The sequence below is a fragment of the Coffea eugenioides genome, chromosome 3 (genome assembly GCF_003713205.1).
Source record: "Coffea eugenioides isolate CCC68of chromosome 3, Ceug_1.0, whole genome shotgun sequence".
In the NCBI taxonomy this organism is placed as follows: Eukaryota; Viridiplantae; Streptophyta; class Magnoliopsida; order Gentianales; family Rubiaceae; genus Coffea; species Coffea eugenioides.
This window is the reverse complement of record NC_040037.1, coordinates 4,712,633-4,849,991: the sequence shown is the minus strand read 5'-3', so window position 1 is coordinate 4,849,991 and position 137,359 is coordinate 4,712,633. Positions and strand designations below refer to the sequence as shown.

General features: G+C 34.9%; 11 protein-coding genes and 1 non-coding gene across 20 annotated transcripts; 4 read left to right on the top strand and 8 right to left on the bottom strand.

Moving 5' to 3' along the window:
• The first annotated feature begins 275 nt into the window (after window positions 1-275).
• Window positions 276-2,414, top strand: LOC113766925 (1-aminocyclopropane-1-carboxylate oxidase homolog 11-like). The gene is made up of 3 exons (XM_027311083.1): window positions 276-896; window positions 1,709-2,030; window positions 2,129-2,414. The coding sequence occupies exons 1-3, from the start codon at window positions 367-369 to the stop codon at window positions 2,384-2,386; spliced, it is 1,110 nt and encodes a 369-aa protein (XP_027166884.1). The 5' UTR covers window positions 276-366; the 3' UTR covers window positions 2,387-2,414.
• A 6,621-nt stretch (window positions 2,415-9,035) lies between these two features.
• Window positions 9,036-11,531, top strand: LOC113765392. Its single transcript, XM_027309553.1, has one exon. It carries the CDS (start codon window positions 9,531-9,533, stop codon window positions 11,367-11,369), a length of 1,839 nt encoding a protein of 612 aa, XP_027165354.1. The 5' UTR covers window positions 9,036-9,530; the 3' UTR covers window positions 11,370-11,531.
• Window positions 11,532-15,660: 4,129 nt separating this feature from the next.
• On the top strand, window positions 15,661-19,775 carry LOC113765306 (bet1-like SNARE 1-2). 3 transcript variants are annotated; one of them, XM_027309436.1, is made up of 6 exons: window positions 15,661-15,765; window positions 17,246-17,387; window positions 18,407-18,463; window positions 18,548-18,607; window positions 18,694-18,735; window positions 19,233-19,775. In XM_027309436.1, the coding sequence occupies exons 1-6, from the start codon at window positions 15,752-15,754 to the stop codon at window positions 19,284-19,286; spliced, it is 369 nt and encodes a 122-aa protein (XP_027165237.1). In that variant the 5' UTR covers window positions 15,661-15,751; the 3' UTR covers window positions 19,287-19,775. The 3 variants fall into 3 exon arrangements, with proteins under 3 accessions (XP_027165237.1, XP_027165236.1, XP_027165238.1); XM_027309435.1 differs by having other exon boundaries at window positions 18,694-18,779; XM_027309437.1 differs by lacking the exon at window positions 18,694-18,735.
• A 5,755-nt stretch (window positions 19,776-25,530) lies between these two features.
• LOC113765052 (AT-hook motif nuclear-localized protein 20-like) lies at window positions 25,531-27,358 on the top strand. The gene is made up of 2 exons (XM_027309104.1): window positions 25,531-25,581; window positions 26,417-27,358. Exons 1-2 carry the CDS (start codon window positions 25,531-25,533, stop codon window positions 27,356-27,358), a joined length of 993 nt encoding a protein of 330 aa, XP_027164905.1.
• Window positions 27,359-34,901: 7,543 nt separating this feature from the next.
• On the bottom strand, window positions 34,902-34,972 carry TRNAG-GCC. The gene has a single exon. It is a non-coding gene; the product is annotated as a tRNA-Gly (tRNA).
• Window positions 34,973-42,087: 7,115 nt separating this feature from the next.
• Window positions 42,088-47,191, bottom strand: LOC113767060 (ethylene receptor 2-like). 2 transcript variants are annotated; one of them, XM_027311230.1, is made up of 3 exons: window positions 46,578-47,191; window positions 43,746-45,552; window positions 42,088-43,098 (listed from the first exon to the last, which is right to left on the bottom strand). In XM_027311230.1, the coding sequence occupies exons 2-3, from the start codon at window positions 45,489-45,491 to the stop codon at window positions 42,547-42,549; spliced, it is 2,298 nt and encodes a 765-aa protein (XP_027167031.1). In that variant the 5' UTR covers window positions 45,492-45,552; window positions 46,578-47,191; the 3' UTR covers window positions 42,088-42,546. The 2 variants fall into 2 exon arrangements, with proteins under 2 accessions (XP_027167031.1, XP_027167032.1); XM_027311231.1 differs by having other exon boundaries at window positions 42,088-43,086.
• Window positions 47,192-71,701: 24,510 nt separating this feature from the next.
• Window positions 71,702-72,268, bottom strand: LOC113765051 (transcriptional regulator TAC1-like). Its single transcript, XM_027309102.1, has one exon. The coding sequence runs from the start codon at window positions 72,266-72,268 to the stop codon at window positions 71,702-71,704; it is 567 nt and encodes a 188-aa protein (XP_027164903.1).
• A 6,665-nt stretch (window positions 72,269-78,933) lies between these two features.
• Window positions 78,934-79,830, bottom strand: LOC113765050 (transcriptional regulator SUPERMAN-like). The gene has a single exon (XM_027309101.1). The coding sequence runs from the start codon at window positions 79,828-79,830 to the stop codon at window positions 79,129-79,131; it is 702 nt and encodes a 233-aa protein (XP_027164902.1). The 3' UTR covers window positions 78,934-79,128.
• Window positions 79,831-87,359: 7,529 nt separating this feature from the next.
• LOC113764659 (cellulose synthase A catalytic subunit 7 [UDP-forming]-like) lies at window positions 87,360-92,697 on the bottom strand. The gene is made up of 8 exons (XM_027308628.1): window positions 91,876-92,697; window positions 91,707-91,796; window positions 89,925-90,053; window positions 89,610-89,822; window positions 89,317-89,416; window positions 88,734-88,918; window positions 88,307-88,654; window positions 87,360-88,224 (listed from the first exon to the last, which is right to left on the bottom strand). The coding sequence occupies exons 1-8, from the start codon at window positions 92,467-92,469 to the stop codon at window positions 87,592-87,594; spliced, it is 2,292 nt and encodes a 763-aa protein (XP_027164429.1). The 5' UTR covers window positions 92,470-92,697; the 3' UTR covers window positions 87,360-87,591.
• An 11,622-nt stretch (window positions 92,698-104,319) lies between these two features.
• On the bottom strand, window positions 104,320-110,696 carry LOC113765486 (cellulose synthase-like protein G2). 6 transcript variants are annotated; one of them, XM_027309688.1, is made up of 10 exons: window positions 110,069-110,696; window positions 109,563-109,649; window positions 109,346-109,468; window positions 107,541-107,753; window positions 107,322-107,424; window positions 107,030-107,199; window positions 106,587-106,937; window positions 106,214-106,344; window positions 104,509-104,601; window positions 104,320-104,415 (listed from the first exon to the last, which is right to left on the bottom strand). In XM_027309688.1, exons 1-10 carry the CDS (start codon window positions 110,687-110,689, stop codon window positions 104,412-104,414), a joined length of 1,896 nt encoding a protein of 631 aa, XP_027165489.1. In that variant the 5' UTR covers window positions 110,690-110,696; the 3' UTR covers window positions 104,320-104,411. The 6 variants fall into 6 exon arrangements, with proteins under 6 accessions (XP_027165489.1, XP_027165486.1, XP_027165487.1 ...); XM_027309690.1 differs by lacking the exons at window positions 104,320-104,415; window positions 104,509-104,601 and adding an exon at window positions 105,819-105,929; XM_027309689.1 differs by lacking the exons at window positions 104,320-104,415; window positions 104,509-104,601 and adding an exon at window positions 105,868-106,004.
• A 5,662-nt stretch (window positions 110,697-116,358) lies between these two features.
• LOC113765385 (cellulose synthase-like protein G1) lies at window positions 116,359-121,487 on the bottom strand. The gene is made up of 8 exons (XM_027309542.1): window positions 120,795-121,487; window positions 119,923-120,012; window positions 118,756-118,884; window positions 118,460-118,672; window positions 118,213-118,318; window positions 117,942-118,123; window positions 117,510-117,857; window positions 116,359-117,003 (listed from the first exon to the last, which is right to left on the bottom strand). The coding sequence occupies exons 1-8, from the start codon at window positions 121,398-121,400 to the stop codon at window positions 116,455-116,457; spliced, it is 2,223 nt and encodes a 740-aa protein (XP_027165343.1). The 5' UTR covers window positions 121,401-121,487; the 3' UTR covers window positions 116,359-116,454.
• Window positions 121,488-124,738: 3,251 nt separating this feature from the next.
• LOC113764808 (cellulose synthase-like protein G1) lies at window positions 124,739-128,903 on the bottom strand. Its single transcript, XM_027308812.1, has 8 exons — window positions 128,270-128,903; window positions 127,311-127,400; window positions 126,857-126,986; window positions 126,499-126,711; window positions 126,295-126,394; window positions 125,969-126,147; window positions 125,418-125,765; window positions 124,739-125,333 (listed from the first exon to the last, which is right to left on the bottom strand). Exons 3-8 carry the CDS (start codon window positions 126,962-126,964, stop codon window positions 124,851-124,853), a joined length of 1,431 nt encoding a protein of 476 aa, XP_027164613.1. The 5' UTR covers window positions 126,965-126,986; window positions 127,311-127,400; window positions 128,270-128,903; the 3' UTR covers window positions 124,739-124,850.
• Window positions 128,904-137,359: the final 8,456 nt, after the last annotated feature.

The window sequence follows — 137,359 nt, the reverse complement described above, 5'->3', positions numbered from 1 at the left end:
TTTCTCGTGATCCTGTTGGATCATCTGTTAGAATAAGTTAGAATAGGAGTATGAGTAGCTTTTAGACTGACCCGAAAAAAAGGACCAGTCTCCTTCCATTTCTTGGCCACGTGCATGATTCAATTCAAGCACGACAAGACCTGTGTTTAAACAAATGGTTATCAAATTGTCAGTGACGGATCAATTTGTGCATTTAATCGATCGATGAATCATCAAAGCCTAGCCTTCTCTCTCTCTCTCTCTCTCTTTGAACTTTGAAGTTCAGCAATCAACATCCCTTTTCACATTTCTTCGAAACTGAATCAAGCGTTTGATTTTTTCTAGCTTAACCAGCTCTTGCAGGCCACAGCTTAAGAGCGAAACAAAATGGTTGTCGCAGGCGGCAGAGAAGTTGAATCACATGCCTTCCCCAGTGATGATCGCGAAAGGGAATTGAAAGCCTTTGATGATTCCAAAGCCGGCGTCAAGGGACTATTCGACGCAGGAGTTACTAAGGTTCCTCGTATGTTTGTCCATGAGCACAACATTCCTGTAGTGAAATCCGGCAGTAGCAGTAAGCTTGATTATCGCGTTCCTGTGATTGACATGAGAGGTACTAACCATTCCGAGATTGTTAATCAGGTACGCCATGCATGTGAAAACTGGGGATTCTTTCAGGTAATCAATCATGGAACACCAGAAGTTACACTAGGCAATATGCTGGAAGGGGTGCGCTTCTTTCACGAACAAGAAGCTGAGGCAAAAAGGAAATACTATAGCCGGGATCTGGCCAAAAAAGTTGTGTATCACAGCAACATTGATTTGTATTATTCAAAGGCAGCTGTATGGAAAGATACCATTACTTTCAAAATGGTTCCTTGTCCACCAGAACCTGAAGAAATTCCCTTGGTTTGCAGGTTTGCATCTCTTGCTCCGTTTGTTTTCTTTAGTACTATAAAACACTCGAGAGTCAGAGTGCTTTTAAGAGTGCGTTTGATTAAACTGAAATCTGAAATCTAAAATCTGAATTCATTAAATTATTGAATTATTAAATATTACATCTAATACATTTAAGAGCATATCATATTCAGTGATAAGTGAATGGTTTATCACTGAATTTTGGAAGCAAGTTTTATCTAGAAAATTTAGTGTCACTTAATTAATTCAAATATTTAATTTTTGGTTATCAAACGGTCTGAATGTGTTAAGATATGAATTTATTAAATTTAAGTGTTAAACTGAGTTATGAAACAGGATCTCAACCTATCACAACACTAGGAAAGTAGCAAGTTAGAGGTGTGATTGTAAAAATTACAAACAGTTCTCAAACTCTCAATTCTCCCAAACCTAATTAAGGTATTCCATTTCCTTTATCCTTAAATTGTACTTACATCCCACCTCTACTTTTAGACACTCTTGTGATCTTCTAAAGTTTTAGGTGATGCTACGAACTCTTAGTCATTGGGACAAGAGGAATCAAGGGTTATGTACTAAATTTCACTTGGCCATTACAGATATTGAAGTCCAATCTATTTGCAGATCAAAGCTACAAACAAATATTCATAACATTTACTTAAACTTGTACACTTGAGGAATCTTACTAGCACTTGATCAATATGTGCTCTAGAGATAGACAAATGTATAGATATACAACATGTATGCTTTTCATTACGTGTATGCCAGATCTTTGACTTCTTTGAAGCTTTAACTATACTTGTTTATGCTGCAGGGATGCATCAATTGAATACTCGAAATGCGGGATGGAATTGGCCCTTATCCTGTTACGGTTGGTCTCAGAGGCTGCAGGACTCGATGCTACGCTTCTTGAAAACATTGGCTGTGCTGATGGACTTGTGGTGAAGGGGCATTACTATCCACCTTGTCCTGAACCAGAACTGACTTTTGGTACTGCTGATCATACAGATAATGATTTTCTGACCATAATCCTTCAAGATGAACTTGGCGGCCTTCAAGTTTTACATAAAGATGAATGGGTTGATGTCTCTCCTTTGCCCGGTGCCTTAGTAATTAACCTGGGAGACATGCTTCAGGCAAGTTTTGCTTTCATAATTACTCCATAATATAGCTCAGTATTTGGAGAAATTACACAAAAATTTTGAAAAAAAAAACTGGCACCTTCTTGATGCAGATTGTGACAAATGATAAATTCAAAAGTGTTCGTCATAGAGTACTCGCTAATAAGATCGGACCTAGAATTTCGGTGGCAAGTTTCCTCAGGCCACAATACGGTGAAGGGTATGTTTCGCGACCATATGGACCTATCAAGGAGCTATTGTCAGAAGAAAACCCTCCAGTCTACAGGGAGACTACCATTGAAGAGTATACAAAATGCTTCCTAATGAAAGCCATGGATGGAAATGCTGCATTATCACATTTCAGGTCATGAAAGAAAGTTAAAACTGGGTTGATTGAGGCATTATTCCTTAGACTAAATAGGTCTCGGATTGAAGTCTGATTAATATTCAGGTAGGATTTTGCAAAAGAAGATGTTCAAAATTTTAGTCTCAAAGCAAAATATTTTGGAATTTTAATGTTGTCTTTATTGATTTTTAAGATCTATTGTGTCAATTGATTTTCAAATCTATTTAAATTTATTGCATATTTAATATATTTTTAGCCAAAAGTATATTATTCATCCAAAAAAAAAATAAGTTTTAGGAAATTAAAAAGGCTACCCACCTAGAATGTCACTAATGGAGGAGATAGTTTAGGCCCAATTACGACAAGAATTAAAAAGCAAGGACTACTACACATTCATATTCATGCAAGCTCTCAATTGTTTGAACATTGAAATTGAGCTCGTTGTACATCACAAATTGATCACACACATTGATGCTATGATTATAATCTCAATTATGGCCATCCTAACCATACACGAATAAAAACATATTGGGCAAACTGAAAAAATGAACAGATGCAATTCGTCTGCTTTAGATTTTTGTAAAATTTAATTATAAAGAATAATCAGAATTAGTAAAAGTTATTCTTTGATTAATTAAATATTTTATTTTTTTTGGATATTAAAATTTTTTTAATTTGAATACACAAGTAAACTAAAATATTATCAAAATTAGTTATTTAAAATCAGAATCTATAATCAAATAAAATAATCAATCGACAGCAAGCTAGAAATTCAATTGAGAACTATATGAGGTCCATGAGCACATATCGAATGGTGTCTTTGCACCTAGCCCTCGAAACCAAATCATGTCCATGATCAGATGGGCTCTGACGATTGGGTGAATTGTGAGTAACATTTGGTCCACACTGCGTGTTTGGGATGTTTAGGATTTAGATTTGGGTCAGACTGTTTGGGTCTTTGATAGGGCTCATCATAACTTCTCTTGCAGAGGTGACTCTGTTGCAACTGCACCAAATTAATGACAGCACAGGATAATTGTCTGAAAATTGTGTGTTTGGATAGGAGATTATTTGAAATAATATATTTTGGATGAGCGCTGTATTATTTTTTATGATATGATATATGTGAGATAAAAAAATAATTAAAAATATAAAAAAGGTGGTTATAAAATGTGTTTATGACGCAATTAAATAATATTTTGCAAATAATCTCTTGTCCAAACAAATAAAATCATATTTTTCTTTGTATTCTAAATTGCATCACCCCTTAACAGCTTGATAAAATTATGAGATTCGTTTACAATAAACTTAACGACATGGGCTGCATCAGATAGAAGGGAATAGAAAAAACGTGTAAAAGAATAAAAAGTTGTGTCAGTTTTTGATCTTGTCAACTTACACAATAGTCTCATACTTGTTTTGGTACCCTTGTTTGATCACTTTTTTTGTTTAATTTGTTGTTTGGTTTTAATAATGTCAATGAAGAAGATATGTCCCCTGGCACAGCTTTACAACTACTCCCCCCCCCAAAAAAAAACCCCCCAGTTAAATAATTGAGGTTGTTTTGCTGTAGACTTTGCAAGATAATCAAGAAGGAAGAGGGTTGGGTTCAGCAGTAAAATAGAAGGGATTATAAGCAGAAACTCCTGAGTTCAAAACCTCCTGCTTAAAAAATAAAATGAAAGCTGATCAAAAGTTTGTATTTGAAAGCTCCTTTTGATAATTACTCGACCATGCATGCGTAATGGAGGGCTTACCAGTCCGGTAGCTGAGAGAAATAGCTACAGGCGTAGTGGCCATCATATTAGAGTTTAGACAGCAACCAACAGTAGGTGAAAGCAATTTTCTGATTTAGGTCAGCTGCCTGATAGGTTTTTTTGAAAGCTCTAGCCATGTTTTTGATATATATAATAAAATATGTGCATGAATTGGCTTCTTTCCGAAATATACACCATGGCATGCCATGTTTTTGCTGGAGTTTACATTCATGTGCTGGCCGACTTGAAATCTCTTTTCTCCAACTGGTCCGACCATATAGTGGTGGTCTTCAAAATGCTAAATAGTCTTGTTTTCTTCTGCTTTACATCATTTTCAGTAAGCCCTTTTACTTTATTTTGCATCTAGATAATACCTAAATACATCAGGTCTCATAATGTTTTGTGTACTGATTTTTGGCTTTTTTGATTCAGGAAAAGAAAAGATGGCAGGAACTTTATATATGCTGAGAGACCACTTCATAAAAGGTCTTAAAAGCAGCAGTTTAGGACTTTAGGCTGTTTTCAAGGGTTGGTGAAAGTAAGAAGCTAGTTATTGCAGCCTGAAGCATTGGGCACAACATGATGATTACCCAAGTCGAGCAAAGAAACCAAAATAGCTTCCAACAAATTTGCCAAAATTATGAATGGAAGTCGCTTTATTATGATATAGTAGTGAGAAAATTTGATGGACCTTCACTTTTCTCCAATTTTGGTTCAACTCTAATTTTAAACGGAGGAAATCAATTAATATGTTTTACAACTTGGTGTATGTATATATATATATATGTGTGTGTATACATATATGACATATTCTGATTTAATGTTTCTTAGTTGTTCACGGCTAGCAATTCAAAATTGAAATGCTGCAAAAAGCTTTGCATGGGTTATTATACCTCCATGGAGGGAGTTTTTCTTTTAGAAAAGTTGGGGATTCCTAGAACCTTTTGCATTGATATTCATGGACAAGAATAGAAGCTTTGGTTTATATGATTACGAACGTGAATGATGCTGATTTGTTTTGTCATCGAATTAGTCCTAGACGCCAACTTAAGCGTCCAACATTTTTTTTTTATATAAAAAAATGTCGTCATTTTATTAAATCTGCACTAATGGCAGAAATTATATCAATCATATACAGATATCAACCATACACAGATATAAACAGATTTGAAGAATAAATACTTTGTCACTATAGATCTGGAAAATCAGTAGAATATTACATTGAACCTCCAAAAAAATTAAAAGATAAAAGTACTTATAGTCCCAAGATCATTTATGTATGTTTCCAACTATAACTATACTGCTTGCTTCTTCCCATATTTGCTCATAAACTGATTCAAATTCAGATGTTAAAGTGAAATCTGACAAGGTAAATTTAAGAAATCTCAAATCTGATAAAGACAACCAAATTCAGAAAAAAAAAATAGCTCTAATACAGGAAATAGATTAATTACAAAAACTCACATTAGAAATCCCTAGAAGAGAAGGAAACTCTCGTTAGAAATCTATCTCTGAAAGATAAGAAACTCTCGTTATAAAATCTAAAACTTTTATTAAGAATCTTTTAGAGAGAAGAAACTCTCACTAAAAAAATCAAACCCCACGAGGGATTTTATTGTAAACACGGAAAACAGAATAAAAAAGGACATGGGAACGTCCAACCTTTTAATTAAAAGACGTCTGCTAGTCTGAAAATCAATCAAACCGATCCCACAAAGTAAGCAATTATGCCCACATTTTCATATCCTTTAAGCTTACCATTATGAATTATCTACTGACTAGTTGGTACATAGTGGTTAGCAAATTGATGACTTTTTGTATCAATCTTTAAGCTGTACAATTGGTCAAAAAGCAAGACATAAAACTTCAAAACACAAAAGAACAAAAGCAACCGTCCCTCCAATTCCATGCCGATATTGACATGGACAAGGCTTTGTAAATTAGCAGTATATATTTTAGAGCCATAAAAAGAACTCGTGGGGCAAGTCCAACAGCCTTCTCCTATATTCTCCACTCAGGATATGATTCCAACTGCAAACGTACATTCATATTTGGAGGGAAACCGCTTCAACCATCATCATGTTCTTCATTCCTTAGTACTTGTAAGTTTGTTACTACTATTTTGATTTGTAGAAGACGGCCATAATTCATTGACTGACATCACATACTTAGGTTCGCCCTATTTTTTTTTTTTTTCAATATAAAATCGGTCCAAGTAATCAAAAAATGTTTTATATTTTAACTATTAATCTTTGCATACCTTGAGCCTTTTTTTTTTTTCCTCTTGAGGCCCTCGTAGTTAGTTGCAATAGCTACAAGCTATACAAATGACATAAATCTACAATAAGGCGTCCACTAAATTAATGTCGATGCACTCCAGCATTAGTGAAGGGGAATATTACTTGAAACATTGAATTGAAATAAGGTGAAGTGCAAGGTGCAGGCTTGACTATAGGTTAGGGGTTTAAATCTCTGCACCTGTAGCAAAATTTAAGAATGTGCAATAATGCATCTCTTTGGTTTAGAGGTAGGATCATCTCCTTCTAATTTTGCCTTGACGCAACTGAGCTCTCTCCTAGTACAGGTTGAGTTGAATAGGAGTTGACAATTGATTAAAACAAAAAAGGAAATATATCACTCTACCACTACGAATCATAATTAAAGAAGAAAGATTTAAAATTCATCCCATACCATTTAATATGCATGGTGAAGTGAAGCTTAGCAGATAGTCCACTCCACTATCGCTCTTTAATTGGTAGTTAGTCCTGCACGTCCTTCGATTAAGATGTTACCGATAGAAAATGGGATGCATTTTAATTAATTAAAACACAAAAACAAACTCTGGAGAACTTTTTTGAGCATCATTTTTCTGATTTTTAACACGACAATAATTTGAAGTTTAGGGAAGAAAAATTTTCTTCCAAACAAAGCAGGTTTCCCACTGTAGCCTTCTTTGATCAGTGCAACTCCAACATTCCTCTTTACTTTGACCCATGATCGAAAAAGAGTAGATGTTCTGACTCCAATCAATCAAGCTCTTCAGCAACAATTAATGAAACGTTAAAAGGAACTACTAATCAAGACTGAATTGATTGGTTCCATTTGATTCTCTAAATTGTTCACTTTCCAGATTCCATTTTCTTAATTTATTGTTCTAAACATGTACGATAAATACTGGTCAACATGCCTGGATACGAAAATGCATGTTCTGGGTCTATCTAAACACATCTCATGATGTTTGATCCGAATCCACAGTAAAAGATAATTGGCTTAGGTGCCCTTGGTGTAGTGGATGGGTAGTTTCTTTTCGTCATCCTGTGTTTTGTCTTTGGATCTCTTGCTTGAGTGCATGGTTGGAAGAAAGATTTGTCTTTGTTACATAGAACAAAGATACCAACTCCAACTTTGGTCACCTTTTGACAAAATCATCCCATAACTTAAAGTCTTGTTACCATCTATTCGTTGTTGGTTCCTCTTATTATATTTGAGTATCAAAACCAAAATCACATCCATAATTACTCTATACTTTTCAAGCTAAAATCTTGACAGTGATGTAAAGTCTTTCCTTCCATCTTCATCCTTTCACGTCTCGTTACTCCTCCTCAACATTCAAACATATAGCATTTTCCACGTTCTTTAGGAACAGCTTTTGGTTCTCTTCTTAGGAAATTTCACAAGAAATAAAAAGAGGGATGTATTCATCAACTTCTTAGCAACTCCAATCCAACTACGCATGCCCGTGGGATACCCGTTGGACTCTTTAACCTTGTTGATTGCGTGATGGAATTCCCCCTCTGAAAAAAAAGTATCCTTCTCGAAGAAGATAAAATTGTGTACACATTTGACTTTGGAATTGGAACCAACCTTCTTCCAACTGTTGGACTTCTGATTGAATGTTTTTCAACCCCAAAAGAATAGAAGCACATCAGAATTTTCAACCCTCTTACCAACCAAATACTAGAGATTTCCAGCCTCTGAATGACCTTAAATTCGTCATATTTCATCATACATGTCTCTCTGCCTAGAATTCACCAAGAACATTTAAGACATCATTGCATAATGGTCTATACCAAGCGAATGTTAGGTTTCATTCACACTCATGGCCCCTAAATAGCTAAGAATTCACAATTAACACAAATTTGATTTTTAACATATAAACTACAAATTGAGAAAGAACCAACCAAACAAGAAGGGTTTATCAAAAAGTCTGTTTTTATTTTTTATTTTTATAAATATCATAATTTTATTAAAATTTGTACTAATGACAGAAGTTACGTAATTAAATATACACAAATATCAATTAAGTCTGTTTTTGTTTGACAAGTGAAAAATATCGAACAATTATTGTCAGTTATGGGTTGAAATTTGATATATAACTAACCTCCAACACCTAGAGATATAAGTCCTCAAATCCTGATTTTCTCACTATTTTTACAATGAGCACTTCTTTTTTTTTTTTTGTCAAAATACAATGAACACTTCACTAAATCCAAATCTTGGTCACTTCCAAACAACATGGTATAGGCCAACCTATCAAGTCCCCTATTTAAAGTTCACCATGTGTTCATTAATGCATGCCCGAACAGCGTCCTGGTTCAAAATTTTTTATCCTGGTTAAAGTGTTGACCACTAGAATTTTGACCCTCACAAATGTGGTAAAACTTTGAACGCGAGAAGTTTGACCCTCACAAATGTGGTGAAACTTTGAAGGGAGATCCTTTAAAGAAAAAACTTTGAAAGGAGAATTTCGCAAGGAACACTAATCGCCCTTTAATTAAAGAGATTTGATTTGAGCCAACACTCAAAAACAGAAAAAAATCACAGTAAAGGAAAATCAGAAAGACAAACTCAAAAACAAAAACGAAAGGTGCAGACGTGATGTACGGGTACCCCCATAAAACAACGCTTTGGCCTCCTTCGAACACTTCCAATTGCCTTTTCGAAAACATCATGACATATCCATGAAATTTACACCCAGAATCATATATAGACCGAAGCTTTGCTGAAAGCCAATCAATTCTTACTTCTTTTCCCTCCATTTTCTCCCACAGTTCCTTCTCTCTATTCATCAATCAATTGCACCTTCACCATGCTTGCAAGAATGCACTGTACTACTACTGAAGCCATGCCTATTGCTTCCTTATGAGCATTGTCCTCACTTTTCTAAGCACAAAATCATTGGCCCTTTTCAGCATTCTTGAATATAAGTTTGTTTTCTTCCTTATATCGCAACAAAATCCCAACTTTTTTTTTTCTCTGTGTTGCATTTTTTTCAAGCCCCAAGTAAAGGTGTGTCCATGAATTTGTTGTTTTTGGACATTTTGAAGCATCTGAATGTTGAGGGCTGCTGGTCAGATCTAAAAGACAAAAACTTGAGCTTGTAGATCTTATCCAGAAGAAGGATTGGTCGAGATGGTGGCGGAGCCTTGGTTAATAAAGATGGGAAATCAGGTAAGTGGCAGTTTCAAGAATTCTTTAGCTCTGGAAAATCCCAAAAAATCATCTTCTGGTAATAAAAAACAAGGTCAGCAAGAGAAGAAAATTATTGGGATTCTTTCATTCGAAGTTGCTAATGTGATGTCTAAGATTATTTATCTTCATAAATCTTTAGCTGATAGTGAAATTTTTAAGCTTAAAAATGAGATCTTGAATTCTGAAGGGATAAAGAAAGTAGTTTCTGATGAGGAAACAAGGCTTTTAGAATTAGCCCTTGTTGAAAAACTTGATGATTTGCAAAGGGTTGCTAGTGTTGTATCTAGGTTGGGAAAGAAATGTACAATACCTGCTCTGCAGGGTTTTGAGCATGTTTATGGGGATATTATGTCTGGGGTGATTGATGTAAAGGAATTGGGATTTTTGGTTAAGGATATGGAGGGAAGAGTGAGGAAAATGGAAAGATATGTCAGTTTTACAGCTAATTTATACCATGAAATGGAGGTTCTTAATGAGTTGGAAATTGCCACTAAGAAGTTTCAACAGAACCAACATGAAGAGAGTAGGAAGGCCTTTGAGCAGAAGTTAGTTTGGCAGAAACAGGATGTTAGGCATTTGAAGGATGTGTCCCTTTGGAATCAGGCTTATGATAAGGTTGTAGAGTTGTTGGCTAGAACTGTTTGTACAATTTATGCAAGGATTGCTTTGGTTTTTGGGGATGCGATTTTAAGGAGGGATTCTTTGAATGGTACAGTTTCAGGGCCACAGGTTGGTTTTAGTGGGAGTTTATGTCATATGAAGCAAGATTATGAAGCAAAATCGGGCCAGATAAACGGTGAGTGTGGTGTTCAGGTAGGGACTGACTTGATGAAACAAACTTTGAGCAAGAGTGTTGGTAATCATCATTCTGGACTGATGGAAAAGAAGGTGTTGGAGAATAAAGGTGTCAACTATGATAGGCCAAAGGCTGGAATGCAGCGAAGTGAAGCTGGCTTATTTAGTCCTGAGGATTTTAACTTCACTTGTGGGATAGGGCCTGGAAGGTTGTTTATGGAATGCCTTAGCTTGAGCAGTTCTACCTCAAAAGTAGATGATGACGATGATGATACAGTTAATTACGATCGATCTAGTCAAATTTCCAGCTGTTGCAGTGTTGCAAATGGTTTGAAGAGGGAGCATCCTGCACTCTCAGGTTTATTGAGTCGGTCCGTCAGTGGAGATCCAAGGAAACTTCAAAGTAATGTGGCAAACGGTGCAAAATTTGGCTCCAAAAGTAAGCTGTTTGTTTATGCTCCTGACTGCACTGTTGGAGGCTCTGCTCTAGCCCTGCATTATGCAAATGTTATCATCGTGATAGAGAAGCTGCTCCGTTATCCACATTTGGTTGGTGAGGAAGCCAGGGATGACCTCTATCAGATGCTGCCAACAAGCTTAAGAAAAACTTTGAAGAGTAAACTGAAAGCTTATGTGAAAGACTTAGCTATCTATGATGCTCCTCTGGCCCATGATTGGAAGGAAAGGCTTGATGAGATACTGAAGTGGCTTGCCCCCATGGCGCATAACATGATCAGGTGGCAAAGCGAACGTAATTTTGAGCAGCAGCAGATAGTTACCAAGACAAATGTGCTGTTGCTCCAAACCTTGTACTTTGCTGACCAGGCAAAGACGGAGGCTGCAATCTGTGAGCTACTGGTTGGTTTGAACTACATATGCCGCTATGAGCATCAGCAAAACGCTCTATTGGATTGTGCAAGCAGTTTCGATTTTGAGGACTGTATGGAGTGGCAAACGCAACTTCGGGCTTCTTTTCAATCTTGAGTATAGGTTGACTTGTACAATGCTAGGTGGTAATTTCTCAACTTTCTGCATTGTATAATACAAGTATAAGATAGTTTAACAGATGTGAATATCAAAGAAAATATGAATCCCAAAAATGGAGCAGCACTCAATGTAATTGTATTGCAAGAAACGGATTCACAAGTATGACGGTCCACATTGGAAGTCTGTTTTCAAGTACTTTAGCTTTTATGTATGCAGTAGCTTTTGCGTATAAAAGTAGATATTCCTTCTTTATCTACTATTCTCTGATTCTTGAGTTCAACTCTTTTAAAGTTGCATCTCCTGGTTGCTTTTCTGATATTTGTGAGGTCAGACCACAAAAAACTAACTTTTGCAACCACAACTCAATATTGCACATATCCATACAATACATTTCGGATGCGCCAAGAATTTCTTGTGGTTTACAACCTCAGGTGTTTAGAAATGGATATGCAGCATGGAGATTGATTATATTAGAATCACAAATCTTCTGCTTGAGGTTCTTCTTTATCCCAAACTGTCGAGCTCAGTCAGTCAGCAAGTAGGGAGAGAGACTTCGTTAATAACTTGCAGGAGGTGGGAATTATACACTACAGATTACTATTCCACTATTCTTTCACCCGTTGTCAAGGAGAAATACTCTAACTGCCTGCAATTTGCGTTATTTTTTTCTCATTTGAAAAGAATCCTTCAGTGCGGTGGATTGCTGGAATTGAATGCTTGGAAAGGACAAAACAACATCGTTTGTTTTATACTGTTTTGACAACATGTTCTGAAAAATTTTAAACACGAGTTTTAGATTATATGAAAATTTTTGTTTTAATATAATATTATAACACTTTATATGATGTGGTGTATGTAAGATAAAACGATAATTGTGAATTATATTTATGATTCAAATAAAATAATATTTAAAACTTTTTTCTTTGCGGATTGTGATATCGAATCGGATCATATATTCAGATTCTTCTTTTATTTTTAATATACTTTGACTTATTTTGAGCAAAATTTCACTTTCCTTTAAAATTTTCAGTGAAGTTCAAACATGATAATTAATTTCTACTAGGCTATTAGCAAAGCCCAAAAGTCACAGACCCTGAGTTGAAGTTCTTAAACAAAACGACCTCGTTAGACAGCAATTATTCAGCAGTTGACAAATAACTACACCCGATTTTTTTTAAATTTTTGGGTAAAATAAAAAAAGTTCCTGTGGTTAGGCGAATCTACAAAAAAAGGCCCATATATTTTTAAAATATACATTTCGGTACCTTGTGGTTTGAACTAATCTAAAAAAGTGACGAAAATCCTTTGAATTAACGGATTTAAGATACACACACCTCTTTTGCTAGTATTTGCACGGAAAACAAATAAAGTTTTAATTGATATACCTATTATACCCTTAGAATTAAATAAAAGGGTAACATGCAGAAAAGGTTTCCGTGGTGAAGCAAACATATAGAAAATGTTCCTGTGGTTTCCAATCATATAATCCGATACTTAATGATTTGAACTAATATAAAAAAAATGATTAAAAAATCATTTAAATTAACGAGTTTGAAATAAATGCGCTCGTATTTCAAGTGCTTGACTTGAAAAATAATTTTTTAAATCAACTTTTAGCTAATATATTTATTAAACCCCTTAGTCCTTAGAGCTCATAAAATTCTCAAAAACCATCCAAAACTCTCAAATGCAACTCACTTTATTTCTATATACAAAATAAATGAATCAAAATTTTCAAATACAACTCATTTTATTTCTATACACAAATAAATAAATAAAAACTCTCAAATACAATTCACCTTATCCCTATACACAAAATAAATAAATAAAAATAAAATACCACCATTATCTCTTTCTCCACCACCACCTCCATCTCTCACCACCACCTTCTCCTTCTCTTTCTATCGCCACCTTCTCCTCCATCATCACTTTCCTTCTTCCTCATCTCCCTTTCCCTCTCCCCTGTATCATACTCCATCTTATCACCTCACGGTTACTTCCCTACACTATCTTTCCTTTCAACGACCATGGTTGGTTGAGAGAGAGAGAGAGAGGGAAGAAGGTGCGAGGAAGAGGTTGCAACTAGATCGCCCCTTTCCTGCATACCCTTCCCTTCCTCCTACAACAGATCTAGTCACAAGAAGAAGGTGAGGAGGTATGGGAAAAGGGCTGCAAGGATAGGGAAAGTGGGTGCAAGAGAGGGAAAGGAGGAGGAAGAGGGAGAGGAAGAGAAAGGAGGAAAAAGAAGGGGGAGGGGATTTAGATGAAGAGGAGAGTGGGGGTGAAAGGTGGAGAATGGTGATGCCATCAATAGGTGACCATAGGGGGGGTTTTTCCATAGGTCCGTTCAACCATAAGGTGTTTTCCATATATTTGCTTAATCAGAATGGTTGTTACGGTCTTTTTTGCCCACATATATTAGGATAATTGTGCCATTTCATCCACCTCTATTAGTTTTGACAATTTTCATTGTTGTTTCAAATTTGTTCAAACAATAAGGGGTTGGAATGTATGATTTGAAACCATAAGAGATTTTTTTGCAGGTTAGCTTGGGGTTTTTTTAATATTTTACCCTAAAATTTCTTTTATAGTAGATGGGAAGGTTTGAACTCGGATCTTCTCACTTACATTCTCTTTCTCCAAACCATCCAACCCATTCCTCTTCCATAATTCAACCGATTCAATTCTTTTACTGTAACATTTTTTTTAATTTTTTTAAATTTATCCTAAAAATTTATTATTAAGGATAATTTCAAAAACCTTCCCTAAGATTTCTAATAATTATAGTCACTCTCTTAAAGTTTAAAAAATTATGAAAACCTTCCCTAAAAAGTATGTCTTGGTAACAATTAATGATGTAAGTAAAAATAAATCTAATGAATATCCAATATTATCCCTCTCTGATATTTAAAATAAATTAAATGCTAAAAGTTCAACTATCACGATTATCCGTTAGGTGAAAATTTCAAATTAACTTTTTACAGGAAAATTTAAACCACGTTTTGAAAGCATTCTTTTTTGACATTTTGGACTTGTTTTGGGTAAGTAATTTTTGGAAATACTTATCTTAATAAATGGCTCCCTAAGTGGTTGGTCAACTTTTTGTAAATTGATTAATGAATCTAGTAAAAAAATTTGGGAATAAAGTATGATGTACTAAATTAGATGAAGTTAGAGCTTTAGGATGAAGAAGTATTTCCATTTTTCTCTTTTAAACTCATTTTTCATTTAAAATTTGTCAAGTTTGTAAAAGCTATCATAGTCTTTTTATAGCATCAAGTAGGACTGTCAATGGGGCTGGACCAACCCTAGCTTGCCTCATTTGGCCCCAAAAAAGTCCGATGAACCCGACCTTTTAGTGAGTCGGTCTGAGATTGAGCCTAAAAATTAAATCCGAATTAAATATGAGCCGAGTTTGGACCTTATTAGGCTCAAACCCGATATAGGTCCGGCCCTTTAATTATTTATATATATATATAATATTTTATATTTTGATATTATGTATAATTATATATCCAAATATATTATTATTAAATACTAAATATATATAAATTACAAAATATAAAAATACATCTAACGACTTTTCCATGAGTTTTTTGAGAGTCAATATTAGTAATACATAACTGAATTTCTAACTTTTCTTATTGGTTGAATAAATTTTTGTGTTGACATAATATTGGTTGATTTATTTTTGGTCTACAAACACAAATCATCAAGCATGTTTGGATTCAAATCACAAGATTATAAAAAAAGTTTCAACTATTAAAGATGTATTGGTTTATGATCGCATGTTTTATTATTATTTTTCATGCATTTTGAACGAATTAAATATAAATATTGTTAAAAAATTTTTGGTTTATATACTTTTTAAGAACTATTATGTGTTCATGTTTAGTTTTGATATTATAGTCTTGTAAATGTTAAATTAGTTTTACAACTTAATAGTTAACGTAATTATATGAAGAAAATTAAGGAGTAATAAATGAACTTGAGATAAACCCGATAAAGGCTCATAACCCGAATATTATGTGAGTTGAGTATAAGTTTCACATTTATGAACCCGAAACCCGAAACCCGAAAATGTTCCAAATTAAATGAGTTGAATTTGAACTTGTGAAAGTCCGGCTCATTAGGCCCCATTGACAGGCTTAGCATCAAGGGAAGTAAGTATAATTTTTCAAACATTAGGGGAGTGGCTGCAATTATCAGAAACCTTGGGGAGGTTTACAAAATTATCCCTTATTATTAAGTATATCTTAGATCTGGACACTCTTTTTAATTTTTTTTGGCCAATTTAAAATTTTCCAATTTACTCGAATTTCCTTCCTTACTTATCGAGCTCGACTGAATCCTCAGCGAAGCCACAAATAGCAAATGCAATGAGTCATCGAAGGTTGGGTATCAGTTTCTTTCTGTGCTAATTACATTTCTTTCTTTCTTTCTTTCTTTTGAATATTATGATCTTGTGTGATTTTGGTTGAAGTTTTATGTGCGAAACAGTGCAGTTAATTCGTCAGTGCATTTCAAGTTGCTTAGGAATCTAATAGGATTTTCATGGCTGAATATTTTTGGTTTACCCAATTTTGATGAGAATTTGTAGTTCATGTTTGTAAATTTCTCTTTTCAGTTATGAGGATCTGTTTTTGAAAAATTAATTTTTTATCTCGTTTAATCTTTAATTGCATTGTGTATAATGAAGTTGGACATTTCTGTAACATAATTTGACGCAAAGGAATGATTTTGCAAGGAAATGCAAGAGCAATTACATGTCCTTTTTTGGAGATTTTAAGGGAAGTAAGCAATCCCATTTTAAGGAATGATTTTGCAAGGAAATGCAGGATCTACTTTAGGGCAATCCCATTTTAGAGAAGATTAAGTGGGCGTTTCACTTTCTGAATCAGTATGGAAGTATGAGATGAAGTCGATGATAATGCACTTTGAATGAGGTTAAATGCATAATGGTTGGATCAAGTTCTGTGGTTGGATTTGAACAGATTATGGCTCCCTATAGCGTATGGGGCTGAGTATAAATCTGAACCTGGGAAAAGAAGGGGGGGGGGAGGCAATCATTTGTACAGAGGTTTTAAAATAATGTTTGGTGTTATCAGGCTTGGGGGAGGTTTGAATTGCGTAAATCCAATTAAAGGAAGAGCTGCACCTGAAGAAGTGAGTGTGTTATAGCATAAGTTTATCCTTTTGCTTGACGGACTATCATGAAGTACATCTATCTGGTTCAAAACCTATTTCTTGTCCTTTTACTTTGTAGCTTGATGTGTTCAATTAGTGCAGATATCATAGAGCCAATACAACTAGTGGAACTTCCCTCCATTTATTTTACAGAATGATTTTAAATGCGTGCAAGTAGAACCGAAAAGGGAATAGCTGTTGAGCTTTGGATGTATAGGGCCAACTGCCTCCATTGAGGTCACCTTGCACTTGATCCAAAGAGGATCACGTTGAGATAGGGTACACAGAGAGGCAAATAGTTTCTCCAAAAAATGCTTTAAAGTGAAATGATTGGTTGAAGCCTTTTATGAAATGGATGTCTTCCTTTCATTATGTGAATAACATACCTTTCCGTTAATCTGCTTTGCTCGCTTTATTGATTGAAGTATGGGATCACACAGAAGCTTGAATGGTTGGTCCTGCAAACAGTGTGTTAGGTAGTAACATTGGGTAGCTCTATTGACTGGATCAATTCTACTAGGAGAAGTCTCGGCATCAGTTTCTGCAACACTTCCTCAACATCTTCACCATTTCACTTCGGCTTAAACATTTAGTACCATTATCTGCAAGTGCTTGAGATACTTTCCTGTTTATCATGCACATTGATCTATTTTCCAATTGATCTAAAATCTCTTTCATGTTTGCAGGGATCAAAGATCCTCCAGGGCTGCTCTGTTTGATGACATTGAAGAAGGTGGTCTTAGGGCCTCCTCTTCTCGAGATGTCGACGAGCATGGCAATGAAAAAGCTATTGAGAGCTTACAGGATCGAGTCAGCTTTTTGAAAAGAGTAAATTTGATACAACTAATATATTCATTTAAGTTTTCTTTTTCCTGCAATTCTTTTGTTAATCCTGTGCTTCACATAGAACCTCTTTTCTTTGAAAGTGGTCTCAAGAAGAACTGCTTTTGCGTAATCTATGGTTCGGTTCCATTGGCTTTAGAACGAATAGAATTCTTAGGCTTTTTTACTTATAGGGGCAAGCTCAGATATCATTGCTTTTTTAATGGACCTGTGGTCTTTAGACCAAACCACTAGATGATGTACTTAGGGTGCGTTTGATAAAATTGAAGTTTGAAAACTGAAATCTGAAATATGAAGTCTGAATCCATTAAGTTATTAAATTGTTAAATGTTAAATCAAATATATTTGAGTGTATCACTTAGTGAATAGTTTATCACTTAGTTTTTGGGAGCAAGTTTTGCCTAGGAAATTTAGTACCACTTAATTAATTCAGATGTTCAATTTTTGGTTATCAAATGGATCTGAACATATTAAGATCTAAATCTATTAAGTTTAAGTACTGAATTAAGTTATCAAACAAAGCTTTAGTCTGATGTTTAGTCGCCCAGAAAGTAACAGCTATTCGCTAAGTTACGTTTTTTCCCATGGCATTCTGTGCCAATTGCTAATGCATGTATTTGGATTTCTATAGAAGGTTACCATCTTGTCTAGTTCACATAATGTCTAAGAGGCATGATATACATTGAATTTCTTCTATGTACTCCTTGTGCTTGATGGTTGCTTATTGGCTTAATGTTGTAAGTTTCAATAATCTACAAAAATGTGTCAAAGTATTCTGTGCATTTGATTTATGGTAGCCTGTGCAAGATAACATGGAAGTACAATTGATTGCAGAGAACATAGAGGGTAAAATATGTGAATTATATTTGAGGTAGTGGTATAGCAATCTATATCTCATCGGTTCTTGTGTACATTTTTTATTCTCATTGTATAGAGTTCTGGATTCTAGTCCATTTTTTGATGATTCAAACAACACTTATACATATTGCTTTGAAATTTGACAGCTTACTGGTGATGTACATGAGGAGGTGGAAAGTCATAACCGCCTCTTGGGCCGAATGGTATATAATTGCAGTACATAAAGTTTTTTCACTATTCAAAGTTACAATTGAATCAGAATGTTTTACTTGTCATTAATTGTTTAGGGAAATGATATGGATGCATCAAGAGGAATCATGTCTGGAACCATTGCTCGTTTCAAAATGGTAATTAATTGGTATTCTACCACCTAGTACTACTTTTCTTCAATTTAACTTTCGTAAGCTAAGTTTGATTGAGCTTACTGTTATAGGTGTTTGAGAAGAAATCAAGTCGAAGAATGTGCAAACTCGTAGTATGTTTCGTGGTTTCTTTTCTTGTAATCTGCTATATGCTTAGGCAAGTATCTCTTGTATCCTTAATTTGCCTGCATAAATCTTGGATGCGATTGAAATCCCTTCCTGAAAAAATTTCAATTCTATTTGATTTGAGGTTAAATTATTTGATCTTGAGGAAAGACATTGCTTTCTGGTATTTAAGAAACCAAGAAACATATTCATAAGTATGCAACTATTTTCCTATAAGGCAAGCAGGCATGCAATCTGCTGAACTAAAGTTACTTTTATCTTCCTGAGTTGCTAGTGTTGTCAAAGTTGAGGTGTATGGTGGAGCCACTATCAGGTGTACATGGGAGGTTTCAAATGTCTTGGATGTCCTAGTTAATCAGGGAGCTAGATATGAGATAACCGTAGGAAAGCAATTTCCAGGAAAAGAAAAAGAAAGATGATTTTTATAATAAGTAAGAAGCTGGATACATTTTTCTTGATGATACTAATTAGCTTTTGTCTGCAGGGTTCTATTCCACTATCTATATGGATAAGCTGGATTGTTTTTACCAATATCTAGTCCTGACGAACGATGCTAAGCCAGATTTAAGGATCAGAACCTCTGTCCTCATGCCCAGTTATTGTGTTTATGTAGCGTGTGAGAGGAGTTTGCAATGCCAAAGCACTCTTACTATTGACAGGATTGAACCCTTGTGCTACAAGCACTGAGGCTTTAGTTCTTCATAATGGAAGAACTGCTATAGATTTATTCTGTCGTGACGAAATGTTCTGTAGCGGGAGAAGGATAGTTCTTGTAATTTCATGTCTCATATTTTTCTTTCGTCCCCTTTCCGGGAATGTGTAAAGAATCTTTTTGTGAACAGTTGGTCCTATTTCCTTGAAATTACATTCAGGAACGCTCAATCTTTCAGAAACGTTTGTTTCATACTCCTTGTGTTCTAGAAGTTAACTTGTCAGTTTGTACAGATTGTAGATTGTTGAGGCATGTTTGATGATGTCCTCTGTACACCCAGAATTAAAATGATTGAACCACCTTCTTCGGTGTTCACGATACAGCTTCAATTTGTACTACATTGGAGTGAAATAGAAAAAATGGTAGCAGCAGTGTCGAATACAACTTAGCAGATAGTCAAGAACAAACTTGGACCAGGAACTCCATCGGATGAACCAGGTGGTGACCTTGGACGTAAACTGCTGAAGCCCGAGTCAGCTTTGTTCATCGACCGCCTTGATTTATTTCAAAGAGTTGGTGGACTAAAAATGTACGTATGTCATCCCTAAGTTTGCCGTCCCATATATTAAACTCTAAGGTCAACTGGATCTGCGGTGTAAACAATTTGTAAGCCGAAAATGACAATTATGACCAATATACTTTTCATTGTTATTACTCCCTCCGTCCTAATATATTTGTCATGTTTGGGATTTCAACATTTTAAAAATAGTGATTTGATTGTGATGTTTGTGCTTCTCTTTTCAATCTCATTCTTACAAATTTAAAATTTGGATTTGAATGGTAACATGCACATATTAAAGGGAGGGACTATATTAGTGCTTTGACGTCCCAAAATGCTTTGACTTTTGGGATTAAGAAGTCCGTACATTTTTAGACATTCCAAAATGAAAAATATGATACTTTAAGTGGGACGGATGGAGAATTTTTTAGCTGCCTTTTATTACTAATGGCAGTCGTACATGAACATAAAGTCGAGAAGCAATACTGATGCTTCGGTTCTTTCCTTTCAAATAATAAGTAAATTATTTTTTTTCTGTTTATAATTTTCTTGTTGTAAGAAACTTAATTATAAAAAAAAAAATGAGACCCATGTTTTAATTGCATTAATTGATATATGATTTTTGTATGTTTTTATTGCTTCAATTGACATAAAATTTTGGTATCTCTGCTACACGAATTGTATTTTTATGCTCATATTTCTTTTGCAAATTAATACTTGTAAACATATACCAAACGTGGGAGGCATTAATTATCTCATGTGCTTTTTTTTTTTTTTTACCCACTTGTGTTTTGCTTCCCCTTGAAACACCTGTTTTCAAGCTAGTAGACACTATTGGAGAGTTTTGGTAATTGTTACTTCAAAAGTTACCTTTCCCGGAGTAAAAGGCAGTAATTTGGTGAACCAAGAATTCGCATACTATTGGAATTGACTGATTGGTCGATAGCTCAAACCTTAATTACTTATTGGATACAGCCTCGTTAGCAATGTAAAACCTTAATTACTTATTGGATACAGCCTCGTTAAATACTTTTAAAGTGGACTGCAGATGCATTAGCACTAAGTAGAAACATTGCCAGCCATGGTTATAGTAATCTTTGTCTGAAGTAAATACTTATTTAGTTCGACTAACATCCATTGCTCCAAAATCAACATGAAATAGAAAGAGACAAGCCCTTTTGACTTGGAGTTTTTGAAAATTTTTGTAGAAAAATATACTACAGCCATATGATATACATGAGATAAAAAATAATTAAAAATGTGTCAAAAAATAATTCTTAAAAAATTTTCATAGAAACACTAGACAATGGTTCATCTAGTGCACGGAAGAGTTTTAAAAGAACTCTCCCTGATCATTGGATCAACGGTCAATATTTCGAAGTGCAGTATATCTAGTAGATAAGGTTTTTTTTTTTTTAAAAAAAAAAAAAATCCACTTTCAAGTTTCAAACAACAAAAAGTGAAGCAGAAATGGAGTTTCACCATGGGTAATCAGGGTAATTAAGTACACTACAATCTCATACCAATTATCAAACGATTCACAACCAAGGGCCACGAGGGGCGGAGCCGGCTGCTCCATGGCCATACATCCGACGCACTCACGTGCAAAACGTGTGCGAAGTCACTGACACTGACAGGCATTTCCAAGCTGGGACCAGGATCAAGGGGAGTGGCAGTCTGCCGAGGTTAAATTGACCATACATTGGGTTTGATAATTGTAATTATAAGCATCAAATTGCATGGTTGCAGTCGTATGCTACATCTTAATTATGACAAAACATTAGGTGGAGAAAGCGATGCATTGCTGCTTTTCAGCAGCTGAAGCTCTTATTCACAGCCTGCATGATCATCAAACCTTTTCATCTGCTTAATTAAGTCCGTTGCCATATGCTTACAATTTAATTATGTGTCCTTAATTTTGTTTGTTTAGTAGACCAAAAGGCTTCTTATTATAAAGTTGATCCGGACCTATGTTTACCTTGTCCTGTCTTCTTGTCTGGCAAATCTTGAGCTTGACAAATGTTGATCGGCTGCTACACTTCTGTTTTGGTTCCTGATATTATGGAAAACGATAAAGAAGAGCCCAAATTGAGGATTCAACTCGCACAGTTGTGGAGTAAGTCTTGATCCTGTACGTCAAGAAGCTCTTAGGGATCAAATTAAGATGGCATACATACATGTATATATATATGGCAAATTCTCCACAAGTACACATTCCAGCATGGAGTCAGCAACAATCAGCAGATTGAGGATTTTGTTGACTTGAAAGACTTGTTCTTAGATGATTGCACACTAATTATGCAGAAAGGTCATAAAATCATATACAAAAGATTGTCTTTTGCCATTTTATTTTATTTTATTTTTTTTGGTTTTCTCACTTGGTTATTTAGTTGAGATTATTTATTAAGACTGCCATTAATTCAAGAATTATGTCACCGTATTTTGACTTTCTTCTTCTTCTTCTTCTTCTTCTTCTTTTTTTTTTAAAATTGCGATTGAGCTACACATCATTTGACGAAGTAGGCTAAATCTGTTGCAGATAAAGATTGAGAATTGGACATTCCGCAACACAGGAAAATGATTTTATACCTGCCCAGGAAGCGGAAGTATACGTAGTTTTCTTGTATGTCAATGGAAATTAGTGATACATTGCCCTGTGACTCAGAAACTTCGTAATACTACTCACAGCTTTGATCAGCCTTTAGAATTTGAATTTAGGTTGAAATTTCTTTCTTTTTTTTTTAAATTAGGTATAATTACGTTGAAATTGCCATTCTAAAATAACCTCTCTTTCTATTTTTTTTTTTTTTAAAAGCTAGCAATAGCATATTGTTTGTTTACCATCGACTCTTTTCCTATTAGACTTTCCCAGATACTATTACGTCTTTGTTGGTTCAGGCCTTGTCTGTTTGTTTGAAACCAGCTAACCCTGCCCCCCCCCCCTCCCTTGGGAGATTTTCCTCTCTCTTGGCTAAAATTTATTTTGAGCTTTTCTTTTTCTTTTTTATTTTTTTGGGGGGGGGGGGGGGGGGGGTTGGGTGGGTAGATTTTGGCTTGGTACCAATAGCCCTTAGGGAAGTGGTGCATGCCCAATGATGATGAAATGGGGTAACCTATCATTTCAAATCCAAGGACCAATGAAGTGAAATTGATAATTGTTAAAGAATTGCGTAAATCTTGCAATTGGGTCATGCAGATATTGATGCCAATAAATGATATTGTCCAATCGACTTCAAAAAACAAACATTATTAACTCCAATTGACTTCCAAAAGAAACAAAAAAGAAAGAAAAAAAAAAGAAAAAAATTAAAAAAGAAATGAGTGCGAACAATGCAATCTTGACTTCCTTGTCCTTCTTGTTTGATAATTTATATATAGCACTGTTGAATGAAAATGACCACCTAAAAATTTGTAGACGATCCAAAATCATGTGGTAACTTTAATTTGAGTTTTTTCAAATAACTGATACGCATTGGTGTTTAATTTTCAACTGCCTGAACTTCATTCAAGCACTTGTACATAACTACAGAAAGTGCTTAGAAGGGATGAATCTGCATCCTTCAAATCAGCAAACTCGATGTTGAAAAGTTTGACTCTCCCTCTGGATCAAACATTTAGAACTGGGGTTACTCAGCCAACTTGTAGCAAAATGATCGGGAAAGAGCTCACCTAAATCAGCTTAATGTTACAAATATTAATGGAGATGCAAGATAAAAATGTTTGGATCAAGTAGGGTATAAATATTGAGTTTAATCAAATCGACCACTTTAGTATTCAGATTTGTTATATTATTTTAATGAATTTAAAATTGTATTCAACCTTAACTTGTTTATCAATCAAACCAAACTTAAATGAACTATTATCGAGCATAGTGGCACTGGGGGCACTGGAGCCACGAGCCTCCACTGCCTCCCTTAAATTTCTAAAATACATATAAAAGTTTGATATAATTTCAAGTGTGTCCCCTAGAGTTTTATGTAGCTATTGGTTTATATGCTTTTAAAATTGCCTTTGATTTTACCTGTTGTTACAGCTACCGTAGAAAAGGGTTTTTTCAATTATGAATATAGTGAAGAATCGGTTATAAAATAGAATGGAAGACATTTGGATGAATAATTATTTAGTTACTTATATTGAGAAAAATATACTTCGTGGAGTTCAAAATGAAAAGGCTGTAAACCGTTATCAAAATATGAAAACTCGTCATGAGCAATTATAAATGGTTTAGTTTGCTTTTTGAAATAAAATTATTATTACATTAATAATTTTGAGTTTGTCTTTTTATGTTTTTCATGAAATATATGCATCATTTGTACTTGTTGGTGAATATTTTTTTTCCTTAAAAAACTAGAAAAACAGTAGGTAAAAAATTTTAGAGTTGTTTTTGCCTCCATTGAAAATTTTTTCTGGCTCCGCTACTGATCGAGCATAACATGAGTTGTTTAAACTTTGTACTTATAAATCTCGACTTTATGCTAATCGAGTCAAATTCGAATTGAGTTCTAAAGTTTACTTAATAAAACTGCTATTCAACCTTGATTTGAATTTGATTAGTTGACTAATCAAATTCGAATGATCTTTTATTAAACCAAATTTGATGCGAATATCTGAGTATTGATTTATCTTTTAACCCTAGGTTCAAGTTCATATTTCTCTATTAGACAGCACTATATGAACAGATTGCGTAACCCTATAAGTTATACTATAACACAAAGAACAAAATTTTATAAAGTACTTTTTTTAAACGAACAGATTGTCGTACTTTTATAAATGAACAGATTGTCGTACTTTTTCCTTTTCTTAAACGAATTTGGCTGACACTAGTAACCAGAATTGTTGCCTACAAAAAACATTCAGTCTTTTTTTTTTTACCAAAATCTAGTGTTTTTTTCATAATTATCATTAGGATTAATCTTATACACACTGTCAGTTTATACAGTATCACTATTAGATATATAACACATATATAAAATTTAAATTTGAAATTTAAAATTTATTCATGTGTTATCTATCCAACCGTGATAGTGTATATACGTTAAAAGTGTAATTTTACTCTTATCATTAACCATAAATACAGGCAAAATCTAGCACATCTGCAAAAATCATACTTACACAATGCCACATATACATACATATATATATGGAAAAATCGTTTAAAACGTTCCTCACATTTTGCAGAATGATCTTTTTGTCTCTCATTTTTAAAAGTGTACTTTTACATCTTTTACAAATTCATATTTTGTCCCTCACTTTTAAAAGTGTACTTGTCCCTCATTTTGTGAAATATGAGGGATGAAACAATTTATTTTATGAAATATAAGGGACTATAGATCGGATTATATAAAATTTGATTTAACAATTTTGCCCCTAACAAATGATCACATGCAAGACATATGATGAATTCCGACAAAAAATTAGTCGGAAACCTAGATTGGGACCAAATTTGACCAATGTAAATTTGTAAGGAACGTAAAATTACACTTTTAAAAATGAGGGACAAAAAAATTATTTTATAAAATATGAGGGACGTTTTGAACGATTTTTCCTATATATATATATATATGTATGTATATGGTAGAAATAGGCAGTAGAGGACAGAAGCCCCCTGTCCTTTCAATCTTGGCAAGCTTTGCCCTTCGTTTAATATGTCGGGAACACGAGAGAGCGACGTGCACCCCACCTTGCGCACGCTACCCCACGAGGGAAAACCCTAATTTCCATAGAATCCCAAAGAAAAAAAGATAAAGCCCTTGAGACTTTTGAGACATGGACAATTTCAAAGCACTATATATAACTAATATAAGAAATAGGAAATACCACAACTCCCCGTGTCCTTGCATTATATAACCACTTCAAAAGCATAGTAAGAGAGATTTAGTATTATTGTTTCCATTTCTTTGACGTTGTTATTATAGTACTATCCATAATTTTCCTGTAAGAGTACTACAGTGGTAGTAGTATTGGTCATCCAATCTCTAAGGTGCTTTATTCTTTCTCTTTCGCTGTTGATTCTGTCCGGGCTTTCCTTCTTTTTTTACCTATTATTTTTCTCCTTGTGCTGCATAAGTTCTTTGCTGTATTCTTTTGTGATTTCTGTTTTTCTTATTTTATTTTTAAGTTTGATCATCTCCACGCATATCATCTTTTTATTTTTTTCTTTTCTTTTCTATCTTTAATTGATTCCATCAACTTCTGCATCTAATTCTTCTCTTCTTTACATCTTGATCTTCATCATCATCACTGTTTTCCTCTCTTTTCGGCTAGCTAAGAAAAAGACCAGGAATTTGATCATTAATTCCTCAAATGAGCAGACGATTGGAAATTCTTCTTTTGCCTCAGTATTCTTTCAAAAAATTGAGCTGAAAGCAAGAGGGATTATAGTCCTATTTTCTCGGGGTTTGTTCTCAAGAAATTAAGGCCGATTCAACTTGTTGGATCTTGTTCATCACATCCATAGCTCAATTTGATCAAGATTGCAAGGCTGGCTAACCGGTGGTGGGGTGGACAGGTGGGGTTGCCGGGGGTCGAACCGGCACCTTGTTCACCTGTGTCTTCGAATAAACGCGGCCGGCCGGACTTAGCCATCATGAATGAAAACAGCGGAAGCAAAGGCAGTGAAGATGAAGAAAGAGACAACACTAGTGGTGAGCCAAGAGAGGGTGCTGTTGAAGTTGGAAATCGAAGACCTAGAGGCCGACCTCCAGGATCCAAGAACAAACCAAAGCCACCAATCTTCGTCACGAGAGATAGTCCAAATGCACTTCGTAGCCATGTCATGGAAGTTGCCGGTGGCAGTGATGTGGCCGAAAGCATAGCACAATTTGCCCGCAAACGCCAGCGTGGGGTTTGTGTGCTCAGTGGTAGTGGCTCAGTAGCTAATGTTACCCTAAGGCAGCCCGCAGCACCCGGAGCAGTCGTAGCACTTCATGGAAGATTCGAAATTCTGTCGCTGACCGGGGCTTTTTTGCCCGGTCCAGCTCCGCCCGGAGCAACAGGACTGACAGTTTACTTGGCTGGTGGTCAAGGACAAGTTGTTGGTGGAAGTGTAGTTGGTTCTCTTGTGGCAGCAGGGCCAGTTTTAGTGATTGCTGCTACTTTTGCTAACGCAACTTATGAGAGATTGCCTCTTGAAGATGATGAGGATACAACTCCTGCTTGTGGTGGCGGTGGCGGTGGTGGTGGGCAGCCACATCTTGGTGTTGGTGGTGGGGGTGCAGGAAATTCACCTCCTGGATTAGGGACTAGTGGAGGTGGTAGTGGTGGACAACAGCAGCAGCATGCCATGCCTGATCCTCCATCCTTGCCTGCTTACAATTTGACACCAAATTTATTACCGAATGGAGGGCAGTTAAATCATGATGCATATGGTTGGGCACAGTCCAGGGCACAGTATAATTGACAAAGTGAGGAGAAAAGAGAAAGGTAATTTCAAGAATGTTTAATACTCCTATATATGTATGTTTATTGAACTATAACAGGAGGATCTGGAGTGATATATATGTGTGTGTGTAGGCAGGGTGAAGTGAATGAGGGATAGGTAATCTCTGTATACATTATTAAACTTTTGATCTTTTTCTTCCATTGTGCTTGAAATAAAATATGGTCCACTTTTTTTTTGAAGTTTCCAATGTTTCTTCTCTTGCATATGGATTTAATATTAGAATTGTATGGAGATAATGTAAAATACATTTCCTTTTCTTTGTGCTTGGATTCTATCTTTAGTGAGAAATCAGTTATTAATGATCATCAGGTGAATTGGTAGCATTTACAGATCTGCAGGAGACAAATTGGTTGGTGGAATAGCTTCAACAGAGAAATTGTTAGAAAATAGTGTAGTAATGGAACCATTTTCGGGCTTTGCCTGTAGAAATGAACATACTATTGGACTTCTCATAATTTGTGAATCATCAAAGGTCAAAAAATCCCCAACACTTGATCTCCTTCACATATACCCTATGAAGTTTTCTTCAACTGCGTTATTTTCTTAATAATAATAATTTTTTAAAATTGGATCAACTGTTATCTCTAACATTTTTGCACCTATATTCCAGTATGCCCTGGTATAGTTCCTTATTTCTTTCTTTTTCATTTTCGTATAATCAACTAAAAGATATATCTTCATATCTAAACTTTTATTGTATATGATTTGGAACATTTTTTTTTTTTTTTGCTTAATTATGTTACATAGCTCTGAAAGATATATCTTCATTATTTTTTTTCCTTATTTATTTTTTTATATCTTCACCCAACTAGTTTCTTGAAGGGCCTGCAAATAAGCATGTCTTTTTCCTATAGCACATTCAAAGAAGAAGTATAAGCTTTGGAAAGGAAACAAAAATGAAAGAGTATTTCACGCAGGGTATTTGTATCTATTTTTTGAACTTTTGAGTATCGCAAATGCAGCTGAAAATAACCACTTTTATTTTATTTTTTTTGTATTCTTTGGGTGGTGGGGAGGATGAAAAAAAGAAAAGAAAAGAAAAGAGGAGAGGAGGTCCCATGTCCGCAAATTTTTCTTCATTTGCATACATATCATACCCCCTGATGGAAATTAATAAAAGGAAGGAAGAAATCGTAAAGGATTAAATAAAAAGGAAAGGATAAACCTCATAATGTCATGTCAACCAACAATAGAATGTAGGACTTTCATGAAGGATTCTTCTCTGCCCCACCTGGTCTTGCACAGACAAAGCAACCCTTGTTACAAGAGTATGGTTGCTCATCTTCATTGAAGAAATGTATATATATGGCTTTTCATCGTCATTAAAGAAATTTATAAACACTTCTACAAAAACTGGAAGCTCTATTATCTCTACAATAATAAAGCCCCGTAGTTAGTTAATTTGCTGTAAACTTTTTCTGTCAGTTTTTGTATTTCTAGGTTTACCTTCCTTGTAAATGCTCAGCCTTTTGTATTTTCAAATTTACTCTCACAATAAGTGCTCCTCTAGTACTCAAACACTACGTGCAAAATAATTACTTCGATCTAATAACTAGTGACAAAAATAATTATTTCAATCCAATAATCACGTTATGCTCTGCTAATCCCACTCAACCACTATTTCCTTCTTACAAACTCTCCGTACTTATATTGTGACCAACTGAGTGATTGACACAAGCGCCAAAATACGAGTAGGGAACAAATTAATAGCACAAAACTAAAACACACGAAAAACTAAATAGGACAATCCTAAGGGTGATGATTAGCAGATGGTATCCTCGGCATGAGATGATTCAATCAAGATCTAAGGTCAAGGTAGTTTACAATCTTTTGTTCAATCTATTAAATTTATGTGCTCGAATTATGTTCTTAAGTTCTTAGTTTTTTTTTTTTTTTTTGCATACTCAAAATTTTGTCATGTTCTTGCTAACTGAAGTGATTAATGAATGTTTCCTCCTTAAAAAGGCCAAGCAAACAGACTAACCACAAAATTCTTAAATCATGGAAGTGATTTTCTATTTCTAAGTTCACAATTTTTCTAACTGTTTTTACATTTTCAAATTTTGCCATTTTCTTGCCAAGTAAACTGCTAAGCATGTTAAGAACTAATTATGATTTTTATACTGAAATTTTGTCATTTACTTGTTAAGTAAAATGCCAAAAATTTTAAGAACTAACTATGATCCTTAAAATGTTGCACACGCATCGAGTGTACTCCCATCACTATTTTTATTAGTACCCTAGAAAAGATTTTTGCCCCTTTTTGTTACCTATGCTAGTAGTAAATGCTTAGTTTAATAAGATAGTTGTCCATTCGTTATTAGAATTGAAAAAAGAACATGTTATGCCACATTTTTAATGCATTTCATAGTATATTAATAAAACTGCTCACATTGTTATTTCTTTAATCCAAAAAAGGAAATATTTGCCTTATCTATTTTAAACTCTTTTAGAATATTTTTGATAAATGATATTGACACTTCAAAAAATCTCGATCTGGACACTCCGCTCTTACTTATTATTGTTAAAAAGGTTAATTCCACTTTGTCCCCCCAAACTTTGGACGATTATCCACTTAAATCCTTAAACTTCAAAATGGGACACTTAAGTCCCTAAATTTATAAATACCTCCCACTTAAGTCCCTAAACTTATAAAATGGGACACTTAAATCCCTAAACCCTTATAAAATGGGACACTTCAACCACCAACGGCATTCAGGATTTGTTAACAATTTTCCTTAAGTGAGAGGTATTTATAAGTTTAGGGACTTAAGTGTCTCATTTTGAAGTTTAGGGACTTAAGTGGGTAATCGTCCAAAGTTTGGGGGGACAAAGTGGAATTAACCCTTGTTAAAATGTCATAAACTCCCAGAATCTAAAAGTATCTTACTAACACCTAGAAAGTGCTTTTAACACCTAGAAGTACCTTTCTGAGAAAAGTACTGTACTTCCAATCAGACCCTAAATCAAGGTCTATTATAAATAAGGTATATGAAGTAGTGGAAAAAGAATTTCAAAGAGATGAAGTGCTGTAAACGAGAGAACGTTTTTAATCATATGAACACTGCATAATCATATGAAAATTAAAGTAGTAATTCTGACGGATATTGTAAGAACAAGCAATTATTTGAGCAACTTTCAGGATGAGACTTCTCCTTGTGTTTTGATTCCATTTCAACTGAACTAAATGGCAGTAAGCAACCAAAACCATGAACTTTGGGACCAATTTCGGTGATGCAAAGAGAATTGTGATTTGGCACTAGAATTGGGACACTCATTAGATCAGTTTTGCTAGATTTTTATATAGTCTGTGTACAGTTTAGCTATTCTTCCTGTGTAGTTAGGGATTGGTTATCATCAATAAAAAAAAAATATTTCTTTTCTTAAAAAGAAAAGAAAACCATGAACTTTGCCTTCAATTCATACTAGATTTGATCTCTTAAATTTGCAGGGAATGGAAAATCTCTCTTATTTTTGTCTGCTATGCATGCATGCAATGGTTTTGGTAGTGTATTTTTATAAAATAAGGGTTAAGTCATATTATCGTACCAAAAAAGAGTCTAGCTTTATATGCAGTAAATCAAATTGAGGTCTTTGTTTATGTCTTAGAAAAGTAAAAACAAATTAATCAAAGTAACTAAATGCAAGAGGACAAGAAATGTGCTTTATATGCCTTTAAATGGTGTATTATGCATGTTTTACAAGTGCACCTAGGCATTTTTTAAAACATTGAAGATACATTGATGTTAAAAAAAATTCCTTGTTTGGATTGTGAATTTCCACTGAAAAATTTTTATATTTTTCGTGAACACATTTTCTAATCATCTTTTTGTTATGCATCAAATCGCTTCTACAAAAAAACTCCTAAAAATAGCAATCCAAATAGGATTTTGTCATGAATTATTAGTTCTGCTTTATTGTTAAACAACATTTTATATGCCCATGATTCGTGTCAAACCAAATGACCAGAACGGTTTTTGTCAAATTCTTTGTGAAATCAGTAGTAAAAACTAAAAAGGTGAACAGTCTTAATTACTTTGTGATAAGTTAACTCTACAATATCTTAGCCAGGGTAACTAGATAAAATGAGTGAAATTGATTACATCATGTTCCTGAATAAATCATTTAGGGGGCGCTTGGTTCAAATTTAGGAATCGGAATTGTAATTGGAATCATGTTCAAAAATTTAGTATTGGGTTTGATCAAGAGTATCATTACAATGACTAATGTTTGGTATATATTTATAAGGTTTTGGAATCAACTTATTTTTCATTTTCTTATCTTTATTTTTTTCTTCTTTCCCTTTTCCTACTTCCTTCTTCCCAGCCCTTAAGTATTCATGCTTCACCAATTTCTCTTGAACCACCACCAATCAAACTTGCAATCTGTGAAGTATGGGAGAGCGACTAACAAGAGATGAGAGAAATCCTTACACAATTTTTTGAAGTTTTCGAGTCAAATTGAATCAAATTAGGGAATCCATCAAAACCCTGGGGATTGAGAATCCTCAAATTTTAATAATTCACTCCAAAATTCTGAATTCAATACATGTAACCCAAACAGTAAGAATTGGAATTATTTCAATTCCTAATTCTGAACCCCTTTTACCATACGGTACCTTAGATTTTAAGCCATTGCTATGTATAAAAAAAAAAAAAAATTGTAACTCTTGTAACAGTGCAAGAAAAATTAATAACGAGAAAATTATTCAATTGATGGAGAAAAATGTTTACCCATGCTGAATGGTACACACATAGTTAGACAAATATATGCGTATGTCAATATTCTTTATTTCTTTAAATTGTCACAAAATCTTAAAAGTTGTGAAGATATCCTTAAAATACAACTTCTTTTTTTTTTTTATCCATGTTAGTTTCGTGAACATCTGAAGGTAATGGAGATAGTTTTGGAATGTACGTTTGATGAATCATGAAAGCTTGTAAGAAGGAGCATAGTATCCAAATGACTCGACAATCTCAAATCACTTTCAATTTTCACTGTCGTGTCACCCCTGCCACGCTTACTAGCCAAGAGACAAATGACTCAGCAATATCAAATATTATTCTAGCATCCTAACAACCCCTGTCAATTAAATTGAACAATCCTACCCTGTGGAGCTGCAAAAAAGCTCAGCCATACAGGAAATTTTGTTTATCTAAGAAGAAACATGTTTCTTTCCATAATAAGCAAATGCAGCCGGATCTCGTAAACCCTTTCTGGAAAAGAGTTACACAATTTCCAAATCAAGACATTTTGCATAGCTTCTTTGTGTGGATTATATTGCATTGCATCTCCATCAAAATCTTCAACCACAGACATGGGTTTATGCACAAGTACAATGCCTTAGCACGAGATCTCATGAAACTTGTGGTGGGTGATTCATTAGAATGATTTCTTGGTGCCAACAAAGATGTACAGTAATCGATAAAGCCAGTGACTAAATCATTGAGAAGATTTTCAACTAACACTCAAAGGATCATAGAGAGAGGGAGAGGGAGAGGGGGAGGTGGTGGGGGGCTAGATTTAATTAGCAAACATAGAGGGCCCTCTTCACCTGAATTCACGTGTCACGCTTAATTAATCTTGATAAACTACTAAAAGCCAAATTGCAAATAGGACTATAGTATGACATTCCAACACTAAATTCACTATACCATGGGCCCTCTTAGGAGTCTTAGGTCAATAATTGCAAGGTAATTTGTTACTATGATATTCAACTTAGGCCAATAATCAAATTGATTCGCACTTTAATTTGTTCCCATCTGCCTTTCCTAGCGTTGGCACACTTCCACTTGCTATTACAACAACGGTGTTGATTAGCTTTCCTTTTAATCCTTGAGACAAGCATATGACTACTGGCAGGATCAATCGCATAATTTGCTCTCCCGGGGATCTCGTTTAATGGATTTAGCTTCACCCTTTTAGTTGTTTATCCTGAGTTTTTTAGGGAAAAAAAGAAAAACCAATCAAATATGAAAACGCTAAACTAATCACCTTTCTAAGACGCTAAACATAAAACAAGTACATCACTTTGAAAGGGAATCCACTAAACTCGCATTAATGAAATGTAGACCACCCATTAACACCTATTGTATTATTGTGTGAAAGTATGGTTGGTGGGGACAATAGATTACATCACTCGTAGACAAAACCAAAATTTTCTTAGCTTTTCTTCCAAGTTCATGACTTCGTGACATTGTGTTGATACAGAAGTTCAATTAGTGGACGGTGTTCTTATTGTGGAATACACATCAGCTGCCTTAATTCGATGAACCTTTACTTAAACTACATCTTTCAAAGCAGTCAGTGTCACTAACCCCCTGAGTTGAGGAAAGGCCATAGTGAACATTTGAGTTTATCCTAACTATGAATATGGTAGCAAACGTTCTGTTGTCTACTATGTACCCCAAAAACACAGAGTTAAAAAGGATACTATTAATTAAGGTGTATTATTTGTTGTTGCATACCTAGGTCTAGTTGGCAAATATACATATGACAAGAGTGTAATCTATTTTACTAGCTAGAGTTGGTAGATTGCACTTGTTCTTAAAGTGTGATTGATAATGCATTGCAGCTACCACAGTAACCACACATGATTAAGGCTGAAACAAGAAGAAAGTTACTCGATACTCGAATCGAGTTTAACTCAAAAAAAGTTCGTTAGAGGTTGGTTTGTTAACTAATTAAGTCAAACATGAACACCATTTTGGATTGGGTAAACTTTCAAGGTTGGTTTGAATTTCGTTTGATTTATATGAAATTGAAATTTGCAGAAAAAAAAATATAAGTTACTAGAGCTCGACTCGAATTAGACTCGATAAATTAATAAGCCAAATTTAAACATAATTTTAAATTTATTAAAATAATTAAATAAATTTAGCCACTAAATTATTAAATTTGATCAGACTCGTTTACACCTATACACGTCATCTCCCCCAATCAATTGAAAAAATACAAAATGCACAACAGAAATTCAATTTTAAACTAAGGCAGTTCAATAATACTTTACACCTTTCAAATCAAGCAAAAGAAGAGAGGGGACAAGAAAACAGCACACTACAATGTACTATCTCAGAGAAGTAAGAAAATTTTAGCCAAATTTGAATTTGATTCCTTACCCGAAATGGAAGTCCAAAATGTGGACGGTGAGAAATGAAGGCTTTGCTCCCCTATTCCCCTCAATTCACCACAACCACAAAAAAAAAAAAAAAAAACAATGAAAAAGCAAAAAATTATAACAAAAATTTAACGGTCCTAAATTTTTTGTGAAGGCAACATGGGGACCCATTACCTGAGCTCTATCCCAAGTTGGACAAGAAAGCATCTACTAACGTGGCCTCTTACTGGGAATGGATACTTGGATTCAGGAGATAAAAAGTCCACAATGTTGCAGCTGTACTGGAAGTTTGGACCACTATATGACAATATTGTGATTTTTTTTTAAAAAAAAAAAAAGAAAAACTTAATTCTGAAAGAAATGAGCTGAAAAAGGAAAAACTCATGCACCAGCCGGGAATCGAACCCGGGTCTGTACCGTGGCAGGGTACTATTCTTCCACTAGACCACTGGTGCTCGCGGTTGCAATTTTCCATAACATTTTTTAGTTATTACAACAACACATACATTCCTCCTTTTGTGAAAAAGAAACACACAATTCCTCCGTCAGAAGGCAAATCAATTCCTCCTCTAATATTACTGGTCCACAATGTTTTAAAACTTAGCTTTTAATATCATAATGGCTAATAAAACTTTCTTTTCCTTAAAATTAGATACACCTATTTCTTGAACCCAATGTAGCAGGTAAATTTTTAGTGTTTGTTGCCCCCACATCAACCCACCACCATCTCTCGCGTCGATAGAGGTAAGTTTTTTTTTCTCTTCTTCATCTCCTCCTCTCCTCCGCTCTTCCCCGCCATCTCTCTCCCCCCTTCTCCCTCCCCCTTCCCCCCTGTGCAATCTGGCCTTTTTCATGAAAAAGAAACATACAGTTTCTCCACGAGAAAATAAATCAAATTCCCCAATATCAGTCACTAATGTTTTAAGTCCAAACTAAACAGTTTACAATGGATATATATGGAAAAATGAGGGGTACAATAAGGACCAATATAATAATATTTGCATGAAATAAAAACGTATTGAATCAGTCCCTTTTAGGTAGGGAAACGCTTGGGTAAATCAGGTCTACCCAAATCGGACATTCTTCAAAGGAAATTTTCTATACTCCTTTGGAAAAACCATTCCCTAATGCAGTGCTAATATTTTCTCTGCAAGATTTTATGTATGCCCTAAAGAAAGAGGTCAGTGAACCATTTCTTCTTTATTTGGTAAGTTAGTAGTAAACCATTTCTTATTTCATTAAAAAAAAAATTCATTTTCAAAATCTCCATTAATTTCATACACGACCCATTTATCTTTTGTAAGATAGTGAAACAATGTAAGAAAAAAAAAAGGAAATAAATATGTATTCTAGTGTGAACTCAGCAGTTATTATTACATGGAAATTCTTTGTTGAAGAAACTTCTAAATTATATATATATAGTCTAACCTTATTTGGTACGGCAAGATGGTCGTATGTCCTCTAGCTCCAAGGTATCGAATTTACTTGCATCCCTAACAAATAAGTTGCCAATTGAAGGTTGGAGTCAAACTCAATCATCATTTTCTTCACATATGACCATTATTACATACAAGTTGCTAATGATTTATTCATTTATTGACCTGGACATCATCTGTCTGTTAATTTTTCTCCAGTTGGAAAAGGTCGTTTTCAACGTAAATCATGCATTAATTGACTAATGCTTAAACCAATGGGTAGCCCGAAGTTGGAGAAGTAGGTATCCATACATATGTATATCTTCTTGGTAACTAGGTGTGAAAATTACGAAAAAGTATGGTGCAGATTGATAAATTTCACCGTGTATGGGAACTATGTTCAATACATGACATCTAAAAAAGTTTGAATCTGTTCAGTTACTGAATTCGATGTAAAAGGCCAAAAACTTCACACCAATTAAAAGTGATGTTGGATTGAAGATTATTTGAAAATTTTTATTATGCGTTGTAGTACTTTTTGTAATGTAATATAATCTATGTAAAATTAAAATGTGGTTAAAAAGATTTAAAAAAAAAGGAACATGTTTAGAGATCGTACGAAAAAAGTACTTAAATATTCCAGTGCAAATGCAGCTGCAGAAAATAATCAGTAAATGAGAATAAATTCAATGCTTGAAAAACTGGGGTACCTCGGTTGAATATGTGGATGGGGGGTTATAAACATCTTGATCATGAAAAATATGCAACAACGTTCAAGGCGGTGGACCATTAAATCATTAATCTTTTTCTCGTTATGTTTTTCTCTCTTTTGTTATACCTCTTGTATCGTTCTGAAAATTGCATGTCCAAAGGGACAAAAATGGGAACACACAAGCCAAACAATAATCAAAAGAGGGTCCTCTTTTTTTTTCTTTTAATTATTTATTTATTGAAATTTTATTTTATTTTTTCTTGAATATATTCCATCTTCGTCAGGTTGATGAGTGAAGCCCAATGGACAGTGTTGCCTTGCCCCACAACAATCATGGACTAGTATTGTTCTAATACTATACTAATATTATTTTGTGACCTTCAATATCTGAGATGACAGGGCATATCACATTTTTTACTCTTTCTTTCTCCCTTGTTTTAAGGATTTTTTGGCATTAACCTACTTCACCAATCACTTAAAAAGCATGCAATGCATAATTGAAAGTTATAGATACATGCATTTACAATTTTAAACATGATATTAACGTGTCGACAATAAAGTTCAGCCTAGTTGATAAGCATTTGACTTTGTAACCGATTGGCTTACCCACCCATATTTTTTTGTATTCTTGTAGCAGGGGAGGCAAAAAAAACACGATTTGGTGATCGATAGCGTGTTAGAACCAAATGTAACCAAAGAAAGAGATTAAGTGCGAAAAGGAAAAGAAAGTGAAAAGGGTCGAATCGATCGAAACTTAAGAATGGATCAAATGTGCTACTTCGTATTAGTCTTGCAATTAGTTGATCAAACTAGAGGTTAATATCTTTTACTGTGGCAGACTCCAACCTTACAAGGAGAAAAGAAAGGCGAGGTTATTTCATAAGTTTAGCTCCAAGTGATGGACCGTAGGAGGTTACATTCGCTGAGGACCGAATTCGGATTGGGCTTCATCATCTGAATTCTGGATCATGCACTTCAGTCCATTCCATCTTTGTGTCCGTGCTTGGAACATAACACCGATACTGGAGATCGGAGCACGGAATTTGTCGCACACCGTGTCAGTCTCCTGAACTGGTGCCATAGGCCCAACCCAACTGACCCATTGCACCTTAAATACATTACTGGCCCGAAGGAGAAAAGAAAAATAAATTCCCGACGTTTTTTTGTCCTTTTTCTATCTAATGAGTGAGATGTACTTTAGGCATTAAATTATTAGAAATGTAAGTTTAGTATGTAATAGGTTAAATTCTATCAGCTGCTAAATTTTAAAAAAGGTAAGTTTAGTATGTGTATATATGAGATAGATTAGGTAGAATTTAGATATATTAACGAGTGTTCAATGAGCACCTGAAGAAAAATATTTTTTTTCATAAATCTTTGTTTAGTTTTTCTTTTGGTAAAATATAGATCTAGCATAGAGTAATTAGTCAACTTGTTCATTACAACATTTCTAGGGGAGCATATCTCCTGAAATTTTTCCAACAAAACAGAATTAAGCTGTGCTCCAAATGAAAGATGCGACTATAATATTATAAACTGATAGACTTAAAATTGAACCTATGATGCTTCCTATTAGATCTGCAATTCATAGGAAAAAAAAATATAGAAACCGAGTTCTAGGAACATTACTCATGAATAGCCTGTTTGATAAATGAATGAATGCCAAAACCACTCTCTCTACTATTAATTTCACAAACAGATAAAAGTATCCTTGTCCATAAATTTCACTCCCATTTGCAATAGGGAGATAATGGGCAAAGTCCAAAGATGCCCAATTGGGAGTGGATGAGATTTATGGGAAAACGTACTTTAATCTGTTGGAGCGAGTGAGTGGCACTGGTGGAGGGTAGGGCTGTCAACGGGCCGGGTCCGGGCCGGAATTCATTATTCCGGACCCGGACCCGAATTACTATGCCGGATCCGGATCCGACCCGTTTACCCGACGGGTCTTTTATCCTATGTTCCGGATCCGGATCCGGCGGGTCCGGATCCGGATCCGGGTCTACCCGAACAAATTTACCAAAATTTATAATTTCTAATAAAAATGAGAAAAAAATATATTTGTAAACTAATTTCTAACTAATGCAAAGAAAAAACCAAATAAGAAAAGAAATCAAATTAACTTTATTAAAATACATCACCCTAATCAAATTATATTGATAAATATATATTTTTTAAATTATTAATTCATTTATATCCGGATCCGGGTCTAATACGGGTCGGAATACTATATTCCGTATCCGACCCGTTTTTTTGTTTGACAAAACGGATCCGGATCCGGATCCGGGAAACGGAATTAAATCCCTACCCATACCCGCAATAATTTCACGGATCCGGTCCGGATCCGGGTCTAGACCCGACCCGTTGACAGGCCAAGTGGAGGGGGAGGGCTGAGTTAGGTGGTAAGGCGAGAGTGATTGTAAGTAGATGATTTTGAGTTCAGTGTCATCTATTTATTAAAAAACGGGTGGCAGTAGAAGAGCCAATAACAATATTTAGAGTTCTAAAAATAATAATACTATCGTTAATTTTTTATTTTATTTAATTATCTCAAAAGACACTCTAAAATTTATATTAAAAAAAAGTTCGCGGTTACCTGACTAATATCCCTATTAGGACAATTTATTTATCTGCTTTTCTTGCAAAGTAATCCATATAATTCTTGATAAACGAGCATTTATATGTAGATAGATGTAGGAGGATCCGTTCGGAAAGAAAGAAACCCCTTTGATATCTCTTCATCTACAAAAAAAAAAATTTTTTTTAATCTAGTCGAGCCTCTTGGTCTGTCATTATTCCTCGAGAAGTGGGCACGAATCGTGTGAATTAAATACATGGTGAAGATTAATCACACAAAAAATCAGACAGTGTGAGAGAGAAAATGGTTGAAAAATTTCGAGCAAATAAAAACGAAACACCGGACACCTGAATATTAATTAAACAAAGGTAGCGGAATCTCGTTAGGACTTTACCAGAACCTACCATTCTTCTTAATCTTAATAATAAATATTATTAAACAATCGAACCAAATTAGCGCTTACACGATCCAGTCATTGCTATTTTATCAAGTAATGCCGAGGATCTAGCTAGGCTTCAGTAATAATTATGCAAGTCAAAATAGGTTAACCAATTAGTACTAAGTATAATTAAAGCCATATGGGGGCACTAATATCCAAAAGGTTGTTTACTTAACTAAGCAAATTCTTGCTTGTTTTGTCTGCTCAAAGCGCATTGAGTTCAGAAACCAAACTACTCTGTTTAAAGCAACCTCTGATTAATAAATTCAGGTAGTCTTTTGGATACCTAAAAGTTCTTTAATATATCTTATAGATTTAGATCATTAAACTTTTACTGCAAACCGTTCCTCACTAGTTGACCTGTCACTAATTATCACACCACATATTTCTTGGATTTCATTTTTAAATATAAACAATAATTAGAACCCCCCCCAAAAAAAAATCTAAGGAGGGCAAGTCTTGCCGTTTTCATAGTGGAGTAGAGAAAAAAAAAACTGTGATGTGTTTGGATTGCAATTTTTTTGTGGACACATTTTTCCTCGTATATATCAAATCGCAATTTTTCTACAAAAAAAACCCAGAAAAATACAATCCAAACAAAGCAAATATTATATTTTTCTTGTCGAAAGCTAACTTGTCAAGTTGAATAATAATGAGAATTTGAGGCGGGATAGGATTCAAAGTATGCAGGCCCTCTAGTCTTCTCAAGTTGCTTTTGTTTATGAATTGGAGAAATTTCTGAGATTCCTTTCATGCAATTCCATGCCGTGAAAAGACTGCAATAGTTTATCTACTAGCTTTAAAAAAATCAACATACAGACCCCTTGGCACAAAACTTTCACCTGTAGAAGTAAGTGGATTTTCTTGGTCCTCTTGCCAGATAACAAATCATTACCTTATAGTCATCCCTTTAATTAAAATCCAAGTCATTTTCTTTGAGGTCAAGTCTTAATCGAATCCTTGAATAGTTTTGGAACGATCTCCTCATTGCTTGCATCACCCAATACACGGTTATTTATCTGCTAAACAACTGGTTTCTGCAAGAAATCCTGTCCTTTGAACACCTTCTTGCTAATCTTAAGTATTTTGACAAGAAAGCAGGCGTGATCTCCCATGCTCTCAAAACTTTGACCATCTAGTGGTGAAGAATAAAGGGTTGCAGGGTTGGATACAGCAGCATAGGATCAAATTTCATATGTGATCAGCCAAGCCAGCTTGACATCCCCGTGGGATTAGCTGAAAAGGACAGACACTGATAGAAAAAGGAATTAAAGGAAATTAAGATACATCAACCACCTAGGTTGCTGCTTTCTAACCCATGATTCCAAATAAGCCACCACCTAATACCCCTGATGGACACTGGGGGTATATGAATTGATTGACACGGACGCAACGCTAGAAAATGAGGCCAAGAAAAAGGAAAAAAAAAAATTTTTGTGGAGTCAAATAGTCACCTACATTCCAAACGCATCAAGTCACTGTTCTGCAGGTATAATGAACCAAGAACGAGATTTGACCTAGTCCGTGAGACTATCAAGATAATTTAATGGAATGACCAAAATATCTTAAGAGAGAACATTCAAGGGTTTTGATATGTGTGGGGGATGAGGGATGGGGACCATGTGCACGACCAAAAAAGATAGAAATTGTCCATGTACGTAGCCATATTCATGCATGGTTATATTATACATTGTGTCAAAAGTTGACAGTAGTAATTATAAGAGGAGATATTTTTGAACCACAAATCTTCAAAATCGTGCCACACTTTCAATAAGAGCAACACAAAAAGGAGGAGGATATGCATATTGTGTCCCGAGATGGAAAACACATGCAAGGCACGTGCAGTAGATGAAGCAATAACATGATGGGTTCCTGCTGGATAAGATGCATACCTGAGGGAGTATGGAGAAAGATATGGGTATGGTATCAGATAATATCAAGAAGAAGATAAGACGTGAAGATCAGCCGTGTGGAGGGAGCAAGTTATCCAAGAAAATGTGCAGAGACTATCCCAGAATCCCAATATGCAATACGTTGTAGTGAATTATTGCATAGCAAGAATAAGATAATAAAGGCTCTGCAGTGATGGTGTGATATACTGGTTCGACACTGTGGGAGCATGATGAGAGCTAGAATAAAACAGATAACCAACAGATGCTCAAGTTGCAATCGCAGCAGTTGAAAATGTAATGCCTGAATACCATGACTAGACTTGAGATTTACTTTAACAAATGTTTGGTGCTAAGTATGCCTATTTTTAGGTTCAACTTGCAGGCAAAATTCAACATTTCGTACAAAGCATTAACAACTACTTTAGCAAAAAGTCTAGCCTAGCTTAAAGTAAGCTATCACAGCTACCAATTGGTTGGACCAACGGAGGCAGCCTAATGAACTGAGTTCATGACTCTGATCAACACAAACAGTGCTGTGAAATGTATTGAATTTATTGTGATCAAGAATAATATAAAGATCCACAATTAAAGGAAGATTCAAAGTTAGGTTCTAAATAGGTAGGATATGTGTAGGTACAAAATGTAGTGTTCTGCTCATCCATTACTTCCTTAGGCCTGAATATTAGTGACAAAATCTTTTTTAGCAAAAATTAAATCCCTACAATCTGAAAGTCTACTTATATCTCATGGCTTTCACTGGGTTAAATACAATCAGCCAACTAACATCAACTAAGTAGGCTACCAATAAGTATGAAAGAAAAATGAAGATGAATTTTCTGTACCATAATTATATTGCATGTTGTGTATAACATCTCTGTACCCTTGATTTTTGCTATAGAAGCAAATTTGTTTGCTTACTTCGACCAAATTCCACAGCAATACACTCATGACAGGCCTGGCTGCATCACAGGCTGTAGAAGTGCAATACCGGTACTATGGAACTCTGCTTGCTTGTAGCAAGACCCGTCGAAGTTCGTCTGCAATTCCTTGCAAGAGAACTGGTTTTCGGATAACTCCATTCATCCCAACCTGAAAGCATTTCTGCCAACTATCTTTATCATCACTTGCTGTTAGGGCAATGATCAATGGCCAGTTGCGGCTGCAGAACTTTCTAATATTCATGGTCACTTCAAATCCATTCATGTCAGGCATGTGAAGATCCACAAGAACAATTTGGATTGCAGATACAGCAGGCCCAAGAGCACTAAGACATTCATATCCTGAAGATACTGCAGAAACATTGCATCCTAGTTTCTCAAGCAACCTTCGAGTAACTGCCCTATTCATATCATCGTCATCAGCTAAAAGTACTCTGAGGCCCCTGAAGGAGTTGGAATAACGATGATCTGAAGACTGCCCTTGTTCAGATATGCTGACTACAGTCGATGTCTGTTTCTGAAACCGAAGAATAAGTGCCAAACTATGCTTGAAACCTTCCGAATTGGGGACGACCCATATATCTCCTTGCATTAGCTGCCACCATAACTATCCAAAAGTCATTTAATGAAGTGAATCTAAGGAATAATTACAACAAACGATGAGCAGCTAAAAGCAGACTGCTTTCTATAGGTATAATGTTCCCTCTACATCAGCTTTAGGAATCAACTAAATTGAATTTAAAAGCCAAACAAGATAAGAAATCAGTAAATGCCAAACACAAAAGAAACTTCCATAATCTACTAAAAATAGGCATAGTTATCACGCTAGCTACTCACTAGGAGGTGCATGAAGCCATTATGGAAAGGTGAAAAACATATCCTTAAAAGAAGATTAGCTTAAGACACATCTCTACCCACAAACCACACCCTCCCCAACACCCCCCCCCCCCCCCCCCCACAAAAAAAAAAAAGAATGAAGAAAGAAAAGAGAAAACCACAAATAATTTCACTAAAAAAAAGTTGCTTCTCAGCAATATTGTGTCTGTGAACTAGGAGCTTGCACTGATATCTATTTTAAATAGAATTTCTTAAAAGCAGTAACCAATTCAGAAACTGGTAGCATTTGTGGAAGGTTGATGAATATATAGCAATTTGAGAGAGAAAAGCTAAGAATAACTTGTGAGGATCTTATGACCAATTACAACCAGAACGCTCCTCATATACTGCCATTGCCCACTAATGCTGAAAACATACCTGAACTAGCTTTCTGCATACACTGAAACTCAAGCCTTCCTCAGGTATACCACTGTTGTATCTCTGACAGCCCGGTGATACCGTTGAAGGCATGCTCTCAAAATCTGAATCATCTTTGCATATCCCAACATCAAATTTAATGTAAGTATACCCATCAGATGAGCTTGATCTCCACGGTCCCCATCCTTGATTTCTTGCCTGACTCCCACTAGCTGAGAGAACTCGAAAGACCAGACAACCTCCTCCATTGCTGCTGTTTAAAAGACTCCCAACCATATGGAAGATTACCTGAAAAACCCTTCTCTCATCCCCCATCACATGATTAGGCAAGGATTTATCAACTTCCATGGCAAAATTGAAACCTTTGTACATGCATAGGCATTTGGCTAGACAAGCAGCTACTTTTATCATTGCATGAAGTGAAAAAGACTTTGTCTCAAGTGGGAATCTCCCATTGTCTTTTGTTGAAGTATCCATCACATCATTTATCAAGGTCGAAAGCACATTGCTCGTCTTGACCATAGCATCAACCAAAAGTTGTTGCTCAGAACTGAGGTTCTCTTCTTGCATCATGGAGAGTAAGCCTAATATTGAGTGCATTGGTCTTCTCAGTCCACTGCTCATTACCATCTGAAATGCATTCCTTGTTTGGCTTGCCAACAAAGCATCCTGTTTTGCTTGTTGCAATGCTCGGTTTTGCTCCTCCAACTGTTCTCTCATGTGCTGAGACTCTTCAAGCACTGCAGCATGGGAAATAGCCACCGCAACCTGATCAGCAACCACCTTTACTATCTCGAGTTCCTGAATGGACCAAGATCTGCCCTGACTGCCAGGAAGAACTAAAACCAGAATTGCATAACATGCAGGAACCATCTCCGGAGTGCCACCCTTAAAATTGGAAACTCTAAGCATTGGCATCCTGATTGCAGCAACAGCTCCTGGTTCACCATTCCCTCCGCTGCTTGCAACAGCAAGTGGTGAGTCAGACTCAAGAATCTTCACACCATCACTTCCTTTAATCTCTCTTACATCAGGGTCACTGGTTGGAATACATAACTCATTCATGTCTGAAGAATTCCTCCTTATCGACTCATGAATCAGATTCATTTCTGTTTTATTATCATTAGGCATCCAGATAGCACAATTTTCTAAATCCAGTGTCTTAGAAAGCTCAACTAAAGTTGTGTCTAATATTGTATGCCGATCAAGTGATTTGCGAATCTCCTGGGTGAGCATCCGAACATGCAGGCCAGCTTCTTTCTGCTTCTTTATCATTCCTACTTGCCGACCAAGATCCCAGGTCTTTCTCCTCAACAAGATTTCTCTGACTTTGATTTTGAGCAGAAAGGGAATAATTGAGATTAGAGTTATAGCAGTAGCTACTGAGACCAGAGCTGTGAGCGTTTTAAAGACGGTGAGTGCAAGCATAAGTTGGAAAGGGTGTGGGCCATAAGTCCATCCATTGAGCAAATGAGTCATCCCACACAGGACGATGAAGGCAACAAATTCAAGAAGCACCAACTTAAATGGGACATTAGTGCAGCTAACAAAGTACAGGATCTCAATTGGAATAGAAAAGTAGGCCACTGCAATTAAAAAATCACTGACTTTCTGAATATCCAAAATGTTCTCAGTACTCCAAAATCCCCCCTCGTCACAGTTACAATTGGAAAATCCATTATCAGCAGCTGAGAGAGATATCAGAAGTGATGAGATCAACAGCCCAGATGCTAATCTCCTAAACATTTCATCCAATCAATTTATTCATCAATCCATCAAAGGTATACACGTGTTCACACTGGTGTTTCTGAATTTGTCAACAGAAAATTAATTAGTTCAGTTAAAGACATACAAAATCAACCTTCTTACATCCATTTCTAATTCATAAAGTTTCTCAAAAAAATAAAAATCTACAAAAGTACTGTAGAAGCCACTTGCCGATAAATTATTGGAAACACATCACTGTTAGCTTTAGCAACCAAATTAAAAAAATGGCAAAAGAAAGCAAGAAGAACGTAGGTGCATGCACCTCAATATTTCTATACCAAAATTTGTATAATCAAGGTCATTGCAAAAATTTAGCTGAGCCAAACAGATCAAGAAGTAACCAAATCCTCTTATTAATTCTAATTGTATCTTCAATAGAATTCTTTAACTGAGGATTCTCAAATATATGTGAATCTGAGCTTTAAAACAATTCAAGGATATCATCCTCTATCACTAAAGGAAAGAAAATATACCATAAAACAACTAATACAGTAGCCAAAAACACCAAGAACAAGAAGCCACAGTAAAATTACTAAATGGGGCACATAACCATCTAGAAAGCCAACTAATAGGTAAAGAGTGAATTTATATTGCAACAACAGACAAAACCTATTAACAAGAAACTGAAAGAAATCAATCAAGGCCCATGTACATCTCTTTCAAGAAATTAAAAAAGAATATGAAAAAACTAAAAGAATGAAGTAGAAAATGCAGGCAAATTATTAACTGATGATATGAAAACTAGAAGAAGAATATAACAGAAACTAATTTAAACGAATATGAGCTTCACCCTGAAACTTCTTTTTTTTTTGAAATAAAAACAAAAAATCCATTAACAAGACGTTATCAAAACAAATCTTGGCCCAGAAAAACATCTCTTTTAAGCAATCCAGAAATGCAGCCACAATTTGACCCTTAAAAATTTGAACTTCTGTGATAAAAATTAAAGCCAGTAAATAAGTAAACGTAGAAAAACAAATCCACAAGGGAATGAACCAATATAAGCATTGACCTATAGAAAATAAAATTCCCAGAAAGAAATGCAGGCAGAGTTGGAAAATTTACCTTTATCTGAACATCTCACATGTTTTCTTGAGAATAATACCCATGACAATCCAAGCCAATATAACTATCAGATCTTATCTCTTAATCACATGCAAAAGCATATGAACTCAGATAAAGCTCCAAATGTTTTGGCAGTTCAACTTTTTTCCAGAAACTGCAACTGAACTGAAAAATTTTCAGCCTGCATTGGTTTCATCACCGCTATTCAAAGAAAACAGCCGAAACCCATTAAACCCAATGATCCACAGATGAAAAGACCGCAAGAAAAAAAACCCGGTTTTGTTTCAAAGTTTTTCCCTTTTTCAGACCCTCCAAATGGCCTCACACCTCCACTGTGTGTAACGGCTGATTCATTGCTAGTTTCCCGAGGGACAAAACCGGGTTTTCCTTCCACCTTTTTTCCCACTCAGAATTCTTTCATGCTCCACCAGACACGAATAACACAGACTCGCCCTTCAACAGAGAAATTTCTCGGCGAAGCTGAGGGCCCTCATTGCGTTTTTTTTTTTTTTAGTATGTGAACTGTGTGTTTTCAGCTCAAGTTTCAAAAACAGAAGTTTCTTTCTGTTTTGTGCAAGCGGAGAAAATGGTTTGTTTGCGCCGCTTGTTTGGTAAGAAGGAAATCTAGTGAGGTGGGGATTTTTGGGGAGAGTTGTGGGATTTTAAGCAAAGAAAACGAAGGAAGAGGGGGGATAATGGGACCCAGACTGCAGTACATGAAGAGAACCTAGACGCACTTTTGCTTCTAAACGTCTGCTTCATACTCCCAATAAAGTAGTACAAGTAGTATTACTATTATTAAGGATTTCATAACTGTTTTATTTAATTTTTGTATTGATTTCTTTGTGGAGCTGTAGAGTACCTTATTTACTCGTTTTCTCACTATTCATTCATTGTACGTTTCCTCTTGAAGGGAAAATTGTGTGTACCCCCTCCACCTTTCGCAGAATGAGGCAGTTAGGTCCTAGTATTTTGAGAAACTGCGCAAATTGGTTCATGGAGTTTTTCATTGAAGGGGATGGTTTCGGCTTTTGAAGTTCTAGAAAGCTTAAAATGGATTTGCGCCTTTTACTTCCACTAGTTATATCTAGAGCTGGCAAAAAAGCCCAAAACCCAACAACCCGCCCAACCCGCCCATTAATTTTAAGGGATGGGTTGGGTCAATTGGGTTATGGGTTTTATTGGGTTGGGTAAGAACAACCCAACTTATTCATTGGGCGGGTTGGGTTTTTTATTTGGGTACCCAATACCCAACTTGTTTAAAAGTAATTTGAAATAATAAATACAAGATTTAATACACATATGCCCAACTATTTACATTTGGACATGTGTTAATAATTCATTAATTAATTTGTATTCAAAATTCTCATATATATATATATATTTTTTTTTCAATCATGTTTTTAAATTTTTATTTAAAATAAAAAAGAAATTTAAAATAAAAACTCATGCTTATTTTACTTTTATAACAATAGTTAAACTTGCTCAACTTTTATAATCAACAAAGTAGTACAAGCCCGTGGCTAAAATGCCACAAAAGTAAGGTTGTTATCACATCAAGTCAAACCTGAATTATGTATTATTTGAGTTCTATTCGAGTAAAAATATTTGGATTTGAGTTTTAACTCAAACTCTTCGAGTTTTTAATAATTAATCTTGAACTCGAGTTATCATATTCAAGTTTGAGTTCGAACTCGACCAAATAGAATTTATATAAAAGTTTCCAATAACAAACTGAAAGGAAGAAAGAAAACGCAAACGCAAGGTGTCTTAATTACAAAATTCACTATAGTTATACTATGGGTTGTTGAAGCTTCTCTTGTTTATGAAAAATGAAAACACATAGGCTCCATATGGATTAGGCATTTTTGAAAGTGTTTTTGAAATAAAAAAAACTACAAGAAGTCCTACAACAAAATAACATGTTGAAATTATAAATGAGAGACAACTTCTAGGATTGACTTTTTGTGTGGCTGGATGGGCATAATGAAAGCACATACACATTTTATTTCCAATTTGGATATTAAAGAAAAATAAGACCTTGTTTGGATTGCTATTTTTAGGAGTTTTTGTAAAATATATATATATATATATATATACTGTAACAATTTGGTGTATGTGAGGTAAAAAGGTAATTGAAAATGTGTTCACGGAAAATATAAAAATTTTCCATCAAAAAATCACATTCTACAAGTTCTTTGAATTGTGGTTGTAATGTAAATTCAGAATGAAGAAATCAAAATTAGAAACATGTAATTAAGATCAAACAACTTAACCCTATGCCTAGTAGAGAAAATAATAGTTGGTTATGGGACCAAATTTTCAGCACGTAATCAACTTTATTTAGTTGATCCATCTATATATTTTTCTTAAACTGCTTTTAGTAAATAGCCTACACTTCCCTTGCCATCTATATTCTTGTAACACTTTATTTACTAAATCACATGTTTATGTGGAATTGGAAGTTTGGATCCTAGTATGAATACAAAAATGTTTCGTTTTCTTTTAAAATATGGCCACGAATTAAAATCTTCTTTGTTTCGTTGACGCTGCTTGGAATTCATGGTGGTGGCTAATTCAAATGCAAGTGCTAATCTACCAAGTGATTCTTTGCTTAATAGAATTCTGATATAACATGTTTGAAGAATGAAAAGAATTAGAGAAGTTAAGTTTTGAAAACTTTGTTGATTATAGAAGAAAGAGAGGGGGGGAGGGGAACTAATTCCATCGAACTTCAATTAGTAGTATTAAAAAAGTACAAAGTAAACAATTTTTTTAGCTAATCTATTTAAATGTATAATTTATTATCTAAAATTCACAATACAAGCAATATAAAATATTATTCTATTTATGATGTGTTTCCAAGGAACTTAAGAAGTGAGTGTGTGTTTGTGTGTGTGAAAATACATTTATATATGTGAAAATGTGTTTATATATGTGAAAAAAATCTTTTTTGTGTGTTAAAATGTATGTGAAAAAGTTTATGTATTAAAATGTATGAATTAATTTGTTGGGTCATAGTTGGGTCATGGGTTTGAGATAACCCAATATGACCCAACCCAAAATCAACCCAATCTAAAGTTGGGCGGGTTGGGTATAACCCAATTAAGTGAAGACCCAATATTAATCCGCCCAAAACCCGCCCAACCCGCCCAATTGCCAGGTATAGTTATATCTAAAATAGAATAAGGGAACTAGATCTACTAGTTTGCAAGTTTAATGACCTTGCAAAAGAAGGAAACTTGTGATTTGTATCAGCCCTAAAACTCAAATAATCCTTATTATGTTATATGAGGATTTGTTTTTCTTTCTAATTTTCCTCCCAATTTAATGACCTTGCAAAAGAAGGAAACTTTTGATTTATGTCATCCCTAAAACCGAAATAATCATTAATTATGTTATATGAGGATTTGTTTTTGTTTCTAATTTTCCTCCCGTCAATGTTTGTCTAAATATTTACGTGGAGTTCTACCCAATTTTAATGATTTTAATACATTGGTGAAGATAATCTTATTTTGTTTGATTTCATGTCTATTTAAAAAAAAAACAAATTTTTGTGACCTAATTTTTTCATCGTATAACATTTAAAATAAAACCACGATTGGTTTTCATTTGTGAGATAAGGTACCATAAACAAATAGGTGACATAGACAAAGCACTTAAATGTGAATTGAAGCAAAATAAGATTTTTGTTGTGAGTGGAAAGTGTTGACTTTCTAATAGCACATCATATATATAAACTAACCTTATTACACATGTTATATATTGTTGAGAAGGAAGGATGACACTTTTATGCCTATTTAACCTCTATTTGTCAAAATTAACTATCGTTATGGTTATTCTTATATCTACATTCTTATTGATTCTAGTGAGTAGCAAGCAATACTTATTTGTTGCCCTAATAAATTATAAGGATATTATTCACTATCTTGCTACTTTTCTCTTATTTAAGCTTTTTGTTACATTTTTTGGTATCTTTCTCAATCCCATAGTTGGAATTAGTGTGATTCCTATTTTTCCATGCACTTAATGTTTTTACCAATTTAACAATCTGGCAAGTATGATTGAGCAAATTTCTTCATAATTTGGTTAATCAGTTGAGCAAATTGTTTATTGTATTCTTAATTAAATTAGATGTCCATTTGGCCTTATGAATTAGCATATAAATGAGTTATTCCACGATAATTATAATATATGTTTCATCAATTCTTGACTTACTGGTTAATTACAACATAATATTCCAAGAAACTTTGAGGATATTCCATTTGTAAAACAGATTAGGTATGTTATAAACCATACTAGAAGCATTGGCATAACTAGACCTTGTGATTTGGGGAGAGAGATCTATGAAGATGTATACTTAAGGGGCATTCTTATATTCTTAAAAAAAAAAAAAACTGGAGGATGAAGCATAATATTTGTAGGGGTATATGTGAAAATTTTTAATATATTAAAATGATATAAAAGGATTTTTAAAATCTTGAGGAAGCAAAATCAAATGCTACAAGGATATATATAAAGCATTTACAAATTTTTAAACATCGTAATCATTGACAGGTCATTCACAAGATTATATTTTAATCTACTTTAATTTCTTTATGGGTTGAACTTATTGCCTACGGTTCAATAATTACTTATTACTTGCTGTTCAAAAATTATATGCATTACGTATAAGAAGACCACATCCACCTAAAAATTTTCTTTGCCTTGAAGCAAGTAATTCTGTTTCCATTATTTTTTTTTTCTACGTTTCACCTCCGTTTATTAAAAGCGGATAAATTCCAAGCAACTTTTGTAACAATCTGCAAAAGATTGGGAGCGTTGGAGCAATTAACCATTCTTGAAGGTTATCTAAGTGGATTTATAACCAATATTTTTAGCCACGTGGTCAGGTCGAAGAAAACACTACGCTCATGGGTAAGCGCGTAGCGATATCGCACGTGTATCATATGAGGGAGATTGGTAACCCGCCACCGGCTACGGACTAAAGAGCGTGCGAATTTCCTCCGCCCAAATGATTCATTTTTGGGAAAATGACCTGTTTCATCCTTCACATTTCGCAAAAATATTCTTTTCGTCCCTCACTTTTAAAATAAAGCAAATTCATCCCTGACATTTAAAAATTAAAGCTATTACATCCCTGAACCTAATTTTCAATCTGAATCAAACCATTCAATAGCCCAGTAATAAATTTCGAAAATAGAATTGATAGATCACTCGGTCAATTTCATCACATTCACATGACATTTATTAAACCAAAAAAATAAAAATTATAACATAAAAGGCCATTCTTTGTCTTGGAATAGTGGGATTTTTTTTTTTGGTAAATCTTTTCATACACCGTTAGTATATCCGCTTGCGAATCTAGATGTGTATCATAAATATAAAATTTGGTGTTTAAATTTAAATTGAAATGATATGGCGGTACATAAAACCGTCAGTGTATACAATGATAATGTAGGAAACATTAATCTTTCTTTTTTATGTTATAATTTTTTCTTTTTTCTTTTTTGGTTCATTAAATTTTACATGAATATCAAGTTGAGTTAACCAAATCATCTACCAATTACACTCCCAAAATTTGTAATCAGGTTGATTGGTGGCTTGATTTAGATTGAAATTTGGATTCAGGGATGTAAGAACTTCAGTTTTTAAATGTCAAGGATGAAATTGCTTCGTTTTAAAAGTGAGGGACGAAAAGAATATTTTTGTGAAATGTGAAGGATGAAACCGATCATTTTCCCTTCATTTTTTGTCGATTTTTTATAACCTGGTCAATTTGTTCCCTCCTTTAATTGATTTATTTTAGAAAATGGCGATCCTACACATTTCTTCAATGTGATTTAACAAATTTCATTCTAAAGTGTTCCTTTGAAAGTCACAAATAAAATGAGATAAATTTGGGGATCTTTCTTTTCTTTATTATGCTAAAATCACAATAATGCGTTTGTTCTAAGTCAAGATCAAAAGCTCTTCTGATTTTTCTCTGATTTGACAATGCATTATACCATTTTTTTTTTATTCAATCGATACTGCACTGCAATTGCACTATATTCCATCTAACAAATAAAAAGATCTAAAAGTTCATATCATGATTTTTGTAGAAAGCTTTTATGCTTTTTACAAAACTTTAGACTAGGGCGTGGTGCAAAAGAAAATTTCTAACCGCCCTTTTGATTTTTAGGAAAGCTAGGACCTCCCTTCAATAATAAAAACGTCCCCTTCATGTGTGCTCGCTCCATACGCCGTGGTTATTGAAATGTGCATTAAGGATAAGTTAACCCTTGATTTTAACTTTCTCTTTATTTCAACTCTTGTTAATTACTTTCTTTCTTTTTTTTTTGTAGGTCTTTTTGATGTTTCCTGTTTTTATTTTTCCTAAAAATTCATGCATTTTATTCTCTTGTGACACATTATAGAATTTGACTTGAATCATCGTTGATTATTATCTTGAAAAAGCACGGCCAAATGCGAGACATTTTCTCTAATAGTAATTATCACGGCCAAAATACAATTCAAAAGTGAAATGAACTTAGAAAAAGCTTCTCTCTAACTAACTAAATAGAACAATTGATTTCTTATGGTTATTCTAGCACCACTTTTTTGTAAAACGAATATTATTATTTAGAAGGAGCTGGCCTAGGCAAGTTAGCTTCAGGTCATGTTTGATAACCTAGTTTAACCCTTAAATTTAATGGATTCAGATCTTAATATATTCATATCGTTTGACAACAAAAAATTGAACATCTAAATTAATTAAATGGCACTGAATTTTTTAGACAAAACTTGCTCTCGAAATTAAGTGATAAGCTAGTTACTTATCACTGAATGTGATATACACTCAAATGTATTAGATTTAATACTTAATAATTCAACAACTTAATTGATTCAAATTTCAATTTTATCAAACGCACCCCTATACTTGTTCCATTAACCTACAGAAAGCCATAACTTAAATTTATGGGGTTTTAGTCTAATCTCACTCTATATTTAAGATTAAATGCAATGGCTAATAACAAATTTTGGTATAGATAAAATGCTAGTAATTACTGTCTTACTATCACTAAAAGGCATTTTACGAAACATACGGAGATACTTGTGAGATGTCAATTAACAACGTTTAAAAAGCCAACCCTAGGAAAGCTTTCCGATTTGCTCTAACAAATTAGGACGGTGGTTTCATTTAATTATGAAATGAAGAAGGAAGGCCTTTAGTTTTCAAATAAATGAGAGAGGAGGTTGGTATAATTTACCCTAATTAACCATTTTAACCTTGAACCGTTATTCTAGGAAAGAGTAGCAAACAAAATTCTTCCACTCTTGATACCTTCAAGGTTAGACAAGGGCACGGATCAAAGAAAGGAAGTAGAAGGAAATATAGCATGTGGTCCAAGCTGGATAGATGGACTAAGGGGAAATTTACCTAAATTAGTTCGGTCCTTTCCATGAAAAGAAAAGAGTTCAACAGGTTTGCTTGGGTCCCGAAAACCTCCCATCTATTTTCTCCTTTCCATTAGAGAACAGAACAAGGAGAAATGATCTTGAACCGTTACCATCATATTCATATGGGGTCATTTGATGGAAGGAATAGCGGTCTTACGATTAATTTAGATAATAATTTGTTATGCGGGCTACACATGCATTGATTGAATTAATTGCTATTGTAAATGTTAATACTGTAATGAGATGGTAAGTAGGAGTACAAGATGAACCAAATTACTCGATAGTCAAACTGAACTCGAATTGGTAAGAGGTTTATCAACTAGTCAAACTTGAATACTATTTTATGTTTCATAAAACATTCAAGTTCAATAAAAAAAAAAAAAAAAACTTATTCAAAATCGATTCGACAAATAAACAAGTTAAGTTTGAATAAAATTTTAAATTCGTTAAAATAATAAAACACACTTGAACACCAAAATGTTGGTTTGATTAGACTTGTCTATACCCCTAATGGTAAAGGAAGATCATCAATAGTAGCAGTAAATGTTCATTTGGCAAAGCCCCTCACTAAGCCAGTTAATTTCCAAGAAGAATTGAGGGAAAAGGATTGGCAAGTGTGGTTTCCCAAAAAAGAAAGAAAGGTTGTGGGTACAAATAGACCCGTGTACGCAAATGCTGATTTGTGACAAAAATCTAGCAAAGTACAACTAAAATTGAAATATTATTGCATCAGGTTGAGAAGTTAATCGTTCAATAACACTAGATCTTCCAACTACTGAAAATAGTAGTGAGGCCATTCAGCAATTCCTCAAAAGGTCAGGACAAGATATAACATTATCAACTGATTGTCGGGCTGTCCCAGAATTGATATATAATTGTTCTAAAAATACAGACCGAAATAGATTCGGTCCAAGGTCCTATATCTAAAACATACTACATTATTGGGAGTATGCATTCGTATTACTATGTAATTGTCTTCCCAATTAATTACTCCACAGCATAATGTCAATTAGGACATTATTGCCTTTGACTGGGGGTTTCCAGAAAATAATAAAGGGAAAAAGTCATTTCCATATTCTTAATTGCTTTGCTGCGGCAACCGCTAGGAACAATTTATTTGCAGCAGACGACAAAGAAATGCATAATCCCCCCATATTTTTATGTATTTATGGTTGGATCCTAGTTAATCTTTCCCTAATATTTCGTATTTAAAAAAAACCAAAACTACTGCAACTGGTTTAGCAAAAGTAATTTAGTAGAAAGGGCTCCACCAGGGAGTAATTACAATTACTTGGGTAAGTGAATGGAAATGTAAAGCATATTCTTTTCATAGTACATGCACATAGTTGCACAAAGGTCTCGTTGGCTTAGACAAGACCTTATGATTGGACACTGACTTTTAGGTCAATTGTGTAGGTTTCGGTTTACCATTCCATGCTGAAGTTTCTGATAACTAAGATGATTAGGGACGCGGGGGCTGGAGAAGGTGTAACACCATTTGTACATGGTGTAACATCATCTGTACAAGGTGTAACAATAGAACAACAGCGAGTAACAATAGAACAATATTTTTGTGGGTCCCACACGGCGTGAAAATCGAGTTACAAGACGTGATCTGAGCCGCACAAATTTTTGAGACCTCATCCAGGCCGTGAACTGCCTGGGACGGTTGTCAGAACCGTCCAGGCCCCTCGTCCGATGATTAGAGGGGGGGGGGGACAGAAGAAATTGGCATTTGACTTGAGATATTGTTGAGTTTATTGTGAAAATAGTTTCACTATTTTTTCGATTGCTGTTTTCTGAAGTTTTGTAGAAAAATACATCGTAACGATTCGACGTACGTGAAGCAAAAAGATGGCGGTTTGACATGCATAAGATAAGATAAAATGAAAATTAAAAAATGTGCTGACGAAAAACGTGAATTTTTTTTTTTTTAGCTAAATAATCTTCAATCCGAATGAAGCTAATTTTTGCATCTATTGCAACACAGCACTAGTATTTTAGTTGGTATATAATCTTAACCGGATCAAAACAATTTTTCTACAGACAGCTGTACATCATGTTGAGAGGCAGGCAGCGGCATGGACAGATAACATGGATGGAAGGGTCTAAATCTCTCATTTTTCTGTTGGCAAAAACAATAATAGTACGTTTGATCCGGTGGAGTAGCAAATACAAGGTATTGCCTTTAGTACGTATTACGTTTTTTAGGCTTACAAAGGAAAGAAATTAATTGTACAAGTAACGTGATCCAGCCACATTGAACAACCTCCAGCTATCTCTGTCACGTATCATCAAAAATCTACATCGAATTTTTCAGGAAAAGGTTTGGAGTTATTGAACCCGGCAATAAATGCATTGCATATGTTTCCAAATATCAACCGTTATGCTGCGTTGCTTCTGCTGCAATTGCTTAATCTGCACAAAAAAGAGTGAATGATGCATTTGTGTCAAATTCATGAACCTTCTCCACCTACAAATTAGCCTGGTCCCTGGACACATCCATGATACAACTACTCCTCCCACAAAATTTAATAGAGAATTTGCCGTCAAGGGATGGTAGCCTCCTATTCACTAGAAATACTTTCACAGGGTTTGAAAGATGTGATAGCACCTTTCGTGATATATACGAAGCTTTTATAGTCCAAAGTGCATACTGTTTTATGAGCTTTGAAAGGCTTTAAGGCCCTCAAGTCAATTTTGTGTTAGAATGCAAAAAATTGGGAGGAAAAATGGTCAATGGAAGAATTCTTAAACCGAGAAAGACCAGAAGAGACCAAGGAACACGAAATGCACTATGAATTTATTTTATATTCACTTGCAAGTTAGAGAAAAATGTATTATTATAGAAGAAGATTACGGCCTTGTTCTCAGTTGTTTTAGATTTTACAAAATATGATTATAGAAATTGATTATGAGTCTCTTCTCAACTAATTTTTGAAAGCCTGATTTTAACTTTTGTTGTGTTCTCAACCTATTTTAGATTTTTTGAACCCAAAACCGATGAAAAACAGAAGTAGGTTTTGGAGTGCTTCACTTTTTCATGTAGATAAAATTAGCCTTTAAATTTCAACATAATTACTAAATTACCTAAAGATTAGATTACTCTTTAAGACGGGATCCTTGTCCATTTTCCTGTCCAATGCAAAACTACGTAGTTTCATTTACTAATATTGTTGATGTGGCACATAACATTAAATGCATATTTAGGAGGTGTTTGATAAATAGGTTTCAAATTCAATAATACCCATAAATGATGTTTGTTTATAACTAATTGTACCCATAGTCTTGTATTTTGGAATTCCACGCGGCTTGATTCAGATGAGATTAGACAAGCATTTGAGGATGAGATCCTTGAGTTTGTCAGAGTTGTAATTACGTGCAGTCATGTTGATTCAAAAAGCAGGCCGTTCATGCTAAAATTGAATTTGAAACCCATTTACCAAACACTCCCTAAATATGCATTCAATGTTATGTGCCACATCAGCAGTATTAATAAGTGGAACTACATAGTAATTTTGTATTGGACAGAAAAGTGGACAGATATAATGGACCCATCTGATAAACAAGGACACATGAGTTAATTTGACAAATCTAATTTTTAAGAATCAATTTTATAAATCAGTTTTTACAAAATTAGAATCAGTTGAGAACATGCCTTATAGAGAATAATCAAAATCAGTAAAAGTTGCTTTTTGAGTTTGTCATTAAAAAAATCTATAATCAAAACACAAAAGTAATCAAAAAATATTACAAAAAATGATTATCTAAAATCAAAATTTATAATTTTAATTTTTTGATCATTAAAAAATCTATAATAAAAAAGCAATTGAAAACTTCACAAAAATTGATTCCATGATTAGTTAAAATAATCAATCGAGAACAAACACTTCATGAGATGCTATTGAACAGCTCAAGTACTTTTAGTTGGGCAAAAGTCAAAAACAACAAACGGGCGATACATACAAACCAAATTCATTAGTAATTTTACATATACATATACATGATCAATAGTCAATTATGACAGATACATACATACTAATTGAGTAGTTACTACGTTAAGCAGAATCCATTACAAATCCACTTGTGGTTTTCGGATTTTCCTGGTTGGGCTTGTTGCAACGCAACCCACAGTTTTTGACTCAGGTTGTTGGACTCACTGTTGGGAGTCCCAATCACAACAATTCTATAGCATCATTGAGGATAATTGATGGGGAGGATGAAAATTCCCATTTGGAGATCACCATCTTCCAATTAAATCAACCAACCACAGAGGTAGCATTTGTCTCTGAACAAATGAAGTTGGACCCTTGAGCTCAATGATGTTACCTGAAGAAAGAAAAGACATGTGATAGAGTAGAATGATCACCTTGTGCTGTTAAATTGGAGACAAACCCTCAATTACGAGGTGGTTTCGGGCTTTTGGGTGAAGATAATTATGAGTAATATTAGTGGGCGGCACAAAACCTAGCAACCAAGGAGCAATTCTAGTCTATGTTAGTTTGTCGTGATCATATGGTAATACTATACATATCCTACTTGCTCCTTATCCCATGAGAGCTCGTTTTTCCATAATCATCTTTTTCCCTTCTAGCTGTCAACATTTGGTTTATCATACTTATCGTTTATCTACAGCCTTGACTCTAAAACCAGCATCAAATCTTGATTAGCTAGCCACATATCACAAGCGCGAGCAGTAGTATTAGATTTCTAAACCATTCTTTTTCGAGGAATCATTTTTCGATAAATTATAATAACCACTTCTTGGTATTCTCTACATTTCATATCAGCAGAGTACTCAGTTTCTTGGACTTGTGTGTATATTAACACACAACACCAACCCACAAAGTAATGGGCTTATCTCCTTCTTGAGTTTAAAGAAAACGTGGCACAAAGCATTAAATTAGTCAAAAATGAATGATAAAACACTTGAGAAATGAGACCTGTAAACTGGCAGAGATGGCTGGGCTAGTGATGGTGTAGCTTTACCAGAATGCCCGAAAATGTGACCAAGATGATCATGAAGCCACGAAGGGAAAGGGGCTATGAATCTAAAGACTAAAGAGGTTGTCCTTCACGAGTTTGCCACAACTAGTGTACGATATGATTTGCATGCTAATCATCAATAGTGGACTGGAAGGGAATCGAAGCAATGAGTCTGCGTGAAAATTCATGGAATCAATGGATAGCACAAGCTTGGCGGTGGGTGGACTTTATATAAAAGGAGGGATAAGTTCATGAACTTGGACGGATCGATGAATATGTGGTCTCTCTAAGATTTTGATGAAAACATGTATAGAATATCATACTGAAAACAACTTTACATTACCGAATCATTAAGGGTTTCAGCCAATTCAATCAGGCTACATTGGAAGTTTAGGCAGGAAAAGAAGATGTTGTGTTAATTAAGTTCATCATGTCTTTTTTGGTTTGACTGTTACTTCTGATCTATTATATTCATTGATTTTTATACATGTATGTATTTGTGTCATATTTCGTGTTTTTTCTACTAGCAGAGCAAACATTGTAATGAAATTATGCTTTTATCTAATTTTTTTTTTTTTTAAAAAAAAGAAAATTTGGGGCAATTCCTTGGAAATTTATTATTTATGTCGTTGTTGTTAAAAAAAAATTGTATACAAATCTTCATTTTACTTTCTTTTGTATTCTATGTACATTTGAGTTTATATTATATGACCACTATCAACTATCGAATTTATATTCGTGTGTCCGAACTTCATTAAAAAAGAAAAGCTCTTTATTGAAGAGAAATGGAGAGAAAAAGGTTTTCGTGATGCTAAGATCTCAAAACTCCATAAAGAAAATCATTGACTGTATTTTCCTTTCTTTTGCTTCCATAATTTTAACTTTTTTTTTTCTTTTCTCTTTTAAACTCTCAGACTAGCTAGGTCTTAAATTGGAATCTGAAAATATCCCTTCCTCAGAACCAAAACCAGGAAATAGTTAAGCTGGTGGTGGTATGTCCAAAATATGAAATAACGAGGCCTTAGTTTTCACGTCATTCTTGCTAAATCCAAAAAACTCTTTTGGCATTTATGCATACTATTCTTGCTTCTTATCTAAACAAGAAAGAGAGGAAAAAAAGGGGAAAGAAAAAGAAAATAGAGAGAAATTTAAAGAAGGGTTTTCAAATTGAAGGTGCTAAGTTCACGATTTCTTAAACCAAATCATGAAGCAAATGTCTTTTCCGTCCTAAACAGCCAACCAAAACCATGCATTTAAAAGAATTAAACTACGATTATGACGCTTTCCAGTGCGTGCCAAACTAAAATTCAGTTACTTTTGGAATTAAAACTCGATCGCACGAACCGATCTGTCATGCCAGTAGTATTTGGCTTGGCTAATTAATGTATTACTTGTCACTTGTCAAAACCTACAATTCAAATGTGTTCTTTCTACCAAGAGTTTACAACTCATAGAATTCCTTAAGTCCCGACAATTTTTTGGGTCAGTTTCTTGGAAGTTTCTAGGGTTTTAAAATAAATTAACCAATAAAACCTTTAATTAATAAACTATTATATATTTCTGTTTCCTATACTTGTAAATGTCAAATGGAGAAAACTATCTCAAATCTTGTCTTGACAAATAAACCATTGAAGTTTAGAACTATCAATCCTTCAATTTCACATGAACCATCTCTTTCATCCCCCTTTTCTAATCACATATTAAAATTGATGCAGCTGTTGTTGGTTATGAGTATAACATGGATCGTTGAAATTCGTCCAATACAATTTGATTTATATCACCGTTTAAATGGCAGATTAAATAAGTATATATGTAATTTAAGAGATACAATAGATCTAGAAAAATTTGAACAAATATGAAAAATAAAGAAAATTTGAAATTACTTTTCAATGAGATAAATTGTTGCAACTCCATTCTGTGCATGTTACAAATGTTAGATCTGCTAATCAACACGGCTTTAAACTCCAATAATAAGGATGAGATGCGTAGAGATAGATCCAAGACTCAAAAAAATACTAGATCTAATAATAAGGTCTCAAATGAATTCAGATTTAACAACAAAATAAGAAAAAAAAAAACAAATCGAAACTTGGAAAATTCTCACTAGAAACTCTCAAGAAAACAAAGAATTCTCACTAAAATTTTTTTTTGAAAGAGACTATCAGAAAAATAAAATAAAGCAAAATTCACGAGAGAGAGACCACAGAAAATTCTTATCAGCGATTATTGATTGATTGATATATTGGTAGTGTTTGTGTCTATCTAAGACATAACTAATTAATTAAAATTTCAATTACGTCTTGGAATCAATCAACTATAATTATCCAAAAATTGAGTGTCGGTCACTGATTCATTCATCCCGTTATGAATCAATTGACTGAAAAGTGGTTCCTTGAATTCCTCCAATTTCTTAAGCCTCCAAGACAAATGTTCAAAATCAAAACGGGGTAGGGCCGGCACCACGACCGCGTCACCCCTCTCGAAACGACGGCAAAGTGGGATCGACAAGTGTTTATGGCAAAATATGGCAACCTGAAGATGCTACAAGATCATAATTTTGTGTTGACAATGAACATGACTAAGGTTGGGAAAGTCAAGATCACAATGCAGTACAATCAACAATGAGTGGCACACTTTCTTTGATTCATGCGTGTCCCCTTTTCTTCCTACTATGAAATTTAGCTGGCCTTGTATGTATGGGTGCCATTGAATACTGATTTGTGTGTCAGGCCAGGCTTGCGATGCTGAGAATTTTCTCCCCCTCTACCCTACACTTTGAACAAGTATACAACCCACCCTTCCCTAGTTTGGATCTCTGCTCTTCACAGTTTGGTATGGTTTTGAATCGGGTATGGTCTGGCATGATGGATAGATGCAGCGGTAGATCTATTTTTGAGGAAGAAGGCAAATAAAAAAAAAAGAAAAAGAAAAAAAGTGACCTTAAGTCCTTATTGGATCTAATTTTTTATGAATAAGTTATCACATTTAGAATTCACTTATCAATTTGTCTAACTGGTATTTGATGAGCACTAATTAAATAAAGGACCAAAAGTCGGTATAATAAAAAAGTCATTTCAACTCGAGAAAATCTACAAATTGAATAGAAAACAAACGTCAGTGCATGCATGAGAGAAGAAAAATATGTGGTATTCCTAGGTTGAGGGTTCAGAAAATCAATCTATAAAAAAATCTACTTAATAGACTAAATACATGATGAACTCTTTTTTTTTGTTGTAATTTTCTAATGAACATCCATTAGCATATCTAAATATAACTTATCATTTGAATATACACGTTGACAATTATTACATCTTGTATTTAGATATTTTCTCAAATTAACTAAATTTTTCCAAACAAATAATATCTGGAGCCCATTTAACGGGTGCCGAATGAAAACCTCCGGAACAAATAAATGCAGGGAGTAATTTGTTCGAGTTCAATGTCATTAATGTCATTTCCTTAAAAAAAGAAAAAATGTCATTTCCTGGTTCCGATAACCTCCCTAAAAAGGCTGAATTCATGCACCTTATTCACTATGCTGTCATTGTAGTCTACAGGTTGGGCTTACTAGGCCCAATAATTGGGCCCACAAATTTGATACAGAAGAAACATTGCTGGTACGATCATGGACCACACGCCGACACTATTTGCTGAGGCTGACATTTTGTTGCTTTCCTATGAAATGGCCGTTGACTTCAAAATGCAGACTGATTGCCGCAAAAGCAATCATGAATCCACTAAAAAAAAAATATCTAAGCTGCCTCTATGTAAATTAATCAATTATATCATGATGAAACACAAGAGCACTGTGTTGCTGACCAAATCCCATGAATTGGGCTGAAAAGTTGGAAACTATCCACAATTCTACAAATGGCTTAATTATATGGATTTGGATTATATAGCCCAAAGTCAAATTGATGGACATTCCATGGCAAGTGTTAGGGTTGAAAAATCAATTAATCTATTCGATATTCAAATTTAACTCGACTTGGTAAGAATTCGTTCGAGTTTTGCTTGCCAACGAGTCAATTCAAACTTGAATACATTTTATGTTCGATAACTTTTAAATTCGATAGAATGCTCGTTTAAATTCGATTAGGCAAATAAACAAGTAAAGTTTAAACAAAATTTTGAATTCGTTAAAATAATCAAACAAGTTAAAATAGTAAGGTGTTCGATTCAATTAGACTCGTTTACACTCCTATCGTGGCATATCATAACATCATTAGCTTCTCATAAGCCATTGGCTATAAGTAGCACACATGCATGGGCAATATTTCACATCAAGTTCTTGATTTACAGCAGGCATTTTGTTCCAAAAACTAATTTTCATGGTAATGTGTATGCTATACCAAAAGACAGTACCTATCCTAAACAAAAATACCAAAATAAAGTCACAATGTCAATATTTAGTTAGTCTCTAGTGAAACATCAAATTGTTGTGAATTTTGCATAAACTCTACTGAAACTCAATAATTTCCGGGGGTAGTTGGTCAAAAAGAAATTATCCAAAAATTTTAACATTTTTAGCAAACACATTTTTCAATTGTCTTTTTATGTTATATATATTAAATCATTACAGTATACTTTTCTATAAAATTTTTAAAAAATAGCAATTCAAACGGGATTAATTTCATCAGAGGTGAGAATACTTCTTGCCTTTTTTCATACACGTATAGAAATTCGAATTTGGCACCCTTTATTATGTAGATCAATTTCCTTGTCAATTTAAATTGATACCGGATATAGTTCAATAGAAACATGGCCCTTTGGTGATCAAGCACCTTTTGTTTCTTTTGCCCGCAATTTTTTTCTTGCTGTGTTAATCCAAGTTACTTTGATAGCCGTCCAAACTCATGGGTCCCACATCAAACACATAGGTAGGGATGACAATGAGGGCGGGTGCCGCTGCGGGGGGCTCTCGGGGCGGGGGGGAATTTTTTCCCCCCGTTTAGAAACGGGGCGGGGGCGGGGGAGTATACCCCCGCCCCGCCACCCGCAAAAAAAAAGTATATATATATAAATAAATATATATATAATAGGTAATTTAATTAGTTGTAAACTTATGATAATGATATTATTAGTTAGATGTATTATATAATGTATATTAGTGTATGTAATATAATTGATATTATCAATTATATGAATAATTAGACATGTCTATTAATAGAATTTATTAATTAGTTATACTAAATTTACTAATACATTTATACTAAATTTCTAATTACACTTAATAGAATAACATTTTTTTCTCAAAAAAAAGCACAAACACAATAATGAATTAGTGATTGTATTTGTACCAAAAGTGAAAACTTGACTATTTTAGTTGTATTTATTTCATCATGTTGGATTGTATTCAAATAACGTTTGTTTGATTGTTTTTATGAGTTTCAATTGTAAAATTACAATGAATAATAACTTGATGATGTGTTGATATTTTAGTACTTAATTATTTATTAAAATTTAACTATAATAAAATTTTATTAACCCCCGAGGAAAATTTTATTAACCTCGCGGGTGCCCCCGCGGGGGAAGCGGAGCGGGGCCGGGGCTGGGCGGGGGGAGTGGGAGGCGGGGGTCGGGGGGAATTAATAGGCAACGGGGCGGGGGGGGGGGAGGGGTCCCCCGCCCCAACCCCGCCCCGTTGCCATCCCTACACATAGGCAGACATACTACTGTTTTTAAATGTAATATTTTTTTGGGAAAAGAGTCCCAATGGCGCTCCAACTATTTCCCAGGTAAAGTTTTAGCCCTCCAATAATTAATAATAAAGATTTGGCCCTCGATCTAATAAAATAGCATATTTGTGGCCCTTCTGTCAAATCGGCAGTTAAAATTGACGGAAAGCATCATCTGGTGCGACGCGCGACCAAATATCAAGGGCATTATGGTCTCTTTCCCAAGGAACAAGTTCAGGATGTCGCTGGGTCTTCCGGTGGCGGCAACGGTGAACTGCATCGATAACAATGGGGCAAAGAACCTCTACATCGTTTCGGTGAAGGGGATCAAGGGTAGGCTCAACAGGCTCCCTTCTGCTTGCGTCGGCGACATGGTCTTCAATTCTGAAAAGGTTCAGAGCTGGAAGCCGCACCTGTCCCAAGACAGGCCAGAGGCTTCTCTGCACATATTTTGTGCCCAATTCAGCTCTGAAGCAGCTTATCAAGGGATTTTCCTTAGAAAAAGGCATCCACTTTGCTGATTCAGTTGGGCGTAGCCATGATGTTACAAAGGCAGTTGTTGCGGGTAGCAAAGTATTTGAGTAGGCCATGCGATTGCTCGCTAATTTTCTCGTTGGCAGGCTTGTGGGTTGCAATAATCAAGAGCAGAACAGAGCTGCTTTATGAGATTCGTTTGCTCACCAAAACAACCATTTTTAATCGGTCTTGTTTGGTTGAAGCTGGTGCAATCCCGCCTCTGTTGAATCTTCTGTTTTCATGCGATCCATCGCTATAAGAGAATGCCATGGCATCTCTATTAAATCTTTCAAAGTTTTCCAAAAGCAGGAAAATAATTGTTGAGAATGGAGGTTTGATTTTGATACTTGATGTTTTGAAGTGCGGACTGAAAGTGGAAGCTCGACAGCATACAGCGGGTGCATTCTTTTACCTTGCTTCAGTTGAAGAATACCAGCAACTGATTGGGGAGATTCCAGATGCAATTCCTTCTCTAGTGGAGCTCCTCAGGGAAATGACAGATCGTGGCAAGAAGAATACACTTGTCACGATATTCGGCCTCCTCCTATGTCCTGAGAACCACAGGAGAGTGTTTGCTGCTGGATTAGTCCCATTGCTGATGCAAGAGCAACGGCAACAGTGGCGGTGACACAGGTGGTGGGGTGGTGGAGGGGTCGGTGGGGTGGAGGTGCTTGGTAAACTATTCAGAGACTATAATACCCTTGATATTTGGTCGCGTATCTCACGAGATGATACTTTCTGTTAATTTTAATTACTGGATTTGACAGAAATGCCACGAATATGCTATTTTATTAGATCGAGGGCCAAACCTTTATTGTTAATTATTGAAGGGCTAAAACTTTACCTGTGAAAGAGTTGGAGGGCCATTGGGACTCTTTTTCCTATTTTTTTTTTATCTGTTTTGTTTTATTATTGTAAAAGTTCTAACCCAAATTGAATAGGATCTTCATGTCGGTTTGACTTCAAAGTCAAATAAATTTGTTAGAACATGGAAAATATATTCAAAGACCATTTTGATTTTCTCTAGTAAAAGTATTATTTGTTCTGATAGGTTAAAAACTTGTAGCAATTTAGTCTAATGCTTAGTTGCGTTAGTTAGCCTAAGGATTACATCATCTTTATTATAAACATACTAGGTGGTGCAATTCTTCATTATTTTCATTGTCACATCAAAAATATTTTTGAGTGGAGTTACAAGTAATGGTTAGATTGACGAATTTCAAGGTTTTGTTTGTATTAATACTAGAATAAATTATAGTTGAATCAAGTGCTTAAGGTAATTATGTTTTTTATTAAAGAATAAGCGCGAATCCAATTTTCATGGTTCTCATAGGGCTCTCATTTTGCACATACGTAAGATGATCAAGTCCCCCGCAAAGACATTCATAAGCAGCTTTACCGTAGTTTTTAGCAGATAAACCTAATTTAGATTTAATAGTACATCCCAACAGGGGACGACTATACTTGTTCAATTGATCTATTTCAACTTGGATGCCATCAGGTGGCCCTTGGAAGGTTTTAATATAAGTAGGGGGATTCACAAATCTTCTAGTCATAAAGCGCGTAGGACTTTGAATCCAAATACATTACCTACAATGGAAGTAAGCATGTTTGTAACTGAACCTTCTTAAAAAAGGTACAAGGGGCAAGCTACATAAGCAATAAGTATTAGTTTTATGATGTTCTTGATAGTTTTTGTATTTTGATTATATATTTTTAATAACAAAAAAAAGTTAAAATCTATAATTATCCAAAAAGTAGCTTTTGCTTTTTCTGATTATTCTCTATAATAAGTTTTTATAATCAAATTTTGTAAAATCTAAAGCAATTGAGAAGAAGAAGGTATGGCAATATGTTATTGGTGGACGAATAAAGGATACGTCTTTACATCTTTAGAAACGTACATATTTTCAGATGCGATTTTATACTGATTCGTTCACTATTCAGTGACTAGAGAAAATATAAAATCCCTTTCTAGCTCTCATACCATTTGCTCTCACTGGATTTGATAGCTACCTTCGGCAGCGAATTAAATTTAATTTTGCATTGAAAATTAATAATTAATCGTCAAAACATATCCTCACACGTGCTTGTGATGTGAAGCTTTGTTCAAGAATATTGTCAGTTTCTTCTGATTATTCATCCCCAATCGGTGATTATTTAGAAAGACAACGTTGTCATCTACAGTAGGTTCCAATAATGGAGAAAGTTATGATCAAATTATTTCTTTAGGTAAGTTATAAATGAAAGGACACGATCAAAATAAAAGCATTGCAGATTGTAAAAGCAGATTTTTACAATAAGATCTCACTCATGTCATTGAGATATCGAACCACTTTCTTTTTTTCCTATTTATTTTTTAATGTTGCTGGTTGATGAATTTGAATTTGACATTTTTTAAAAAGTAAATGAGAGGTTTCTTATTTATAATCTTTCTCATTTTACCATCCAACTCAACCATTCCCAACGGATTGGTTGTTTGCCCAATCTCCAGGAAAATATCATTTATCATACAAACTCAGATAATTGCACGATGTTCAATGTTTTACTGGACTGTAAGATTAAAAACCAGAATTTATTTGCCATTTTTACACTTTCCTTAAGGGAATTATCTCTCAGCTTTTATTTGAAAGCATTTTTTTTTCTTTTCTTCCTTTGATGATCATCTATTTCGTGTGACTGTACATGATAAAACCAATTTTTTTTTTTTTTTTTAGAGAGGATGGTAAAACCAATTTAAGCCCTTTTTCTCTCAAACAACATCCATTTTTGTGCCAGAATTTCCTAAGTTAATCACCAATGTGGAAATGAGAGCCCAACCACTCTCTTAAAGCTGCAAAGACTATTTAAGTATGGGAAATAGTGCTAAGATATTATTGACCAAGAGTGACGTGCTCTTCCTAATCAAGTTAATTGCGTGAAGCTATTTGGCAGTTCTTGGTCCACTTTCTAATAGTAGGTGTTTTGTTCCCATTGCCCATTTCCAATTCTCCAATTGTTTTTGTTACTGTATACATATATATGCACACACAATTTTTCGAGATACCGTCTGAGGTTGCGTTTGATAAAATTAAAATCTAAAAATTAAAATCTAAAATCTAGTCTGAATCAATTAAATTATTAAATACTAAATTTAATATATTGGAGTGTATATTAAATTCAGTAATAATAATTGAATAGTTTATTACTTATTTTTTAGAGCAAGTTTTGGCTAGAAAAAATTTAGTGTCAACAAATTAATTCAAATGTTTAATTTTTTTTATTATCAAACACGTCTAAACATGTTAAAATTTGAATATATTAAGTATAGAATTAAATTATCAAACAGGGCAAATGATTTTATCGATAGCCAACTCAGTACTTCATTCAAAATCAACGATAGAACATGACAAAATAATTGAAAACTTTTTCGGCTTCTAAACTAACATTAATGTAGCATTCAACAGACCAAGACTCCAAGTGTTTACGTATGCTTCTTGTGTATTCCAAGAAATAGACAAGAAGTGTATGATAGATTAATTGAGTATTCCGCCTTGCTTGACTTGCAACTAATCAACTCTGATGAAATTAAATTTTTTTTTTCAATTGGATTGCTTGTTTCTCCTTGATTTAGTATAGCTTCTATTGACATGTTTTAATACGAACTTAGAAAAAAATTAACCCTTTTCCAACGGATCCATTTACGCGCAATGCTATCCATATTACGTAAAGAAACACGTCCGAAGCCAGTACCACTAAAAGGAGTATGGCGTACACTGTTGCATTATACCTTCCATTTCTTTGTTTTAATTTGTACAAATTGTTTTATAAAGTCTATGTGAATTGGATGAAAACCCTAAATTGTAAATGTGTCATGGCAAACTTTATGTTAAATGTATAAAAAAAAGGACATCTTGAAAGCAGAAGTAGACAAGAAATGTCTTCTTGAAAGGAGAAGTAAACTAGAAATGCAACTGAAGAGAAATGAGACTCTGAAAAACAAGAAAAAAATATTGCATGCTCTCTCTGTATTATGTGATACATCACACAATACTGATAGGTCAAGTGATACTGATGGGTCAAATCTTATATATTCTATACCTGAACAAGGCTATATTCACTATCCATATTTAGTGATTAATTATTAGCAGTAGTACACTGCATGATAATAAATAACAAGAAGAGCCTGAGATGAAGTATTTTTAAGGGCCAAAAATAAAATATACCTTCTGACTTCGAGGAAGCTTCATCTACTAGGTTCGTATTAACAATGGCCGGTGCACCATGTAACAAAATTAAAATCTCCTAGCTAGGATCTACATTGGCAGTATAGCTAAAAACAATCGATAGTCCCCATCAATGGATTTTATCTTCTTCAGAAACCAGCAAAACATCAATTTCTAGGTTTACGATACTTGTCTAAAATCACATGCACAGGAACAAACAAAAGAGCAGCAGCTCTCAGCCTACACAAATCACTAATTCTAACAGAGAAAATCAAGAATTTCAATGTCAACGTACAACTACTCAAAGCCCATCAAGTGTCTAATTAAGCTCAATGAAGAACTTGAAATGAGGACAAGCATTGAGTTTTAGGCAAAATTATTTTCTATCTCTTTCATCTCAAGTATTTAATGCTTTTGAAGTCATGCAAATGCACAGCATGGACGCAAAGAGGATGAGTCTCTGATGTCTAATGCACACTGGACCTGCTGCCTCTGAGTAACCAAAAGTTAATGTAGCCGCTTTCCAAATAAAGTGACTGAAAAAGCCTAAAAATCCATTAATAGTGCATTTGTTGCATGACGTGCAAACCTTAGCTGCGAGAATTAAAAGTTTGAAAATTTAGGTAAACAATAATGTCGTGCAATGATGATTTTGTTGCAAGAGGTTAAACAGGAACCCACAAAAAAAAAAGAGTTTGGTACTGGGGCAAAGTGGTGCAACTGCAAAAGTTTTAGCTTTTGAGGAAGAAGAAAAGTTGAAAATTTGTGAAATAAAGGAGCATGTTCATGCTTGATGCTCTCATGCAAGCCTAGGATTATAAAGATACTTGCCATGCCAAGAAAAAATGAATGTAGTAATTCAACACAGCTCGTATCGTCCTCCCCTTCCCCCCCCCCCCCCCCCACCACCAAACTCCCACGAAATATTAGAAAAAAAAAACAAAAAGGAACGTGCACCAGTCTTATGTAGAACGATAATATATCTTGTTTAGTGAAAACTTGTTGAACCTTAGACATCTTGTCGTGGTAAAAGAAAAAAAGAAAGATAATCCACTCTACTTACCGGAGAAAACGAGTTGTGTGCTGTTGATGATCCCTAATGAGGAACAAGAAGTGTAGCAAGAAACAAGGCAAAGCTGCCATGGTAAGATCGTAGATATCAGACCTTGCTACATTTCAACTTTTACGAACAATTACTCCTAAGAAACAACAAAATTTTGTTCATAATTTCATCGATGCTGACAATCGCTCAACGAGGTTATGGATAAGAATGTGGTTGGACACTTGGACTTGAGTGCTTCGATCAATAACCAAACCACAGATTCCAAGTGTTGCAACTGACCGTTAGTTCTCCATCTTGACAAAAACAGGATGCTATTTTAGCGTACATGTAAAAACAGCAATGGTCTACTTATCCACCGTTGTGATCTCTAACAACAGCATAAAGCACTGTTTTTTTATGATGCCAGAATTGAAAAATGACAGAAAAGTGTTTCATCGTGCGTTTTTTGTCTCCCAAACACAAAACTTCAGATTCCCACGATCTTTGATCAAGTACTAGTTTATTGTTTATACTGCTAGAACTTCGAAATTAGCGTGTCATAAAAAGATAAGAAAAATGATAGTAATAAAATGTATAAAAAGCCCGGATCATTAACTTTTTCGAGGACACAACTCCTCTTTGGAAACCAAGAAACAGGAGATGGAATTAGGATGAAAAACAATGCTTTTGATGCATATTTCAAGAAGCTGGCCTCTGATTATCAGAGTGAAGAAAGCTTAGTGAACGGGAGAATGATTCCTTCAAATCACCAATGTGACACAAGGAAAGAACCTTGAGAGATGGAAGACCAATCTCAGACGTATAAACAAATAAAACATCAAATAGATCCTTGCATGCCAAACTAAAGAAAGATCCATGTTGAATAATTAACTGCTAAAAAAGAGATGAATTACTCGTGAATATGTAACAAACAGTACTGAAGAACAATAGTCTTCAATAATCACAAACATAACTGGCATTCACAAAAAAAGCACCAGGAGCTATTTCTTTCTGAAACAAGTGATGCTCATACTACTGATTCATAATACCTTAAGCAAATTGCAGGATAGAGGAAAGCTAATCCATCCTTCCATCCTTGCAATTGCTCCTCCAAGGCAACCTGCTGATGCGAAAATAAAGTTGAGCAGAGAGAAAATGAATCTGTTGTATGAACTCACTCTTGTTTTATGTAAAGCTTACTCCACTTCACTAATATGAACAAACTTTCATAAGAATAAAACCAGCTTCTGTTGGCTAAGGGTAGTGACCAAGACGAAGCTCCAAATCCACTTCATTTTCAGTTCTGGCAATCTTCATCTCATCACCATCTTCCATGCGAGGGGGGCCGATTTGACGACTCAAGGTTTGATCCATGTGATACTCATGCATGCTGAGATGATGCTCAGACCTAGGAGAAGGCAAATCATGATACTGATGATAAGCATGTAGATAACTATTATTTGAGGAAGGGAAGTAGAGTTGATAACTCATATATGCTGCCATAGCCGTGCTACACTGTTGTTGCTCGATGGGATTTGGTGCAAAATACTTGGGAGAAGTACTCATGTAATCTTCATGGGATGTATTTGTTATTGAATTCCGGTCTTGCTGTTGATGATTCTTCTGCTTGGCCTTGGCTTTATCTTTCCTATGTATGTTCATATGTCCTCCCAAGGCCTGTGCGTTGGTGAAGCCTCTTTTACAGAAAGTGCACTCATAGGAACGTCCAATTCCAGCGTTATCATCATTCATGAGCTTCTCTGGCTGATCGATTTCTTCGCTAGATGTTTCAGAATTGCTGCTATGCTTTCCTGATCCCATCTTCAAGGCTGATCTCAATAACCCTTCAAGAATTTGAGCTGAGGAGGATTTTAAATAATACCGGAGTAAGAGATATGTACAGAGGAAACTCTTTCTTAGATAATTAAAGAGAAAATTATTGGTTGAATGAAGTAGGGTTGGGAACGAAATGAAGAGGAGACAAGGGGAAGACACTAGCTTAGGCTTTGTCCCATCACTGGTGTCCGGAATGAAATTGACATATTAGAATTTTAGCACCATGGTTTCTTATATTTAGCCGGCTCTGGGACGTAATTTTCTCAGAAATTTATCAACTCATTTGACAGGCTAACACGCGCACAAGTGACTAGGTCTTCTTATATTTTATTGGAAACAGCTAGCTAAATACAACCAAATTGGTTGTATTTCAACTTAAAAAAAACTTGTTTGCACAGCAGAAAGATTGGTTCGATATGTGAAATTTGGTTAAAGGAATGTGAGAATAATGCAACAAAGGTCTTTTAAAATGATTTCTTGACGATCAAGTCTCATGCAGAATTGTTCCATTTGTATGTTGCCTAGCTACTGTACTGCTATCAAGTAAATTCATCTACCACATGCATGCTAGTCAGATTGCAACATCCGATGGATGCTCTATTTTGAGTTTTTGAGTTCTTTTCATTTGTTTATGGAAATTCATATTCTCCTCTAAACAAACAAGAGTAGAGGGGCCAGGGGGTCGATTTTGTACCATCTTCTTTCTTTCAAGTCAAGACGAATGAGAATGATCTTGTAATAAAATGAAGTATCTTGGAAAGTTCAAGTATTTGCCTTTCTTGTATTTCAGGTATTTACTTGCTACAGAATTCGAACATGAAGCATCACGCATTAGGCATTTATGCACAATAACTTGTATCGCTATTGCTATCATGTATCTTTTTTGATCCTCCGTATGTGCTTATAAATGCCCTTTGGACGGGATAATAAGTTGCTATATGCAGACATTAATCCATGCTCAGGATCCGTAATTACTCTTGGTCATGACAAGCACCAGCTGCAGACCACCCGCCATGTCAAAATATCATTGAGATCTCTTTAAAAGGCTAAATGGGCAAAGATCATTCTTTTTCAAGGTTTTTACTGATCTTTAATTTGTTTTAGATGTTTAAAGTTAAGTACAACTAATGTAGACAAGGCATTGCATTGAAGACTCCTTTTCTGGTTCTTGGATAAAGCAGCATGACTAGTTCACTTGACAACAGTTACCATCTTGCTTTAACTATAACCTCACTGGGACTTGACTAAAACCGGCTAATTCCAACTATATTCCAATGATAAGCTAGGATTTTAAGTTCTGAGTACGTAACATCGTCTTGAAGAAAAGTTGTCAAATACCCTTTTTTTTGGCTTAAGTAAAACATAGCTAGGAACAGCTTTTATTCTTTTATGAACCAAAAAGAGTTGTAGGATTTAACATATGTCTTCTTCTTTGAGTAGATTAACTGATGAGCTGATTCCTTTTAGACTTAAGTAGACGGCCAAATGACGCGTTTATGCATTTTCCCATGATTCTACGTACCACTTTAATTTGACCACGTCCTACGATGAAATCACTGCGATAAGACAAGCACCTTTTTTTAGCAAGAATATTTGGAACTTTTGAGAGAAACCAAGATGATTAAGAGTCATGGTTCTTGACAAGGTAAGGTAGTAACACCTAATTAATGACAATTACATAAGTAATATCACTACTATAACACTACTGTTTCCACAACCAGCTGTTGATGGCTAGCAGGACTTGATTAGTTCAAAATATGGTTGAAATTTGACTAAAACTATACATCCTTCCCTCCGCTGGTTTCCACCAGTCATCTTAATTTTTACCCACAGATTATAAATAACCAGCCAATTTGAATCACTCTCTGGTCCATTTACTTTCTGAAGATTTCTTTTTTTTTTTTTTTGGAATATACTTTTTGAATATTTTGAAATGAAATTTATATTTTAAGATTCCTGGTCAACTTGAAAGTGCAAATTTTTTATTTATAAATCAACTGCCAAACCTTGAATGCTATTTGCTATCTCTTGTCTCTAAATACCAAATCATCAATCCCAGTTTTAATTCGTAGCTGAAACGAAAAAAAGAAGAAGAAGAATTATTCTTACCCCTCATTTCCCTCCACCGGCCTCTACCCTAACCATATTGATAGAAAAACAAAAGATCCTTCGTTGAAAGTTTGAAATCACTCCCAGAAGGGAGGGAGGGAGGGGGAAATACAAAAGGCAAAAACAGAAAACTAAAAAAGGAAGTAAACTGTAATGGGCTGAACTTCTCAAATATTTGCCTGATCCTTATACTTGGCCCACGAGGCCCACTTTTTTCTCTTTTTTTTTGTGGGGGGGGGGGGGGTACCTTGAAAAAAAAAAAGAACTCCCTTGGCTAATGCCCTGTTTTTCCAATTATGATGCCATAGATAACGGATTCTTAGATACAACCTTTTTTTATTTTTTGGGACAATGAGATTCTAGGAAAGATTTTTTTTTTAAAAAAAAATTACGTCTGATCCCAAAGCGTATACATTAACCAACATCAAGAACGACATGATTCCCACAAATAGCCTAGTTCAGTGTAGAGATGATCTGTATATTGCTGTAGCAAAATTAGGAATTCTTACACATGGATGATGCAATATATAGTATTTGTAAGATAATGGGCTGCTTATAGGTTTTCTCAACAAGACTTATTATGGATCTCCGAAGGTAAAAGCTAAATAAACTTTTACTTTTCTCAGTTTTAACTTTTTGTTTTAGATTACCTTCAACAAAATATATATATTTTGCTTTTTTAAGATATTCACAAATGAGTTTAACTTTGAATACAAGGATGGACAACCATAGCCATCATGCAGCTTGGTGTTGTTAACGTATCAAACTTCAAGAAATGTTTCTCTCACACCTTCGTCTTTGTTGTTGAAAGCAATGCATAGAGAGGGGTAGAGTATGTATGATGCGAGCTAGATTGTGATGTGCCCCAATGGGTTTCTTTATCCCATAACTTCTCACTTTCATGTAAACGACTACTTTTTCAACTCATCTAATCTCTGGTTGTCCCTTTCTGTTCCTATCAGCATTTTATGTCCGCCGGATGACTTTATGATGATTTTCTACAATCTCCAAATAAAATTTCAGTTCTCTTGGTTTTACTTTAGTCATTGAAGCTTCCATATTCTCATTTACATACGTAGTCGATCATTAATTCTGTGCTGAAGAAGAACCCTACGTACTGATTCTTGCTGTTGACGCTTTTATTATTAAGTCTAGGGTATATGCTTTAATATTAGAAGGTCACCTAAAGATTAGAAGGGAGAAAAGTTATAAGAATAACTCCAATATAATTCCCTCTAAACTAGTAAATTTTTGTTATTTCTTATATGGTATGAACAGTAAAAATGTTTCTTCTACATAGCAACTGAGCCTCCCTCTCCAAAAAAAAAAAAAAAACTACTGAAAGTGCATTTATTTTTCTTTTTACCTTCCCATGCTTTTAGGCCAATCTCTGTCCGAGGATCTAATTGCAAGTAACTCAGAGCTGGATGGTGCGAATCATGATGATAAAATAAAAGACATGACGTTAGAGCTCTCAGGAACAGCTGCCTCTTCACCTTATAATGTACTACTCTCTGATAACCCTTTCAATCACGTACGTGACTTGACTGAGTAGCTAGAGAGCTTGTACATGATCGTATATCACATGCTTCCTCAGATCTCTCTCTCAAGTACCTTGTACATTTTCGGTGTGGAATGGGGTCTCTAAGATTTTTCTAGTTTGTCCAGGGTTCGAGTCCCGCTATTAACGTATTCGGTGTGAAGTGGGGCCTCCTTTTCCGGACTGCAGGGGATTAGTCGGGCCTCGTAAGAATTAACCCGAACACCCCTGTGTCGATAAAAAAAAAAAAAAAAAGTACCTTGTACAATTTCTTTCTTTTTAATTAGGCTTTTCATCAGTCACTTGGGGTTGACTCGGATGATATCGGAGTAACCTAGTTAGGTCTCGAGATCGTGTGTTTCAATCGCCTCTCCACCGCTTGTGTATTCTTGGAGGACAAGGTGCACAGGCGTAAGGCGATTAATTCAGCAAAACTGGGACACTCCTTGTATTGAAAAAAAAAATTAGGCTTTTCATCACTCCTTCTATTTCATTATTGGTGTTCAAAATTGTTGCTGGAAGTGAGATTACTAAAAACTTGCAAGAATTTGCTAATTAATTTATAAGATTGACAACATGCATGTTCTAAATTGTACCCGGTATCATAGATCTCACGATACGTGTTCTAGATGATCCAAATTGGCCAAAAGAGGTAGCTGTCGTCAAGATTGAAAGAACTTATATCTTCTATTCATTTTAAAATTTGATCTTGTTCAAATTTTCTAGAGAAAATAAATGTATTCCCTTTAATGCATCGTCCATGCTAGTAATCTTTTTTGGTGCTTGTAATATTTTCTAGCAACTGCATCCAGAGTAGGAAAGAAGACACAAATCTTGCTTGGTGGTCACAGAGTCGAAATGCATTTTGCAGGTTCAATAAATACTGAAAGGACAACGTGTATAGCTTTGAACTGTGACCAAATTGACCGGGTAGCATTTTCTAGTGAAGAGTTGAACTACATGGTTTTGATGATTCAAATTGCTGAGCACAGAAGAGGTTGGGAGTGGGGGTATGTGTGCAAGTATGTAAATGTCCAGAATACTATGTTGGGAAAGAATGGGGTTCTTTCAGTTCTCTGTTATGCTTGAAACTGACCAAAACATCTTATTCTGTTTAAGGAAAAGTCATCATGACCCTTGACACCCAGAGATTGTCGGGAACATGCAAACTATCAGATTTTGGGAAAAGCATCGAATGACCCATAAAAAATAACACCACCCTAAATCATTGACATGGCCACCAGCACCACCACCATTGGGGTATAAATGTTTGTACTGATCACACAAGCAGACAATAGATTTGAATGATGGAGAGAGTGCTTTTGTCGATGTTTCTTGAGGTAATTGAAAAGTAAATACTACTACTGTATTTGATATGTGCTTCCACAGTTTGGATTTGGCTGATTGGTGACTTACAACTATGCCCCTTATTAAGTGTGGTGTTTTGTATTAATTAATTAATGATCCCCCAGCCGATATATATCTGAAAATTTGTGTAGCACTTTGAAATATGTTTCATTATTGTTTGCCAGCCAGGTTCAATTATTCGGTATAAATTGAACGCGAGAGACACTAAAATATATGGTACATTTGAAGGAAGCCATGCTAGTTTTCCGAAATTCCTGCTTGTGAAACTAGAGATCTTTTCCTTGTTTTTTTTTTTGGCAATGTGCGAAAAGGATTTACAACTATTGAGTGCCTTTTAGTCCAAGCATGTAATCTTTCTAGCCACTTCATTTTTAATTAGTTGGCGCCAGCTTAATCCAATTAGCCGACATATGAAGAAAGTTAAACAAGGGCAAAGAGGGTTCAATTTCTATCTTCTCATTAGAATACTAAAGGGTAGTCATATAAAGTTTGGTTTATGACAAGATTAATTAAGTTTCAAAAGGGTTTTAATGACACTATTTAGAAACTTTTAAGGGTCCTAGGCGACATTTACTAACACCTCCGGGCAAGTTGCATTGCAATTGCCAACCACTCTTAAAAAAAATTTCACACTTGTTACTTCGGCCACCACATATCTCAATCTTGGCCATCTCTTTGATGGAACCCAACGATTGGCACTGCAACAAACGCTCGAAAACAATCACAGGAAATTTCTTTTGTTGCGAGCCCTTCAAATCTTTAATACATAACTAAACATGAATGCATTTCCCCAATTCATTTTTTCTTGAGATTATTAATTCTTAAAGTTTGAAAAGGAAAAGGTCTCGAAGAAGAACTAATGTATAATTATATGTGTTATCACTTCCTTCCTTGATATTATTGTTGTCCTGGAAGGTATTCAATTCGAAAAAGAGACGTTTGCTTGATATTTTTAATCAAAATGAGTTGGAAACATGGAATAGAGGTTACATGCGGGCATCTCATCCATAAGCACAAGACCTACACAAGCTAGCTAAGTGGGAGATTGATCGATTGCTTTGCGTCTGGTACTTCTTCTACAATCGCCTACTGTTGGATGCTTAAGCTAACCAATAGCATCTGATTTTGAATGGCAGATGGTTCCTGTGTCACTAGTCCAATTTTATTTGTTGACATCATCTTCTTGACTATGATTCCAAAACAATACTGGAATCCCAAATTAATTGTTTCTCTTATCCAAATTGACTTCCCTTTCTTCTTGTGTTTTTCTTGATATCCTTCAACATAATTCTAGCAAAATTTCGCTGCCTATTAAAAAACAAGCAGAGTTCAAAAACGTCCAAAAGTGAAGAAGGAAATGGAAGAAACCATAGACGGGACAAAGTATCAAAGAGAATCATAGAACAGAAAACCGGAAATAGAGTTTGAATTTCTAGAAAGTATTTTACCTATATATCATAGTAGGCATGAACTCCTGAGAACGACAAATGTTCAAGGCTTCAAGCTTTGGCTCATTTGCATAAATGTGATCATAAACTTGGAAACATAAGTTAAGCTACCATATCTATTTAATATTGAAAATTTGCATGGCCTTCCGCAATAACACAACATATAAGCTAGTTAAAAGTTTAGAAATCTGAAAAGGTACTTCTTCATGGAATCATCTCCCTGATCTCTAGTACTCCTACACTCTAATTTATCCCTGACTTAAATACTGCAATGCCATAATATAAAGCACTACACTTTCTTACTTTCCCTTATATTCCCCCAGAAAAGTTGAAAAATGTTGGAGGCTAAAATAAGACCATGAGATTCTTTAGGACTGCTCTCAAGTGTATCCCAGTCGAAGTTCCAAATCCAAATCCTGCTTTGCTTCACCAACTAAGCCAATTTCCAATTCCAGCTTAACAATATCTCCCCTCTTCAAAAGTGAACCTTCTTTCTCATGCAGCTCAAGAAGTCTTTTTGTAGCTTTACTCTTCATTAAGTCTTGATCTTTAGGATATGAATGGCTCAGTTGATGAACACCACCGCCAGCTTTATCACCCCATTTTCTCATTCCAGTGACAGTTGCTGGTGGAGTTGTGGAAATAGTGGAAACTGGGGGAGGAATCGGAGAAGGAAACGTGGAAGGCATCAAAGGACATCTTGCTGAAGGACTAGGGTTAGTATTGAAAGTACTGAAGTTAGGGTTTGGTTCAAGGTTGAGATTTAGGAGGGAATACTGACCATCCCTTGGTGGAGATTGTCTCAATCTAGCTCTATCCCTCCTATGAACATTCATGTGACCTCCTAAAGCTTGAGCGGATCTGAACTCCCTTTTGCAAAAGCTACATGAGTAAGATCTTGGAGGCCACGAAAATAAACCAAGTAAATCTGCTTCTTCAGTGCCATTGCAATCATTGAGAAAATCCCATGGAGGATTCTTAACCTTATAGCATCCTGCGTTCTTCTTGTGGCTATTGTTGTTGTTGTTCATCTCTTTCATGCTTCTTCCACCACTATTTCCCCGAGCACTGTTTCTCTCCATTCTCTGCTTTCCACTTCAGTGACTTAGTCAGACCTAATAAGTTCTCTGGGTTGAGTACAAACTGTGGCCGTTACTATATATAAATTGTATCAAAGAACACAAAGAATTTCCCCCCTTTTTTCTTTCTCTCTCTTTTCCTTTTTTTTTTTTGTTGTGATGAGTGGAGGGGAGGAAACAGGTAGTGATAGGGGTATATGTGTGTATTTTGTGTGTAAGTGAGAGGAAGAGAGAGTGATGAATGAAAAGGGGGAGAAGTAATGTGAGGTTGCTGGCAGAGCCCTCAAATTCTCAGCCAAGAAGAAGCTGAAAATCCCATTGGAATTTGGGATGCATTAACACCAACAGTTGGCTAAGTTTGGTCATTACTTACTAATAATAGAACCTCGTCCTGCCAGATTATGCCTTTTTGCTAATTCTGGGAAACGACCCCTATGGATGATCCTCACTTCTCTTTTGAATTCGTGTCATATATCATCACACTTCCAATTGTTCTCTCTCTCTCTCTCAAGATGAGGTGTTCCTTTTTTCCTCTATTTGCAGACTTGTATGTTAGGTAATTTTCTGATTTTATAAGGTACTAATTAAGTGGGAAATTCCTTTAAATTCTGCGTTTTTAAGTTTAGTTCTATTTGAGAAGTTTCGTATTAACCCTTTTTGCTTCTTGTTTCACATGTCCAATCGAATACTCACTACATTTCTTCTATATTTCTGCATTAGATATCTTATTACGAGATATAAAACCTTCTTCCTCTGACTTGAATGGGAGAACAAATAATTCATAGAAGAAAACTCACACATGTTGCCGAAATGAACATAGACATACGTTATTTTAGCAATAAAGCTCTCTCGAATTTAAATTCAACAGGATAATTAAATTAGTATCTTGATCGAGAAATAATTTAAAATTTTCTGTTGAAGAGATAAAATTGCAACAGCAATTAATTTGTCATCATTACGCTGAGGAACGTGCATGATTTCGAGGTTCAAGATTCAAGGATTTATATCTAGATACTTGGTTAGGCAATTGTCGTGGCACACATGGCCAGGATCCATCCACTTCATCAAATGCGACTCTAAACAGTTGAAATTTCCAATAATTCTCTCAGCAATACTTCACCGTGAGAGGTGGGATGTTGCCACATACTGGCAAATTGTTGAAATGGGATTGAGACTTTTATATGAACAAGTAACTTGGGATTCAACAATTAATTTTGAAATGTATGACTAATCAAACCTATACAAATATATATATATATATATATATATAGGGTTTTGGCGTTTGTCACATGGTTGTGCCATTGATATTTAAATAGAGTATCAAGTGTTAATTTCTTGAAATAGTGAAATCAAATTAATAAAGCGTTTAAATGTGGGAGGAATAATAGATATGGATATATACATGCATTTATTTTTGAACCAGATGCACTAACCTAGTGCGAAAAAGTCCATATAATTTGTGCAATAGGGGCATTAATTTGCTCATGCACATGACCGCTATTGACATTCCGGGATCTAGCAGCCAAATGCAATTTTTTGTCTGTAAAACAAGAAAAAAAAAGTTTAGGTTATTATATTTACGGAGCAAGTAGTAACATTTTCTGAGTGCAAAAGAAAAAAAAAAGATAAATCAATTCCATGTTCCATTTGTTCAAATTCTTTGGGGTGGGTCATATATACCAATGTGTATGCAAGTCATGATGAGTAATAAGTGGTTGGTCACGTTATTTTGAAATGGAACAACAGTAGTGACAGCCAAAATATTCACTGAAAAAAGCTTTGATAAATGACTACAAAGCCTTAGATTTCAAAGGTGTAAGGATATCTGAGTGAACCCCAGATTTCCTTTGCCATTTTCTTTCGAGAAAGAAGGAAAGTTTTCCAGAACACCCAAACAAACAAAAGATCGTTCCTCATATAGCTCAGATTTTGTGATTGACTGGTGGCCAATTGGATGGTGCGATCCCATTCTATAAACAGTTGTGCCTTTAACAAGTTCAGCTGAGCCGAAATTGCAGACATTACCCTTAGCATATATACATTGTATAAATTAAATTAAATACACACTAATATCAGCTCTGGGTGTTTCCTTGAAGGAAAAGATAATCATTGAAGCATGCAGTAAAGGAGGAGACTTTACTTTTATTAAAAGCTCATCTCAACCAGCATAATTATCTGTGAATCCTTGCTTAATTTGTATAAGACAAAAAAGAAGGAGATAAAGGGAGGCTAATTTTGCTATATATTACTTTGATTGACAAAAGGCATGTGTATGTGTTTTTATCTTTGTTCCATCTGCTTTTTCAATTCTGAACAGCTTCAAAACTCGTATCCTCCTGACTGGTGGTGTAAATAATTGTTCTTATATGCTCATGATTTCCATATTTGCTTTTGCTTCCCTAATGTTACTTTAAAAAGTTTTTCGAAAGTTAAAAGGGTAAGCTTTTTCATGTCTTAAAAAAGACCTTCTTAATTCCTTTTATAAGCTTTTTTTAAGAAAACCACCTAGTTAATGAGAGGTCCTAATTAATTTTACTTATAGGACAAACCAAATTAACAGAACTGAAATTTACCGCTTAAAGTTGGTAAAAGGATGCATGAGCCTTGCTATTTAACCAAGTGACTAGGGAAGGGTTGGATTGAATGTTAAGGTGAGAGGAATTATAAATAGGAGATTCTAAATTTAAGACTTTCCACTTATTAAAAAAAAGTAAAAAAAAAAAACTAGTGACTATGACCTGTAACAAGAGAAAATTAGAAAAGGCCATTGATAGGTTACATTTTTATCATTAATTTTATGATTGTTTCCCTCGTTTATATTACCAAATATTGTATTAATTGATTGATTCTACTTATATTTGGTATTTTGTGTCAATTATAGGAAGGTGGAGCAAAAAGTAATAAAAGAGGTGATTTTTCAAGAGTTTTCCAATTCAAGATGGAGTCTACGTGAAGTATTGGATGAAAATTAGGAAACTACCACTTTTTATTAGATGTCTTATTAGAGAACAATTAACATTAGTTGGAGAAGTTTTCTTTTGCAATTAGAATTCTATTTTTGGTTGGCCAATGGACGGCCGAAGTAGTAGACTTCAATTAGAAAACAAAGAGAGAGAAGAGGCCGGAATCCCGCGTGATTACTACCTTGGCAGGGAACAAGAAAAAGGAGACGGCTACTGGTCTCTTTTTTAGTTAGTCTTTAGGGAAAAACTAGTGATTATAGATGAAGTCCTACGGATCTCCCTTAAGGATGTGTAGCTAAATCTCCATTTTCTAGTCGAAGGTCAATTTGAGGACTCGGTTCCGAACATTTGTGAGATCGAATTATTTTACTTATTTTTTTATTCATTTGTATTTGTACGTTTCCTGATTTAACTTCTTATGATTGTTATGTTATTTGAATGTCAAGGGCCCGATATTCGAATTAACCTAATAATCTACTGCCAGATTAATTGATTGAATCCGTAATTGTTCAATTGATTAATATCAGTGGCGACTAGCGTGATTGGTTTCATGTTAGGAAAACTTATGATGTAATTTAAACGAACCCTCGTAGCGTGTTTGTTGGTTAGGGTTGGGTTTTTCTAATTCTTATTGCAATCGAGAAATTAAATCATATGGTCGTACTTAGGGTTATTTCTTGGTTAGGGAAATAGTTAATGGTCGTACCTTGACTATCGAAAAAGTAAGGAAAGGCTGGTTGCATGTGTGTGACAACTATAATCTATTAATGAGTAATTGAATTATCTTTGTATCGATGATCAGTTGAATGGACCGTTTCTGAAAAGTTGGACCTTTGGCTAGAGTCGTATTGGTTATTGATTAATTCCTGTTTATATCTATTAGTTGTTCCATTAGTTGGTTAATTAGTTATTTTATATTTTCCGAAAACCTCCCATACTTCAGACTCTGGAAGAAACGAATTATCTCCGGTCCTTGTGGATTCGACCCTACTCACCGTTATATACAAAATTTGTATTTTTCTCGAGCAGGTTTTATTATTGTACAGGCTCGACAACTTGTCAATTTTTGCGCCGTGAATTAATTGGGATAACTTTGCCCGAGTAGAAGTCTTCAAAAGCTACTTTTTTTTTGCTTGAAAAGCTAAATTGTACTTTCATTAAACAAATCTCTTTCTAAAATTAACCATTTTAAACTTATATTAGCTGATATAAGGGGAAAAAAAGGAAAACACATCAAAATATATAGTTCCTATCCAAAATGAACATATAATCTAGACCCATTCTGAGCTAATAATTAAGAAAATCCTCAAGGAATCAAAGGCTTAGAAGCCAAATTTGCGATTAGTACTAGGTTGGAATGAAGCCCTACAATCTATAATATTTTACTAATTAATTTATGTTAAAACATTTTGTCGTTTGGAATCTCAAAATTGTGCCTGTAGTAGTTTTTTTTTTTTTTGGTCAAATTGTACCTTTAGTAGTTTCCTGAGGTGAATTTGTTTGATTCTAGAGTTGAAAGATGAACCAAGTTTCTTGACACTCGAATCAAGCTCCACTTGATAAAAATTCGTTTGAATTTGGTTCACTAATTAGTTAAATTAAAATTGAACAACGTTTTATGTTCGATAGTTTTCAAACTCGATAAAAAACTCGCTCATACTTGGTTCAGCAAATTGACAAGTGGTACTTGAACAAAATTTCAAATTCATTAAAATAATTAATAAACTTGAACACTAGAGTATTCAGTTTGATTAGACTGGTTTATATTCTTATTTGGTTTAAGCGTACTGCACTATTCACTTACTACTTACTACCTTGGTTGTTTAGCAAAAATCAACTATGTACTTACATAGGGTATAGCCTAATTCATGGCATCAGGTATACCTTTGACAATTTTGGAAGGATTTTTTTTATACACTGATAGAGTAGTAAAATTTTTTATAATAGCAATTTTGAATGTATGACATATGTACATGATTTGAAGTTCAAATTCAAATTCAAATTCATGTTATGTGGCATGATTTAAAACTGATAGTATAAAAAAAATTATACACTAATCATGTATTGAAAAGTTATCCATTTCCAAATGCAATGTAGATATAATTTTCCACTTAAAAGGAAATACGTGTTTAAAAGGTACATAATATACTAGTCTTTCATATGTTTCCGCTAGTATCTAGTTTATTAGTTTGCTTTGTCCTATCATCATGGAAAAGTCTGAAGTAACGAGCGTTATGATAACGAAACTGTTTTTACCTGATATAACAGGTAAAAACACTTTTAGCGACCATTTGATTACCTGTTATACTGGTCATCTAAATAAAATAGTACCTAAAAATATGGTTAGTAAGTTTTACATTAAAAATAGTAAGTTAACTCAAGAAATTAGTAACTTTTATGTCTCAAAAAGTAAATTTGAAGAAATATGGAACTTACTTTTTTTTTGAAGTAGATAACTACTCTATATCTAAAACTTACTTTTTAGAGAGTAAGTTTAGTTCAAATAATAGTAAGTTTTTATAGACTAATAGTAAATATTGTTGATAGAATAGTAAATTTGGGTTAATCATCAAAACTTACTAGTTTATGGCATAAATTTACTATTTTACTTAAAGAAACTTATATGGAACAAGTATTAGGAAGTTTATTTGAAATAATGCTAAGATTTTTTATTAATAATTGAAACTTAGTATTATAGTTAGTAATTACTCGTAATGTAAATGTATGATACACAATTGTACGTATCATTTATAAATGTTATATGTTTTAAGCATTTTAAATAAACTATGAAAACTTTTTTTTTGCATATGACCTTATAAAATATGTAAGAATAATTTGTCATATTATAAATTTTGAATTATTTTTGAATTATTTTTGAATTATTTTTGAATTATTTTTGAATTATTTTGAATTATTTTTGAATTATTTTTGAATTTGTCATATGCATTCACAAATTAATCACATTTAACTTAAACGCCTGGTCTCAAGTCCTTTCCTAGATGTTTCACATGGCTATTAAACATATTTTACCCGTAGACAATCAAAACTACAACCATTTCCTAGATGTTTCAACGGACATTTTCGGCCCCAAAATTGCAATAAAATCTTCAAATTCTCAGCCTTGATTTCCCAAGAAAATCTTGACAAACAAAACAAATGAAATATAAATAAATTACAGCAATATAATCAGACGATTTCAAGAGAACATGATGATCTAACCTCGTCACTTCTATTTTTCATATGCTCTTTGGCTGGCTACCACCGTCGCTAACCCTTTTGTTGTGTTTGCATATGGCAGCACTCAAACCCAACCGAACGATGAGAAAGGATAGAAGCAAAGTGTGAACTAAAGATGAAAATTTTGAAGTGAGAAGATTTATTCAATTGTAACAAAGAGAAAGTGTGGATCAAAGTGGAAACCTTTGCCTGGAAATTCAATCGTATCATTGGAACTGGGAACTGAATAAGAAGAAGGTAGATAACTTTAAAGAGAAAGGTGATACCCAAAACCGTTTTCAGGAACCCAAAACCGTTTTTTTACTTAAATATGTACATTTTTTACTTTCAGTATTGGTAAGTTTAATTTAAACATAAGTAAATTTTATCAAATAATAAGTAAATTAAATTACTAAAAGTGTAAATTTCTATTTCTGACTAAATCTTATCTTTCAGGCATATACTTACTAGTTTTAATTAAAAACTTACTAAAGTTAATATTAATTATTTTAATATAATATTTAAAAAGTCACTAAACGATTTGATCTGTCACTAAAGGTAATAGAAACCTATAATAGTAGGTTTTCCTAATATCGTTACCATAACTATAGGCACTGTAGCACTGTCCTATCATGATATTTACGTTAATTACAAGTACTACTCTTGCACTGCAACTGTTACGTGCGTGGAGGCAGGGGACCAGGCGACCTGCACGGCCCTTGCGACCGGGACTTCTAATAATTGCATTTTTACCTATATTATTTTATAGTATTTTATTTTAACCCCTTATCTTGCCCCTAGCTTTTTCCTCAACAATATTGTAGTTAGTTTCCTTCTTAAAACTTATCTTTGACTGATTTTTACAATTATCCGTGGTATTAATTTGTGCAAAGAGGATTAATTTCTTCTTTTAATCATATGTAGTCATTATACATTATGTGCAATTTTTGTACTTTTATTCTTCGAGCATAGAAAAATATTTCATTTGATTGAATCAGTTTTTATGTGGAAGCATTATTTGTAATAATCAATACTAGAACTTTCACTTCCTAATTAAAATTCTTTAACCACAAATAGTTATAATTTTCCTTTTTGTTTTTGTAAACAACTTATATGCGGCTTTTTGTATCCAAATTCACTCTCCTATTGTCCAATTCTAACTCCGCCACTGCACACGTAGATATTTATTATCTCAAAAATGTCAGGTATGATCCATAAATGTACAAATGCATTTCTCCTAAAATGCTACTTTATTACAAATAATAAGCCAAAAAATATGTAATATCCACTCTATCGATGGATATGACTTTCTAAAGGTATCCACTCTATTAGAGGAATGGCTGAGATGTTTTAGTTTGATAGAGTTGACGAAGCCCTTCACTTGGCCGAAGGATCAACAGAGATGACTGCTACCCATAGAGTGGAAAGTATGCATGGATGCTCCAAAAGGAGGTGAAAGAATGGAAATGAACGATCACCATAATCTTCTTTAGCTATGGTTGGCAAAAGAAAACAGAAAATATTCTTGATTTGATTGCTTGAATTTTGGAAATCCGGATTAAATGGTCCTGTCCTGTAACTATTTTCACAAGGAAAAGAGAGAAAAAAGGAAAAATAGCATACTCTGTATAGAACTTACATTAGCTTTTAGCAATACCTGCATTTCAGCTCCCCTAAAGAAAGCAGTATAGCCCAAAAGCAAGATTAGGAACGAGCACGCCAAAGAGAACAAAGTGGCAGACGGTGGAATACGTCCCTTATCCTTCCTCAACATCATTCCTTCAATTATGGGATAGTTCACAATCAAGATGAAAAATGAAAGGAAGATTTGCCCAAACAATTCTCCCCATCCACCAGCAAGGGTCGATTTTCCAATTCCCCAGATGAAGGACACCGTGTTCAATATGACCAGTGTGACCAATGGTGCAAGTAGCATTGTTGATGCTTGGAAATCATATATGCCCAATTGATATCTCTTGACTTGTTCACCATCAGCAACTTTATTTGTGGGCACAAAACTGGCTTCTTTGACACCAAATAACTTCAAGAAAGCATCCAAGCTTCCATAGAAATATGCTGTAACTGATTTTATCATCCATACACGCCATTCATTCCACCAAATCCTTGTTGTTCCTCCTGTTCTGAGAACATCCCACAGATGGATGCCAAGAGTTGATAAGAAAGCAACTGAATACAGGATAAACCAAGGACTTGATACCTGAAAGAGAAGAAGGGTCATGTGGTGCTATGGTTATTGATAACTTTTTTAAGTAATTTGGTCAAATGACGACGGAATGTACCCTGGGATACACTGGGATGCCATTTAACAGACACAACTGAGGCACAATAGCCAAACACCAAACCGGGAAGCAGTACAGAGGCTGAGCAGAGAAGTAGGCATAACACATGCAATCGAGAAGAGGGACTCTTCCTAACCCGTAAATAATAGGACAGAACCTTGAAAGGAAAACCTCAAGCAATCCGGTATTCCATCTCGTGCCCTGAATTAATGTGTCACTCAAATTAGTGGGAGAGCTCCCCAAAAATGCTGGCCTTTGGGGATTGCAGAAGACAGAACTCCATCCTCTGCAGTGCAAAATGAATCCTGTGAAGTAATCTTCCACCACAGAATCGTACAAGAAACCTATCTGTTATAGTACATGTATTAGTCGATCTGCAGAGACATATAATAAGAAGAAATCACGTTTGAGATCGCCAATTGCTTGCCTCTTTACCCCAGGCTGTGTTTGTCTCATAAGTTGGGGAGCCTACAAATCTTGTTTCTTGAAGCAGTGCAGTCACAGAGTCCTGATCATCAATGACCTTGTTATCGCTGTGGCTGGTTGTTTTAAGTGATCTTAGGAATTCATTGGACGGGCCAAAGGATTGCTTGAGCTGAACGAGATCCACATCTAGTCATGTAAACAACAATGCATGTCAACTATTGATTCTCGTATTGCAAAATGCAAATACAGAAATTAAAGTTTCTCCGTGGATGACAGGAAAAAGCTGGACAAAATACATCAGAGTTGGAGATTAAATTTACAGTTGCATGCTAAAAATTCCAAGACAGGATGTGTCAGAGGGAGTTGAATCAAAGTGATAAATCTTTTTTGCAATCGTGTTAGCTTGGATTGTGGCAAGAACTATATAACCTCCGTCTGCAAAGGGAAATGGTACTATTTATAGTTTCATCAGGAAGAATTCCTATCTGCCAGAAAGGACACGCTTGGCTATCGAATTTCTGCAATTATAAGCAATTCAAAGGGAAAGGGTGTAGATTTTGCAACAAATTCAGGGCATGATGTACCTTTTTCTCTGCTACGCCCATATAGTGCTTCTCTTTTGATGTAAAAGCATGTACCAGACAATATTGGTCCCCTAAGCCCATCCATACCAGGCCACATGACCTGAAATTTAACCCAATTGTTACAACATACAACTAGTCGGAAAGATGGAACTAGTTAGGAGGCTGCTGGAGAAATTCTATGCTTTCAATGTATAAGTTGCCATTCCGCAACAATTTTTGTAGAGCACTACCACTTCTGAACCAAAAGTTCTTTTAGAACAGGAATGATATGAGGAACTGACATTTAGACATACCACAAATATATATCTCAGAGCAGCATCATATATGTCATTCTTGCTAATGTTACCGAATTTCTGTGGAAATTGGACAAAAGCAAGGGAAGAACGCATTTTCTGGTCCAGATGGAAGCACATTGCTTGACGGGCCGATGTTGAATCATTACAGTACATGTCACAGTCCAATACCAATATGTAAGGGCTGTTGCTTATGATGCCAGACACCCGAAGCTGCAAAATTCATCACTTGTTGATCATATTAATATGACTGAGATGTCAATTGATATATAACTTTTCCAAGCATGTCAAAATTTAGGGGGAAATGTGGCGTACAAGAACATTCAGGGATCCAGCCTTGAAATTATGGGGATGAGATGGTCTTTTCTCTCTAGAAACATAAACCACCCGGGGCATCTTGGCATCATCGGGATCTGCTATTACTGGATCTTTGGAGCCTATTATCTGCAAAAGAAACAATGACTATGGACACGGTTTACAAATAAAATAACTTTTTTTGACCACGATTAGATACTTTTTTACACGTTCTGATAACCTTATTATTAATCAGTTTTAACTCTATAGAGGCTAAAGAAACCATGGCGCCATGAATCAGCATAAATCAAGCTAGACAGCTCCAATATGGACAAATTCCCAATACTCTGGTCATCAGTTACTAATGCAACAGAAAGGTATCTGCTGTCATTTTCTGGGATTAAAGTCACATCTTTATGGAACTTCCTATCAAAAAATTATGGTAAAAACAGGATTGAGAATCAGTTCTGAATGACACGCATATTTTCGAATGAGAATATAATCAACCCGTAAGAAACTTGAAGCACATAAAATTGCTTCCCTGATTATACACTATTTACATAATATATGTAGTCAAAGGCTTGATTGAATCCAGGAGAGGAAGATGAACCAACCGCCTATATATTTGAATCCCCCGGTTTGGTAAGAACTCCTTCGAGTTAGTTAGCTGGCTAATTAGTTAAATCAAGTTTGAACAGCGTTTTTGTGTTTAATAACACTGAATAAAAAGTTTATTCAAACTCAGTTTGACAACTAAACAACCCAAATTTAAACAGGCTTGAATATTTGGGTGTTCTACTTGATTAATGTCGTTTACATAACTAACTGAATTAATCAATAAGCTGTTGGGTTTTGGTTCACCAAAATGTGGGTGGCCCAAACAAAAAGCCCATTAATGAAACTTGCCCAACTTGACTTGAGAAGAAAATAAAAGCCCAGTTACTTTGACTTGAGAAAGGATAGCCCACTGTGTGTGGCTTAAAGCACAATGCAAACTAACTAAATTTATCCAAGCCTAGCCTTGTGAGTTGCACTTGAGAAAAGTAGCAGTCCTGGGCCCGTGAGTTGGACGAATGAATAGAGAGGAAAAGCTTGACGAAGAAAGCTGTGGGGTTGGGAAGGCCCAATAAAAACCTCACAAAGAAAATCCAGTTGGGGGTCCAATCCAATCACTACACCAAATCAACTTCCCTTTGCCAAGTTAGCTACCAGGCAACGAATAAATCCAGTCTTTGATTACAGTGCTTCTTTTGTAAATGTGGTAGATTGATTTTACCATTTTTCCCCTGGAGTTTCGTTCCTTATAACATTTGCTATCCTTCTTTACCTAAACTATTCATTAGGTCCATTCTCATTTGTATATCCTTTCACGAACCTGCTATTTTTCAATCCCTAAATCATATTCTTCCCAGCTATACACTACTTTCGAATTTTTTTTGTACGGCAACAATAATATTTTTACAATCTAATTTATCCTAATTTAAAGGAAGGAAGCTTGAAGAGACTATGTATAAGGAGATAGTAGGTATAAGAACCTGATTAAATCAAAGGGATGCTCTGACACCTCCTTTAAATTTTTTTCATTACAGGTGTAATTTGAACCCGACCTATAACCTATAATCAAAGAGGACTTAGTCCCTTTTTGGTTTACACTACCCTTCGATCAAGCAACATAAAGATTCATGGCAAGGAGGCCAAAACACATTTCGGACTTAAATGTGCAGAACTTTATAGCTTTATCCGCAAAGAGCGGACCTTCACCTGAAGTTAAAAAGAGTATTGAGTCAAGTACCAGGTGGGTACCTCAATCATGGCAGGGTGATCTTGACTACTTTTAGCCCCTATACTTTCTCCAGCTATCCTCAATCTCTCCTTGAACTTCTCATACTCCACCTGTGGACAGAATTAACCAGTCAATAAAATATCTGCTCTTTTTTTGGAGTATAGTGAGCATATTATATCATGAGCAAACCTCAATATTTTTCCGTTCTTCTTGGAACCCAATTTTGTTACCATGATCTTCAATAGTTGTCGAAAAATAGGCCTCAGGACATCCATTCTTGATCGCGTATTTCCTGCAAAATGGAACCCATAACCTTCCAAAGTCCCAGGCTTCATGAATAGCATAAAGGGTCAAAGACGAGCCTGCATCATCAGAAAGATAAACAGAGAGCTTCCCCGGTGGATAATCGAGAGCCATGGAGGATAAAACAGTGTTCATAACTTTCAAGGGTGGCTCTCTGACGGGATCAGCAGTGCATATGAAAACGTCAATTGGAGGAAGATCATCATCAGGTGGCAATCTTTCAAGAAAGACAGAACGAGAGATAGGCCTCCAGTTATAGGCAGATTTCATGAGCCAAATGAAGCCAAGGAGAAGCTCAGAAGAAAAGATTAACAGCCAAGGAATTAAAGGGATTGCTTGGGAATCTTTGTTGAAGAGAAATGAAGAAACCCTGTAGACAATCATGCATATTAACACCGTGGAGTGGATAAAAGTGTGTGATCTATTGATGTAGACTAACAATTTGTCGACTGCGATTTGATGAAGAGGAAAAGCTTCCATTTTGGGGGATTTTTTGTTCTTTTTTGCTTAATTTTGTTTTTGAGGTGAACTATCAAAGCCCATGAGATCAATACAAGGTTTTAGGATAATGTCCGAACGAGGAAATAGCCGCACGAAAAAGTTGTTGAAGATATTGGTAGTACTTTTCCAAGTGAGTCTGGATGAAAATTTTGCTGACTTGAGCTAATTTGCAGCTTCTGCTGATGAATCTTTGACCATTGACTTTCTTTTCCCCGGAAAAGGTTAACCTTTTGTGAGTAGTTGCAATGTTTGACTAATCCAGTAAGTGTTATTGACGTAGTTGGGACAGCACGACAGTCAAGAATGGAAACACTTTAAAAGCCGTATAAGTTGAGCTTCATTTCACGGCTACCAACTACCAAGTGCACACCAAAAAAAAAACTACCAAGTGCACAAAAGCCCAATTTTCATATTGTCTAGCGGGATGGATTACAGATATACTTTCTCAGATACTGAAAGAACATGTATACCAAACAAAATTGATTGATGTTCTTGTTGTTTCTTCATAGTGACCAAGGACTTCATGATTTTCGTCGTTTCAAATCCTAAAAGAACAGATCAGACCTCAACCCAACACATTTTATCCCTTTGAAGCCACTGCACTTCTTCAGGAATTGATATTGCGATTCAACAGACCCTTTGAGAGGGTAATCAAGCTGCGGACTTCTTTAATTGGAACAGCCTCCCCGTTGGCATACGAACGGTTTAGATAGCTTGTAAATGTTCCTGTTATTTTCCATTTTCTACCTGGGAGAAAAAAAAAAAAAGGGAAGGCAAGTTGAAGCTGAATACTTCGGCGTGCATGAATAGAAGAGATCCCAATACCAAGGCTAATTTCTTAGATTATAGGTTAAAAAAAAAACAATCCCGCAAATGCACCTCTGACATGGGCATTTTCTTGTTCTATAGCGGCCGTGCTGATTCAGCACGGCCGCAAAATAAAAAATTCAGTTCCGTAATGTCAACCGTCTGCAAAGTTCAACAAATTCAGTGCGCCAGTTGAACAAATTCAGAGGCGCAGTGTCTGCTGCGAAATGTCAGGCTGCGGACGTGCTGACTGGGCACGTCCGCGCCAGAGAAACAGACTGCTCCGCTGCTGCGCATCTGTCAGCGCGGACGTGCTGACTGGGCACGTCCGCTGCCGACCAAAAATCAATGCTGTCGGTTGTGTCAGTCGCGGTTTTTGGAATTTTTGGTTACGGTTTTTGCGTTAATTTTTTAGTTTTAGGTTTTAGGTTTTTAGCATTAGGGTTTTTTCGTTAGGGTTTTAGGTTTTTAGCATTAGGGTTTTAGGGTTTTGGATTTTTAGCATTAGGGTTTTAGATTTTAGGGTTTTGTGCGGGCAATATAATTGAATTTAAGTTATGAATTATGTGATTTTGTATGTTTCCTTCAAGATAGACGGGAATTAATTTTACAAGTTTATAATAAAAAATTACTAATTTTTAGTATTTCAAATTAAGAACAAAAGCTAACACTTATTTTAAATTTTAAATTTAATTACTTTAGTTTTGAATTGGACTAACTCGTATATTTCATTTGGGCTTACATTCATTGTATTAAAGTCATGTAGGTAATTTCTGTTTGGATCAGACGCCTCATCCAAATATCCAAATTTGTTATGTTAAAGGTTGGGTTAAACAATGTGGACCATAATATTTATTTTTATTTTTCCTTTGTTTATCTTTTAATATGTCGATTTAGATATTTTATATGTTTTAGGCATTGTATAATTTTCTGAAAATATTTTTTCTTTGTTTTTCTTTTAATATGTAACTTTAGATATTTTATATGTTTTAGGCATTGTATAATTTTCTGAAAATTATACAATGGATTCTTATGTTCACTGATTTTAATCTAAGTCCATAATTTATATTTATAATTTGTCCCCTAACTTTTGCTTGGATAGTGCTAGGGTCTCAACATTTGCCAAAAATGGATTATTTTTTCATGTTTGGAGTTCTGGCCTTTCTTTATGATGTTAATGCGTATTTTTTGTGAATTAATTCTGACTTTTAGGTATAATTAGGGTTTTTAGTAAATTTATTAAGTTTAGGATTTTAATTTAACAATTTTAGAAACTAGACTGAATAATCTTTTGTTTGTAGATTTGTTAATCACTTTGGTAGTCTAATTAACCTAAATTTGAGTAGATTATGAATAAAAGGCTAGTAAAAAAAAGTTATTTTTAAGAATTTGCATTTGGCCCCTTAGATTTTTAAATACATGGTTTTACCCATATTTTTAAGTTTAGCCCCCATGGATCTTTGTTGCCCTTATCAATAACATTGTTCTAAACTTTTTAATCCGTCATTCGTGTTTGTAACTTTAATTTATTATTTGTTTTGCAACGTTAGTGGGTTTCTTTTTAATGACATCCGATCAAGTATTTAGGGTTACACTTTTGTATTTAGGGTTTAGGGTTTAGGGTTTAAGGTTTAAGTAATTAGGATTTAGGGAAAAATAAAATTAATCCTACGTACAAATTATACATTTTAGAAAATTAACATTCATTAGATAACTACCTAACACAGCTATTATTTACACGTGATCAATGCTTAGGGCGCATGTTGCCTTTACTCTTCCCCTTACCCTTACCAACATTTTGCGGCGTTGTGGAAGGGCAGCAGAATCTCTTCGGTCGTCGTCTCTGACGCTCGCCAATAACGACACCAGGATGATTGGAATAACCACGAGACGATGGATCATCCCTGGAACCACTATCAGGGTCAACGTCATTCGTCTCTAATGCATCGGAAGTATCGCTGCTCTCTGAATCGTTCGTGGAACGATATGTGACAAAATCTCCTGTCGATACATGACCGGATGCATAACTCGGCTGGTCGGTAGACGGGAAGACCGATGGCTGTCCGAGACTGTAATAATCTGGAAGCTCCAATGATGAAGAAGTGCCTCCCGTTCCACTGAGTAGAGTGAATATAGGATGTAATGCCGCATGGGAAGAAAAATCTCCTGTCATGGGGACATGCTCATACGGAGGTAATTGTGATGAAGAAGGAAATCGTGGATCAAATCCATACATGTCAGCAACTGGCGTCGGTGGTGCAGCAAATGGAGGAAATTGTTGCGACGGTGTTGCTTGTGCACCAATGGTCATCGACGCTGGCTGTGGAATAAACATGTCCCCAGATACATGATGTCGTGCAGCCATCCCCCGATCTACTCCCGGCACTGGTGAAGGTTCGAATGAGGTGAATTGCTGAATCGGAGGCGTGTGCGGATGACCAGTATCCATTCCCGTGACTTGAACGCTAGGTTCAACAACGGTCGATCCATCGTGCTGATCATGCCTCCTCTGTCTACCACGACTAGACGAAGGTCCTGTATGAGATGGAACTCGTCGACCAGGTGTCTGGAATGGGATATTTGATGCCCTAGGATGCCCAGAATCGAATGGATCGGACTGTCCTACAACCATACGATCAAACCGTCTAAGGTACTGCATCGAACCATATGCACCATCCATGATGGTCCAGATACGTGGCTGTGCTCTTTCTGCGATATCATCAATATTCAAAACATCCTGTGTCTGATGACCAATACGTTGCATAGCACCCATCTGAAACAAAAAAATGATCGCGCAGTTGTTAGGAATAATCAATATTGAGCACCTATGCTACAAAAATGGTTCCCAATAACAAAAGTTTCAAGTAAATGCATACCAGATATTCAAATTGCCCAGAGACTCCCTGAAGCATTTGGCCCATCTGCGGATTCTGGTCACTAGGGTTCGAAATATATAGAATAGTGTGCTCGTGATACCATTTGAGATAATCATTTGATGACCTGAATGTATCAGCAAGCTGACCTGTGACCTCCGCATTTGCGCGAGCATTCCAATATTGTATCCACGCGCTATGAAATTGGGCCCAATTCCTTCCAGGATAGCCCGATAAATCGAGCTGATGAATCCCCTGCGGATTTGTGTTAACAGGTTCGGGGACGTTTTGCACTAGTCCAAACTGCCGCATGACCCTATCTGAACAGTGAAACTCAATGATGTGCCAAAATACGAGGGGAACTCTAGCACGCCAAATGCGCTCGCCGTGTCTGCAGTATTGTGGAAGTGCGGCCAATCTTTCCGCACTGTACGGCATCCAGATGAACTGTCATAACAAAAAATTATTTATTTATTTTAACAAATAATAGGGTATATTAGTAAATAGTAACTGAAGTGTTAACATAATATAATACCTCATCCAGGCGTAGCAATGCAATATGCTCACGATAGTAGCTGCTGCGCCTACCCGGCGGATCAACCCCTGTACGTTCGGCTGCCCATCTACCAGCTACCGGAAATTCACCGGTTTCAGGCGCTGGATACACCTCCGGTCGAATGCTGGGAATCCGTTCCCATGCCCATATTTGGAGTAATAGATAAGGGCCGCCTGTGGTAGTAGTAGAAGCACGGCAAGCGTGACATAGACGTGAGTATAAACAAGCTAGAGTCGCTGACCCCCAACTGTACATCCCCATCGCTTCCAAATCTCGAACATAGTCTAACCAGTTTAGACTAACAACATTCCCGCATGCATCCGCAAATAGTAGACCACCCAATAAAATCAATATGTACATGCGAGCATATTGTCGGACCAGTTCATCAGGAGCATCCGGCGGTACTGGCGTAGTCAACTGTCTGTACATAGAAGACATCTTCAGGCGGCCACCTTTTAGCATCGCATCTTCCGGCCAAAAGCCTAAAACGTCGTTCACCAGATGTTTGCGCTCTTGTACAGTTCGCCTAACGTGATGCAGTGTCACGGGACGTCCGTCCACGCGTAAACCCCATAGCACTTCTACATCTTGCAAAGTTATCGTCGACTCGCCCATAACTAGAAGATGAAAAGTATGCGTCTCCTGTCTCCAGCGCTCGACGAGAGCTGTGATGAGTCCATGGTCTACAGTTAGATATCCCGCCACTCGGACACCACGAAATCCTGCTTGATCTATATAGTACGCCACCCGTGGATCCAAATTGCGTAGGGGCTGAAAGAATTTTTTGTCACATCTTCTAACATCAAGGTCTGCACCTACGCCATTGAAGACTGCGCCGGACCTATGCTCGGGCTGTAGATACAGAACACTATCGTCAATTGGTCCCTGTTGTGCGGGGGCCCTGGATCCCATATGCCAACTCTCCATTAACCTGCACTGACAAATTTCAGTTAAACGCCACTCATATATTTTGGGTTCGAATTTATATGCTATGGCATTCGTCAGAGAGTTTGGTAACGTCAGGTTATAAGGCTAATTTCTCAAAAAATACGTTAAACAAAAATCTGAATTCGATATAGATATTGATATATTTTTATAAATATATTTGGAAATATATTTATCTAAATATAATATTATTTATTTACATATATTTATATAATAAAAAACAAAAAATATATATTTACATGTATTTATGTATATTTATGTTTACATAATTTTATAAATATATTTAATTCAAAATCCAAGGCAATTAATAAAATATCTACAGCTAATAAAATAAGCCAGGTTATAAACATGCAAATTTAGAGATATATAGTTAACAAAGCATAGGCACATGTACACGTCTTTTCAAAATCCAGAACGGGAATACGAATTAAATTTAATATATAGTTCATACATTTTATAGCATAGAAATTACAAATTCAAAGGGAACAGACAACAACATTTGATACAGTGGTTATTTATAAAAATAACCACTAAATGGACAATTAGGAGCAGTGTGCCCGGGTTGTAAGCAATTAGTACAACGACGCGGTGCATCAGGACATCTTCGATCCATCTCATTCCTGATTCTACTGGTCTTCAATGGTCCAGATGCTTTTTGCTTCAGACGATCAGTTAGGAGGCTTAGTTTCAACTCTGCTACAGGCCAATATTTTGGGTCTCTTAACGGGTTGAAAGGACTCTCATATGTGGCTTGATAAGCGTCAAATGTGTACTCCGCCCCGACAAGTGACATCGGATTAAGACCTGACCTAAAACATGCTGCAATCGCATGCGAACATGGAAATCTGAGTTCTCTCCATTTTCCACATGTACACGTGCGATTTCCAATGTCAACGGTTTGAGCATGACCACCTACATGAGCTTGGCGATATGCAGTGGTTATGCAGTAAATTCCCCGCCTATGATCGAACACCTGCACCGAGTGCGCCCTGCCCTTTCGCTCATTTGCAACATATTTCTGCCATCCATACAGTGGCAAGTGATACACCTGATCCCAGGCCATCTTGTGATTTTTCACAAACAAATCCACTGTTTGGTTGAACGTGTATCGGATCAAGGCAGTGATTGGAAGGAAGCGACTTTCTCGCAGCAAGTTATTGAAGCACTCGGCCATGTTTGTTGTTGCATGACCCCAACGGTACCCTCCATCCTTACATAAGGCCCACTGCTCCGGTCTAACGGATCCACCAGTTAGCCAGGCATATGCCTCGGGTGAAATACTGAAGATGACACTCATATAATCCTCGTACTTGCGAGTCTGATTTGCCTTTCCGGCACCCCACATGAGACTCTTTAACCTACAAATACAATTCCCGCATTACTTTAATACTTAGATCAAACTAGCCATATGTAGGAAAGTAAAAAATAATTCTTACGGGTAACTACATTTCTCCAAAATATAAAAAAATTACCTTTCATTCCTAAATTTCTGAGTGAAATTACTGCGAATGTGAACCGCGCAGAATCGATGAACCCCCAACGGCTCTTTCCACTCCTCTAGCAACCGCATGGCGTGGATGATCCCGTGGTGTCGGTCTGAAATTACGCATACGTTTTGTACATCTTGACATACGTGAATGCGCAACAATCTCATGAACCAACTCCAACTTCGATTGTTCTCCTCATCAACGAGTGCAAATGCTAGAGGGAATATATGGTTACAGGCATCAAATCCAACCGCCACTAGCAATTTCCCCCGATATGGCCCCTTTAAGAATGTTCCGTCCACACAAATGACCGGTTTTAAGTGACGGAATGCTTGGATAGCAGGAGCAAATGCCCAAAATATATAGTCAAAAATCGTCTGCGATGTTGTACTCAATGGATGATGGTCCCAAACTACACACGTCCCAGGGTTGGCCAATTGTAGTTCTTGTATGTATGTTGGGAGTTGTGAAATAGATGTCGGCCAATCACCATAAACAATGTCAATTGCCCGACGTCTGGCGTACCAAGCCTTTTTGTACGTCACATCGACGTGAAACTCCTTTTTCACAGAAGTCTGAATTTCCTTCACTTTGTACAGCGGACCATTGATAATGTGGGGAATAATATGTTGGGCAATTAGATCGGCACTCAACCCCCGATGGTCATTGGTATTGCACACACGGACACATGTATGCCCAGGTACAAGTGACACGATCATCCACATTTTATGAGAGGCACGGAGGGTTGCACGAAGTTGCCAATGGCACGGAGGTGTGGAGTTTCGGGCTCTACAGCGCACAAACCAAGTTGTAGGTGTGCTAGCCCGGACTTTGAACTCTCTGTTCTCCTTTATGGACCACAATTTAACCGCTCGCTTTACATGCTCTTTTGTTTCGAACAGTTGGCCCAACTCCAATTCTTTCGTGTGCTCACTCCAGAACTTTAGTTTTTCGGCCTCTCGAGTATCGAGCGGGTCAAATTGCAGTATAGCATCAACCCCTGCTTCATATCTCAAACTGGGACCTTCACTCCCGAAAAAAGGTTCGGCTAATGTCGTCTGATCCCGTGCTTCGCTAGAATGAACCGGATAGACATCATCTTGGTCGTCGTCACTACCAGAATTGTCATCATCCGGCTCTGGTTCGGAACCAATTTCGACATCAACTAAATCAATGTCGGTATACGGAAGAGGGTCTAACATTGAGGAAGTTGGGATATCCGCAGCATGAGCCATAATTGTTGACTTATGCATACTTGGCTGACTACTACTGGTTGGACGGTCAATTTCTCTGCAGCGCATATTGCCTTTTCGTCGTCCTGATCGGGATGGGAGATCATCGACCGTCTCTACTTGAGTAAGCTGACTATACTGGAGATTCGTAGGGTCGAATAAATGGTAAGGTGGTTCGGCCTGTGGTTCGGCCTGAATCCCACTTCCAATTTCAAAAGTTTGACTAACATGACCACAATAATTCGAAATCTCCTCAACTTCAACATAAATTTCAGTGGGTTGTCGACTACCAGATTTTAGGTAGTACATACCAGCCACTCCATTATCATCAACCAAAGGCATCGCACCAAAAATACCAGGTTGGGGGCAATTTCGAAATATCAAATTTATCCTTTGCCTATTTCGATCTAAACCCATGATATTGTATACTCTGTCTAATAATTCATCGTATCCCACCATTTCTGTCAAGAAGAGAACTTTTTTGGGCATAGGTGGATCGTAAAAAATTGAGCCTGCAGCGTATACAATTTTTCCTCCCCAATATAGTTGCAGTACCATACAGTTATCGCTCGACATATTATGCCTAATTTACACATAAGTAACAAGGTGTTATAAACTTTTTAATGAACATATATATTTACATGCTTGGTTACCGTAAAATATTTAAATATAATTACCAAATATAACTTGTAATTATTATCACAAGCAACGCCAAAATTAATTATATTTTTATTTCATTTATGTATAATCTCTGCCAAAATAGTCGCTTATATAGTTTTTATAATAATTTTAGTAAACTAGAATTTCACAGCCATCCTAAATAAATTTCATTACTTTAATTTTCAAAATAACCTGATTAAACTAAATTTTAACCATAATCCTAAATATACTTCAATTTATTAATTTTTAAAATAAATACATTCACCTAACCTCATTATTCATGTCCCTAGATGCCTTTGTATTCTAAATAGAACATGATTTTTTACTTAAATTTTGTATTATTATTAAATCATTATCAAATCCATAATAGTTGTTAATTAAAGAAAGATTCATGTATTCTAATAAGCAGGAATTAATATAATGAAATATATTTATAAGTTATAAATTATATAAATATTTATATAATGAAATATACAATAAATATTATTAATTGAAATATTATAAAAACACCATATTTATAATATTATAATATTTATAATTAATATTAATGTATATTATATATATTATATATTTATAATATTATATATTTATAATTATTATAAATATTTTATTTTATTTACGAAATACTTTTATATATTTATAATATATTTATATAAATATTATATACTATATATATTATATATATTATATATTATATATTGTACATTTATACAAAATATATATATTAATGTATTTTTATAATATACATTTATATTATGTATTATATCTAATATAATTATTTATACATATTATAAAAAAAATTTTACGTAAAATTTTTTTTATACATTTATAACATATTTATATAAATATTATATACTATATAAATTATATATAATATAATATAAATTATATATTATATATATTATACATTTATATAAATTTTCATTATACATAATATATATTAATGTATATTTATAATTTACATTTATATTATGTATTATATATAATATAATATATTTATACATTTATATTAATATACATAATATTAATTTTACATTTATACATAATATTAATACATTTATATATTCATATTAATTATATTAATACATTTATACATAATATTAATATATATTTATAATATATTAATTTATACATTTATATATTATTCATTTATAATTTATACATTTAAAATAAAATACACTTATAAATATATTTAATTTATGTATTATATATAATATATATAATATAATACATTTATATATTTATATATTTTTTATAAATATAAAAATATATTTATCCATAAATATTTATAAATGTATTATAAATGATATCTTACGAAAGTCCTACGTACAAGAATTCTTCATCTATACCAATCTTATCTCCTCAAATTTTTTTATTGATTCTAAAAACTAAAAATTTTAATTAATTCTTCTACTAATTCTATATGAATCATTTTATATAGTAATTCTATATGAATTCTATAATTTTATATAAGCCAAGGTCGACACCACTATAGAACCATCACCACTAGTTAACTCTTTTTGTTGCACTTCAATAGTATAAAATTATAAATAAATTTAATACACTTTACATTAACTATTAATTAATATAACATAACAACAACAGATTCATGTATACAGAAAACATGTTTAATTAATATCATTTCATGACAGTATAATTTAACATGTAAATACATAAATAAGCTAAATGTTTAATTAACATAATATAAATAATGTAATTAATAACTAAAGTAATAATAGTTATAATACTAACCTGTACGAAAAGATTCGTAATCTGAAAAAATTTCGCCTTTGCTAACACCGCAATTGATTAGCACGGCGGCCTAACACCCCAATTGATTAGCACGGCGGCCTCACGTAACACGGCGATACCAACACCTGGTCCCTGATGTTAGCTCTCGGCTTTCACTTCAGCAGCGAATCTACTTTTCTATAAAAATAAATATTATTATCCACCAATCAATCTCAATTTTTTAAAATTAACTAATAACATTTCATTTATAATAATATAATTAATTTATACTATGCTGCACCAATTAACCTGATAATGAAGCTGCCTGTTCACACAATACTCTGTCTACTAGCTCTAAAAAATAATCGAACACTTTTTCTACTACTATCAATTGATCAAAAAAAGTTTCGGTCAACGAATTTTCAAGTCGCCAGCAAATCTGCCTAACCCGAGAAATCACTTGAGAGAGCAAAGATACTTTCAAGTCGCCAGCAAATCTGCCTAACCCGAGAGATGCTGCTTGAGAGAGAACTTTCTTCACAGATTCCGATTGCAAGAACAAAGAGCACCTGGTCTCTTAGTGCAAATTTGAGACTGAGAAGTGAGAGTGTTCGGAGAGTGAGTGAGAAATGAGAGTGAGCAGACGGAAATTTCGTGCCAAACCATTTTATATCGAATTGAATCAAATCTAGCCGTTCATTTGAACGGCTAGGATTTTTTTTGGAAAAATCTCATTGCGGCCGGATTGATTGGATACGTCCGCGGTACTCATCGACCAATAGATTCCCACGCTTTCAATAATTTACGTACTATTTTCAATTTTCACGTGGCCTTGCCGGCTTGGTCAGGCGCTGACAGTCAATGTCAGGCACCTGATGCCTTTTGACTGTCAGGCGCCTGACCAAGGCCTTTTTGACCCATCTGACTGCTTTTTTTTTTAAAAAAAAAAAAAAAAAAACCTTGCGGCCGTGCCCAGTCAGCACGGCCGCTATAGTTTTAGAAAACAACCCTGTCAGACATACATTTGGCGGATTGTTTTTTTTTTAACCTATAATCTAAGAAATTAGCCCAATACCAAGATAATTGCAGCCAGCAGAGCCGCTGGAATGGCAGAAGATTCAGGAATACGGCCGCTGCCCTTCCCGAAGAACATTCCTTCAATCACGGCTACGACATATACGGAGATAAAAGCTTAAATAAACATCACATCATAATTTACAGTGAGAACAATCTTGACAGCACCTAGACGTAGGGAAGCAATATTGTCGTATTCCTAGAATAATCAAAGTACAGATTGGAGCAACGAACACTGTCGATGCCTGAAAATCATATATGCCGGATTGGTAACGCTTGAAAATCATGCATACCGTCTTGAAGTATCTAAGCTGACTGTCATAGATATCTTTTCAACTAATATTATTAAATGTCCGAGGCAACTGGACATCGCTTTTCGAGCCGAGCTGGAATTGTTGCAGTACATGTCGCAGTCTATAAGATTAGTATGTACGGTGAATTGCTGATCATGCTAGAGACTCGAAGCTGCGAGGACGTTGAGGGCTCCTGCTCCAGCCCAGGAATGGTGAGGATGAGAAAGGCCTCTTCTCACCAGATACATCAGATGCAGCATTGATTACCTGCCAGTCATAGAAAAGCAGAACAGATTGGCTTAGATTTCGACCGACTGCTACAATCATAATATTTTAACATAGAAGATTGAACATATATACCTCAATAGCAGGATGGTGATCATTGCTAGTAAGGGTGCTTGTGTCTTCTTTAATCCGTAGCACTTGACGTTCCTTGAACAAATCACAATGCTTCTGCGCCAAGGAATCTGGAATTGATGTCTATCATTTGATAAATTCTTTTAAATCCATATTATCAATAGGCATATGCATAAATTATCAAGTCAAAAGGCAGAATAACTCAGTGGGAAAAGCATCGATTAATTTTGACCAAAACAAAAATGTTGAGGAGAAAATGACTCAATAGGAAAAATAATTTTTTTTTTGGAATTTGAGATTAATAATCGAGGTCTGCATCATGTGAATCGCAACTTAATATCGGCCATTCATTGTTGAGAAAATTCCCACAGTAAACTTTTGGAATTGAAGAATACGGTCGCTTCTATCACTGGGTATTGTACTGCTAAGATGAAAAACCATCACTGTAATTTCTTGCGTCCATGATCTAATTAGCTCCAATGTGTAGTCAAATAATACGTTAAATTAACTTTTTCCCTTTTATGGTTTGGTGTTTTATCACATAACTCTTTTGTGATTTAAAACCTTATATATGACCCTTTCATGGTTTGGGTTAACGTGTCATTGTTACTTTTTCCATTAAAACTAATGATCAATAATAAAAAGTCAAAATCAAACTATGCAAATTTACCCTTTCATTATTTTTTTCCTCCAAACATAAAAAAGAAGAAATTGAAATAAAAAATAGATAAATAAGAAATAGAAAATATCATTAAAGATTTTGTTTAAAAACCTATAATTATATTTATAGTAAAAAAAGATTTGATATTTTTTGTTTCTTATTTATTTGTTTTATATTTTCCTTCCATTTTTTGTTTCTTATTTATTCATTTTTTATTTCCCTTCCACCTCTTTTGTATTTAGAGAGAATTAAAATTTTGTAGGCCAAAGTATAGGTTTTTAAAATCATCTATTCTCTTCCCAAAAAAAAAAAGAGAAAGAAAAGGAAAAAAATAGTGAAAGGATGAATAGGTTAATTTAATAATTTGACTTTGACTTTTTATTATTGATCGTTAGTTTTAATGAAAACATTAATGAAAACACTTTAATCCCAACCATGATGGAGTTATATATAATTTTTAAATTATAGGGAATTACATATTAGTCTTTTTCGATTAGTTTTAACGAAAAAACTAATGGTGACACTTTAATCTGAACCAAGAGGGAGTTACGTATAAGTTTGGGGGGTTATGTCCTGCATATCTCATCACAAGAATAGACAAATTTCCATAATGCTGTCGGCCTGTTGAATTAGTACATGAATAAAAGAGATCCAATGACCAAGATAATTGCAGCCAGCAGAGCTGATAGAGTAGCCGAAGATTCAGAAATACGACCACTGTCCTTCCTGAAGAACATTGCTTCAATCACAGGGTATTGCAGAGCTACGATGAAAAATGAGATGAAAGCTTGAATAAACATCTCATCGTAGTTTCCAGTCACAACAATCTTGACGGCTCCTAGAAGTAGGGAAGTCACATTTAAAATGACCAAAGTGCAGATTGGAGCGATGAACATGGTCGATGCTTGAAAATCATATATGCCTGACAGATAACGCTTAAATTGTCCTTCATCCGCTACTTTGTTGGTAGGCTTGAAACTTGCTTTTCTCATACCAATTTTCACTTGGATTGCATTTAAGAAGCTGTAAATATAACATCCTACTGACCTTATCATCCACATCCTCTGATCGTATATCCACGGTCGAATTGAAAATCCATCAGCTAGAACTTCTTGTATATCCTTGAGATTTGATGAGAGGAATACAAATACAAAAACAAGGAAAAATGGATTTGATATCTGGAATTGAAAGGAAAGCATTGTCAAGAAGTCTGTCCAGTAATGAGATATAAAACATATTCAAATGAGTAGTAAACTCAACCACTAAAATGAATGATTTGATGATTTTACTCAGTTCTAATGTTAGAAAATAAAAGCCAATGGAACTTTGTAAAATGATCAGTCATTCACGTTACACGGAGCAATACTGAAGAATGAATCAAGTGAATAAAGGTTAACACTTGTACTCCTCTTGTACATACCTCTGGATATAAAGGAATCCCTTGCAGTAGACAGAGCTGGGGAATGATTGCTAAACACCACAAGGGGAAGAAGTTCAAAAAGTAATATGCAATGTGTGAGATATACATACACTGTAGAATACTGGACATTCTTGGTGCACCATAAATCAGAGGAGAATATTTCGAGAGAACTATGTCAACCAAACCGGTATACCATCGCGTGTGCTGAACCAAATAATCACTTAGATTTGTAGTGGCTGAACCCAAAAATGATGGTTTTGGTGGATTAATATAGACACTAGTCCAACCTTTGCATTGTAACATGAAGCTTGTGAAGAAATCTTCCACTACAGAAAGGTACCTGAAGCCTATCTGCATTATACATGCAGTTTGTTAGTGATAGCAGAGTTGAGGGGGAAGACTTGGATGATGAAGAGACTTGATTTCTAGACTAGAATACATGCCTCTTCTCCCCATTCCGTGTCTTTCTCATAGGAACAAGAAGCTAAAAGATCCATCTCTTTGAGCGCTGTACTAAAAAACTCTCTTCCGTTGGTGTGGTTTTTCTGGTAGATAGATATGATGAAATCATTTGATGGACCAAAAACTTTTTGAAGCTGGGCCAAATTAGCATCTGCAAATGAGAAAAAGTACTAAATCACTTTTTATTAATGACTTGACATGCACGAATTACACGTAAACTGCATGATTTATTTCTTAATCTACAATTGAAAGCTTCGAGGGCTATCTGCATACCCTTTTGAAGTTGGGAAGTTCCATAAAGCGCCATTCTTTTCATGTAAAAGCAGGTGCCAGTGAACGTTGGTCCCTTGAGCCCATCCGCTCCATACCACATATGCTGAAAAAACATGCATCAAATTCGGAAAACAATTATGCAATACAAGACAAAGATTATTAAGGAGGAGGCTTGATTTGGAATAGCTTAACTCGAAAATAGTATATAAATTCCAATACCGAAAAGCAGAGTCTAAGCTGACTGTCATAGATATCTTCGGAACTGATATTATGAAACTTCTGAGGAAACTGGACATATGCTAGCTTGGGAGATATTGTTTTATCAAGGTGAAAGCACATAGCTTGTCGAGCTGAGCTTGAATCGTTGCAGTACATGTCACAATCTAAGATTAGTATGTATGGCGAATTGCTTAACATGCTAGACACTCGAAGCTGCAAATGCAAATGGAAAACTGTCCAAATGTTAGAAAAAGTAAAAAATAACATCTTAAGTATTTCACATGCAAGTGATATAAACATGGTGCGTTTAAACATGGATCCATGAGTGAATCAATCTGCTTATTGTTTGCTTAAAGATGTGTCTCATTGGTCTAGTTTGTGGAAAAATTTAAGTTAGATTAATATCATTTATAACAATCTAACAATAATAATTTAAGGTCGTCACCTTCCTCCATCCCCACCACATTCTGTAAAAGTTTCTCCTATCCCTATCCCGTCTCCTACTCCCCCAACCCTTGCCCCTTCCCACCTTACCATCCCACTGATGCATTTATCCCACCCCGCTATCATTATTATTATTATTTGATATAACTTTTTCAATTTATGTAGATTTAATAATAGTTTTATTAATCATTCTTTTGAAATTTTAACGAAAAATTATTTCATTTTAACATAACAACATAACATGTTGACTATTTCATAAAATAAATTTATATAGTAACAATAACATAGCATTTATTTCATATTATATGTGTAAAAAAAAACACACACACACATACACACACATATAAAGTATAGGTAAGAGGCAGGACGAGGAATAGGGCCGGGATATTTTGCCCCCCATTTCCCCGTTCACCAACCCCATTTAATGTGGGGAAAGAAAAATTCACTCTGCCCATCTCTGCCCCATTCCTCCCTCGTGGGCGGGCACTTTCAAGCACAGGCCCCTCCCTGTTACGTTTCTTGCGGGTGGTAGGGAAACGACCCTGTGTCAAGTGGATTGCTGGAGATTAGGCTAGAGTGGCTGCTCTGGCCGAATCTCTAGTAGTCCACCGCTTTACCCAGAGAAACCCAATCCAACAAAATGTACCCCACAAGAGATTAGGATTAGTGGAGATCAGGTTGGAGTGTCTCCTCTTGCCCAATGTCTAGCTGTCCTCCACTTTATGTGCCAAACCAGAGAAAGCCAATCCAACAAAATGTACCCCAAAAGATTAGAACACGTAAAACTATACCATATAGACATAACTTAGAGAACATGCTGATGCACACATCGGGATGGAAGAATTCTTTTTTTTTGGTAGAATAAAGTTTTGATGGGTTTAGTTTCGATCATCACCACAGTCAGGACATGCCTCCTAAACCATAGGTTATTGATAGAGGCACTTACAGATCATTTATCAATACAGTTCTCACATTAACAGTAGGATGTAAAAAAGTAACATTTCTTTGCCTACTGAGTGAAACATGCTTATACACGCATTAGAATAGAATATGCACCGATTAAATAATGCTATTGATAAGAAATTTTACCGTTGCTTTTTAGTAGCACACCTTCAAGTCAAATTTATTATTAGACAGTGAAAAAAGTGTTTTTAATTCTTAAATGATAACAATGTCAACCCTTTAAAACGTAGACTGCTATTATTATTATAATTATGGGAATAATTTTCTAACGAGAACATTGAATTTTTCCTACTTTTAATGATGGCTCGATTGTCCCCACCCACTTCCTCCTGCCCTCCCCCCCAAAAGAAAAGGGTTATGCCCACAACATATATTAGCCAGGGAGATAGTGAGGGTACAAGGACGTTGAGGGCTCCAGCTTTGAAACGGTGAGGATGAGAAGGCCTCTTTTCACGAGATACATAAACGAGAAGGGGCATTTCTGCTTGGTTTGCCCTATCATCATCTGCATCTTTGATTAACTGCCAGTAATATTTATGCAGAACAAACTGGCTTAGATTTTGAAGGATCAAACATACCTCAATATGGAAGGCTAACATTGAAGATCAAACATACCTCAATAGAAGGAGGGTGATCCTTACTGGCAGTGCTTGTATTTTCTTGAATCCGTAGCACGCGTTCCTTGAACACAGCATATTGTTTCTACACCAAGAAATTAATGTATACTATCCGATAAAATTCTGTTCCATAAAATCAAATAACAACCGGCACATGCATATATAAATTCATCAACAAAGATAGATGATGATTCAAAAGACAAAGCAATCGAAAATTCGTGATGAAAAAACAAAATATTGAAAAGGAAATGTGACTAGAATTGCCATAACTTGTTCAGTTCCTCCTAACCCTCCAAAATCAGAGAGTAAATAATTTCACTATACATGTGATAACAAGTTTTACACAAAACAAAAAAAATTTTGACAAATTCTAAAAGGTGCGACCAACTCGAGTCTACCAAATTTTGTACTAGTAGTACTAGCTTCTACAAGTTTGACGGACTTTGTTGTTGATCCCTTAAATAGCATTAAGAAAATAAAACAAAAACATAAAAAAGGACCAACCTGAATTTCTTTCTTGTCATCTATGAACTCAATACTACTGCTCCTGCTTAGGCTCCCATCACAATCATCATCTTTTGAAAAATAAGCTTCAGGGCACCTAGTTTTGATCCCATATTTAGTGCAGAATGGAAGCCAAAAGCGTGCAAATTTCCAGGCTTCCCTCAAGGCACCAAGAGTCACAGGAGAGCCCCCATCGTCCGAAAGGTAGACATGAAGCTTGTCTGGAGGATAATCCAGTGCCATTGCTGAGATGACCGTATTCATCACTTCCACACTTGGCTCTTTTTCAGGATCTGCAGTGCATATAAACACATCGATCGCTGGAAGTTTTTGGTCCTCCGGTAGTCTTTCTGGGAATACGCTACGTGAAACTGGCCTCCATCGATATGATATGGAGAGAAACCAAAGAAAAGATAGTACGAGCTCAGAAGCAAAGACCAGAAGATAAGAGACAAAGTATGGCAGTTCCCTGCTTTCAGCTAATATTATTTCCAGGAGGGATGAAACTCTGTAGTATAACAAGGCTAATAAAGCAGTACCATGGACAAAAATATAGAAGCGATTAATGATCATGCAAGACTTTTGGACATGACAACTATGAAGAGGAAGAGGATCCTCCATTGCTTGCAAGTTCACGCTTCTTAGCTTAGTACAGAATCACATTCATCGATCTATAATTTATACACATTAATTTTTTTTTTTTTCCAAAGGGAGACCCCAAGAGGATGGTCCAATAGCCACACAAGTCGATTTCTATCTTGCCCCCTTTCGAAGAGGGAGACATGGCAAGAAGAGGATGGTCCAACAGTTTTAATGTAATCATCAACTCTTAATTGCATTAGTTAAAAAAATTCGAAACTTATACCGTCATTATATGAGTTTACATTAAAAATTTTAATTATATGAATTTACACTAGAAATTATAAAGATTAAATTTACTAGTTTAAACACGATAGAACTCACAACTTGTGAGTCCCATGATGTCCTCAATACAAGGGCCTGGATTGGACCATGGCTAAAGTGGCCTAATCGGGGCCGCTCAAGTTTTTGATCAGACACAATTTGAAATTAACAGTCCAAATCAAACTACGATTGCAACTCAATTTGAACCGCTAATTATTTTTTTCGCTTATCTACTTTTTATTGACATAAACTTTATTGAATCTTGACATGTAGATTGGCTTTGTTTCCGTATAAACTTAATATATCTGATTTTCTAGAAATCCCATATTGACCGGTTCTTTTCAAATGATGAAACTCGAGTTTATATTTAGTGCAATCGACCAATACTTCAATCTGTTTTCTCTAATTTTTTTTCTTTTCCCTTTCCCTAATGCAATTGCCAACTTGTAGTTTTCATTTCAATGGCCTATGAGTTCGATCAATCATGATTAGTGCGGAAATGGCCAATATGTTTTTGCCCAAACCTACTCTGTGGCAACGAGGGTGGGTGCCCGCGGGCGTAGAAATGGGACAGAACGGGGGTGAAAAATCTCCCTCCTCCTTAAAACGGAGCGGGGGTGGAGCAATATACATCAGTCCCTTTCTCTTCTCCGTCCCCCTCATACAAAAAAAATTATATATATTTAAATTTATAGATGTATATATCACACATATATATACACAATATAATAAATTAGTTATAATTCAATTCCTTATATTTAATAACATAATTGTATATCTCTAATGACTAATAAGTAATAATCTATTATTTAATAAGGTAACTAAACTAATAGTACTATATTATCCTATTACATCTCAGTCGGATGTTTTAATGTCATTTTTATAGTATTGACTTGTTGCTAATCTTTTTTAGTTATTAGTATTTGCAACTCATTGAATGGTTTAAGATTAAGTACTTGAACATATTTTTATTAAATATTTTAACAGATTGTTAAATATGATAGGTTAATTTCTTTTCCTCACGATTTTTTTCCCTGTGGGAGATTGGCGAGGAAAACAAGAGAAGGGGTAAAGGGTGGGGATGGGATCAAGTACAATATTCCTTCCATCCCATATATTTAGTTATGTTCGGAGATATGTGCTTTTTATGTATAGTACACTCCGCTGAAAACTTTTTCTTTTTTTAGTACTTTTATCCTTAATCATGTATTGATCAAAGTAAAAAGTAGAGATCAATACCATCATATACTGTCTTTATACATCATTAATGAAAGGTACAAGGAAAATTTCAGATTATAAAGTAGTTAGAAATGTTAAATATGATAAATATTTTGAAATAATTAAGAGAGGAAAGTATAACATTTTTAATGGAACGAAAGGGGAGTAATAGAAATCAATTTTTGTTAGAAGTAGTTGTCTTTAATTTTTTGGGTAGAAAAAAGTTTGTATGGTTTCGGTCAAACTCCAATCTATTGCGGCCAAGATCAGATCGAGTTTGCCGGCGGACCAATGCCGTCCCATTCTTGAGTGAGCTGGAGCGCAGCCATCTTATCCACCAAACTAGCTAGAAGCCTAGAAGCTGTCGAAGCAAAACACAGCGGCATAGGAACCGCGGGACCTCCCAATAATAATAAAGGGAAAACGGAAGAAACTGAACTATCGCTCAGGGTCGAAACACTAATAGCTAGTTTGTGAGTTGAGGATAGAAAAGAAAAGAAGAGAAAGAGTAAGTTATGTGAGAAAAGAAAGGATAAAAAAAAAATTTGTAAGCTTCCATCAGTTTTCCTTCGCTTTCCGCCCGTTTTGGTCAGAAAAATTTTGCACTGTAGCAGCGCTTGGCTTCTCTTCAAGATCCGTTCGTTTCTTTTCTTTTCCGTCTCACTTAAATCTCCCAAACGTGAAAAGTCCACCTTTCCCTTCCTTTCTTTTCTATTCCTTTGAAATCTGAACTCCCAAACTAGCTATTAAAGAAAAGCAATAGGAACCATGGGACCTCATAATAATATAGGGAAAATGGAAGTGCGCTCGTGCTCATCAGAAGAAAATGAAAAAGTCATTTTCCTTTTTAAAATGCCCTTTGTCTTTGTAAAGGTTGAGTACATACGATCTTTTTGTGATGAAATGGCCGTCCTTGTCAATGGCCGTCAAAAGTTGTCGTCGGAATCTTTGTAACCATTTCGAGGTACAGTTTACGAAATTTTATGCCAAAATAAAGGTTGCATTATTGCAGAACTGCAGCCCCCCTTGCCGCCTGCATAATTGCTGCCACAAATTTCAGGACCCACGTTCAAGCTAAGTCGCCAGAAGTGGTAAATGGTCACATCGTCTCGATACTTTGCCTCCAGTCACTTGCAATAGTTTTTGTTAAGCATTTAATTCCTTTGACTATTCTCCACATCTGGTTATACTAGAATACGTGTACGTGTACGTGTCCATTGCGCACTCCAAAACGGCAATAGATTGATAATTTTATGTGTATCATAAGTTTTTGGGATAATTTCAGAAACCTCCCCTGAGGTTTCTGACATTTACACTCACCTCCCCTGTGGTTTGAATAATTACACTGACCTCCCCTGAGGTTACTAATCCTTTACAAATTCAGTCCAAATGATTAAAATATTGTTTTAGAGGGTGAAATTAGAATTTTGTACCTGATTTGCCATTTATGCTATATGTCCAATGAATGACAAAGTATTACAAATTAATTAATAATTAATAAACTTAAGGAGCGTAGTTTATAGGCAAATACGTATTACTTATTTAAAGTACCAGCTCTTTACGGATATTTTACTTTCAAACATTTACTTTATTACAAATATTTATTCTCAAATACAGATTTGTATTTACTCTCAAATATTTAATTTTCGTTAAATAAAAAACCTACCAGTTTTTTCTTCCGTAGAAATATTAATATAACACTTTTTCAATTTAAAGTACCGACTCTTTACAGATATTTTATTTTCAAATATTTAATTTATGATAAATATATTAACGTTTGTAATTAAAAATTAAAAAGTGTTACAGTAATATTCTCGCAAAAAGAAAATCAGTAGGTTATCTATTTGATATAAATTAAATATTTTTTAAAAAAAGAAATGGCCCATAAAGTATTAATTTTTTATGATTTTCATCCATTACATGAGTAAAGTATTAGCTCTTTATGAGTATTTTATCCTGAATCATTTAATTTATGTTAAATACATAAATATTTATAACTAAAATTGAAAAAGTGTTATATTAATATTTCTATGGAAGAAAAACTGGTAGGTTTTGTATTTAACAAAAATTAAATATTTGAGAGTAAATACAAATCTGTATTTGAGAATAAATATTTGTAATAAAGTAAATGTTTGAAAGTAAAATACTCGTAAAGAGTTGGTACTTTAAATAAGTAATACATATTTACCTATAAACTACGCTCCTTAAAGTTTATTAATTATTAATTAATTTGTAATACTTTGTCATTCATTGGACATGTAGCACAAAGGACAAATCAGGTACAAAATTCTAATTTCACTCTCTAAAACAATATTTTAATCATTTGGACTAAATTTGTAAAGGATTAGTAACCTCAGGGGAGGTCAGTGTAATTGTTCAAACCACAGGGGAGGTTAGTGTAAATGTCAAAAACCTCAGGGGAGGTTTCTGAAATTATCCCTAAGTTTTTTTGATACGTTGTCCACAACAATTCCAAATTTATTTTCTACAGAAATATTATTATTAGTTTGGTAATCATGAGATTTCTGAACTAAACTCTTGATTTTTTCCATTCTTCTTTCCCTGTGAGATTGTAAATGAAAAAAAATGCATCTTTCCTATGAGATTCTAAATGAAAAAAGTTGCAACTTGTGAGTTTTTTTTTTGGGGCAATCGTCACCATCTACTCTTACTCTAACATATTTTAAGAGGTGAGATTCTAATTGAAAAAAGTTGCATCTTATGAGGTTTTTTTTTTTGTCAATCATCACTGTTTACTCCTATTCTAACCTATCCTAAGAAGGTGATCCAATTGGGTGAAGAAAAATCGTCCACACTAGTGATAATATGATGAGAGGTAAGAGGTTTAAACCCTTAACCTCTCACCCTATAAAGATATGTGATGGCTAACTATTCTATTGGTAGTTGGTTACATCTTACAAGGTTACATTACATCAATTGTAATAATATTGGAAAGCGAACTAGTAAATCGCCGCTCAAGGACAAGGAGAGGGACAACCAATTGCCATTTTGAAGTAGTTAATGCTGATACGCTACACAACCAAAACGTAGCAAAATGAGCATTTTTGGACCAGAGTTGTCGTACTGTAATTTTTCTTGCACTCCAAGCACTTTTTCAGGTTGACACGCATGTCCTTTGACATATGGAATTGAACGTTGCTGCACACATATTCACGAGAATACAAATTTTGCAGTTGAGATCCTCAGTAATACTATTGGATGTTCATTTCAATGCCACGTCCCACTTATCCCAGGAGGATAAAAGAAACTTGAGTAAAACCAAGCCAATTGAAGTTGTTAAAAAATTAAAAAGTACATGACAATTTAAATGAATAAGACACTTAATATAAATATAGAAATGACACACAGAATTATCACTGAAAGGTGGCATCGAGAATGTCATGTACAAATGCTTGTTTGGATGCAAGTTTTAATTATGAGAAGAAATCGCTTGAATTACAAACATATTTTCCGATCACAAAAAATGACAACTCAAGGACAATGAGAGAACCAATTGCCATTTCGATACAATTAATTGTCATTTTGATGTAGTTAATGCTGACACACTCCACAATCACAATACAAGGAAATGAGCATTGTTGGACCAGAGTGGCCATACTGTCATTTTCCTTGCACTCCATGCATTTTTTCAGATTGACACCTAGTTCCTTTTACATGGCCACATGGAATTGAACGTTCCTACACAGATCTTCACGAGGATACAAATGTTGGGCTTGTTTGGATACAAGTTTTACTAACACCAAAAAAAAAAAAAAAAAAACTTGCATATATAAACACATTTTCCAACCATCTTTCTATATTCCAATCATATTTTTATTTCACATACATAATATCATAAAAAAATTCTGCAATATTGCACATGTTCTTCTTTGAAATCCAAACTTTTCTAAGAGAATTTTCTGAAGCTACAGATACATAAAACCAAACTCTTATTTCAGCTACCAGAATTCGATTGATTATCTTGGTAGTTGTGAAATAATTTGCCATTTCCCTGGTCTCTATATAGTTTATAACCTCGTTTCAGCTAACTCCTTCTTGATGGCACATCCTATTAATGTTACCTCTTTAGTTCAATGCCAAGAGGCCATTTCTCATCTATCATTTTAACAAAATCAAAGATCGGAGGAAAAAGTCTCAAGGCATCACAATTTACCATAACAAATTTTTGAATAAATAAATAGAGGCAATTTCTCAATATATTAGAAACAACTACAGAAAGATTTGTAGCAGATTGTGAAACTTAATTAGTAAATGAGGACAAGGGATCCTAAGGAAAGAATTATTCCTGCTAGCATGGTTGATAACAGAGATGCAGATTTGGGAATCCGACCATAATCCTTCCTGAAGAAGATCCCTTCTATGACAGGGTATTGCACTACTATGATGAAAAATGAGATGAAAGCCTGAATAAATATCTCACCGTAATTTCTAGTGTGGATAATCTTCACAGCTCCAATGAGCAGGGAAACAATATTTAGAATGACCAACGTACACATTGGAATGATAAACATTCCTGGTGCTCGAAAATCGAACATGCCTGATTTGTATAGCTTAGTTCGTCCTTCATCCTCCGCCTTATCTGTCGGCAAGAAACTGGCTTCTCTCATGCCAATTTTCTCCATAATCCCATTCAAACTTCCGTAGAAGTAACATGTGACTGACTTTATCATCCACATTCTCTGCTCATGCATCCACGTCCTGATGGAATGTCCAGCAGAGAGTGCCTCTTGTATGTGCTTCAAATTTGATGACAGAAACAGATAAACGAATACCATGAAAAATGGATTTGATATCTGGATGAAAACAAAGAAAAATTTTTAGTATCATGTGATGTAAAATCATATGGATTGCACTGCCAATGCAGTGATTATCAGTTGAAAGAATTCTGTGCTAACTCTTTGTCATGTAGCAACAAGAGCTGTAAAACGTGATACAATCTAATATTGCCAAATTGTCATCTTACCACCTGAGTCGAATAATTGGACTAAATGGTTGAGACGCGCGCTGTAAAGTAGATAATTTGGCAAACATGGGATCGGATGCAGTTTTCAACTCTGACAAGATAGCTAGTAGTAAGAGGGATCCAGGGACTATGGGTTTGCAGAGAGCTTTTCATGTTCCAGATCGAACCATCTAAGTTCGATCCCATCTGGACTGTTCATTTAAGACTAAATTTCAATTATTACTATTTTACACTATTACTATTTTGCAAATATGATGTCTAAATTTGGCAAAGGCGGGCAATGTTTATTATAATTATTTTGGTAAGAGTAGAAAGTTACATGAGTTGAATGCTTACCTCTGGATAGAGTGGAATGCCTTGGGCGAGACACAGCTGGGGAATGATAGATAAACACCAAAATGGTATGAAACCGAAGGGATAATATGCGAGTTGTGCATAACACATGCAGGCGAGTATTGGCATTCTTGATGGACCATAAATAATTGGAGAATACTTTGAGATAGCCACTTCAATCAAACCAGCGGTCCATCGCGTGTTTTGAACCAACATTTCACCCAAATTTGTACTAGCTGTACCCAAGAATGGAGGTCTTTGTGGATTGTAATAGACAGAATTCCATCCCTTGCAATGCAACAAGAAACCAGTGAAGTAGTCTTCCACCACAGAAAAGTATCTGAAGCCTACCTGCACTTTGGGCCAGAGAATAAAAAGGGCTTCAATATTAGTTTGGAGAAGAAAATTATGCTTGTTTTTAGAAGTGGTACTTGCCTCTTTCCCCCATTGCGTGTCCCTTTCATAGCTAAGAGAAGCTAAACATTGGGATTCTTGCAGCAATGCACTGGAGAAACGTGCTTCATCCTTGATGATATTGGACTTAATCTTTCGATTAAGGGATTTGATGAACTCGTTAGATGGACCAAAAATTTTTCGAAGCTGACCAACATTAGTATCTGTCATATCAATGAACAAAGTCATCATATTATTCATTCTTCATCCCAAACATATGTAACTGAAATGATTCCAAAAAAAAAATGCATACCCTCTTGGATGCTGCCAGAAGTTTCACAAAGTGCTTCTCTGGTTATGTAAAAACATGTGCCACAATTTATTGGTCCTGTAATTCCATCCATCCCATACCACTGGTTCTGAATCATCCCATTAAAGAGTGGAATCAATTGATTAATGGAGGAGTTAAACCGTAATTGAAAAGAATGGTTTACTAGCACTCTTTTATGCCTTTGGCATGACTAGAATATATAGTAGAATACCGAAAATTTTTTACGTACCGTAAAAAATGTTCTGAGCTGACTATCATAGATATCATTGTCGCTGATATTGTGGAAGTTATGTGGGAACTGAACGAATGCTAGCTTAGGAGATATTTCAGAGTCCAGATGAAAACACATAGCTTGCCGGGCTGAGGCTGGATCATTGCAGTACATGTCACAATCCAAAGCTAGTATGTGTGGAGAATTGCTGAGCAATCCGGAGACTCGAAGCTGCGAGTAAAATTAATCAATTGCTTTATCCTTGTAGCTATATTGCATAACGCAGGCAATTAAAGGTAGGGATGGAAGATTACAAGCACGTTGAGGGCTCCAGCTTTGAAATTATGAGGTTGAGAAGGCCTTTTTTCACGAGATACATATACAAGAAGAGGCATTTCTGCTTTGTCTGGTTCCCTTCCATTATCAGCTGGACGCCTGATTACCTATCAAAAAATGAGTAGAAATTTTTTTTTTGTTTTATTTTGCAATTAATGGAGATTATAGCTTCCATCAGTGAGTCACTGGAATCAGTATCCTCCCTTGCTTTTGCTTTATCAAATCATTACACATGGATTAACATGGTAAAGCACTACCCTTCTTACTTTTGCGAAGAAGCAAGAATTATAGCTAAAGTTGAGAATCTATAATTAAAGAAACTAATTCCGTTTCTTAAACCTTATCCCTCTTTTATTAATAAAAGAAAAGTACTAGCAACCATAAATCAAACTTAGAACGCAGCGTACAATGCACATTAAAGTGGGGTAGAGTGCAGTTTGAAGGCTTAATGGGTGTGAGCATATAGATCTGTATAAATCTTTCTTATACTAACCGTATGTATACGGTCAGCGTTGGATGAATGACAACTATACAAAATTAAAATTTAAAAATTAATTTTTATACACATGTCATGAATCAAATGGTGATAGTATATACTACCTCCGTCCCATTTTGATAGTCCTAGTTTTTTTTGCACACAGTTTAAGAAAAAGTAGTTAATTTTGTTGGAACAATCAATTTAGCTAGCTATTTTCCTAAAATACTCTCACATTAATTAGAGTACAATTTTATGAGAACTTGAAATCATATTCTTTTGTTGGAGTTTCATTAAAAAAATTGTGGGAATATGGATGGTTTTGAAAATTTTCACTCATGGTTTGTAGCCAATGATGACATTTAGTTTCCCTCCTTATATAAATAAGCTTGGAAAATCTAAATGCATTAAATGTGGTAGGTTTATAGTAACAACAACTTACATTGAATAAGGGTATTTTAGAAAAATTAAAATACAGCTACATTGTTCAAATGAAAAGTGGACTACAATTTAGGACAGACGAAAAAAGAAAACAGGACTATCAAAGTGGGACGGAGAGAGTACTATATAGGTCCATTATTTGTGAGATATCTATGCACTTTCTTCCTAAATTTTTTGGTAGCTTGGACCATGGAGCTTTTCAGAAAAGAGATACATATATATACCCTACCTCAATAATTGAAGGATGATTCTTGCTAATAATGGTAGTGGCGTTTTCTTTAATCTTGTTCACTCGTTCCTTGAAAACGTCATATTCTTCCTGCATCAAAAATTAATGCACCTCATATTGTGCTCCTTAGCCCATTTTGGCAAGTATTGGAAAAGATTATAAGCATTTCCAGCCACCATACACATTATTGTGTACCCAAGTCAATCGTCGTGGTACTCAATCATATTTGCCTCGTTTTGGAAAAACTTAAAAGTATTCAGCTACCTTTTATCAATATCTCCATCAAAACTCTTGTACCGTTCCTTCTTTTCCGGAAACGCATTCAATGCAAACTAAAAAATAAAAGTGAATCAAATAAAAGGGAAAGAAACGTTTCTTAGTAGTATCCAAATACTAAGTCTAAAATTAAAGTTTGAAAATCGAAATCTAAATATGTTAAATTACTAAATTATTAAGTACTAAATTTGATATATTTAAGTATATATTACGTTAGGTGATAAGTTAATAATTTATCACTTAGTTTTAAAAGTAAATTTTATATACACTGACAGTGTATACACCATTATCGTTAAATTCATGATTTTTGTATAAAAATTAAATTTTAAATTCAAATTTTACATAATTATCATTCATTCAACGTTGACTGTGTATATATTGTCAGTGTAGGAAAGATTAATCCTAAATAAAATTTAGTGTCATTTAATTAATTCAAACGTTCTATTCTTTTTTATTAAACGTATCTGAACATGTTAAAATTTGAAACCATTAAATTTATATACTGAGTTGGATGCGAAAAGAAAATGAGACATCTACATTGGCCAAGATATTTCAAAACTCAATGCAACCAGAAAAGGTGGACAAAATTAGGAAACCTTAATTTTCTCCTTTTCAGCTGTGAATTCTTTGCTGCTAACATTTCCATCCCCTGCTACCGAAAAATAAGCTTCTGGGCTGCTAGTTTGGATCCCGTATTTTCTGCAAAACGGAAGCCAAAAACGTGCAAAATTCCAAGCTTCCCTCATGGCACCAAGAGTCACAGGTGACCCTCCATCATCTGAAAGATAAACATGGAGCTTATTTGCTGGATAATCCAGAGCCATTGCTGAGATGACAGTATTCATCACTTGCACGCTGGGCTCTCTAGTTGGATCCGCTGTGCATATAAACACGTCGATAGCCGGAAGCTTATCATCCTCCGGCAATCTTTCCGGGAAGACAGTTCGATAAACCGGCCTCCATAAATACGCTTGATTGAGCAGCCAAATGAAAGACAGTATCAGCTCAGAAGCAAAGACTAAAACATAAAATAGTACAAATGGCATCGATTTATTGCCAGTTTTTGTTATTTCCAGGAGGGTTGAAGTTCTGTAGAATATCAAGGCCAGTAAAGCAATGCTATGAAGAGAAGTGTACAACCGATTTATAACTAAAGAAGATTTCTTGACTTGACAGAGATTAAGAGGAAGAGAGTCCTCCATTGTTGTAGCATTGAAGTCCTCAGCTGTATGTACTGTGTATCTTGCTATTTCTGGATCTAGCCACAGAGATTCCACTGGATGAACGGTCTTTAGAAAGCCACGTTACCCTTTATAACGGGTCTAATAATGAAACTGGTTTGCTGCGGTAGGCTGAGACAAAAATTGATCACACTTTTTTAGGAAAATGGTTTTTCAGAAGATCTTTGTAGTTACATGGAGGCCAAAATCAAATTACAAATGTAGTGCGTTTTTACACCCCCAAAAACACTTTTTTTTTTTTTTTAAAGAAAAGCAGTACCTTTTTTATCTTTATGTAGTCATTTGTGTCGTATTATTTTATAGATTCAAAAGTACACTGGTGCTTTTTTTTTTCCTTTTTAAACTGAAGGATTGGGAAAGACCAAATGCACAGGGAGAATTTTTTTTATTTTTTGGTTAATCTACTTTTACTCCTATACTATTGGAGAGAGGGAGAGACTAAAGAGACTTATATGCGAGCTGGGAGGTGAGCCACCAAATCACATAAGTGCACTGCTACCCTCTCTAAATTGTTTTAAGAACAAGAAGCACTATGTTTCTTGTATTATTTCAAGAAGGAACAAAGATTCTTAAAGTACAATAAATTGATTGTATGAATTTGTTAAAAATGATTGTGTTTGGATAACATTTTTATCCTAAATAATATTTTATTTGCATTATAAACATAATTTTTAAATTTTTAATCATATTTTTATTTCACATACATCATAACTCAAAAATTACTACAGTAATTATTTTAAATAATATTCTAAATAATTTCCTATTCAAACAAATGTTCACTTCAGCTTTGTCACTAACAAAAGTTCAAATTATGAGAAGGGTAAAAGAGTAAAAAAAATCTAATAGAAATAGTTTTAGAGCTAAAAAGATAGATTTAGCACAATACTTGAGAAACAAGGTAAATAACTTTCGCTCCGTTTAGATTAGCTGTTTTTGAAAAATTTTGCTATAGCAGAGTTTTTAGATTATATTTTGGGATATTTAAGAGTAGAAGAGTTTCTAGAATATATTTTGAGATATTTTTTAAAATTTTAAAAAAATTTAAACTAATTTTTAGATTACTTTTTAGAGTACTTTTTAAAAATTTTTATTGTAATTGAAAAACTGATTTTTGAAAAACACTCCCATTTTTTTCACCACTTGATGAGCATAAATAAATACCGAAGTGACGCGTCTGCACCCTGTTATTATTATACACTTGGTTTCATTTGTTACTTCTTAACCAACTCAACTAGCTCTGTTGGCCACTAGAAGAGCGACTAAGTTCCTCCTTGGTAGGGGTGCAAACGAGTCGAGTCGAGATTTGATCTAATCGAGTCGAGTCTCAAGTTAATTTTATGAAACTCGAGCTCAAGCTCGAGTTTCGTAAAATTAACTTGAGTCGAGTTCGACGAATTCAAAATGTCAAGCTCGAGCTCGAGCTCGATTCAAATTCGAGTCGAATTCGAACTTAAAAAAAATAATAATTATTTTTATTTTAAAAAATGAATAAAATAATAATTTTTAAATAAATAATAAAATATTAGGAATATATATGTAATTTTACTATTAAAATAATAAAATATATATATATATATAATTAAGCTCGTGAGCTGCTAGCGAGCTAACGAACTTGGTAGTTTGAGCTCGAGTTCTTGCTGGAGTTCGACTTGACTAACTCAAACTCGATTCGAGTTCGATATTAACCAAACTCGACTCGAGCTCGTATTCGAGCCGCTCGCGATCGGTTCGATTCGTTTGCAGCCTTACTCCCTGAGCACTAGATCAGGGGCTGAACTCTCCTGATTGCATTTGCCCTCCAGAATTTTCTGAAGTATGGCCGAAGTTATTTAGCTTCCTTCAAATCTCTCAATAAATTAGATAGATCCACCCTCTCTCTTTTCCCCCAATACAAGATCAATTGTATCAATGCTCTTTTTCCAGATTATATAAGTCCATCCCCTTTTCCAATATATGACCAATTGTAACAATGTTATACAAAAATGTTAAACCATTTGTATCAAAAAAGAAAAAAATTGGTACTTCTTAATCTTACAATGGTACCTCCCAAATGACAATGAGTTGTCCTTTCTGCCCTATCTAATTGATGCTTACTTCTTAGTCCGAGTCTATTTGAATTGAAGATTAATTGGAAAATCTTTTAATAGAAATATCGTAACACTTTTTATTGAATGTGATGTATGTGAAATAAAAAGATAATTAAGAATATATTTATGATATAATAAAAAATTTTGAAAAAAAAATTCAATCCAAATAGACCCCAATCTTGGTCATCCTGGCTTCACGTTGAGCATGATTGTTCGACTCATTTGTTTCGCCTCTATGCTACGATGTCCCACGAGCTCGTGCCGTGGACCAACGTTAGGATGGCAGATATGCAAGTGCATGAGCGTGACAATAGACAAAAGTGACAAGGAGCTGTTGCACTCAACCTTGTAACTGGGCTCCTCACATGTCGGTGGAGTATGAAATGGTCAAGAAAAAAAGAACTAGGATGAGTAATTGGTATGTATCCGTACAATTTGCAGATTTTTCTTTTGTCACTTCCCAGAAGTATTTACTTCCTACTAAAGTACATGGTAACAATTTTATATTCGCATGTTTATCTTAGATAATCACCTTGAAATTGATAATAGCTCGAAAGTGTACTGAATTATTTTTCTTATTATAAATCTCTTAATATCCCGTGACCGCATTGGTTCCGATTGGGTTTCGAATGAATCGGGAATTGATTACTAACATACTCCTATTTCGGGAGTGACTCTTCCAACATTGTTTTTTCCTCTCACAAAATTCGAACTTGAGATCTTGCTTAAGTAGTATCAAAGTCCTAATTGCCACTTGATAAGTTTGATAAATTGGATAATGTATTAAAGGCAAGAAACTTGATAAGTTGGAAGGAGGGCAAATTAATTCACAAAGTGGTAATAGAATGCAAGATGATAATTAGGCATCTTTAGGAAGACCAATTACAATTGACCCCTAGTCTAAAATGTGCCACGTAATCAATAGTGAAAGACTCATGCTATGTAGTACTCTTTCCATTCCAATTATTTAGTCATATTTGAGAAATTCAATTTTTTAAAAATACTGATTTGATTGTGATGTTTGTACTTCTTTTTTCAATTTTATCTCTACAAATTTAAAATTTAAATTTGAATAGTAATATGCATATAATTAGAAAGAAAGATTATATTGGAAAGAGAGACTAAAAGGTACTTTCACTTTTCTAATATGACAAATGTTTTGGAACATCCTAAAATAAAAAGTATGACACTTTCAATGGGATGAAGGGAGTGATAAGCAACTGGTTTCTCTTACTTACTATTTTGTAAATTCACTTAATAGAAGACATTAAGCCGACATCTCTTATTTATTCCACAGGGTGAGTATGGTAACTATTACATGAAGTTAAAAATTTTTCTGCTTCTTTCTCCCTTTCTTGGGTACAAGTCCTTCAAGAATGGGATAACTAAGAGCTAGAATATGGGACGAGAGAAGTAATTGTCCGAACATATCTCCATAATTTCCCTTCGAAATCATCCCTTTCACTCCAAAGATGAAGCAGACCACATTCAAGATGACTAATAACGTCAGAGGAATCATGAAAAGTGTAGCGCCCTGGAAATCAAATTTGCCCTTCTCGTACTTCTCAAGCTTTTCTTGGTCGACGGCTTTGTTGGTCAACCTAAAACTGGCCTTTGCTACTCCTAGTTGTTTTAGCAATACATCCATGCACCCAAAGAAGCAAGCTGTAACTGACTTGATCATAAAAATTCTTTGTTCATTCCACCATGTTAAAATTGAGCCTCCAGTAGAAAGGACCTCGTATAAATGCTGAAGAAGAGAAGATGTATATACCACCGCGAAAGGTGCAAACCATTTGTTGGAGACCTGCGAAAAAATATATGTATTTCGTGAGAATGTGCCTACGGATGGAAACAAATATCATATCGAACCGAAAAGTTTGATGTATACCTCGGGGAACAAAGAAACTCCCCTTAGGAAATACAGCTGAGGAACGATGCCATACAAGATGCAGGCAATGGAGAAGAAGTGTGAAAATGTGAAGTAGGCATAGCACATGCTTTGGAGGATGGACATATTGGAGATGCCGTATGCTAAAGGGCTGTATTTTGATAATCCCACTTGAACCAATCCAGAAGCCCATTTCATGAGCTGAACCATGGCATCCTTCATGTCGATGGTGGTGCAGCCAAGAAATCCTGGCCTTTTTGGGTAAAGATAAACAGATTTCCATCCTTTGTTGTGCAAAAGGTAACCTGTAAAAGTACTCTCCAACAAACATTCGTACGAGTAGCCAATCTGTTAAACAATAACGCAAATTAATACATGATTCTAAATGCTGCATAAGTAAATAAAAGAACTCGATCAATTTGTGTGCGTGTGTGTATACATATATATAACTCGTTAAAATGTTTATCATCTTTTCATTACTTGTACTAGTCCAGACATTAGCCTTCCTAATTATGTGATTATGGAAAAATTAAGTGGTGAAAGTTACATACTTGTTTTCCCCATTTCGTGTTTGCTTCAAATGTACAAGTGGCAAGGGATTTTGCCTCTTCCACGGTCGCATCGGATATGATTTCTTCCCTCCTGGACTGCCTTCCGTTTAAACTCTTGAGTGAAGCATTGAAAACATTGGAGGAACCAAATTTTTGCTCCGGCTCAACATGCATCTCATCTGCCAATTTGAAAAAGTAATTTTTAGGTAGAATTATTTGCAGAAGAATTAAAGAAGCATATATATATATATATATATATATATAAATATGTGTGTGTAGATATATATGTGTATATATATATCATATGTATAGGGTTACGTGTGTACCCTCATGATTTGGACGACAATACAAGGCCTTTTTCTTCAAGTAGTAGCCTGTGCCGGCACATACTGATCCTCTTATTCCATCCATACCTTGATACTTAGTCTGAAAGTATAGGAGACTTCACATATTATAATCGCGACCATAAAACAGTCTTGGGAAAAAGACAAATAAGAGTACGAATGATTAGTTGAAGATTGTGTATATACCTTGTAAGCAGATCTCGCTTGACCATCATAAATATCATTCTTGCTGACATTGTAGAAAATTTGAGGGAATTGTACGTAAGATAGAGAACTAGAAATCTCATGATCAAGATGGAAACACATTGCTTGTTTGGCCGAGAGGGGATCATTGCAATACATGTCGCAATCCAACACTAGAAGGTAAGGCGCATTGCTCATTATTCCAGAAACACGAAGCTGCAATATCATATTAAACTTTTGGTGTCAGAAAAAAAATTTCTTATTTATTTCGTTATAATGTTTGAAAATAAAAAGGACAAATATTATGTGTGTGTGTGTGTGTGTTGTTTTAAGGGAAAAGATGGAATGCAAATGAACGTACAAGAGCATTGAGAGCGCCAGCTTTGAAACGATGAGGGCGTGTTGGCCTTTTCTCCCTGAGACACATAAACAAGAAGTGGCATCTTACTTTCCTTGTCCAAAGTCCCATCGTCTATGTTATTATGGATCACCTGCATATGTGATTTCTCTTAGTTTCTTTTTTTTTATCTACTCTTTTTCTTGATAATTAAATTGACTTTTTATTTGATAATATCAGTAAAATGCTGGATTTCAGATAAAGGATTAAAGAAAAGTTAAAACATTAGAGCATTAACGATTAACCTATTATATAAGCCAAAAAAAAAAAAACAAAGAGAAGTATTGGTACCGTATATACCTATCAACAAGAATACATGCATTTCATCAAATCTATATAGCTTTGTTCATTAGTTGACCGGGACTTGGGTTTTAGGTTTTAGCATTTTGTCATATACATATGTTGTTATGTTACGTACCTCAACATGGGGAGGCCGGTCGTGCCTAGCTGAGTATTCTTCAATCGCACCTAATTTTTCGACATTTTTCTTGAATAAATCATATGCTGCCTGCAAAGAAAAACAAAACTTGAACATCAGCCGACTCCGTAAATTCCCATCAACATTCTATAATAACCAAAATTTGAGTTACAACTTATGTTTACAGTTTTGCATTTCACTTCCCTCAAGAAATTAATCTACGGACCAAAACCATTAATTGATGTTTACACATAAAATGGATTAGATTTCTCTAACTAAAGGTTGTCCAGAGAAGACTAACACCATTAGGGCAAAAAAATAGTTTTCCCCACATTTAATCCATCCCTTTTTTTTTAGGGGACATGTTTCAAACTTTCCCATGCTTGATTAATTTGGATGAGAGAATCAATCATTAAGTAATTATTTGAATTTGATAAATGAGGTGGATGGTTGTAAAGCATACTATTCAATCGTTACAATTTATACGTAGTATAAAGAGAATCAGGCAAAAAGAAGATGATGTATGCTCTGTTTCAGAAGCTTAAAACAACCTATTAAAGGCACTGCGCATAAAACATTGAAGCACCAAAGAGCGGTAAGGAGGGAGCAGGAAACCATTCTTCACGCAATTTTTTCTGAAGTTGAATAAAGAAATCAAATGATAATTCATTAGAAATTTTTTATAAGTCTCAAAAAAATTCATACCACCAGAAATAATAGAAGTAGGCACTCCAAAATAAATGTGAGCAATAATATTAGCACTCCAAAATAAACCTTAATTACTCCATCTTTTCTTTTACTTTAAGAGAATGAAAGAGTGCCTAAAACTTTTTTGGGAGAGTCAATATTTATTTTTCTTGTTTCAAAAAATTTTTACGTTTATAACATTTTTAGGAACAAAACATTTTTAGATCCATTGATTGATATGTCTAAATGCAAAAACTTGAAGATTTTGGTACCTTAATTTTTTCTTCCTCTTCCTTCAACTCTTCGCTCCAATCTAAGTGTGCACCATCCCTTAACGATGAGAAATAGGCTTCGGGACTTCTGGTCTTGATACCATATTTTCTACAAAATGGAAGCCAAGACCTAGCAAAAGAACATGCCTCCTTCATAGCATACAATGTCAAGGCTGCACCGCCATCATCTGACAAATACACGGCCAGTTTTTCCGGTGGATAGTCTAATGCCATGGTGGACAACACCGTATTCATCACCTCCATCACTGGCTCCTTTGCAGGATCAGCCGTGCATATGAACGCGTCCACTCCAGGCAACATCTTATCCTTTGGAAGATTCTCTAGGTTTACAGCTCGCGCCACTGGACGCCACCTGAAAGCTTGCGTTAGAACCCAAATGAAGGTGAAAAGGAGCTCGGCTGATGTCATTAAACCCCATGAAAAAATCGGTACATCACCGTGGAATAGGTGAGAAATTCTGTAGTAAAGAAGGGATAGTATGGCCCCGAAATGGAAGGACATGTGAAGTCTATTAATTGCTGCACGAGGCTGTTGAACGGTGCATGTATGGAGGGACTCCATGACCATGGCCGGTTACTCCTGATTTCTTTGTCCTTGTTATTTTTGAGTTTCAGAGTCCTAGCTAGCTCTCTTGTTTATATAGATGGAACCAAGATGTTAAAACTACAATAGTAAAGAACTAACGTTTTTTGTCTCAGCATAAAGACATGTAAATGTTCCAGTATTTGTTTCTTAACTCGTAGTAATGAATGATGGTTTTGGACAGGTAGGGTTAGCTTAAGCGCGATTGGTATGATTATAATACTTTTTACGTATTCCTTTCTCGTTGAAAGTGTTACACTTTTCTTTTTAAACTGTCCCAAATTTTTTTTCATGTTTGATTTTTTGATCTACTTTAAGTTTTGAAATCTCCTTGTATCCTTCGTTTATGATGTCATTAAGAATATGCAACTTGGTCCATAAAATGTTGAGTGGTCCTACAATCATTTCAGCAAATAAACTTGGCATATTGTTAGAGGGCATATATGGAATAAAAGCTTTTGCTTTTGAGTGGAGTCTAATGTGCATGAAAAATACAAACCCCAAAGTACGACAAAAATTATGCTACAGAGGCAGTAATTTGGTATAAACTTGTATAAATTTTGCTGTATTTCATGATGTACAATAAAAGTTATGTAAATGTACATCAAATCACAAAATACAACAAAATTATTCAAGTGTACGTCAAAAATCATGAAAAGAAATTAAGCCTTAAATCGCTTTCGATTTAACTATTACGGTATTTTCACGGACTATTTGTTTGTAATCTGATGTCTTGAGAACCAGTTAAATTAACGAGAGGATAACGCGGTTGGCATAAACTAAGTTGATTAAGATTTTATTTAATGGAACTTATGTGTTTGATTACTACGTTGTTTGGAGATCACTAGATTGATGTTTAACGTTGTCCCCTTAATTTTCCTTGGTTTTATCTAAAGCCCAAATTCTGGTCCTTTCTATTTCTTTGAAGTATTCTTCTGTTCCACAATTTAATGCGTTGGCTTGATTCAGTAGTATTTGAGTTAAGAGACACATATGAGTCTACTGGAAGAAGCGAATGAGAAATGAGGATGATAGTTGGGAATATTTTGCAGCAGTATCCTCTCTTGCTTTTTAAAGCAATTAAATGGAAGAAATAGTGAATATTCAGGGAAAAGTACAACAGGACAAAGGCCTATAAAGGTAAATAAATTAAAGCTTAACATAGACAATGGCTTGAGAAATTAATAGGTTGTTTGGGATACATTTTCTAGAAGAGATTTTAGGAAACTAATAACGTAAAACTTTTTGGAGTGTGACATATGTGAACGAAGAAGTTGATTAGAGGTGTTAAGTATGTATTTCCTAAGTACATAAAAAGAATTTTTCAAAAAATAACAATCCAAACTACCTATGAATCAGATTTAAGCCTATTATTGTAAAATTAATTGAAACGTATCATTTCAGTGTAGCAATTTTCGTATTCATCTTGAATACCCTAACTATAACCACCGTCCATTATCTATTTCCTATTTTATCAAAATTGAAATTTTCAACGATTCTATCTATTATTCATTATCTCATAAATAGAATAGTCTAATTATTTATGAATTTTTCTATGAATTTCTGAATTCTAACTATATTTGATACTAATAAAGTTGACTCAAATTCAATAGAATTAAGTCTCTTAATATTAATATTGGTTAGATTGAAATAAAATAGCTTAGTATTGCTGTCTAGAGGAGTGTACAAGGCTTGTGGACTGGAATTTACTAGCAAGCTTCAAGTTACTAGTATTTACTGAAGTTTCATTTTAAGAATTAATGCGGGTATTGTCTTCTATTTTAGGACTAAGTAAGTCACAAATTAGCATTATAGAATCTGGAAAACCAGTAAAAAAAATATTTGGTGATGATATTTGTAGTCATTTTGAGGATGACAATATTCTCTTCATTTTCCATAAATATATGTGTCATAAAAAAATTTTAGAAAAGAAAGATGATATACCTTTTTGAAGAAAAATAGTAAGTGTACAGCAAAACAGTCTCTTTATTTTCTGAAATTTAGATATTAATCTGTCGGCATTGCTAGCTTTCAATATCAAACAACTTTTAGTACGATGGATCGACTTGTTTTGTTGTCCAAGCTAAGCTTTGATTGCTTTGCTTTTCGTCATAATTGCTGAAAGAACATACAAAGGGACAGCTACACTCATCAAGACTGCTGCAAAGTTAGCTGGAAAACTTTGGACGATGAGAATGAGATATAACCAAGCAATACAGTACCCTAGCATGCAATGAAAGCTGTAAGCTAATTATTCTTCACACACCTGTTGTACTTGAAATCAAAATAAGGATTTTTCCTGGATATGAAGAACATCAATTTTGTGATTCAAAACGAACCAATTAGGAATGTGTCCATCTGTTCAATATTTTCGTGTCCACAAAAAAAAAAAAAATTTTTTTTGGAAGTTAGGATATGACAAATGACTCATCAGAGGAGTCCTATATTGACCAGCTGGTTAAGCTGGCTTCATGACTGGGCAAGATTTGACCACGTACGAGGAGGAACAGACTATTTGAGACTTTTGATTCGAGGGATTACGCTAATTAATGTCTAACTGAAAGGAAAATTGATAATAATGTTAATAATGTTAGTGTTCAGATCATTTAAATGGCATAAAAAAGTGTGTATTAATTATTAAACAAGGTGATATAGACATTGCATTTTAGTTGTCAGTGCTTTGAATCTTGCTTCTTTGAGTTATCCTTTTCTTTTATCCATTTCAGTCGGCTCCTAGTCCCCGTATTAAGCTTGGTCCATTTCAAAATCCTCTTTTGAATTTGCTGACAATACATGAAAATGTGACTTTTTTTTTCCTCAGAATGTAGAAACAGCTACCCTGTTGGTTCATGTTACAAGAAATTTTGTATCTCATTCTTGAAGCTAAAGGCACATGATATGTAATGTACAGACACTGCCAAACTTTTATCAGCTAAAGCTACCTCAAACTCAAAGCAATGAACATGAAGAATATCAACTTTGAGGGGAAAAGGGTTGGCCATTTACTGCACGGGATCGAAGACAAAATTTCCTCTTCAACTTTTGGCCTTCAAGGCATTGTCTGCAAAGTTGGTGTCACTCATTATTAGGGTTTTGGGAACCTTTTAAAAGAGGACGTGATTATGGCTCAAACTCTTTTGCATAAAAGATGAGCGTGAATACAGCTTTTAAGCGCCTGACCGGAATAACACAATAAACAAAAGCTTTTACTGGTGCGCAGGCTTAAGAGTTAGATTAATAACCTTCAACTAGACCACCTAAACAAGAATGTGAAAGTAAAATTCATGTAATGATATACCACTTGTATATATTCTCCTTTTTCATCGTTTTGCAAATTAAATGAGAGTAATTAATTAAGAAAGCAGTTTTTTTTTTTTCTGTGTTAACTAATTGGCTGATTAGATCACAGAACAACTTGGTTAGAAGGCAGTGTCTGTATATGAATACATCATGCATGATGAGGTTGGATCAGGATTCTTGGCTGCAGGAGCTTCCAAAGGCTAGACAAGAAGACAAACACAAGGTAATCAGTATATATGTTACGCATGTATGTATAAAAGTGGTCCCGAAGAACATCAATACACAAGGGAAACCAACTCATGAAACTTCAACTCCCAACATATATGAGCATAATAACAAAATAGAGGCTGTCAGAGTGGGGGGAAGGTCACCTTTTCCAGCAATAAATCCGTGGGGATTTCCCTTCTGAAAACCCTTATCATTTCTGGCCTGCGGACAGGACCACTCCGAGCTATTATATCAAACAAAGGTTCCACCACACTTTGTTGTGTTATGCAGTCTTCACAATCTTCAGATATATATTGGTCCAGTTCGTGTGTTATCAATACAAATCCACCCCACCAGTCCATCCATGATCCAACCCACCCACCCACCTCCCCTTCCTTCAACCCCTTCACCTCCATCTCCACCTCCAGCCCTCTTGATGTCTCTTTCTACCATGTGCATATGAAACTCTGCAGAGATCGCTTAGCTTGTGCTGTTCAAGCAAGTCAATCCCTGCTCTAAAGTCTGAACTACCCAACTACCATGCATACCCCCCCCCCCCTCTCTCTCCAGGATCAAGGGCCTCTCTAGTTAATTCTGTCCCGTTCCTGTAATTCTTATGATTTTTGATGTAAATTCGTAATTTTTTTTTGTGTAATCGTGAATTAGTTGTACGAGTTAAAAAAATTCACGTTTACACCAAAATTGTATCATTTTACACTAAATGTTATAAATATTGCACAACTAGATGGAAGTTTTTAAGGGTAGACACTACTGCAGATTTTTAGCTCTAGAATAAGTCAAATTAGTTGCTAGAAGTAGTTCTAGGTTTTTAGTTTTTTTTTTTTTGGACTAATGCAAGTCTTTCTTTAATTCCAGGTATTGTTGTTGAAATTCCTTTGGAGATAATTGAGTTTGTAAACGAAAGCTGATTAATGAGATACTTAAGCCTTTTTTTTTCAGTTTCTAAATACAAATCATGATATCTATTTTATACTTTAATCAACAGTAGATAATAGACAATACTCTCCTGAACCTATAAAGAAGAAAAAAAAAGACAATGACAAAAAAAGAAAAGATAAACAAATGATAGGAACAGAAAAAAAACGATGATGATGTGATTGTTTTATGCTTATTGTCCCCAGGAATCAAGATCCAACTCGCTGTACATCTTCTTTAGACGTGAACAACAGAGATTCTCATAACACGCCAAGGTTGAAAACTAAAAATTGCAGATAATGCTGATTGCCTGTTTCTTAACAATCAACTTGAAGTAGAAAATCCTTTTCTAGCAAATGCATCAAGAAAAGTACAAAACTATGTCTTTTTGGTTTTATCTCATGAATATTTTTTTTTATGCAGCCAAAACTTTGGACAAACACAATTAAATTAGCTTATTCAATATACAGAAAGCTTCATTACCTTTTCAGTCGATCTTATGTTTATGCAATTTTCTTTGACATTTTTTCTGGTTAAATTTTCTGATTCCCAAGATAAATGTCTTCATCTTTTCATCAATTAATACCTTATTCTTGATTTTTAGATTTTATTTGAGGCTATCTGCAAGTGATTTGCGTTAAGTACCTTAAATTGATACGTCCAGAGCACTTAGTATACAGTTCAGTTATTTTAGACTTATTTGGGAGTGTGTGATTTAGTTATTTTATTAGGTTGTAGTAGGAATTAAATTCTTACACACGGAGTGAGCAAAAAGTGAGATAACTTTTTCAAAACTTTTTCCATGAAACTTTTATCAAACTTAAAACATATTTAAAACAATTAATCTTTAATGTGGAAAAACAAACATAAGGGCCGTGGAACCGGAGAAAAAAGAAAAGAAAAGAAGCAGTCAATTTCATAAGCTGAGCAAAAATTTGGTATCCTGCTCGAAGTACCATCCTGCACATTTAAAGCAGCTATCTGACATTTTAAGTAGTTTTGAGCTGTGGGGTGTAAGTGACAGATTTCGCGTTCTAGATATTCCATTTATACAGAAAAAAATGATAATTCTGCATTGAATTAGTTGACTACGGAAACTAATCGATTAATCTAGACTACATTAACGCCTATACTGTATAAGCGAACTACATAAACTAAATGATTAATTGAGGCTACACTAACAGCTTATATAAGCGAGTAATTAAAGATGCATCTCATGTACAAGCCTTAAAACTAAAGTTCATATTAAGCAACATAGATATATAGGCTGGTATATATACTGTTAGAAAAGAAAACATATATTTTAAGCTAAAATGTTCAATTGAGCGAAGGACCGGTTAACTACGTACAGTGGTTAATTCAATTCTCATGGTAACAAAACGTATTTTCAGACTAGAAGACTCAATTAGGAGCCTAACTGCTTTTGTTAGGTGAGTAGACTTTGAGAAGAAACCGATATTCCCTGTTCAAGTGGAGGTGGCTTTAATTAGGGAATGAGACTGGAATTGAGAAGAACCACAAGTCCATATACACATTCGTGTGGTGGCTGGTTCTGAACTCTGATATTGTTCTGATCAGTGGGGTACAAATTTCACACGGGAGGGTACGATTCTTTGGTTTGGTTGGTTGGTTCATCTCTTTGATTTGGGCCCTGAATGTGTATGTACAGAAATCTCCCATGACAGTGCTAAATACATGTATATCTTCTCAAGTGGGAAACACGGCAGTTGCTGTTGCCTGGTTGTCACCCGTCTCCTTTGAGGATTACATAATATTCTCTTTCTTTAGTCTTCCCTTTACACGTTGCTGGTATTGCCACGTCCATCAACCCTACACCATATGCAGTTCTAGAGGATGTGTCCTTGTCCCATTTAACTATAGCTATCTTCACTGTCTGGTAACTTTGGAATTGATAACGTTTCATGAATGGAAGAATTACTATATGTCATGAGTTGGTTGAAATCCTGTTTGTTTTTCTGTATTGGGAATTTGTTTACAGTTTTTCTTTTTTCAGTGAATTTGATCCAATTAGGATTAAATGTATTGACATGGATTTTCTATTAATAGAACTGTTTTTTCTACTTCAAACTTTTTTCTTGGGAGGAACAATGTGATCATACCAGTCAAATATGGTATTGTTCTCGGTTGCTTTACATTTTAGAAAATTTGATCACATAAATTGATTATAAAGAATAATCAGAATCAATAAAAGCTATTGTTTAGATGATTATAAATTTTAACTTTTTAGTGATTAAAAAAATCTATGATCAGAATACAAAAACAGCAATCGATAACATCACAAAAACTGATTATCCAAAATCAGAATCCATAATTAGTTCAAATAATCAACTGAGAGCAAGCCCTATGTGATATTGTGGCTTCTTAGGAAAGTAGTTAAGTTAGTAGGATACATGATGTCTAATATGTCGAGGTTCCTAACGATTATCAAAACAAATAGCATATGAAGTGAGCTATTCAACATTTTCGCCTATCTAGGATTTTTGGTCCGTCTAATTTTGTTATAAGAAAGAATATATATATATATATATATAAGAACATTTAAAAGAAGCTGTTATGTGATGTAATGCAAACCAATTAGCATTAATTCTCCGTTTTACGTACGTAGTTTTTGAGTCATGTTCTCGACTATCATAATCTGCAAGTTCAAAAGGGGAAAAAAGGGAAGAAAAGAAATGATCATGTGCCTTTCCATTGCCGTTCCTCTCTCCTTTTCTTGTGCCTTCTTAAAATTAACAATTGTTAGATAAAAGAAATGGAAAATGGCAATTCTCTTTAGAAAAAAAAAAAAAAAAAGAAAGAAAACGTACTTTAATTTCATTAATTGACAAATCCACATTCCTTCATCTAGCAGATTAGTTGCATGGAAGAATATCATAACCACATTCACGAGAATTAGAAACTACTCATGCATAGGTGCTTAAAAGATTTGCTACAGGATTGGCATCTTTCCAATCCACTGAAGCTTATGGTCATGTATTTGTTGGAGAAATTAGCTAGTGAAGGCAAAGGAAAAGGGATCTGGAAAATGGCATAGTAGTAAAGACATACATTAGTATTCATATTGTGTTACAATTCATATACTAGCGGAAGCAAATACCAACTACAAACTAATAAGACTATAATTTACAAGAACCCGATTACCCTTGATATTCATAGATGTTTCTAAACAATCCTGATTATCCCTGATATTCGTAGCAATTTACAGTTAATTTCCTAATAGGTTGCTACCAAAGAGTTCAAAATAGTTGGCACCAACATGATACTAAGTGCTAAAAAGTGGAAGGTTGAAAGCTAGCAAGATTCTAATGTGAGGAACTTGTAACAATTCTCACCTAATCATGCATATATTTTTGCAACTACTGGCTAGGTATCATCTTGTACATTGTTAGCCTAATGCTAGCATTAAGGTAGCCTCAATAAGACATGGTAATAGAATAGATGACAAGTGACAATTTGAGACTTGATATGAGACTCTCTTACTGTCTTAGAAACTCAAAGGATATATATTAGAACTACTAGAATCATTCATTGGCAAACCTTTGCAGTTCGGAAGCTTGTCGAATGAGACTCGGAATTTGTTAATTTCAGAATGATCCAAGGAGTACTTGCTATTGGCCTACCAACCATGTAAATCCAATAGAATAATGAGACCAAAAAAAAAAAAACCTTGAACTTCATCTAAAGCAAGCTGAAAGCATGGAAAGGTCTCAACTCTCAAGCATACGTAAGTGATAGGGGAAGGATCATGTAAAGTGTTCAAATTTAAAAGTTTATTAAAGTGTTCAAAATTAAAGTTTATGATGCAAAGTAAAAATATGATACAAGTTTAGAGGTGTAGAGTGGAGTTAGTCCAATCTTTAAAGCATTTGAGTTTTGAGTCAAGAAAATACTCAAGTACACTTAGTCAAATCACTATATTATTTTTGGGTTATTTATATGCCATGCATGTGTCCCAGCCAATCAAAACTTTTGACTTGATTGAGTAACTTCTGTTAGGCATCCATCTTGTATTCGACAAGACGC

Excerpts from the sequence above, each read along its gene's own strand:
- LOC113766925 (XM_027311083.1), top strand. The coding sequence starts at position 367 with ATGGTTGTCGCAGGCGGCAGAGAAGTTGAATCACATGCCTTCCCCAGT. Across the intron at positions 897-1,708 it reads GAAATTCCCTTGGTTTGCAG|GGATGCATCAATTGAATACT; the intron begins GTTTGCATCTCT and ends TTTATGCTGCAG. Across the intron at positions 2,031-2,128 it reads ACCTGGGAGACATGCTTCAG|ATTGTGACAAATGATAAATT; the intron begins GCAAGTTTTGCT and ends TTCTTGATGCAG.
- LOC113764808 (XM_027308812.1), bottom strand. The coding sequence starts at position 126,964 with ATGGGACTTTGGACAAGGAAAGTAAGATGCCACTTCTTGTTTATGTGT. Across the intron at positions 126,395-126,498 it reads AAGCGAGATCTGCTTACAAG|ACTAAGTATCAAGGTATGGA; the intron begins GTATATACACAA and ends CTATACTTTCAG. Across the intron at positions 126,148-126,294 it reads TTGTCGTCCAAATCATGAGG|ATGAGATGCATGTTGAGCCG; the intron begins GTACACACGTAA and ends TCAAATTGGCAG.
- LOC113765385 (XM_027309542.1), bottom strand. The coding sequence starts at position 121,400 with ATGGAGGACTCTCTTCCTCTTAATCTCTGTCAAGTCAAGAAATCTTCT. Across the intron at positions 120,013-120,794 it reads CTGAAAAGGAGAAAATTAAG|GAAGAATATGACGTTTTCAA; the intron begins GTTTCCTAATTT and ends TTTTTGATGCAG. Across the intron at positions 118,885-119,922 it reads ATCATCCTTCAATTATTGAG|GTAATCAGGCGTCCAGCTGA; the intron begins GTAGGGTATATA and ends ATTTTTTGATAG.
- LOC113765306 (XM_027309435.1), top strand. Across the intron at positions 18,608-18,693 it reads CCATTGCTCGTTTCAAAATG|GTGTTTGAGAAGAAATCAAG; the intron begins GTAATTAATTGG and ends TTACTGTTATAG. Across the intron at positions 18,780-19,232 it reads GTAATCTGCTATATGCTTAG|GGTTCTATTCCACTATCTAT; the intron begins GCAAGTATCTCT and ends TTTTGTCTGCAG.
- LOC113765050 (XM_027309101.1), bottom strand. The coding sequence starts at position 79,830 with ATGGAGAGAAACAGTGCTCGGGGAAATAGTGGTGGAAGAAGCATGAAA.
- LOC113767060 (XM_027311230.1), bottom strand. The coding sequence starts at position 45,491 with ATGTTTAGGAGATTAGCATCTGGGCTGTTGATCTCATCACTTCTGATA. Across the intron at positions 43,099-43,745 it reads TATGCAGAAAGCTAGTTCAG|TTATGGTGGCAGCTAATGCA; the intron begins GTATGTTTTCAG and ends ACTTTTGGATAG.
- LOC113765051 (XM_027309102.1), bottom strand. The coding sequence starts at position 72,268 with ATGGGATCAGGAAAGCATAGCAGCAATTCTGAAACATCTAGCGAAGAA.
- LOC113765486 (XM_027309685.1), bottom strand. The coding sequence starts at position 110,689 with ATGGAGGATCCTCTTCCTCTTCATAGTTGTCATGTCCAAAAGTCTTGC. Across the intron at positions 109,650-110,068 it reads ATGACAAGAAAGAAATTCAG|AAACAATATGCTGTGTTCAA; the intron begins GTTGGTCCTTTT and ends TTCTTGGTGTAG. Across the intron at positions 107,200-107,321 it reads AACTTCCCAACTTCAAAAGG|ATGCTAATTTGGCCCAGCTT; the intron begins GTATGCAGATAG and ends TCTCATTTGCAG.
- LOC113765392 (XM_027309553.1), top strand. The coding sequence starts at position 9,531 with ATGGTGGCGGAGCCTTGGTTAATAAAGATGGGAAATCAGGTAAGTGGC.
- LOC113765052 (XM_027309104.1), top strand. The coding sequence starts at position 25,531 with ATGGTAGAAATAGGCAGTAGAGGACAGAAGCCCCCTGTCCTTTCAATC. Across the intron at positions 25,582-26,416 it reads CCCCTGTCCTTTCAATCTTG|CTCAATTTGATCAAGATTGC; the intron begins GCAAGCTTTGCC and ends TCACATCCATAG.
- LOC113764659 (XM_027308628.1), bottom strand. The coding sequence starts at position 92,469 with ATGGAAGCTTTTCCTCTTCATCAAATCGCAGTCGACAAATTGTTAGTC. Across the intron at positions 90,054-91,706 it reads ATCACCCTGCCATGATTGAG|ATAATAGGCTCCAAAGATCC; the intron begins GTACCCACCTGG and ends TTTCTTTTGCAG. Across the intron at positions 88,655-88,733 it reads ACACAGCCTGGGGTAAAGAG|ATAGGTTTCTTGTACGATTC; the intron begins GCAAGCAATTGG and ends GTACTATAACAG.